This window comes from Thamnophis sirtalis, unplaced genomic scaffold, assembly GCF_051295495.1.
Source record: "Thamnophis sirtalis isolate CommonGarterSnake01/CBP01778 unplaced genomic scaffold, rThaSir2_p1.2 scaffold_1, whole genome shotgun sequence".
Classification (NCBI taxonomy): Eukaryota; Metazoa; Chordata; class Lepidosauria; order Squamata; family Natricidae; genus Thamnophis; species Thamnophis sirtalis.
This window is the reverse complement of record NW_028261381.1, coordinates 53,155,524-53,299,702: the sequence shown is the minus strand read 5'-3', so window position 1 is coordinate 53,299,702 and position 144,179 is coordinate 53,155,524. Positions and strand designations below refer to the sequence as shown.

Sequence of the window (144,179 nt, the reverse complement as noted above, 5' to 3'; positions counted from 1 at the left end):
CTTCACCCCTTCTCTCTTCTCCACCAACATTGAAGCATGTGATCTCCTTTTCTGTTCAGGGCTCAAGCCATGTGGCCCTGTCCAACAATAAACCATCTTTCCAAGCAGCCTCCATGTCTCCAGTGTCTTCTTCCTCACTTGGAGCTGAACCCAGAAGGACATTTCTTTCATCAATTTAAAGCAGGATTCCTCAGTCTTCTGCCAACCACAGGCACGCTTTTATTTTTCAAAACTACAGAATGTGGAAATACTCTGCACATTCTCTGAAGCTTTGATTAATTCCAAATGATTTTGAAAGTCCACTTATTTGCCCAATCCACAATATAGCATTAAGCCATGATAAGGCTTGTTTGGTTTGGGCTTAATGTGTTGTGGTTTGTAAACTCTAATTTATGGTATTACTGAAGGCATCATGGCTTATTCAACAAATCCTGGTTTGGTATCATAGTGATGATATCTAACTTTGCATGTCCACCCTTGGCAAATTAAGCAATGCTATTGGAGACCTGTCCTGGGGCTGGAAGATATGGGGGTCTGTATAGAGAACAACAGGCTCAACCCTATCAAGACCAAGTGCCTTTGGGTTTGGAGGCTGTTGGTTACAGGGATTTACTATATTTGGTTCTGGATGTGGTGGCAGTGCCCCTGACAGACCAAATGTACAATCTGAGGCTTCCCCTGGATTCATGGTTCCTGCTCAGAGACGGTGGCATCCGTGGCCAAGAGTTCCTTTCTGCAATTCCATGTTGTGCACAAGTTGTGCCTGTACTTGGCCTAGGAGTCTCTGCTTACAGCCACTCATGCCCTGGTCATCTCAAATAAATTACTGTAAGGCCCTTGAGGAGCATCCAGGTACTTCAACTGGTACAAAATATAACCATGCAGGTGGTTATGTGTGCTTCCCAATCAGTGGCGTATGGCACTGACTCCAATCACAATCTGTCTGGACTGATAAATTGTGTGCTTTGATGCACAAAGTTAGGTTGTTATTCAAGAGGATGATTGACAGGGTCAATCAGGTTGTGCAAACAGTCAAAGATTGTTGGGGGAAGGAGAAAAGGCCTGGTGGGGGGGGGGGGAAGGGTTTGAGTTTACTTTATTGATTAGCCCAGGCTACATCAAAGGGCAGAGTTCCAAACACAAATTATTACTAAAATCCAATAAAAACCATTTAAAATGGTATTGGAATAAAATCCAATTTAAAATGAAATTGGAATAAAATACAATAATTTAATATATAGATAAATAAAATTATATTTCAGCATCACCCCTACAATCTACCCCAATTAGTTCCACATATGCCGATCTCAACCAAACCATGCCTTGAAACAGGGAGCGGGGGCATGGTATTTGGGAGGGGAATCATGTGCTGGAGGAATATTCTAGACGCTGTCCTGACCATCTCATTGTGCATGTGGACAATGAATATTCTGGACCCGTGTCCCTCCTGGCTGGTTGCCAACAGCAGTGAGGTGACACGTGGCTGGATCCAGGCGGTCGTAACCGCCTCCCTTTGGGAGGGGCACTTCCCCGCCGCACTTAAAACGGCGGTGGTGAGACCCCTCCTGAAGAAACCATCCTTGGATCCAGCCATTTTAAATAACTACCGTCCTGTCTCCAACCTTCCCTTTGTTGGGAAGGTTGTTGAGAAGGTGGTGGCCTTCCAGCTTCAACGGGCCTTGGAGGAAGCTAGCTACCTTGACCCCTTCCAGTCCGGCTTCAGACCTGGTTACAGCACAGAAACCGCTTTGGTCGCATTGACCGATGATCTCTAAAGGGCCAGAGATGGAGGCCATGCGTCCATCCTGGTTCTCCTTGACCTCTCGGCGGCTTTCGATACCATCGACCATGGTATCCTGCGACGACTGCGGGAGGTGGGGGTGGGAGGCACTGTTTTGCAGTGGTTCTCCTCCTACCTCTTGGACAGGTCGCAGTCAGTGTTGGTCGGGGGGCAGAGATCGTCCCTGAGGCCCCTAAAATATGGGGTGCTGCAGGGTTCGGTCTTATCCCCCCTACTATTTAACATATACATGAAACCGCTGGGCGAGATCATTCGGAGGCACGGGATAAAATACCATCAATATGCGGACGATACGCAATTGTATCTGCCCGCCCCGTGCCAACTCAATGAAGCGGTGGACGTGATGAACCAGGGTCTTCAGGCCGTTAAGAACTGGATGAGCGCTAACAAACTGGTACTCAACCCGGACAAGACCGAATGGCTGTTGTGTTTCCCTCCCAACAATTTGGCTAATGTTCCATCTATCAGGCTGGGGGGTCAAATTTTATACCCCTCAGATAGGGTTCGTAACTTAGGAGTCCTCCTGGATCCGCAGCTGACTCTCGACCATCATCTGTCGGCTGTGACCAGGGGGGCATTTGCCCAGGTTCGCCTGGTCCGCCAGTTACGACCCTACCTGAATCGGGAGGCTCTCACAACAGTCACTCGAGCCCTTGTGATCTCTAGGCTGGAATACTGCAATGTGCTCTACATGGGGCTGCCCTTGAAGTGCATCCGGCGACTGCAGTTAGTTCAGAATGCGGCCGCGCGAGTGATAGTGGGCGCACCACGGTTCGCCCACATAACACCCATCCTCCGCAAGCTGCACTGGCTACCTGTTGATCTCCGGGTGCGCTTCAGGGTGCTGTCAACCATCTTTAAAGCCCTTCATGGTAGTGGATCTGAGTACTTGAGAGACCGCCTTCTGCCGATTACCTCCCTCCGACCGATAAGATCGCACAGACTGGGCCTCCTCCGAATCCCATCCGCCAGTCAATGTCGACTGGCGACTACACGGAGGAGAGCCTTTTCTGTCGCAGCTCCGACCCTGTGGAATGATCTCCCCGTCGAGATACGCACCCTCACCACCATCCAGGCCTTCCGCGCAGCCCTCAAGACCTGGCTATCCCAACAGGCCTGGGGATAAGCCTCTAATTTGCCCCACCCGAGTGTTGAATGTTGAATGCAAGTTGTGTTTTTATTACTTTATTTTGTTCACATATTGTTTATTTTGAATTGCACCCCCTCCCTAATGATTGTAAGCCGCCCTGAGTCCCCTCAGGGAAAAGGGCGGCCTATAAATCCTAATAAAATACCAAAAAAATACCAAAAAAAATGTGGAGAGAGTTTCCTGCCAAGGTTAACTGTCCAGCATTCCACCCTGATGATGTTTTTTGAAGATATCTCCCACCTGACAGTTGGGTGAATTATAATTGGACTATGGACTGGGGTGCCAAGGGGAGGGGATTGACCTATACATGATATTCTTTGCTTTCGCGCCTAATTAACCAGACTCAGCTTAGCTTTGCTACTATTCGTTTGTAATTAGTAAAAGTACACTTAATTTCAAACAAATGGAGTTGAGTGGTTTCTTTCCTGATTATTAAATGAAGCAGCACCTGACAAGATCTGAGTTCTTTTTTTTTATTCTCCTTATCTTGTACTATCCTAGCTAATAGAGGGTTTCTTTGCCTAGCCATTAATATTTTAAAATTTTGAGGGTTGAAGTCAGCCTCCCGCGCTGTCTTGGCTTTCTGCCCAGACTTTAGCAGAGGCTGGATTTAGGTGGTATAAAACACCTCTATTGGCTGAATAGAATATTTTCTTTAAAATATTTTTTTAAACAATGACTAACATCGAAGGAAGAACAATCTGTCCAAAGGCTAACAATTTTTTTTTTGCAATCATGTCTGCTGGGGAACCAAGAAATCTTTGATAATTCATTAGAATATACTCTACAGTGTAAAACTTAGAAAAGAGTGTTCAATATTACTCGTCTGGCACCTGTTCAAAGAAATGTAGAAAGTTAACACCCACCCCTCTCTTAGAAGAATGAAATATTCTAGGAAATATTAAAAAGGCAGAATATTTCCCCTAAAAGAGAAATAAAAAATCTTAAAGGAAACAGAAACAAAAGCTCCCTGCCCCCAGCAGATATTTTATGCCAGTTTTTCTACAAAACAAAAGACCTCAGCTCCAAGATGATGGGATTATCCTTCAGGGCAAAGCCATTCAGCCACAATAAGAAATTGCCCTTCATTGAATCACCCAGCAAGATTCAACCAAGCCTGGGACACAGACAACCTCTCCTATGACTGCAACCAATAGGATAAGCTCAAATTCAAAATCCAAGAGAGAGTATAAATCTCTCTGTGTGTCTGTCTTCCATGTGCTCAGCTGCCAAGGACCTCAAACCATGTGGTCCTATTCACCATTAAACCATCTTTTCAAATAGCCTCCATGTTTTCAGTGTCTTCCTCCCCACTTGGAACTGAACCAGTGGTGACTTTAATTCTTCAATCTTTTTGTTTGCTTCCAAGAGCAGGTCAAATATAGCAATAACTGTTTGTGCTGTAAGGAGGCAATTCTTGGCAACCAAATCCAAGTCTCCTTCAAAATTGCTCATGGTATTATCCTTGTTCTCCCCTCTAATGGAGCCTCATTTTCCAGAGAAATACAGTCATCCTCCTCCCACTCTAGTAAGGAGCAGGTTTACTTACTGAGGTTATGCGGGAAGGAAGAGCAAAAAAAAAAAAGATTTACTTATAGTGTGCATTATCTAAAATAAATCCTTTATGTTTGATTATCTGGGTAACATTGCTGCCATGTTGTGTTTAGGGTTTCCTCCCGACTGTATTTCCAATTTATGCCTTCTTTTAAAATTTCTTTTTAAAACCCTTTTTGCTTTTACTGTTAGCTTTTGTTTCTGCATGCTTGAGTGGTTTAAAAGATTTTAAAACATACTCCCACTTCATCAGCAAATGCTTGAAGCTGATACGTTCTAGAATTCGTAGTCTAAAATGTAATCTTATCTAAGCCTAAATCCAGTGGTGAAATTCAATTTTTTTGCGGTTCTGTAGGCGTGGCTTGGTGGGCGTGGCAGGGGAAGGATACTGCAAAATCCCCATTCCCACCCCACTCTAGGGCCAGCCAGAGGTAGTATTTGCCGGTTCTCTGAGCTACTCAAAATTTCCGCTACCGGTTCTCCAGAACCTGTCAGAACCTGCTGAATTTCACCCCTGCCTAAATCTAAAAACCTAAAATTACTACTCATAGTAAAAGAAAACTAACTTTACTAGTCTATAGATAATATTAGATAAAAATGAACAATTTTACAACCATATAAAAATAGCTATAATAGGAAGATAAGGAGCTCACTAAAAGGGCTCTCGCATGGCAGCCATCTTGCCCTTAACCTCTACCCACCCACCCAAAAAAGGGGGAGAAAGAATGGAATGGAACATTTTCAATTTTATGCTAGAGTATTTCCCAGAGCAGCATTATCTTGTCCCCCCCTCTCTGATATTCACACTGTTATTCCTTGTATGAATATTAATAATATTCATGCTGGATTCCTGTGTATCCAGAATGGCACCATTCTGGAGAAGGGGGTGGGCATAGAAAAATATTTAGGAAAAAAGTGTATTTCAGGAGGGGGTAAAGATTGAGATGATGTTAGTAGTTACTGAGTGCTAATTTAAAAAGAATACCAAGGAAAATATTTTAGCTGCAGCTTTGAGCAGTAGCACTAAGACCACAATGTTTCCAGTGAGCCCTGCTTGTTTCATGAGATTTCCGTATTCTACCTTGTAATATTTATCTAAGAAGAGAAAAAGGAAATGAAAAAAGGAAACGAGCATTTTAGGATACAAAAACTCCCCTTTTTCTTTTTTAAAAATATATTTGTACTAGAATTGTAAGGTACAATGAAAGTATAAAAGGTGGCAAGAAAAATAAGAGGCAAAATAAGAGAAAAAGTGAAAAAAAAGAAGACATAGGATTTTGATTTCTATACTTCTATCAATTGCCACCTAACTCCTTCCCCTCTTGCTTTAATCCTTGTTGCCCACCCCAAAATCCATAAATCATCAGTTCAGTCTTTTCTTCTTTTAGCAAAAAGTCCATATAAGTCTTCCAGTCTTTGAAAAAGTCTCTTGTCGGTTTTTGTGACTCATAAGGTCTTGTGAAATCATGTGAGTAGAGCATAGATTCCCCCCACCCCCCACCCCCCCCCTGATTTGCTTTATCATCTTCAACAAAAATACTTGCTGAAAAATGTTACATTATGTTCACTAGGAATTCTTAAATAGTTTTCCAAAAAGGAACATGGTGAGGAAGGCATGTCTATGTGCTCATTACACACACACACACACACACACACACACACACACACACACCCCTTTGGTTCAAATCAGTTGTGTATCTGATAATCTTTGTAAATGCCAACCTATTGTGAAGTTTCCGAATCCTGATTACACAACCTCGGAGATGCTGCGGACAATTGTTAAGTATGGGAGCCAGTCAAGCAAGGACAACTTACAAGGGTTTCCACTGTAATGATGCGTGCATATTTTGTTCTATGCCACACACACAAAAAAGGAATGACAATTACTTCTTACAAAAAGTTGATAACATATTTCCCTCTCTCTCTTTATTTTACAACTTACATTATATTTATTTCCTTCTGTACTTAATCCTCAATTTATGTACAATTGGCACCAGAACTTGCATCATAAGTCGTTGCAGTCAGAAGCTGAGTCAGATCTGATTTTTTCATAATTGTTACAGCAGCCATTAAGAGAATCAGGCAGACATAAAGCAAATCCAGCTTCCTCAATGGGCTTTTTTTTTTTGCTGGAAATTGGCAAAGTGCAAATTGTGATCAGATGACCACTGGATGCTGCAGGATGCAACATCACAGAATGATGGCCAGAGGTGTGATTGGTAAGAAGACAAAGTTATGCACAGACCCTGCTTTTCAAGCTGCAGCTATGAGTCTAGGAAAATCCCCAAATTAGCTTCTAGGTCTGAGGAGGGAGGTGCAAACCCACTTATAGCTCAAAAAAACACAAGCATTGGCTTTCAGGGGCCCCAAAACCCAGACTTGGTCTTCTCACGGTTGAGTTGGTGCATATTTTCCCCTCTTCTAACCCTCATGGCTTCCAGCACAGAAAGGCATCACTTGGTGGGCCCAGGCAGGGGTGGATTTGATTGAAATCAATTCAATTTAAATCATGATTTAAAATCACTAGTAAAAAGGCTTGATTTAAATCAACTCGATTTAAATCATAATTTTTAAAGAACAATTGTCATCTCTGCTGTGAAATTGTGTGAATGCATCGATGCAGTGCACGTTATCTCAGCCTGCAAAGTTTGGATTCATTGAATGAGTTTACCAAAAAAATGTAAATATTGCAGAACATACAGCCTCATGCTGCATAACTAAGCTCCATTTCATGCTGAATAAACTAAATTATTAATGTAAATAGAAAACTATCTGTAGATAGATTTTTCCCCAAAAGTATTCTATTAAAATAAATTTGATTTTTAAAAATCCAATTTAAATTTTTAAAAATCCAATTTAAAAATTTAAAAATCCAATTTAAAAATTTAAAAATCCAATTTAAAAATTTAAAAATCCAATTTAAAAATTTAAAAATCTGATTTTTTATTTTAAAAAAATCATCAATTTTTATCCACCCTGGGCCCAGGACAAAGAGTTATTCAATCTAGTGATACATAACTCCATGCTGACAGATGACCTGTCCTAAAGGGTTGATGTAGATGTTAAGGGACCTCAGGATGGATCTTTTGACCCCCACCAACACTGACAGGAAATGAACTAGATAATCTGTATCCTCCATTATCTTTTTAAACTCTAGCTCAACTAGCTTTTTTGAGAAGAGAAGGTTGGAGACTGGATAAAATTCTGCTACTGTAACAAAATAGTATATTCCTTTGTAAATCTCATTGGGATAGCAACACATTGCCACTTTCCAGAAGCCTCCTACAGTGGTAATTACCTGATGTCTAAGGGGCAACTAAAAACAGAGCCATGACAGAAACACACTGCTTCCCGGATCCTCTTCCCTTCATAGAAATTCAAAGACTAAGAAAAGATTTCTATTCATATTAGCATTTCTGTTGCTGAAGGGAGAAGGTATCCTAATCTTGTCAAACTGCATTAATTTGCTTCAGAAAATGTAATCATTGCTCACTCCTTTTATGATTGTAATTCAGTGACATCCATCTTTTCAAGAACTGTATATAAATGATCTATGCATTCGGTGTTTTTCTGAACAAGAAGGAGTAGGGACTGACTTTTGCTTTCTTGAATTCTTCCACGGTTGCATTTTGCTTTCTTGCATTCTTCCACTGTTGCATGCCAAAGCTTTAGATTTGTTTGGGTTTTTTTTCCCCTTCTGGATGAGGGTTAACAAGCTTGTGCTCAATCCAGATAAGACCGAGTGGCTGCTGTGCTTCCCTCCCACTAATTTGGCAAGTGATCCATCTCTCAGGCTGGGGGGTCAAATACTATGCCCCTCAGACAGGGTCCGCAACTTGGGAGTCCTCCTGGACCCACAGCTGACTTTTGAACACCATTTGTCAGCTGTGACCAGGAGGGCATTTGCCCAGGTTCGCCTGGTGCACCAGTTGCGGCCCTACCTGAACCGGGAGGCTCTCACAACAGTCACTCGTGCCCTTGTGACCTCTAGGCTGGAGTACTGCAATGTGCTCTACATGGGGCTGCCCTTGAAGAGTATTTGGCGACTTCAGCTAGTCCAGAATGCGGCCGCGCGAGCGATCGTGGGTGCACCTCGTTTCACCCACACAACACCTATCCTCCACGAGCTGCACTGGCTACCTGTCGATCTCCGGGTACGCTTCAAGGTGCTACTTATCACCTACAAAGCCCTGCATGGTATTGGATCTGGGTACTTGAGAGACCGCCTACTGGCAATTACCTCCACTCGACCAATTAGATCACATAGATTAGGCCTCCTCCGACTTCCATCAGCCGGTCAATGTCGACTGGCAACCACGCGGAGGAGAGCCTTCTCGGTGGCAGCTCCGACCCTATGGAACGAACTCCCCGTGGAGATTCGTACCCTCACCACCCTCCAGACCTTCCGCACAGCCCTTAAAACCTGGCTGTCCCGACAGGCCTGGGGTTAAAGATATTGACCCCACCCGAATTGTATGAATGTTGTGCTTTTAACGATGTATTGTTTTATGTGTTTAACATGGTTTGTCCTCCCTCCCCCTGAACTGTGAGCCGCCCTGAGTCCCCCCAGGGAAAAGGACGGCATACAAATAAAATATCTATCTATCTATCTATCTATCTATCTATCTATCTATCTATCTATCTATCTTCAATAAACGGGGAGTAGAATGTTTAGCCTGCAGAAAAGATGACTAAGAACACAAGAATAAAAGCTGTGCCTTGCTAGATCAGATCCAGTGGTGGGATTCAGCCAGTTCGCACCTATTCGGGAGAACCGGTTGTTAACTTTCTAAGCAGTTCAGAGAACTGGTTGTTGGAAGAAATTTTATTTTGTTTTTTTGCACTTTACAAGGCTAATCCTGTAAGGAAGGCAGGAAGGAAACATTCTGGTATTGTTTCTAGACTAATTTTTATTGCTTACAGAAACTGCCTTTCCGGTTAACCCTTATTACATTCTAACAGCTAAGATGAAGCGCCCATCGACGTGAGTGATGTTGAGTTGGCCATGCCCACCCAGTCACATGACCACTGAGCCCCGCCTACCCAGCTGGTCATTAGGGCAGAGAACCAGTTGTTAAATTATTTGAATCCCACCACTGATCAGATCCCTGGCCCATCTAATTCAGCAGTCTGTCTTACAGTGGCCAATGAACTGCACAAGGAAACCCATTAGGTTCCCAGCAGATAGCGTTCAGAGCAATCTCACTGCCATCAAGACTGGTAGTCATTAACCCCCTTGTTGCCCATGAATTCATCTAACCCTTTATTGAAATCCATAGAGCTGGTAGCCAGCAACTCATCTTGTAGCAAATTCCAAAATTTAATTGTGTATATATTTGTCTGTTCTGATTCTTCCAAGATTCAATTTAATTGGAAGATAGCTGAACAACTTCTTCTTGCCCATTTTATCCACATTATGAATACTTTTGTGTTCTGACCCCACTCCGTACAGTGAGTCACACTGACACAACATTACTACTAGACAATTTATTCACAGTAAATTAACACACCAACAAGACTTTGGCAGCAACCCAGACTTCCACAGATAAGAAATACACACAAGAGCTTCTCCAGCTTTAGTATAATAGTTGAGTCCTGCAAAAAGCCTCCTCCCAAAGTCTCTTCTTATTTACTCTCTTGGGAGGAGCCTAATCACAACCACCTGGCCCCAATTATCTTCTATACCATAGTTTCTGTTGGCGCTTATCTGCCCATCTTTGCCTGGCATCCGGGACCAACATCCTTAGCTTCTCCCCACTGCTCCAGGGCCTGACATCAGGGACCAACTCCCTTTGGCTTTCACCACTGCTCCATGCCTCAGGCGCCTCCTGGTGGCCAACCAGCCTCTCTGATCCCTGCTGGGAGTCTGAACCCTGTCCAGGGTCCTCCACATCTTCCACAGCCGACTCATAGGGTCCCTTGCTATCAGAGTCTGTTTGCAGCTCCAATGGCTCCTGCTGGGCCACAACACTTTTGTATATCTTAGTTATCTTCCCTCTCATTCTCTCTTTTCTTTCAGATATCATAATAGTCTTCAAATATTTGAAGGCTTATCACACAGGAGACAATTCTTTATTGTCCCAGTGGACAGGACCAAAAGCAATGGATTAAACTAAAGAAAGGAGGGTCAGGATAGAAGATAGTCGACAGATCGGTATGTATGAACATTGACAATAATGCACTGATTATAAAGAAGTCAGCTAACTTAGTGAAGAACAAGACTTGCCTGGTTAACACTTGTCACTTATTTCTTGGATAACATGGACTGTAGGAATGCTGTAGGGATATATATCTTGATTTCAGCAAAACATTTGATAATGTAGTCCCTGACATTTTGATTATTGAATAATTTATATATGGGCTGGAATGCATGACAAATAGATGCATAGTTGCCTTGAAAATCATATTCAATAGTTTTATCAATAGTTCCTCAGCAGACTTAAGGACGCATGGATTATGGTGCTATAAGGTTCATTCCTTATATTTTTTTGGACGAACAGGTGCAAGAAATGTTTATCAAATTTGCAAATGACACCAAATTGGAAAAAATAATTAATATCCCTGAAGACAAAACATCAAATTCAAATTTAACTTAGGAGTTTTTTTAAAAAAAGATCTGCAAATAATGGATTGAAGCTTAATAGAACTAGATGGAGTCCGTTCCCTAGAATCATAAAGTTGCAAGAAGTTTTTTTGACCTATGGCCAGCCTCTGAAATTTTACAGAGGAAAATGCAGAAGTTTTCTCTTAGGGAACAGAAATCAAAAGCAAATAGATAGGATGGGGGTGAGGCTGCTTTGGAATAGCTGTTCATTCCAAATGGAAAGTAAATCAGCACTGTGATGTGGTCTTCAAAAAAAGATAAAAGCAATTTTAGATGGTGTTAACAGAATATACTTTCCAATTGCTGGAAATAATTCTTTTATTTTTATTCTGTTTTGTTCAGAGCCCATTTTGAGTACTATGTCCAGCTCTGAGCACCATGCTTTTTAAGAATAATTCAGAGGAATTGGAAAGTTCAGAAAAACAGCAACAAGGATGACTGGAGGACTAGAAAGAAAATCCTTTGCACAGTAGGGAATTTTACTCTTGGGAAAAGACTGAGTGGTTCTTCAAATTCCCCTAAAGGAAGGCATATAGAAAGTGAAACTTACCTTCTCTCATTCCAAGGTGCAAGTCATGGAATTTGGGTTTAATTTGTGGAAGGCAGATTCTAATTGATCGTTAGAGAAAAAATAATAATAGTGAGAGCAGTCCTACAGTTGAACCATTATTCCAAAAGTTGGCATGATGTGCTTCTTCAACTTGATGTATTCAGCAGCTGGTCAGACAACCATGTCTTTGGAATGCTTTAATTTGGAGTCTTTCCCTGAATAAAGGTTGGACTTAGGCTTAAACTGACTTTTCAGTACTGTATTTCCATCAAGTACTAAAGGTGTCCTTGATATATTTCTGTAAAGGATTATTTGGCATGGGGTAAAACTCAGTCGTCTCCTTGCTTTTTTGAACACAATATGCAGTCATGCAGATACGTAGCAAAGGAGACATTTGTGAAGTCCAAGCCTTTACATGCATACAGGTGGTCTTCATCAGATGACCTATTGCGGAAACCTGGCATCCCAGCCTCCCCACCCCTCTGAAGCAACCCTACCATGCTGCCTCTCTGCTCAGCAGCTGAAAATCCTGCTTGGATTTCAAGCACTCTCTTGTCTCTTGGGGCTGGCTGAAAGAGCTCCCTGCTAAAGGATTTCAGCTTTGTGCCTACTCGCATGAAGCTGAAATCCTTTGGCTTGGACAGAGCTACAGTTCTTTGTACCTGCTTGTATGAAGCTGAAATCCCTTCAGCAGGAAGCTCTGTACCAAAGGATTTTAGCTCCGTGCCTGCTGATTGCAGCTCCTCTTTTTTTATCTCACTCTTACAGTGTCCAGATTACACAGCAGTACAGTACTACTGGAAGCGCTGTTTCTGAATCTTTGCGACTGAAATATCAAATAGCAGAACAAAGATAATAAGAGTTTATGGGTGAACCAAGATAAAAAGGTCAGGCTTTTCTGAGAGTGTGCAGAAAGGGGGAATTCTTCATTTTATATAGATTGCCAAATATTAAATAAGAATTTGCAAATGAAATCAGGACAAATATCAAGGGAAATTGCTAATTCACCAATATATGGCTTTTAATATTTTAATTTTTATTGAAAAAATGGCCTTTTTTCAGTCTGGTTCTCTTAAAAAATAAGCAAGATGGTGGATTGAATTAGTTCTCTGAATCGTTTGGACTTGTTTCAATTGTACTCTTTTTCTAAGGAAGTAAAAATGTTGTTGCAGTTGTTGTTGCTTCTGCTAGAATCCTCTGAGAGGCGTACTTCAGACCTTTCGGTTCCAGTTCATCCTGGAACCGCCTTACAACTATGAGTAACAGAATTTGGGCTGTGAACCGAAGTGGAAGGTGAAAAATGAGGACACAGCACGAAATTGAGCCAAGCCAATCGGCGTGAATCATTCTGGTGCTAACATACAACTAGAAATGCACTAAACCACAAAGAGAGGCCTCAAAGAAATCAGTGTTAAGGAATTAAAACAAATTACTGTCATGATCCAAAACCAAGAACACTAACAAAGGATATTGACATAACACTGGAATAACTGCATACACTTTAATTTGTAAAAATACATTTTGGAATTATACAAATGTGTCTCACAGATAACTACCTATTGATTATTGCTTCTATTGTCTTCTGTCAAAGTTCAGCATATTCTGCAACTTTAAGCATGCACCTAGGTATTTTCTTCCCCATTTTGGACTTCGCTCTTAATAACGATTCCTGGCATAGCTTCTAGTCAAATGAGATAAATATAGATGAGTAACTTCCTCATAGTCAGAATTTTTTACAGTAGCATCATCACTTACCAATTATGTAAATAGGCCTTTTCTTTGAAGTGTAATGGTAACGCAGAAGCTCTGGGGATTAGTAGGTAGGACATCCGATTGAATCTTTCTGTTCTATTCCACCAACAAATTTCAGAAAAAAGTTAATCAAACTATGCTGTTCATTAAAATGTTCTATGCTATGAAGAATGACAGGGTTACTTAATTATTTGGTATTATGCCAATGCCAAAAAACCATAAAAACTGATCTGCAATAGTAGGTCACCTGATGTTATCAAAGGGCAACATTAAATGTGTTTCTGCTGTACCTTTGCTTGTTCCAAAATCTTCATTTTTTATTTAGAGACAAGGGCCTGTAAAATGAGACCACATTATGTAATAATATATATGTAATCATACTGCTTAAAGGGCAAATATCTTTATGATACTAACTGGAAGATTTGATGGCATTTGGCATTTGCAGCCAAAGTTTGCTGTAACTGAACAACTCATTTCCAGAGAAGAAGAGAAAAGAAGACAAATTTCCATTCTGGTTTTTGAAATGCTGACTATTTCAACATTCATATTGAATCTCCAGATGTTTGGATTAAAACTCCCACAAACATTTAGCATTTATGGCAACATATGGTGGAAATTGGGGTGAAAACAACTGCCTATCTTAACATAAAAATGATCAGATAGGTTTTGGTAGCAAAAATGTTATACAATATGGAACTTTTTGAGTCAGAAATAGCACACGTCAAGAATTAGCAAATAGTGCTAGTGCATGGACTAAATCAGTCAGTCAGTCAGTCTGTCTATCTATCATCTATCTATCATCTATCTATCATCTATTTATCTATCTATTTATCTATCCATCTTCTATGTATTTATCATCTGCTATCATTAAAATTAAATATGCTTCATATATTGCTCTCTAAGAATGCATTGAGTAATGGTCTAAAAATTATAACCTGCTAACCTCTGGAAGCCATACACTTTAGGATCATGTGAAGATTTGTAACCATAGTGCAGTACAATTACACAACCTTTATTTACTCATTGTTTTATTAATTTAATTTTATTATAATTTTATCTTTACCAAATTCCTTAATACAGTCGCATGCAGAACATGATAAGATGTGCTGGAATGTAGTACAGATTCCCAGGAGGGAAGGAGTGCATTCCAGAGGAGGAAGAGACACCTCAGTTCAGATAGTATGTATGAGAGTGAGAGGACAGGGTGAAGTTGGCTCCTCTCAAATACTTCCCAGAGTATATGCTTTATGGAGTGGTAGCCAATGTTCCCTCTAATTTTTTTTCAGTGTGAGCGGAAAAGTATAGTGTTTGAGCGGCATATTTTCATGCCTGAGCACCTGAATTTTTTTCACATATGTCACCTAAGACAACAATAAAATCAGTATTATTTGAAACTCAAAGTTATGTTTATTCAAGGTACCCGCTTAATTAAAAGTGTTATATAATATCAGTATCACTTAACAACGCTCCTGCTTAGCAACCAAAATGTTGGCTCAGAAAGTCTGGCATTTGAAGCACGCAAGTCTTAAAGCTGTTGTTACAAGACCCTTGCACCCCTAACCCTTTAGGGAAAAAAACCCCCAGGGGTCTTCAAACGTGACAGCTTTAAGACTTGTGGACTTCAACTCCCAGAATTCCTCCCTGAGGGGAATTATATATTTGGACTGTTTCATAGTTACATTAGAGAACTACATTGTTAGAACTTAGCACAAAAGATACCTTTTATCTGAAAATCCAAATAGAGTAAACCTGCTATTATCCCAGAGCACTAATGTCATTTGTCCCAATCTGTTTTACGAGTCTGTATTAAAATAGATATTTTCACTAAATTTTATAGATCTATATTTCAGGAACCTATCAGAAGTTAGGGCAAGATAAGAGTAGAAGAATGAATTTTGTTGCAGGTCATGGGGATTTTTTCAGCATCTTAAAAGTGGAGCACATGTGCATTGAACTAGCAATACCCATTTAATAACAAAAGGAAATGGCTGAATTAAATTTGGTAAAGTTGCAAGCGAGCTGTAAAAAGCTTGTGGTTTTTAAAATCATAGAATCAGAAGGGATACTGGAGGTCTTCTAGTCCAGCCCCTTGTCCAAGGCAGGAGTCTTTATATCATCTGAGACAAATGGCCCTCCAGTCTTTTGAAAACCTGTAGCAAGTGAATTAAGATTCCATTGATTTTAATTGTTCTTACTGTCAGATTTCTCCTTATTTCCAGCTTGAGTCTCCTGACAAGTTTCAATTGGTTCTTGTCCTGTCCTCAGGTGCTATTGCTGCCGCCTCCTCCTCCTCCTCCTCCTCCTCCTCCTCCTCCTCCTCCTCCTCCTCCTCCAACAGCACCAACACATTTGCTGCCCAGCGCTGCGGCTGAGGTGAAGCCGCCAAAGCTCCCGCTGGTGCCCCCGCAGCGTTAGGCGGAAATCCGGCAGTGCTGTTGGAGGAGGAGGAGGAGGCGAACCAGCCTGCCACCGCCGGCCACCGCCAGCCCCGCCGCTCTTCCCGCCCCCTTCCCAGCCCCACAGTCCAGCGGTCGCAGCAGAAGCAGCCCCGGGGCTCCGCTGCCGCTCCCTGCATTTTCTGGACGGGGATCCCTTGGAGAGGGGATTCCTTCCTGTGAGACCCCATCCAGAAAATGCGGGGAGCGGCAGCGGAGACCCAGGGCTGCTTTTGCTGCGACCGCTGGACTGTGGGACTGAGAAGGGGGCGGGAAGAGCGGCGGGGCTGGCGGTGGGCGGTGGTGGCAGGCTAGTTCGCCTCCTCCTTCTCCAACAGGCAACAGCACTGCCGGATTCAGTTGTAGCCGCCAGGACTTCCACACGTTTCCTTAAGAAATCTCTGCGCGGCAGATAAAAACTTCTGCACGGGGTTTTTTGTTGCAACGTGCGCGGCCGCGCAGGCGCGCACCTTAGAGGGAACAGTGGTGGTAGCATGCTTCAGTTTGGCAAGATTTTGTTTTTAGGTGAGGAATAATAAAGAAATCCATTTGGAAGAATCACAACATGTCTCTCTTAGCTTTTGGACCCTGAAATAGAACTGGCAAACAGTAAGACCAATATTCAATAACATTTTTAATAGACTGAAAGGCCTACCCTGAACAAAGTATGTTTATTATTAATTTGTTTATATTTATTTATTTGTTTGTTTGTTTGCTTGCTTATTTATTCTGCTTTTACAGTATATGGTCAATTTAGAATAGACTCCCAGAAGTTGAAATGAAAGCATCCATAACAGTAAATATATACATTTATACTTAATTTAAATATAAATTAAAACTAATTAAAATCACAACATTGCAAGAATGGATCTTATTAGTGATAATGAAGAAATAAAACTTGAGCAAAATACAGTAACAATGAAAGAATAAGTAATTCAAAGTAAAATAAATTAAACATAATGATAATTGAACACTCTTTGTAAAGTTTTCTTTTCAGTAGTTTCCAGAACATCAGAAGAAATGGACTAAGTCTTCATTCTAAGGGAGAGTCTCAGCAATAACTAAGAAACAGTGCCTCCTGGTCTCCTGGCAAGATACCTAAAGACCATTACATGAACACCAAATAAGTGTTTTTTTCTGAGAATGGTGTCTATAACCAATGTGCCAACAATAAGACTATCTTTCTGGCAACTTGGCAGCTATAACCACAGAAGCTTCCAAAGAAGTTCTCAGTGTCAGAGTAGATTTATATAGCAGGAGGTAATTCTTGCTCTCACACTGGTGATTCTTTTAAAGAATGAGCTTGGGCTTCGAAACAGACCTAGATGGGTCTACTACATTATATTAGCATTATATTATTAAATATTGAGCTCTAGTGGCGCAGTGGTTATACTGCAGTATTGCAGGCAAACTCTGCCTATGTGTCGGAGTTTGATCCTGGCAGGGCTCAAGGTTGGCTTAGCCTACCAAGGTTGGTGAAATGAGGACTCAGATTGTTATGGTTATGCAAATAATGCTTACATTGTGAACTGCCAAGAGAGTGCTGTAAAGTGCTATGGGGCAATATATAAGCCTAAATGCCAATGCTATGACTCTGGTATAACAATCCTATTCCATTCTGAGACTCCATTAATCTGCCAGATTTTCAAAGTTATCCTGTCCCAACAAACACTGTATATTGCAGAACAATCCAAGGAAGATATGCCCAGTACATAGCTAGGCAGGCTCTGTTCAGCTAGCAATGTGTAATAATAATGAAGCAACTTTTTCCCACTTTCTTTCCTTCCTCAAACACTTATATCAATGTGTCATAAGGGGGGGAAAACTCCATCCTGGGGAATCCTTTTCAAAAGAAAGCACAGATGCAGCATTTTGTTCCGCTGAGCTGTATAAAATAGAGCTTGTAAATATCCTAAAGAGGTCAGAGCTAGGCCAAGAGCGGAAGTTTGCTACAGGCAGATAGGTAGAAAGGAGAAGGGAAAGGAGAAGGGAAGTCAATTAAAATCTCCCAGCTTCCCAATCCATCTTCTTTTTAGAAAATATTTTTTATTCCCCATCTGAACTCAGCTTTTCCAAAACTCAGCTACATCAACATACCAGGGAACCCACTGGATTTGGGACTCTTCAAGCCAGGTGACAGGACAGCATCCTTCACTGTGCCTGAGGACAGATGACAAGCTTAAGAGACACAGAGCAGGCTATGTGGTAATGATAATCCTGTTGTCTCAACCCAGAGGAACCACCAGAGCTCTCAAGAGGAAGGGCCTGTCCACCTCTACATTCCATCATGGCTCTGACTAATAGACCTGAGGAAACTAATAACAGAGACTCACAGATGCTCAGCATTAGCCAAATGTTTACTTTGGTTTTGACTGCATACCTCAAATCCTTGTTTAGCTCTGTTTAGTTGCTAAAGTAAAAGAAATCAGGCAGAAGCCGTGATTTAAAAAAAAGGGAGGCATGCCGCCTTGAATTAAGCAGGAAGATAACAAATTCATCTCGCATCTAAGCAGCTATTTCTGGTGATGAAAAGGCGTGGAGGAAGAAGCTATACACCGTGCTCCTACTTACCCCTTTAATATCTTTGGCTTCATTTTCTGCATTGCACACTAGTAAAATCATGGACATATTGGATAAGAAATTATGGGGTTGGAATCCAAAGTAACTGGAAGAGCCCAGGCTGTCGGGTTTATCAGGAAGTCAAATGGCCACATTAGACCTGATGTTTTAATGCTATTAATATGTATCTTTAGCAGCATGATTAAAATCAACCATCACTGTACCACTATGTTGTTGGCAGTTGGAAGTTCTGACTCTCCATATATCTGTTTAGATGGGCAGGGAGATATTTTTAAGGGTCCAGCCTGTGTCAATGGCACATTCAACCCTTCCTCCATTTCAAAAAATTCTAAGTGTTTGAAGAGACTTTTATTTATAGAGTTCTTAGTGGTCTCCGAGTTTAGTTGTTTTCTTGCAGATGTTTCATTACCAAACTGGGTCACACCATCAGTACTATTGCCACAGTTCAACCCTGAGCTACATATATTATCTTCTGTTGGTACTTGTATTTATATAAAAAGGTGAAGATTCCCACAAGTTAAGCTTAAGTGAAGTGAATGGATGTCATTTTCTAAGAAGCCATATAAAAGTCATTGGTTCCTTGTGTTTTGTCTCTTTCCTACTTCCCAATGTAACCAGTATCTTGAGATTTCCTATTCCGTTAGTGTTCATCAGAATTAGCTAAAAGTTACTTACTGGGACATTTTCTTTAATAAAAGTACCTGTACCAAAATAGTAGCAATAACACTTAGACTTATATACTGCTTTACAGTGCTTTACAACACTCTCTAAGCACTTTAGAGAGTCAGCATATCGCCCCCAACAATTTGGGTCCACATTTTACTGACCTCGAAAGGATGGAAGGCTAGGTCAATCTTGAGCTGGTGAGGATTAAACCTCTGACAGTCAGCAGAATTAGCCTGCAATACTGCATTCCAATCCCTGTGCCACCACAGCTCTTATATTCCCCCTGCTGATGTTAGCCTTTACAATAAATGTGCTCTTTCCAATTGGAATTCTTATCATGCTAGAAAATTGTGATTATGGCTAGGCAATAGCAGGAAGCAAACAAATAAATCCTTCTAAGGTCAATATAATGCATTGTTTTATTATACAATCATAATTGTATACTAGTTTTTAATCTTCGATTATTATACTTTTGTTTTAATCCAAATTACAGATTTGGGAAGTTGTATGCTGTTCAGAGTCAATTGATTGGAGTGACCTGTAGGTTCTATAACTAAATGAATGAATTACACAGATAAAGATAAATTGAAAAATAGTAGGACTGTGCATTTATCTATGCCCAAAATTTATCTATTAAAAATGTTTCAGAGGATCAGGGTCTTGAATGCTGCTCCTATGTACAACACATTAACATAGCTATATCTAAAAACAGATCCCACGGCAGCTGTACCTTCCTAAAAATATTATAGACTCTTCCTAAGTACTACTGTATTTCATTTATTTGAACTCAGAAACAAAGAGTCAGAACAGTTTCTGAATTTAGAAACAAACCTGAGGCCACAGTGCTAACATTCACTGCATTATCCCCAGGATGAAACAAGACTGTGGCTTGAAATCCCCCCAAAATCATTCCTAAAAAGAAGTAACAAATTTTGGGATGAGCCATTAGATGAGATGCCTGTTAAAACAGTATTAAGTTCTTTAAATTGTGTTGTTGGGGAATAAATAGCAAGTCAAGCTAAATAAATTCTTTCACTTACTTTGAATTGCCAGGCTGGGAATTTTCTCATAATATGACATCGGACAGGGCTATAAAAGCCTTAATCTCATTAAAAAAAATACTCTTATGCGAACTGGGCCTAGGGATTCCCCTCCTAGGAGAAAGTAACTTTAATTTAGGTAATGAATAGGTGGTATGTTACCAGGCCTGAGAGTCAAGAAGTTGGATTGGGCCCATGCATTGGCTATAATGATTGTTACGGATGGCTGTGTTTATAACCCAGTTGCTGTTTTATATTCATTGTGATTTCATGGTATTTTGCTTGTACTGTACATTTTAGATACCCATTCATTAATTTCAGATGGGAGACCATATAATTTGCAGTAATAAATTGAATAAAAATTGGACAGTTGATCCCATCAGCAATTTGAATTGCTCACACACATCATGATAACTTAGACTTGCTTCATCCCGCATTTATCAAATGAGCTATGTCTTCTATAGGAAATTTCATTTTCCTTGGTTGCATTCCAGTGCAAGTTGAAGCATAATAAATATCTGATTCAGCAGTCCCTGCATGTCTGCTTAAATGACTCATGCTGATATCTTGGAAATGAACAACATATTCAGCTATAGATTGTGCAATTGTGTGCTTTGGCTTGTTTAAGCAAGAAAAATCATTTAGAAAAAAATAGAAATATGGTAAAAGTATCCATTGGAAGCGATATAAAATCCATAACCAAATATAAACATGTCCACTTATGCATTTCTTCAGTGATGGGATTCAAAAAATTTTTACTACCAGTTCTGTGGGCGTTGCTTGGTGGGTGTGGCATGGCATGGCTTGGTGGGCGTGGCATGGGAAGGTTACTGCAAAATCCCCATTTCCTCCCGATCAGCTGGGACTCGGGAGGCAGAGAATAGATGGAGGCGGGGCCAATCAGAGGTTGTATTTACCAGTTCTCCGAACTACTCAAAATTTCCACTACCGGTTCTTCAAAACTGGTCAGAAACTGCTGAATACCACCTCTGCATTTCTTCTTCCCATCTGTGTGTAATCTTCTATCATTTTTTTATTCACTATGAGCTGGAGAATGATGATCATGGATTGTACATGATGCTAGAAGTAACTAAGAGGTTGTAGGCCATTGGCTATGCTGGCTGAGAATGATGGAATTATAGACAGACTTGGAAAATTCCAAATTGGGAAGGCTAGTTTTATGCCATTTGTCTGTATTTTTATTTTCAGCACTATAGACAGACATACTTGGGGGGGGGGGGATAGTCATCATTGTATCCCTGTCAGCACCTCTCCATTTAATAATTAGGAAAGAAGACCATGAGTCTCCATTTGTGGAAAATCAAATGTACTTTTACTAATTAAAAATGGTTAAAGAGCGGTTGCATAGCAAAGTCTGGTTAATTAGGCGCGAAAGCAGTTGATATATAGAATAGCCCATTCCACACCCCCTGGCATCATAGGCCTAGTCCAATCATAAGTCCTTCAAGTGTCAGGTGTGAGATAACTTCAAAATACATCACGAAGATGGAATGTCGGTGCCGTTAACCCAGGCGGGAAAACATCCACGCATGCGTAGTCTGTCCATCCAAAAACCTCCAGAATCTTCCTCCAGCACAATAAGTAACCCCACCCAAATACTATGCCCTCCCTCCCCGTTTCAATGGCAGCTGAAGCAACAGCAAAGCAGAAGCTGACAATCCCCTTCAAAATGCTATCTCATAACTCTGGCATAACTCCAAAAAACAGAAAACATTTTATATGGAATTCTTCTGTGGCATTTAATTTATGGAAATACTTCAACGTTGCCTTTTGTCTTTGAGAAGCTATTCAACTTTTTTTTTAAAAAAAGTTGACAAAATAAAGAAAGAGGGAACCAGTGAAGATTTTCTAGGAGGGGACAAACTAGACATTTCTTCAAGGCAATGGCAGAAGGCAGAAAAGAAATCTGATCAATAAGAATAGAAGTAGCTTTTTTTACAAAGGAGAGATGCTACCCATGTTCATTCAGGTTAAGTAAGGTCTGCATGCAATTTAGGCAGGTCTATGACAATTCGCCACAGCCAACTCGCTGCAGGACAACTCACTGTGGGACCAAAATTACACTAATATCAAAGAAATGGTGGAATAGATTCATTAAAGAAATGATGCAAAAGGAGAGGCAGAATGAAATGTGAATGACAAAAAATAATTTTTTATTTTTATTTTAAATCATTAAATTGAATTGTAAAATTCTCATGTGGCGAGATGGCTATGGCAAGTTGGCCACAGCAAGTTGTCCCATTTGAAATTTAGGTTTATCTACATCAAGAGTTAGAGCAAAAGGCATTTTTCCTGAAGTATTGAAAATTAACGTCTGAAAAACAGAACAAAACCTTTGAATAAAGTGTTCCCCAATATTGCAGCCCAGACAATTAAATATCTGTGTAGCTGTGAAGGTGTGTCGAAGCAAGGTGAGGTCTTACCTTTTGTTTACTTATCACAGTTTCTCTGCTTTGTATAAGCTTTGTGAAAATATAAGGCTTTGTGAAGCCTTATATTTTCTTATACATTCACGAAAGGAAAAGTCAATTGAAAACCAAAATATTCCAGCACTATAAGACATCTGAGCAATCACATGTCACTGACAACACAGTCCCATTTAAAATTGTCTCCACATTAATTGAACTAAATCATTACTGCTTTACATTTCTTCTTACCCTATAATGCAGAAAATTGAGGTACAGAAAATATATAGCAATAATAATTATCCAGATTTTAAACACTGGACGTTTAGTTATCTCTGTCTCTGTTTCCTTAGAATACAATAAAATAGAGCCATTCAGAGACAAGTACATACAGTCAATATATGATGTCATTTCATGAGGTTTCCCTTCTTCCATTCTGTTCTTAAAACTCTTATGAAAAGGTCTGGGCGCAGTAAACAAGTGAGCTGCCAAGCCTGAACACTGGACTATTTATGGGTTGCATCTGCCTGCTTCATCCAGTTCAAAGAATCTGAATTTGCTAAAAAAAAAAAAAAAAAGTCAGTTCAAAATAAAATAGTGAATACAGACACATCAACCTCAGAGGTGGTATTCAGCAGATTCTGACCAGTTCTGGAAAACCGGTAGGAGAAATTTTGAGTACCGGTAGTTCGAAGAACCGGTAAATACCACCTCTGACTGGTCCCACCCCTATCTGTTCTCTGCCTCCCAAGTCCCAGCTGATCGGGAGGGAATGGGGATTTTGCAGTAACCTTCTCCTGCCACGCCCACCAAGCCACGCCTACCAAACCACACCACATCCACAGAACCAGTAGTAAAAAAAATTGAATCCCACCACTGAACAACACTGCTTGACGCATAAGGAGGAAATTTACAGAACCAAACAAACGCAAGTCCCTAAAATGAACTCAAGGTAATTGTTACACGAAATCTTGTTTCTCTTTCCACATACATAGAAAACACACAATGAAACCCTTACAAATTTTTAGAATTCCAAGATTGTTCTATTTATTAGATAAATTGACATTCAATTTGGGGGATAAACCACATGGACATTAAAAAAAAAAAAAGAGTGTGTGTGGAAGAAAAAAAACCAGCAAAACAAACAGCTGTCACCCTAAACAGGTTATCCTATACCAAAGCTCAAAGCTTGAAAAGAGAGCTAGATCTTTAGCCTTATGGAAGTCTAACAAAGTTGGGTCGCTCAAATCACAGAATATAGGGAAAACATTTTGCAAAAATAGGTAATGATATGATAGGTTAAGTTTTGAAATTATGCAGCATAACTTTGATGTATACATATATTTAAGCAGGTATGTAATATAAGAAAGTATGTGTAAGAAAGCATGCACAGATATGCACAGGGCAATTCAATTTAAACATGAATTGTATTCTGAAGTGTTTTAAAATTCAGCCGGTCCCATTTTATCTGGCATGATTCCCATTTTGTGGGATCTATGATGCACTTGATATAAACAAACAAATAAATGGCATCACTATTTGTGTACCAGACTTGTTCAAATTTTGAAGCAAATAATACAGGCTGGATTTTCTCTAAATCAGTAATTACTCCTCAGTGCTACTGAGATTGTCCTGAAACTTTATTCATGCTAAAGTCTATCTGATTTCAATGGCTACGGGGAAAACAAAGCACTAGTCCGTAGCTCAATGTGACTAATTACTCAGTAATTACGTTTTGGATTGCACTGCTGGACTATATATAATTTCGTTTAATAGCTGCAGTCCCATGGCAGCAATCCATGCACACTTAAATGAGGATATATTCCATTCAATATACCAAAACATGTATAGGATAGCTCATTATTAAGCGTGTATACGATAGTTCATCATTTCCAAAGGTAGGAAAAGTTCGATATGTATAAACATCTGAGATTATGGGAGTTATATCTTAAAACTTTTAATTGTTCTTCATGTAGACTTAAGTTTCCAGTCCCTTGCCATCTTGTTCTCCTCTAAACTTGATCCAGTTTTTGATGTCTTCTATAGACATGCATTCTAAATGGTGTCTCTCCACAAGTCAATTACTTCATGTGATTTTGGCTTTTATGCGCCTATTAATATCTCCCAAAATAACATTTGGGTTTTAGCATTTGCATCACACTGCTTGCTCATGTTTAACTTGTGATTGACAAGGGCATACACATATTTCATAGGTACTACTATAACCAATCCAGATTTTCCCTATCCTGTACATAATCTTTCTTATTAACATATATAACTTTACATTCCTCACAGTTAAATTCCATTCTACTTTAGTCCAGCATTTAAGCAGGCTTAGAATCTTCTTTGAAGTATTTATTAAATTTATATGCTGTCCATCTCACTGTTGAAGTGACATTGCATGGCTTACAAAATGCTAAAAGGAGATATATAGAAATAGCTAAAATTAGTAAGATTTAAATAGAGACTAAAGTATTAACTGTTCCTTCCAGTTTTCATTTCATTTCATTTGCAAATCTCATAGACTTTGCAAATCTCATAGACTTTCCCTCAAATTCCTCATATAAGTCACTGATAAAACAATAAGGGGACTGTAATAGAACCCTGTATTTTTCTATTTGATAATGCTTTCTTAACCGATATAAAATGTTATCCGTTTTCTCTAGGTGTCATCATTCAATCAAATATGAATCCATGTAGTTCATATTTAACATTTTATTAGTGATGGGAAACCTCACCAAATATTTGCTGAGGCCAAGATACATTCCCTTGATCTATTGAGCTAGTAACAATAGAAGACAATATATGTAGCTCAGGATTGATTTATGATGTTTTCTAAGTTTAGTTATTTGCTTGCAGATGTTTCATTACCTGACTGGGTAACATCATCAGTGCTAGTGAGTATGGGGTTTGCTTTGCTCCCTTTTTTATACATCAGCTTGCCCTGCCCTTGTCCTTGGTAGTTCCTTGATTAAGCAACTGTCTTCTGTTTGTTTGTCTGGTGTTAAGCCAGTAACTTTTATCGGAAAGGGATACTCTGTCATGACTTGTTTGTGAGAAGCTCAAACTCTTGTTAATTGATGCATTCATATGAATTCCAAGAATAATCTTCTTGAGAACCTTGCCCATATAGATAGTAAACTGACAGATCTGTCATCTTCCATGTAACCCTCCCCCCACCTTTGCAGATACAAACATTTGCTCTCCCTGAGTCTTTTGGGTCCTCCTATTCTCAGAAATTGAATTTAGCTATCTCTTTAGTCCCTTCAGAACCCCAGGATATATTTGATTTGGCCTGGGAGATATTATTTCAGTCAAATTAGTTAATGGTTGTCAGGCCTACAGCCATATTTTCTTGTGGATCTCAGGCCTGCCACACTTTTTATTATTCTACTATGCATTTTCTATTGTGGGAAAATGGAAGGGGGGGGGGGGTTGTACAGAGTTAGATGATATGTAGCCATAACAAAATTCTTTCTAGAAAGCCAAGGTCATCCTTTGTCTCTGTACCTCAGCGCCTGACCAGAACTGGATGGGTAGAAGCTGCCAGCATGGCAGTGGAAGATTGGACCATGTGATGGACTTGTGGGTGTGGGGGCAAGATCTTGAACTTTCAACTGGGTGGGAAAACCAGGAAGCCTTCAGATTTGCATTTTCCCAGGTGTGCCAACATGGCTCTCTTAATAAATTGGAACGTTGAGCAATACTTTGCCTTGGACTCTGATTTACTTTTGGGTGCTATTTGGAACCCTGACAATGGTCTTTTAGGCTTTCTTTGCCTAGCCTGAGCTGCTTTTCCCTTCTTCATTATTGGCACAATAAGCCATCTTTGTCTGTAGAGTTAAGCTGTTACAGAGAGCTGGGTGAGGAGGTGCGGATAACTGAAAATGCTCCTCTTCAAATGATGCTCTAACTCAGCTCTTAATGAATGGGCAGATTCCACATGATCTCAGAGGCATCAGGTCCCCAGCCATACAGATGGCTTGAACTGCACCCAAATGTTTACCAGCAGTCATTTCAGTTTTTGCACACACACACAAACCATCAATAGGGCAAACTGATGCACAAACTCAAGCTGTACAAAGAATAAAGGCCCACCTAGGTATGACTTCTATCTGATTTTCCAGTATAAGCCATAAATGCAGAAGAACACTCAGATGGTGTGTCTGCTTTCTGCAGAGGAGTGCAAACCTGTCTAATGTCACAGATAAGCTTACTCTGGAATCTGGAGGCTTCTTAATCAAAGCCATTCCGTTTTGCTACGATAATAAAGATAGGAAATAAATAAAATAAAATAGACTATTTTTCCCCATTCATATTCTAATAGCATCTAGCACTGGTTCATAACTTTGATGAGATACCCTATTTAACCTAGACTGAAGATAAACAACTGGGTATCTTCAACATACTCTCCTCATCTCTTGAAGAAAGATAATACACACACCACCCATTTCATGTAGTTATTGTGTAAATGATAAGAATAACATGGCAATGGGATTCCCAACAGTTTGGCCTTACTTGACTTCAACCTTACCAAATGGAACTGCCCTCTCATAAAGGAAGAGAATCACTGAGAATAATGCCCTCAAGCATCAAACCATCAGAAGGATACCAATATTATTGATCAGAAGGATACCAATATTATTAATGGGACTGAAGGCAGCTTAGACATCCAGCAAATTTAAGCAGCTCATCTCCCCTCAAACCAGATCCTATCACAAATCATCTGCAAAAGTGACAAATGTTCCCCCATGCTCAGACCTAAATCTTTACTTTAAAAAATCCATATCATCAACACTCTCCTAATTGCTGGCCCATCACCTTCTCAACAATTTTCCTTAAAGAAACAGCTGGTCAAGGAATGAATGCTTTAATCCCTTTTTGTACTCTTCAGGCGAAAGGGTATCACCTTCTCCAAAGAGGCATTTATTACAACACATATATGAGCTTAGTTTGCATATGTCCATGTGTTGTAGGGCAGGGCGAGGAAAGAGAGAGGGGGGGAGAGGGTGAGAGGGAGGGAGGGAGGGAGAGAGAGAGAGAGAGAGAGATCAATGTTAACACAGCAAAATTCCAGATTTTCCATCAAATGTGTTTTTAATTAATACAAATAGGGGTTGTAGGTTCTTTCCACAATGTAATAATTCTTTCACTCTAAAGCAGCTGAGGGGGGAAAGTGGATAGTTAATCTACGGTAATATAAAAAGACAAAACTTCCCATTGCTCAAAAGCACTATCAGAGGAAGCTTGCTTAATCAATCAACCAACAGACTTTTAACGCTTCACAGAAGGGAAAATGGTTGCAATTTCCTTTTAAGATTTTCTAAAGGATTCTAATAGAATTATTCCCAAAGCCTGGTCAAGTTGTTTGGCCTCTAAAAAAAAATTCTAAAAGGGTTACCCAAAATAAAACAACCTGGCATAAAGTATATCCCAGTATTTTGTTTTTCTTTTGTTTTTCAGTAAACAGGAAATTCCAGAATATTCCACTGTATCTCTTTCCTGAGTCAGATTTCCCATACAGATCGCTGTAACAAAATTATGTCCTTATAAAACAAACACGGGGTTTGCCAGTATAAATTCATCTCACCTTGTGTCAGTAATAATACTATTATTGGCTGGAGAAGTGTACATAGTGATATCACCACATAAAACTGACCAATGCTACGGTCCTCCAGACAATCGTAGCTCCAGTTAGCAATGCACAAATATGTCTGAGAAACCCTTTTGGTTTTCATGGCCATGTTGCCATGAACTGGCCTTCATCTTGTCCTCAGTCCATGAATAAGAGAAGCTTCAGTTGCCCTTAGTGTTGAAATGGTGCCTCCCTCATTCTAGTTAGTTTAGTTAGTTAGTTTATTAGTTTTGTATGCCGCCCACTCCCGAAGGACTCCGGGCGGCTTACAATAAAAAGGGAAGGGGGATAAATAAGACAATACAAAATTTAAAATACAACAACATTCACAATTAAAGTGGGGCTGGATACTTGAACAGCCCCAGGCCTGCCGGAACAGCCAGGACTTGGTAGCTTTACGGAAGGCCGGGAGGGTAGTAAGGGTCCGGATCGCAATGGGGAGGTCGTTCCAGAGGGCCGGAGCTGCAACAGAGAAGGCCCTCCCCTGGGGGGTCCCCAGCCGGCATTGGCTGGCGGATGGAATCCGGAGAAGGCCAAGTCTGTGCGATCGAAATGGTCTTTGGGAGGTAATTGGCAGGAGGCGGTCTCTCAGCGGTTCTCAACCTGTGGGTGGGGACCCCTTTGGGGGTTGAACAACCCTTCCACAGGGGTCACCTAAGACTATCAGAAAACACATATTTTCAAAAAAATACAGAAAACATAAAATAATTTTATGGTTGGGGATCACCACAACATGAACAACTGTATTAAAGGGTCGCGGCATTAGGAAGGTTGAGACCCACTGTTCTAACACCAGTCAAGGATAGCCGTAATACATGCAAAATCTATTAGGTTTTATCATCTTACTGGGAAAAGAAGCAATAAAAGCAGGTTAGGGACCTTTGCTTCATGCCAGTATTGTTTCCCGCAATTCAAATCTGGGTGGAGAGCACTTTAATTCCAAGAAAGGCTCAATGAGTCAAACAGCTGTATTTATATTTACTGAATCATCTCCAAAACTCAAGGCATGTTTGCATTTCTTTTGGGGGGGGGGATGTTTCAGTATAATACAGGATTTTTTTCTTAACATATAACAAAACCTGATTATTACACCACAGCTTGAAAGAGGAAGTATTATAAAGTTTCCCTCTGCCAGTCCTAATAAAAATATCCACGCGAAAAGAGAACCAGTTATCCTAGAAGAGGTAGTTCTTAAGACCGAAAAGTCTCTCATCTCCTTCGTTTCATTGGTGGCAGCATCTTTCAGAGCTGTTTCCTTTTCATTTGTCACAATTATTTTATTAATCATTAAATTATTTCCACCACCCCCTCCACCTAGTAACCACTCTGTATTTACAAATTACCAAACGAAGACGCAGTGTTTGGGAGGGGAAGGGCTCAAGTATGTTTTTCTGCTCCTCAATTGGTCAACTTCTGGTTGGCTTCTGAAGGGTTCTCAGTGTTTCAAGGTCAGTGATAATGAGGATGGTGATGGACTGGATGTGTCAAAGCCTAAGTAATGACGAGAGAGTGGAGAACAGAGTTGGCTTTTGTTTAAGGTTCACTCATCTGACCTAAAAGCTCTCTCTGTGGTGCATGGGAGATCTCCCGAAGAATTCACAAAAGGGCAGCAGCAAAGAGGCCAAAGATACAGCTGCTGAGTCAGAGTTTTGGGTAGTTATTGAAATCCAACACAAACAAGACATGATTATAGCAATCAGCATCTGCCTGCAAGGCGCACACAATAAAAAGCAACCAGGAATTGTTGAAAGGCAGGTGAAGGTCCTAGCAAAGTGGATGGGGGAAGGAATGAGAGATTTACAGGTATTTCTACTCTTATAATCAAGGCTGTAGGCTTTTTAAATGTAAATCATTCAGAATGTAGGAAAAGGGGATATGAGGATGCATATAGTAGATGTATTTCCCACATCTTTCTCTTGTTCTGTTTTTTTTAATGAAAGAATATAATATATTTTTAAATTCAATCCAGTTCAGAAAATCCTGTTTCTTGCTTAAATTTGTTTAATGTCCACTCCCCCCGTTTTTTAAAGATATCACAGGATAGCCTCAAAAGCTTTGCTTTTATTAACTACAGTTTAAGCCAGGTTTGAAGCCAGGATTTGATATTGGCTAGTTCTTGCTATTTATAATTACAGATGACATGGTTGGAGTTGCAATGCCTTATAATTCATATAGTGCTAATGGTAACATAAAATCAAACAGTAGGTTGGAAAAAATGATTGGACAAAGATTAGAATTTAAACCAGAGTTATGCTTATTAGAAATCACAACAGAAAAATATAAAGGGTCTATACATTTAATATTACATATCATAACAGCAGCAAGAATGGTATACTCTCAACAATGGAAAAATGAAAATATACCTTTAGAAAGGGAGATAATAAAGAAAATATTTGTATGCACAGAAATGGACACATTGACGCTAAAATTAAAAAACAAGGGAGAATCAGAATATCATGATATATGGAATATATTTTACCAATGGTTGGAAACAAGAGGCAGAAGTTGGAACAAGAAATAATTAGCATTTGTGAAATTGGAATGTGATGTATTATGTAAATATAAATGAGTAGAACATATATATGTTGTATTTGTGCTGATAAATAAATAAAGGCATACAGGGGGTTGTAGAAAATCTAATATATATATATTATACGTAATTAGTGTCACAACCCCTGGTATGCCCAAATATGGGAGGAAGCTCACTGCTTCCATTCTCTGTCTATCAGCTCGTCACAAGAGACCATCCAGACAGAAACCCAACATTTTTACTGTTGCCTTTGTTACATTTGTGTTGTATTTGTGCTGATAAATAAATAAAGGGAGACTAGTATAGCTCTATTTCAAGCTATTTAGCTCTTGTCAGCTAGCCATACCCTTAGCTTGAAATAGATCTTTACTAGTCTCCCTTTATTTATTTATCAGCACAAATACAACACACACACACACACACACACACACTATCTATATCTAATCTATATCTATATCTATCTATCTATCTATCTATCTATCTATCTATCTATCTATCTATATATATGCATACATACATACATACATACACACACACACACACACACACACACACACACATGGGAAAGAACAACTGGACAACTTCCTTACACACCTCAACAGCCTACACCCCAAAATACAGTTCACCATGGAAACAGAAGTAAACAACCAACTTCCCTTCCTGGATGTCTTAGTCTACAGGAAATCTAATGGCTCCCTAGGACACACCATCTACCAGAAGAAAACACACACTAACCGCTACCTGCACGCACTCTCACACCACCACCCAGCCCAGATCAACTCCGTAGCCAAGACACTCATCTCCAGAACAAAACGCTTAGCTGATGAACAACACCTAAAAACCGAACTACACACTCTCACTAACGTACTGACATCCAATGGATTCCAAAGAAATAAGATCACCAACTAATCCAAAAAGAAACCCCCACTAAAATCCAGGACAGAGAACAAGAAAACAGAAAAGCCCTCCTCCCATACATAAAAGGCACCACAGACAGAATCAGCAAAATCCTCCACAAACACAACATCAAGACAGCATTCTGCACAAACCGAAAAATATCCACCATCCTAAGAAACCCCAAAGACAAAATTGAGTTAGAAAATCAAGGAGTATATGAAATCCCATGCACCACCTGCCCCACCACATACATCGGACAAACCAACAGAAGAATAAGTGCACGCATTGAAGAACACAAAAACGCAATCAGAAAAGAGGAACAAACTTCTTCCCTGGTCCAACACCTTAAAGCCACAGGACATAAAATTGAATTTAAAAAGACCAGAACTATTGCCAAGGCTGAACATTTTAACAAGAGAATAATCAGAGAAGCCATCGAGATACAAAAACGCCCACACAGCATGAATAGGCTGGACGATACCTCCTGCCTGCCAGCCATTTGGAAGCCCACCCTTATTGACAAATGAGTCCCTAACATGAGCAATGAAACCAGGCCCACACTCACAATAGCCACACAGGATGTCACCACCAAACATCCACAAAGAAAGCAGACAAAAACCCATACTGATGATGAGGCACGACCAAGGACCAGAAGCCAGACTGCAACTGCACCAGTAGCCACTTTAAACCCCTCCTATCCTTACATGAAACACAAACCCCCAACCAATCAGAACACACCTCCACCCAATCAGAACACAGCCAAGCTCCCACCCAATCAGCTCAAACTCCCACTGGCAGTTAAAAGGAAGAAACAGCCGAGATCTCACATTGCTCCTGGAAGCACGAAGCCTGAAGATGACGAATGAGACTGCGTCGAAACGTCGCCAAGACACTTCCAATTTTACGCGGGAGAAAACCCGAACAACCAAAGACATATATGTATGTATGTATGTATGTATGTATGTATGTCAATGTAATGTAAGAAGACAATGTTATTTGTATATTATCTGTTTTTTATGTTAGTATGTATGGCGGAGATAACGCCAGGATGGTAACACTGTTTCCAATATTTTAATAAGAAATGAATAATAAATAAATAAAATCAAACAGTTAAGATTCTTTCCCCTTTTGAAGTATGTATTGGAAACAGGCGAGCCTGGGGCATATTCTGGTTGTTTAGGATAGCACTGGAGTTGTTATTTCTGAAATCTGACTGATTGTAAAGGAAATAAGTCCAACAGCATTTCAAAAGATAAACAGCATTCTAAATGATTTTGAGATGTTTCCAAAGAGCATTTTTATTAACTCAGTTTAGCACTGCCTCATCTCAAACTGGGTTCATACAACATGCCAAATCAAAGCCAAAAAATATGGTGTATCAACACGATATGGGAACCCATTCATTGTGGTTTCTAAATTGTGGTTCAATAAATAGTTGTGATTTATAGAGTAAACCATGATTAAGGAACATGTATTTTAAGCCCATTTCAGTCACTCAAATATCCAGAAAGGGATTTTTCCTTCTCTTCATTAGAAATCTGATATACAATTTAATTAACTTCTCTCACATTTTTCTCCATTCTGGCAAGTTTTATCCTAATTGCTGATATAATAAACTAGATATAATAAAAACAGAACTTTTAAAAAGCACGTGTAGTGTCCTAATCCACATTCTTCTGCATTATCATAATGTGCAAAGGTCTTTTGGACAGATAAATACTGCCAAGCCCGCAAGCTCTCACACGTCAAATTTCAGTTAACAACTTGGCCAAGTCAAAATTGTCAGTCTAAATCTCTGACTCATCCATTTACAAAGTGATTCATTTCATTTTTGGACACAAGTGACCTTTTTTCCTTTTTCAGTCAGAAAATGAATGCTGATGTGCTTGTCAAAAGGCATTAGCACATTAGAATGAAGCATAAGTAAAAAGAGTGGGAAAAAACGGAATGAAAAATCTTGCTCGCTTAAACGAAGTGTGTTTGCTCAATTATTCCAGTTTTTGAGCTGGCAATAATACAAGGAATCATTAATGAATCAATTTCTGTGTTTGCACAACATGTTATGGCTATTTTTGCATAAAGACTATTTTAGCCTAAGAAAAATATTAACCACTTCTCAATAGTGAATAATCTCCAAGGATTGCACCCCAGAATTCCATGCCCAAATACACAAAAGGACAAGTTGGCAAACATGTGCATAGAACTGAACTGGCTTTGGAGGAAAGAAAATCTATTTAGTGCAATTTTAGTAACAAGTTTAAAAGAGCAGTATATTCTCAATCTTTAATGGGCTGGGAATTTTGACAACATGTCATGGGCATTCTCACAGAATAGCTGTCCAGAGAGCACACCCCATCACTCATTTTCCAGGATTCTTCTCTCACCAAAACAGAGGCAGTTCTGTTTTGCAACATGCTATTTCTCTGTTCATTTTAATCAAAGGGCTTGACAAGAAGAAATGAAAATGAAGTTGGTATGGAGAAAACCAATCTGGTATAGTGGCTGAGGCACCAGGAGAGAAATTGGGACACTGTGAGTTCTAATCCTGTCTAGGCACAAAGCCATCTAGATGACCTTGAGTCTGGGAGACCTTGAGCCAGCCACTCTTGCTCAGTCCAAGGAAGTAGGCAAACCACTTCCAAACCATCTTCCAAGAAAACTGCAAGGACTAGTCCAGTTGCTCCACACTGACAATAACGAAAATGGAGATTGCCAGATGCCAAGAGAAGAATTATTTGACATATTGATACCCAGGACTGCTAAAATACAGACTTTAGGTTTAACAATAACACATAAAAATGAATCTTTTCTACTATGGAGTTATTTTACTACTATTGACATCTCAGCCAATGCACTCTGATCTTGACTTTTACAAATGGATACAACTCGTACTGTTAATATAATAATTTTTTTTCAGTTATTTTGGTTCATAATGACACAATGAAGTACACACTAACTGCATAACATGCTAGATTAAAATGTGGTTGGTTATTTTGTGTTTGGAATATCATCAAATGCTTCTATTTATACAGAAATCTGAAAGGTTTCAATGGAACTTTTAATCTGATTGGTTAATTACAGCATTGCATTCTAATAAACTATAGTTACTTTAACCATGTTTTGCTAAGTAAACACATACCTCACAAGGCACTGATTACAAGCCATAATGGCTGGCTTCACAGAGCATGCTATGCCAAACCTAGATAAACCACATCATTGTTTAATGCAATGTTTGAAAGCAGTCAGCAGCACAACAAAGTTGCATTTTCAGGTCCAGACAGAATAGCAATAGAACTTAGATTTATATATGCTTCACGGTCCTTTACAGCCCTAAGTGGTTTTATGGAGTCAGCATATTGCCCCCAACAATCTGGGTCCTCATTTTACCAACCTCGGAAGGATGGAAGGCTGAGTCAACCTTGAGCCTGGAATCATAGCTTCCAAGGCCTATTTTTATTAATTTCAAACCAAAATCCAGTAAATTCAGCAACATCATAGGTTTGAAACTGGCCCTATATAGTAGAAACATCCACAAGAGAAGCATTGTAGCCCTAGAGCCGGGATGGCGAACCTATGGCACGCGTGCTACAGGTAGCATGCAGAGCCATTTCTCAGGGCATGCAAGGCGTTGCCCTGTCAGTTGGCTAGCGTGCATGTGCACGCTGGCCAGCCTTTTTTGGAGGCCATTTTTCACCTTCCCCAGGCTCCAGAGACTTTATAGGAGCCTGGGGAGGGCGAAAACAGCCTCCCCACTTGAAGGCTCTGGAGGGCCTTTGGGGGGGGGGCTCCTATAAAGGCTCTGGAGCCTGGGGAGGGCGAAAAACACAAGCAAAAAAGGGGGGGCACTGGTCATGTGCACTGGGGGGGATCACACATTGCATTATGGCTGTGGCACGCCTGCGCACAACCCCCCTGTGCTCTCCCCACTTTTGGCACGTGAGCCAAAAAAGGTTCGCCATCGCTGCCCTAGAGCCTCTAAAAAAAGCCCCATTAAGAAAGCCTGTTAATTGAAAGCCTGAATAAGACCATTACACACAGTATGTGCTATACAGTATGAGCTTTACTATTGACATAATTAGCTGCTTAGCACTTCAGCTTCTAATGAAATGATAATTTCAAAACCACTGACAAGTTTCTACCAGCTATAATTAAGACAGAAGAGATGATGTGTTAATAGCTGTGAATATGAAACACCAACTCACTCCTCAATATTAAAGAACAGCCTGGCTAGGAAATTTTAATAAATTAGGAAAACTCGTGTAATGAAAGTTTCCTATCAGCTGCAGCAACGTTTCCCTTCGGCAGGCCAATCCAGTGGAAGAGAAATACATAAAACGAGATAAAAGCACAGCTGAAGCAGCAGAAAGGGAAAACGCGCACAACTGAAACACAAGCAAAAAAATAAATCATTTTAATATGACCCTAAACCCAATTCAAAAGGCCATGATGCAAAAAGAGCATCTTGTCTCTTTGTCCAAACGTGAAGGGAGCACGAACAATGTCGCTAAGCGTGTCATTAAATTTAGCCACTAGCCAGACCTTCCCAGCACTGACTGTAGTGAATACACACTAGGCGACTCTTCCTTAGAAGACCATCCATTCTATATAATCCATTCTCTAGTACCGGTAGTTCAACCAATCCTCTTTCTTCTACCTCCAATTGGACAAGAGACGGTCACGTGCTTGAGACGCACACTCTCCCCCGCCCTTTCCTCTTATCGTCGGACGCGGCTGGCTCTTGGAAGTGTAAAAAAAAAGGGGAAAAAAGCGCTCGGGAGCACGGGCTGGAGTGGGCGTGAAGCCCAGAGGAAGGAGGGGCAGAGCGAATGCAAAACAAACAAAGACGCTGCATTTTGCTTTGAGCCGCGACATCATTGAGCACGCCACGTCGGTATTTTTTTTCCAAAAAAGCAGCAGGAGTTGCGCGCGCAAGTCGAGAACCTGAGGGAATTGTATGCTAGCTCGCTCGCTCGAGCAGCGCGCGCGCGCACGGGCGGGCTTTCCTCCATCTGGGCGGTAACGAGCGCGTGCATGGGCAGGTGCGGGCGCGCGCGGCGGTGTGCTGCTGCTGCTACTAATATCCGCCTCCCTAAAAAGCGAGGGTAGCGACGCTAAGGGCGACCGGCCTCAGGCAGGAGAGAACCTCGGTACTTTTTTTTCTTTTTGCTCGGCAGCTTTTGAAGTCAACAACTACCTAGAGCCCCCCCCTCACCGCGCCCACGGCAACGGAAAGGTAAATGCCGTGCTTCTTTCTTTCTTTCTTACAGGGAGGGAGACGGGCAAGGAAGAAGAGCCTCCTAGTTTCAAACCTCTTTTTTTTTAAGGTGAGCGAGGCTGCAGCGGCCGCGGGAGCCAGCTTTGTTCGTGCCGCCGTGGAGAGGAAGGAAAGGGGAAGCGAGTGCTTCGGGGTTGGGCAGTTGCTTTTCCATTTTGTGGCATTGCAGTTGGGAACGAACCCGGGACTGGCTGGCTGGCTGGCTGGCTGGCTGGCTGGGGGGGTTGAAAAAAATATTGCCCCCCTCCCCTCCTTCGGTAGTGGACCTAATAGAGAACCCCCGCAGGCAACGAAAGTACTTTGTCGGTGTAACTAATCCCTTAAAGAAGGGGGTGGGAAGCGGGGGGTGTATCGCTTCCCTTTCCCTCTTTCTTCATTCTTACCCCGTAATGGCGGCGGAACTTTAGGTGGTTCGGATGCCTTTTCTTTTTATGGATATTATAAACAGAGGGCTTTTGCGTTGGCTCCTTTTTGGGGGGAAGGAGAAGGTGTGTGTGTGGGAAGCCTTTTGTGTGAGGGGGTGGGGGTGTCTTTCATGGCAAGCCCGCTTGTTCAGGGAGTTGGGTGGGGGGCTCCGAAGGTTCCCTTAGGGCTACACCACTGGCCATCCCTTTGCTCAATTAAAGGGATTTTTGTGTGTGTGTAAAGCCTGCGAGACACGGGTGTTGTATTGATCCGAGGGTAAGTGGAAATGGAATAAAGTGTATTTACCCAAAATAAGAGTTTCAGTGCGAGGAGAAATGTCCCCCTTTAAATACCGTTTTTTTGGGAGGGGGACAAACGATCTGCCAAAAGCTTGTTTATGGAGAACTAGTCCAGCGTAAAAGTGGGGATTGGATGTTTAGAAGACCTCCCACGTCAAATCTAGTTTCCACTTTTGTGTATTAGAACGTTGTAGCAGATCTGCCTCAGATTTCTTTCTTTTCTTTTAACTTCCTTAAGTATGGACAATAATATCATGTTACTTTTTGCTGCCATTAACACAGGGGAGATAATATGAACCTATGCAAGAACTTGAGGTGATGAGTAAATTCATTATGAAGTGTCAATAGGTTATATATTTGTTGCTTACCCTACTCCTTTCTGGATTTCATTGAAACATTTTCCACATTAAGCTGGCTTGATCTAAAGGCCCTGTTAGAATTAAAAAAAACATGGTTATTTATGCTGGAATTGTTCAAATTATTTTTTATTCATATGTCATAGCTGCCTAGCTTCAAACACCTCTAAACTGGTAGAAAATATTTCTGATTTGTTAATTTGGTAGTGTCTAATTCCTGGAGATCAGATTTGAATAAATACAGTGCTTGAATTGGAAATCCTTGGTTGTGTTACTCTTATTTAAACAAAAAGTAGATCTCTATCAATTTCAATACAGATTCCTAGGGAACTCCGCCGTTTGTATTCTTTCCTTTTTTGTTGTCTAATAAATAACTAACTCCATCTCTTATTTTATGACTACTAAAGTATACACTAAAGAATGTTGTCAAGGGATGCTGGAATTTTTTTTGGAAGTCAAATACAACATTGTATCAGATTATACCTATACATTTCAAGCATGGATATCTGCCATTTATCCTTGGCAGTGAAGACAAATTATTCCTGCATTTTCTCTGCAGTCTCCTTATTCTTCTTTAGCAGTATTTGGTTTTCCAGAGGTTCAACTGTCTTTCTGGCCAGTTTCCTAATTCTGACATGTTTATTAAATAATTTGCTTTTGCTGGTTTTAGGGCTATTAATTAATATTTTTAGCTTTTACTTTTTCCCCTGAAACTCTTTTGTGCCATTTTATTTTGTCTAACTTCTGGTTGAGTCCTCCTCCCCATTATAGACACTGCAAAATACAGACTTTATCATTACTGCTTGTCTTTTGTATGTGCTGAGGCATGTTACTAATGTTACACAGATGCTTAATGCTTCAGTAAGTTGAGAACACAAACTGCTAGACAAACGAAAGACTAGGGACTCCGCTATTCAGAAAGAAAGAAGGGATCTACTAGATGAGGTTCTAATGTTTCATTGAAGAAAAATATAGAAATAGCCAGGAAATCTGAGGTTTTGTATATTGAGTTCAATTTTGTTTTGTCAAATTTTGTTTGTTTGGGAAAGCCAGGGTATAACAGACTTGATTGAGCATATAGGACACTAATTAATATCTTGGTATATATACATAAGGTAAAGGTTCCCCTCACACATATGTGCTAGTGGGGCGGTGCTCATCTCCTTTTCAAAGCGAAAGATCCAGTGCTGTCCGAAGACGACTCTGGCCATGCGGCTGGCATGACTAAACGCTGAAGGCCCACGGAGCACTGTTACCTCCCCACCAAAGGTGGTTCCTATTTTTCTACTTGTATTTTTACATGCTTTCGAACTGCTAGATTGGCAGAAGGTGGGACAAATAACAGGAGTTCACGCCATTACGCGGTGCTAGGGATTCGAACCACTGAACTGCTGACTTTTCTGACCAAGAGCTCAGCATCTTAGCCATTGAGCCACCACGTCCCTTATATACATATAGGAGACTAATTAATATCTTGGTATATATACATTTTTGCAATTATATATAAACATAGAATATATAATTGATTTTTTCTTCAGAAATTACTGTTTGGAACTTCCAGAGAATGATAGAATTTATAAATATACTTTTCATGTACTAGAGATTTATAGTTGAGTGATTGTTGTTTAGCTCAGCCAGATAATGATGGACATTGCAACTATAATAAGAGTCAGTTGCCAAATATCCAGATTTTGATCATGTGGCCATGGGGATGATGCTGCAACAGTCACAAGTGTGAAAAACAGTCATGTCACCTTTTTTTCAGTACCATTGTAAACTTTGAAAACTGGTCACTAAATGATCTGCCATAAATTGAAGACTAGCTGTCTGGAGGTAACATTTTCTTTCATTTATTTTGAAAGAAAATAGCAATAGCAATAGCAGTAGACTTATATACCGCTTCATAGGCCTTTCAGGCCTCTCTAAGCGGTTTACAGAGAGTCAGCATATTGCCCCCAACAATCTGGGTCCTCATTTTACCCACCTCGGAAGGATGGAAGGCTGAGTCAACCCTGAGCCGGTGAGATTTGAACCGCTGACTTGCTGATCTAGCAGTAGCCTGCAGTGCTGCTTTTAACCACTGCGCCACCCGTATTACCATTATCTTATTCTAGTTGATCATTTCAAGTGGGTTTATAAACCAATTAAAATTGATCTGGTTCAGTGATAATGCTAAACCAAAATATGGGTGGTTGTTGAATGGGATAATACATAAATACATCTGTAGAAAGAAACTATTTTTCAGATCACTGAGAATGGGTTTGTACAGCATGCACAAACACAAATCACAGGAACATGGTAATTTCCTAAAGAATCCTGCATATTATTGGAAAATTTTATCATTATAAAATTGGCTTGTTATAAAATTGTCCATATATAGCCAACATTTTAAATTAGAACTTTTAGTTGCAGTTATTTAGTTGCAATTATTGAAAATGATCCTCTTAGAAACAAGAAATAGACAGTTATCATATTCTCCTGCTCTTAACTCCCCCAGCTGGGATATATTTCAGGCTTTTCTTGAGGCTCCGCTCAAGTGTTTTGAGGTTTTTGTTTTGCTTAAAGTCATGAAAGCAGTCAAAATGAGCACTTTAGGTTCATTATGTGCAAAGTGACAAGGTAACCTCTCCCAACATGGTAACTTTCAGATGTTTTGGGACTATGATTCAATTCAGTTTGGGAATTTGGGGAGTTATTTTCCCAATGCATCTTGAGAAATCCCAGTTGAGGTAGGTAGACCTTTCCTTTCAAGGGACATCTTAAAGAAGTTAAGTTGCTGTACCTTATCTTACAGTGTTTATTGTTGGTTGGTGCCCTGTTTTATTTTACTAAGAGCCAAGGTGGCGCAGTGGTTAAATGCAGCACTGCAGGCTACTGCTAGATCAGCAGTTCAGCGGTTCAAATCTCACCGGCTCAGGGTTGACTCAGCCTTCCATCCTTCCGAGGTGGGTAAAATGAGGACCCAGATTGTTGGGGGCAATATTCTGACTCTCTGTAAACCGCTTAGAGAGGGCTGAAAGCACTATGAAGCGGTATATAAGTCTACTGCTATTGCTATAAGTCTACTGCTATTGCTATTTACTTGAATTAGCAATCCTTTTATATGATGCACACTTCACTGTTAACATGTAGAAATAGGCAAAATGCTTCAAGGTGAAAATATCTTGACACCCCCCCCCCCAAATCCCAATGCAAATTTCTAAGATGAAACTACTTTCATTGTGATTGGACCAAGTGCTTCCAACTTTAGGACATTTCCAATGAAGACAAAATAGGACTTCTGGAATTTAGTACAAAGCTTCCTTAATCTTCCAAAGTTTTTCTTTATAAATTAAAAAAAGTCTTACTGTATAGAAGTTCATTTTTATGGTAGGACTAAAGTGACTTATGGCATCTTCCTGTTTCTTCCCCATGTTTAAAACTAGTAGACTCCAGAGGAAATTTATTTTCTGTTATTTTTGGTAGAGATAATGTTTGCCACCTCAGCATTCTTGTACAAGTTTATATTATAGTCTGGTGTTGGGGGAAAAGTGCTGAAATTGTATAGGATTAGAATGAGAGTTTAGTAATTTTAAATGGGGTGGAAAGACAAGAGCATTTCGTTATCCAAGATTGCCAATCGCTAACAACCTATGATCTAAAATTCTGAAGAAGTCTCTAGATTTGTATTATGCCATTTCTAGATTGTTTGTATCCCAATCAGGAAGATGTCAAGACTGAGTAATTGCTGGATGGAAACCTGAAAAAAGAATAGAAATAGAAATAGGATTCTTTATTGACCAATTGTGGTTGAACACACAAAAATTATCTCCAATGCATAAGCTCATAGTGTACCTATAAAAAACTAGTGAATAGGTCATAATCATAGTTACAATCATTAATCAACATTAATCCAAACAACAACTGATAAATCATAAGAAACAAATAGGAGACAATAGTGGGAAAGATGGGAAATGAGACTGCTGTGGGAATTAAGTGTTCAGCAGTGATGGCATGGGCAAAAAACCCTACCTTTATATGTCTAGTTATTTTGACATGCAATGCACTGTAGCGGTGTCCTGAGGGGAGAAGTTGAAACAGTTTATGTCCAGGATGTGAGGGATCTGTAGATACTTTCTCAGACCTCATTCTGGTTCGTGCAGTATACAGATCCTCAATGGAAGGCTAGTTGCAATTGAGGTGGTTGTTTTGGTTTTTTTTTTTTTGTTTGTTTTTTGTTTTTTGCAGTCCTACCTATCCTTTGAAATCTGTACCTGTCTTATTTGGTTGCTATGACACACCATATTGAGGTAGAAATAACAGATTCAATAATTACTCTGTAGAACTGTATCCGCAGATCCTTGGGCAATCTGAGCTTTCTGAGTTGATACAGAAAGAAGATTCTTTGTGGTGCCTTTTTAATGATGATTCTAGTGTTAGGTGTCCATTTCAAGTCCTTGGAGTTTAAAGAACCTAGAAACCTGAAGGTTACATTAACTCAAAATGTTGCATGACTATTTCAGCCTCGTTTTGTGGATGTCGTTTTTTTAAGCTCTTGTAATTTAGATGGTGCTTAATTTAGATGGTGCTTGTTTTTCCTCTTCAGTGTGCCAATTCTGATTACATCATTAATGAGTTGTGAGTATGTATCTTGTTAAACTTTTAGGTTTGGACATGGAACAGACTTGGCTGTTCATCCCATACACAAAAAGGCAGTATGTGCCTTCAGGTTTGCTGAATAGCATTATGGTTGTAAACACAGGGCAAAATGTAGCCATGGCAACATTTGTGTGGGGGTTTTTAAATGTGGAAGAATGCAGGTATCTCTTAGTTATTGCTCATCATTTTTATCTCTCAACAAAGAAATTTGCATTTAAAGCAACATAAACTTTTGAGCAAGAATGAAATATGCTCTTTCTTGTTTAAAAGTCAGGCAGAATTAGGATTTGGATTATATAAAAAAGGATTTCTTTATATTGAACAAAGTATTAAAATAAGATATTTCTATAGCATGAGATACAAGAATAGAGTTCCCTTGATGTGTTTAATTTATTTCATGAATGCATTTCTGTACAAAAAATATTACTGTTATGTTGTTAATGTTCTGAGCTATTCAAGGTTAAGTGATACAGGAGAGAAGCAAAAATAGCTCTCCATATCTTATTTAGATATATTGAAGAGCACAAAATAAAAATTAAAAAATTGAAGTACCTCTTCCACAAAATTAAGTAACTAATCATTATATAAATAGCAATCACATGATTTAAATTGAATGGTTTGGGACCAGCAGCATGACCTAAATTTTATACTCTTCTTCAAATGGATGACTTTAATAAATGCATTTATATATATTTTTGACTGTGAACTCTTGCTAATGCAAATTGTATTGCTTTGGAGATAATGGTCACAATAAACTATTAGCTGCATACATAAATTAATACGTATTCTCTAATTAAGTAAGAATTAGTGTGTTGTGACCTCAGGTAGGAAAATTGTTAATTCATGCTTATGCAGGTAATCCTCGCTTATCAACCACTTAATTCAATGACCATTCAAAGTTACAGTGGTGTTAAAAAAGGAGACTTATGGGTGGTCCTCAAAGTTGCAGCTGTGGTAGCTTCCCCACAATCATGTAATTGCAATTTGAGCACTTGGAAACTGACACACATTTACACCAATTATAATGTCCCACAGTTGCATTATCACCATTTGCAACCTTGGCAATCTGCTTCCAAAAAACAAAATCAATGCAAGCTAGCATCAAGCCACAAGTTGCAGTCACTTGATGTGACACTTAACCTGGGATGATTCGCTTAACAATCACAGCCAGAACTGATGTAAGTTGTGTACAGTCACATAACTTTTCACTGTACATTTGCTTCATTTAGCAATGGAGTTTCCTGTCCCAACTGTGCTAAGTAAATGGGCAGTACCTGTAATGCTTGGTCACTGGTAAAACTAGAGCAATGGTAAGCTAAGTAGTTAGCAAAATCTCAAGATTAAACTGCTTGTACTGGTCACTGGATACCTTCTTTGGATTGATTAGTCAGCTGTTTTTGCTCATTTGCTGATTCTTATACCTCCTCAGAACTCCTGGTAGCCTGTTGTTCATATTTCCTCTTTGTTTTCAAGTAATCTGCATAAACCAGAGAGTGCAAAATTTGGCTTGAAAAACTTATTTAAAAAAACAAAAATCTAAGATCATGGCATCCGGTCACTTCCTGGCAAATAAAAGGGAAAGAAATGGAAGCAGTAACAGATTTAATTTTCTTGGGCTCCAAGATCACTGTAGACGGTGACTGCAGCCATGAAATTACAGGTAGTCCTTAACTTACAACAGCTCAGTTAGTGACCATTCAAAGTTACAGTGGCACTGGAAAAAAGTCTTATGACTGTTTTTCACACTTATGGCTCTTGCAACATCCCCATTTTACATGATCAAAATTCAGATGCTTGGCAACCGATTAATATTTATGACATTTGCAGTATCCTGTGGTCATGACTTTTGCGGCCTTCTGACAAGCGAAGTCAATGGAAAAGCCAGATTCACTTAACAACCAAGCTACTGTAGTGATTCACTTAACAATTGTGGCAAGAAAAGTCACAAAATGGGGCAACATTCCCTTAACAATTCTCTTGCTTAGCAACAGAAATGTTGGGCTTGATTGTGTTAGTAAAGTTGAGCACTACGCAATGAACATGAAATTGGGCCAACTCCAGGAGACAGTAGAGGAGACTGGTGTGCTATGTAGTCCATGGGTCATGAAGAGTTGGACATGACGTAGGGACTGAACAATGTTGAATATGAACTGAAATATCCCTGCTCTTTTCTGACTGCAGTGAAAATTGAGAAGGAAGGAGCAAGGAGAGATTTATTCTTCTGCTAATAGGAAAGGTTTTGATTTCCATAATCATGTCTTAAAATTTAATGTCTCAGCAGAATTGCTGAATATAAGATAAACTCTGAATCATTATGGTGCATATAATTGAGCCATCTAAAATATTATAATCCATTTGGCTTTCATTCTTTTATCAGATATATAGTGTGAGAAAATAGAATTCACATGTTTAGTTTTGCAGTTTCTGATTTCATGTTAGCAGTTGAATCCGTCTTAGAAATGGAGTACTAGAAGGCTTTTACAAAAACGTTCTGTCTCTGTATAGATCAGTGGATCAGACTCTGTTCTTAAAGAATGACCGCTTTCAATTGCAGTCTAGCTGGGTAAATTGTGGATTGCCAGCTGCATGGCAAGTAAAAGAAGAAAGATTGTATCTGCTTGCTTGATTAGAGTCAGTGATAAAGTAGAATTTTAGGAAAGGTCTGAGCAAATCTGCGGAGGGAATCAAATTTCAAAGCCATTAAATATTTTATATCCATACATACATCTTGTATGATATGGATTGAAAACGATATCGTGGTTATTTTATTATTTAATTAAACATAGAAGCCATGCTATTCCAGATAAGCGCATTCAATTTATACTTTAAAAAATAAAGAAAAGGATTTTAAAAGGGAAGGATTATTTTTTGGTAAAAACCATCCACAACGCAATACAACGTATTACAGGCGGTTCATAGGGCGGGGGAAACACCCCACCAGGCTTAGTCTGGCCATGTGCCATCAGTATGTTACCCTCCCTAGGGATGTGTTAGCTTTGGTACATCCCATCCTGGATATTCCTCCCCTCACTATGGAGAAAGGGTGTTGGTACTTACCTGATACGCCTCTTCTTATAGTGGGGGAGGAGTATCCAGACCCTCCCTGTCATGATAATGTAACATGTGTTATGATGGATGTTGCACTAATATGTTCAAGTTATAATTCAATAAAAAGTTTGAAACCATAACAAAGGTCTGGAGTGGATGGCACAACGGATCGGATAGAGTTCTTCACCGATAACTGGGCGGTGCCTAGTGGACCAGGGGTGTATACCAAGAGCTTATCTGACTCAGTCCAATCAACGAGAGGATAAGGTCAACCCATCCTGGATACTCCTCCCCCACTATGAGAAGAGGCGTATCAGATAAAGTACCAACGCCTTTTTCTGTTCTATTTCATCATATTTGTTTCTAATGTCAACTAAATTACAAATTCGACATTTTAACAGAAATCAAAATTGCATGTATCTTAATATTGACTTGTTTGCACACTATAGTTAAAGCCAAACTCAATGTCTTTTGAAGTGAAATTATACGTTTGCTATTTGAAAAGGGAAACAGGATTTTGCAAATACTTAACAATACAATACAATATAATACAATAGCAGAGTTGGAAAGGACCTTGGAGGTCTTCTAATCCAACCCCCTGCCTAGGCAGGAAACCTTATACCGTTTCAGACAAATGGCTATCTTAAAAACTTCCACTTATTCAAAAATCATACTAGAATTATAGGAAAGCCTAATAATTATTCATCATATTGTATTCTAAATTGATCAGTAATTTATCCAGATGAAATTGCAATTAAAGCATTAATGTTTATTTAGTCCTTCTCAACGGTTTGATATATTTGAAATATTGTCTGATTGCAACAGAGAATTCTTTCATTCTGGTGATTAAATACTTAATCTGAATAACAAAACATCTGTTTTTTTTTTTGGCTTCTAGCTCATCAGTCTACTCAGCTCATACCTGAGAACCATATTAAAAATGGCTGCTAGTAAAGCAAAAAGTCAAAGCTCTCTTGCCCTTCACAAAGTAATCATGGTGGGTAGTGGAGGCGTGGGCAAATCAGCACTTACACTTCAGTTTATGTATGATGAGGTAAGATATTTGTTGCTTTTCTATTTATAGGTATTAAAATGGTGTACAATAGGGTCTGCACTAAACTGCTTTTACTGTGCATTGTAGGACATCAATACAAGACCATAAATTTGTAAAACATTTTTCAGAAAGAGAAATAATTTTACTCTGTTTTTTCCTGCTGGTAGTTTAGATTAGATCTCATAGTTTTAAATATAAAAAGCAGTCTAGAATAGTCAGCAAAATAACATCTCTTTATAACTTTTTATCCTTGAAACTATTTTTCTTTTCAAAACCAATATACCACTTCATACATTTATATTTTTCTTCAAATTTCTCAGTTCTGTTAAGAATGTAATCATATATAAGAAAGTGGCAGAAATTCTTAAAGGAGTCATATTGCTACATTTTCCCATGTACAACAGTTATTCCTGCAGCATTATTATTTTCATCATTTTAACGGGCTGTTTTCACCAACATATACAGCATTTCAATTCTAGCCTGTAATTATTTATATAAAAAATTGTTCTGCATGGCCTTTGTCATTTTTTTCTTAAGCATTCCTTGCTCTCTTCTATTACCATATTTTGCAGAGTATAAGACACTCTGGAGTATAAGACGCACCTTCATGTTTGGGGAGGAAAATAAGAAAAAAAATCTGCCTCTGTCTACCAGCATCCATCAGTATTCACCTAGCTAGCGACCTTAGTAAACAGCCTGTTTAACTTCAGCACATTAGTTTGCTGGTTGTGAGCACGGGCGCACGATCACAGCTTCAGCTGATCATTGCAGGGAGCTCCAGTGAGTAAAGCAGTCAAAGCATGGAAGCGGTCAGACAAGGCAGCAGCTGTTCTGGATTGCCATTTTGGCTTCCGTGCCTTGTGTTTTAAGCCTTTAAACGCTCCGTTTGAGACATGTTCAAGGCTGCGGGGATCGCCAAAGCACATTAATGCCAATTGTTGCCCAAAAATGTGATGTGCAGAGGCCAAATCTGAGGCATGCGGAGGACTGAAACACAATGTGCAAAGGCTGAAAATGCGATGTGAGGAGGCAGCGATCGGCAGTGGTGTGCTCTGGTGATCCCAGCAGCCTTGAACAGGTCTCAAATGGAGCATTCAGAGGCTGAAAATGCAAGTCGTGGAGGCCAAAAATACAAACCACGGAGGGAGTCTATGACAATCCCTGCAGCCTGGAACAGGTCTAAAACGTGACATGTGGAGGCTGAAGGGTGGGCGGGGCTACATTCAGTGTATAAGATGCACTCAAATTTTCAACCTCTTGGGGGGGGAGAAGTGCGTCTTATACTCCGAAAAATACAGTACATCCTTTCAAACTTTTGTTCTTATAAACGAACTTTGTTTTTTCTCTTTTACAGCAGTCATTCTTTGCTGTGCATGTTTCTCATCCATGGCTTCTTTCATTTAATGATTTTGCTGCAAATTGTATTTCATAGTTCACGTTTTCATTACTATTTCATAATTGCGTACACCTAGAGTAATTCTGTATATTCTCTCCAAGGAGTTTTTTCATTCTCTTTCCTTTCATTCATTGTATTAGGAAATTAATTTATCTTCTATATTTTTTCTACACAAAGCTCTTATTTCTCCCCTTCTACTTTCTCTCTAATTATTTTTATTTTTCTGGGGTTTTTTATGTCGATTTTCTGAAGATCTTTGTTGACAGTACCAGAAACAATGACCTGTCTTAAACTAAGAACTTCTCATCCCCTTTATACCCTTTAATCTACTATCAAACTATCAAAGTAGTCATACTTAATTATTCATTGTTTTTTTATGTATACGTATGAATTGACTTAAACTATATGCAGGTAATCGTCCGGTTACCAGAGTTCCTTTAGCAAACATTCAAAGTTATGCAATCAGAACTCCCTAGTGTTTACGAACAAGTCCCAAAACTACGAATCTTGTAGCCCCACGGCAGTTGTTCACCCCTATGAACAATCGTGGAGAGACTGCAACATTCCTCCTGCACTTTGCTGGCCAAAATGGAGGTTTGGAGGGGCATTCTTGCGCCAATGCTCAGTTTAGGCCTGGGCAGGCCTCGCCTGGCACATTGCTGGCCAAAATGGAGGTTCAGAAGGGTAGGCCTGCCCCTCCTAATCTCCGTTTAGGCCTGCTTACTCCCACAAATCCTCAGGTTACAAATGTAATGGGCAGCCCTCATTACATTTGTAACTAGAGGACTACCTGTATTTGAAACGTGCCTTTTTCTAAGCATATATTTACCTAATGATCACCTTTGTAATTGATCATGAGTTTTAGAAAATTCATTTAAAATATTGTATAATTTTTGCTACATTTTTTCCTTACTGTTTTGTTATCAACATTCACTGGAGTGATCATTATTCACCAAACTGTAATACACAGTTATCACCAGTCTACAATTATATTCATCCACAACAATCTAGATGTCATCCATTTATGTTTGATATGAATATCAAAATCATACATTTCAGATATTTCATAATTACATCTATCCTTTGATTTATATGTTTTCATCATCTCCATTAGTTCAACTATGCTTTCATTCAAATTTATTACTCCTTTTATCCTAGTTTCACAGCATAGAATGTAATTGTTTTTTTTAAATTTATTTCCTTAATTCATCCTCTTAAATATCATTTACTCCTCTTACACTCAAGTTGTAACCTTCTACATGCCATGGTTATCAGTAGATAGGCACATAAATCTGCTATCCAATGTGGCTTTTGATAACTTAAGATTTTCACATAAGATGTTTTTCAATAACACAGGAAAGAAGTAGATTAGGTTACTAGTTGTCCATGCTACATGAAGCATTTCCTACTAATAGTAAAGACACCTGGGTCAGTTTTGGCATATTTTGACTAGTATGCCCTGAGCACAATCAAACCCAGTTTTTTCCAAACATTTTCACTCTGTGTAAGGTAGGATTTCCAATATAAAGACTACTTTGCAAGTCAGCATATTATTTCCAGTATCCCACCATGAGTGGAATATACAAAGTACAAATGCTTATTAATACCAATTTTTACCCCATTTTATGGATCATGCTAATGTGGGAGAAGCATAATATCTGACTGGGTTGCAATCTCAAGATGAATAATACTTAGGACTTCAGAGGTAGACTTAGAATTGCTTGAACAAATTCTAATGGCAATAGATTTATCATGAAAGGCTTTCATGAATTTTCCTTCCAGAATAAATATTTTCCTTTACTCACGATAAACCAAAGCAGAATTTATACATAAAATCTACAAGGTTTTTTTTTTTTTAAAAAAATAAGAGTACATTGTTTTGATCCCTAGATTATTAATTGAAGCAGATCTTTAACACATAAATGAAGGAAACATTTTTATCTCAGCGCTATATGCACTGGAGCCGCAAATAGGCATTCTTGTTAATTGCATATAAAGGCATTATCTATAACTTAATTTGCTGTTCAAAGGAGTGCTAGAAACTTATTTCTAAGTGTTGTTTTATGCTTTCTAGTTTGTTGAAGACTATGAACCAACCAAGGCTGATAGTTACAGAAAAAAAGTTGTTCTAGATGGTGAAGAAGTCCAAATAGATATTCTGGATACAGCTGGGCAAGAAGATTATGCAGCTATTCGAGACAACTATTTCCGGAGTGGAGAAGGTTTTCTCTTAGTTTTCTCCATTACTGAGCATGAATCATTTACAGCCACAGCAGAATTTAGGTAAATATGTTCTCTAGATGTTTTCATTGGAGTTTGATTTTTGATTGAATCTACAATGTGTCCAAAAGAAAGATGCTATCTTTCCTTTTATTTCCAGAACACATTAAGCTTTGAGCATCTGCTAAACTGAACAGGAAAATACTTTTCCTTTGAAGACGCAAAGGGTACTGATTAAATGTGGCTGTGGGGACTGCATTTTTGTAGAGCAGATACCGTATTAGGCACATCTTCCCCCACCTAAAAGAGGGTGAAAACTTGGGTGTGTCTTATACACTGAATGTAGCCCCACCCACCCACCAGCCCCAACCCTTTGGCCTCTGCCTCCCAGCAATTTACCTCCTTGCAGCAAATGGGGCTTGTGGAGGCTGCAATAGGTTATAGCAATCCCTGCAGCCTGAAACAGCTGATGATCGGGAGGCAAATTGCTGGGAGGCAGAGGTAGATTTTTTTTCTCCTTGCGCTAATCAGACTGTTTGCTGCAAGGAGGTAAATCAGTAACTATAAATGCCTATAGAATGTTCAAATTATTAGACTTATTTTTTAAAGACTGCTTTATTATTGTTCTAGACAACTTAACAAAATGAAGAAGCTTTTTAAAATAAATGCTGATCTGAAGAGGCCCAGTGCTATTGTATCTTCTTTTAAATAGCAGAGAATAACTATACTTCCAGAAAGCACATCAATTTTAATAGCATCTGTACAAGTATAGTCCGAAATGTAACACTACATACCACACTTTTTGCTTCTGACATGTATGCATTTTACACCCTAGTAGGAAATAATGATTAAGGCCATATTTACTGTTTTGCTTTTAATATGCTATACTAGAGAACAGATTCTCCGTGTAAAAGCTGAAGAGGATAAAATACCATTACTAGTAGTGGGAAATAAATCAGACTTGGAGGACCGTCGACAAGTGCCTGTAGAAGCTGCTCGAAGTAAAGCAGAAGAGTGGGGGGTGCAGTATGTAGAGACATCAGCAAAAACAAGAGCAAATGTAGATAAGGTAAAGTAAGTTTGTTTTCAGTAGTGTTTCATAAATGAGACTGTCAGATCACAGTTGACAATTTTAAAAAAATGTACTTGTATATAAACGTAAGACAAAAGAATTTGGCACTTTGTGAGATCTCCACATCTGATGGAAGATCTGAGAGTAATCACTATAAGGGTTATCAACCACTTTGATTTAATGAAAGAACTTGAGGAAATGGTGACATAATGAACTGTAGCTACTTTTTGTAAATAGAAGGATATCTTTGGTAATTATACATATTAGCACAACTCTTGACTTATGACAGTAATTGAGCTCAGAATTATGGTAATAAATCATTGCAGTATTTAAATCAAGACATCATGTGACCAGATTCAAAGTTACGACTACTTTATGACAATTGTTAAGCAAACATAGTCATTAAGCAGCTCCATTTTCCCCCAGTGGTCCCTTTTGTTGCTGGAAAGTGGAAATAAATGCTAGGAAAAAAGGTTACAAAAATGTAACAAATCACGGTGACCTGACTGTGGGTTGCTGCAAGTGGTCGTAAAGGAGAATTGGTTGCCAAACTCCAAATAATAGAATATGCAAATTCAACTTGTTTTTTCAGGTTTTCTTTTCCTCGCTATAGCTAGACGTAGCTCTATCCCAGAGAGTTCCTGTGCTTTCTGCACCAAACTCCAAATAGTTGGTAGGTAGTCCTCGACTTATAATCATTTGTTTTCTAACAGTTTGAAGTTACAGTGTACTGAAAGAAGTGACTTATGACCATTTTTCAACCTTACGACTGTTACAGCATCCCCACTTGGCAACTGACTCATATTTACGATGGGTACTGTGTTGGAGGTCATGTGATCACCTTTTGCGACTTTCTGACAAAGGTCTGACAACAGTCAATGGGGAAGCTGGATTCATTTAACAACTGTAACTTCAGTAATTCACTTAACAACTATAGTAGCAAAAAATGGTAAAATGGAGCAAAACTCACCTAAAAACTGTCTTGATTAGCAACATAAGTTTTGTGATCAATTGTGGATATAAGTTGAGGACTACCTGTATAAGAAATTTTTCATGGTTAAAATTAGCCATTTAAAATCACTATTGTGAATTAAACAATATGTTTAAGGATTTGTTACCTTTTTTCTTAGTATGTTGCATTCATTTAAAACATGCGCTACTTCTTTATACAAGCCAGTTTTAAATGCTGATAATACAGTCTAGTTTTTTCTCTTTTTAGGTATTTTTTGATTTGATGCGAGAAATTAGATCCAAGAAAATGTCAGACAATAAAGACAAGAATGGCAAAAAAAGCAGCAAGAATAAGAAGAGTTTTAAAGAACGATGTTGCTTATTGTGACCTTTAAGAGCTACACTTATAGGTGACAGTACTAACAAGACATTTTACTACTAACAATAGAGGACTGAATTAATAGGAAGAAACCTGAATTCAATACATTTTTCAACTCACATTGGTATAAGAATAGAAGTTCAACAGATCCATGTATACCAAGAAGGATGATTCTTGACAGCAGCTGTCACTGGTAAACAGTAATGCAAGCATTTTTTTCCTTTTATCATAAGCAATTTACCTGTTAGTCATATGGTGCACTCTGAATTTACCTCTGGATGCTGTTTCAAGGGCACTCCTCAGCAATTCTTCACCATCCTTTTTTGTTTAAATTGCAAGTTTTCACTGATGTTCCACCAAAGTTACCTGTCTTTTCTTTGTGACTTCATTTTGTGTGTTCTTAAAGGCTTAAATGCCTTTGGTATTTTTTTTCTTTTCTTAAACCACAAGTTGACAAAATTGTATAGTGCTGCTTAAAATAAGTTATGGTGGTGTCAGTTTTGCTATTTTGCCAACATATTAGATGGACAGTGTAAGGCTTTATCTTTAAAAAAAAACTTGAGCAGTGAGTTAGCATTTCCATAATGACTATAGTAAATTTCAGAACATTACTAATTATATTCTGGCAAATTATATCATCTTAAATTGGGAGCAAATTAACTAGGAATCTTGAGGCAGAGGAGTTTCTAAGCTTAACCCAATTTTTCAGTACATTTGTTCAGGATTGTGGCATTTGAAGTCCAAAACCTATGAATGACATCAAGCTAGAAATTTTTGGTTTATTCCATTGAGTAATTCTATCTTTCCTCCCAAAGGGTTAGTTTCCTCCCAGAATGTGGACATTTTTACTCATGGTGTTGTGATGGTTTGTGGTTATGTATTGAAGCCATAGTGCTTGTTACATTTGCTCTCAATGTTTAACGGAAGAAAGGGTGTTTTTTTTAATGTGAAATTTCACATTCTGTAGTTTCATGAATTGGATACAGTCCTTGTTTTAAAAGTGAGTGGTTAAAAAAAGTCCCCAAGTTCTGATCCTGCACTTACTCTATTTGAACTATATATTTTTTTTAAGAAACTTGTACAGAAAATGTTTCTAGCAGTTTGTTTGAAACATGATGCATTATAGTTAGCTTTACTTTCTTTCTCCCATGAGAGTTGTTGGTATCTGCCTAGGTGATACCAAGATACGGAATTCTACTCCTGAGTGAGCACTCCCTCCCTACTGGTTTCCATTTTATGGAGCAGTGGTGGCTAAATTAAAAAGACGGAGATGGACAATCTTTTCATATATCTATATCCAAGATAATAATGAGTTTCCAAAAAGTCTGACCCTTGCTTTCCTTGTACGAGAACTTTTTATATTATTCACTGGATAATGGGATAAAGTTTGTAAAGACAGCTAAATTTATTCAGTTAACATTTTTTTTTTCTTTTGTCACTATTTGATCATTAATGGGGTAAATAAAAATGTCATGTAGAAGTATATCATTACACTTTTAAAAATAGCTATGGCCAGTTCATTAAACCATTCTTTCTGAATTTGGGGCTCTTTTAAACTGTAATTTTCTTCATTTCCAAACAGGATGTGAGAGGAACCCTCAAAAAGCACCAACCTGGAGAAAATTCTGTTGAACAGATATACTTTATATAAATGCTCTTATGTGGTCAGTTGTAAAAATACGTTTTCAGATTACAGCGTTTTTTTCAAAATTCCAAGAATCCGCATGTATCAGGATGCTTTGGAAGATTTAAAATATCCAGCTTAGATCTGGGCATGCTTTAAGAGAGAGGGAGTTTTAAGAATTGGGATTATGATACCACATAAAACTAAGTCACATAAATCAATGAGCCAGCATTCTGTCCCTTCACCTCAGTATTTTTTTTAAAAAAAAACTTTTTTGAATTGTTATGTTTATGTTGGAGTATATACACTGTTTTCATTTAGTATGTGTAGTATGTCATTTTTAGCAAAGGTTATAGAAGGCTGCAAAAATGAGGCCTGTACCTCATTTCATATGGTCCTATATCCATGACTTGAAAAAGTGATAAAACAGCTGTTTCAGAGATAAGCAACGTTGGAAAATAGGGAAATAAACAGGTAGCAGTATGAAGAAGAAGAAAAATGCAACCATGTCTGGATATTTAAAAAGTTAAAGGCTATTGTCTGAGTATAAAGATTAGGATTTATCAATTAAGATTATTTGAAAAAACAACTGATAACGCTAAAATAGGAAACCTATAAAGAAGTTTTATTTACTTTATATTGGCATAATAAAACAGTGCTAAATGATGTATGAATGTATAAGATGAAGCAGATATTGAGTTCACATATTACTATGGGTTAGAGAAGGCAGGGTGTGACTAAATATGTTTATGGGAACTGGCGAGACTAATAAAATACCACAGATTGCTCTTCTAACAATCAAAGTATGGACGTGGTTCAGTGTCATCTATCCTGAACGCAGATGTAGATGTCATAATTTTCAGATATATAGAGCATTGAGTAACAAAGCATTCTTTGGAGATATAGTTTTGACAGTTACAACAATCTGAAACCTGTGGATTTCATCTTGAACAGGGATGGGCAGTATGTAACTTTCCAGATGTTGTTGAAGGTCAGCCCCAGTAATCATAGCATATGCTAGCTAATAGGAAGGGACACAGGTGTTGAAGAAACCTCTTTGGAGGACCAAAATTTGCTCAACTCCAAGGTAGATGTTTTATGTTGATGATACATAGAAGCTTTCAGAAATCATGAAGGAAGATAGAGCTTCACAGCAATCTCTGAAATAAGTTAACATGAGAAACTTGAGCAATGAGAAACTTGAACAAAAAGAACCTTGGTAATTAAAAAAAGAAGCTATGGGATTTATGCAATAAGAAAGCAAGCAAAAAGATATTCATGTCTCCTGTTTTTATATGTAGAACATAAATATTGTAATTAAATTACTGTAGAAAGAGCTGTAGAAATTTACTAGGGAAAATAACTTGCATAGTTTAGAGATTACTTTAGCATTTTGTTTTAATCTTTGCAAGTGGCTCAGAATCACTTGTGTGAGATGCATGGCCATATAAATTTAGGCATACACAGAGATTCAGGGTTTAGGATGGAATTTGAGAAAGGCTTTAGTTTTTGAAACATCCATATAAGCCTTGCGGTTACAGAACTGTTGTAACTCTTTGAGAGACATACTTCTTAATATACCTTGCAAACCACTTCTTTTTCATGCTTTGTACAGCCGTAATACTCTGATCCACAGGTGTCAAACTTGCCGCGTCACATCATCATCATGTGACATTTCACAATATTTTTTCCCCTTTGTGGAGCTGAGGTGGGCATGGCCTGCATGTGACACACTTGGGCCACGGGCCACGGGCCACCAGTTGACACCCCTGCTCTAATCCTTTATTCAGTGGAAATTTATTCCAATGTCAGAACTGCTTGCTGCCTAAATTCATTAAATTAAACATATTCCCTATAATGCCGTAAAAATGAAGCAATTTATTTAGAAGTTGTTTACTTTAAAAGATGTGAAATCAGTATTTAACATTGTTTAAAAATTAAACCATGAATTCGCTTGGTTCTTCAGTTGTTGAATTATAATTCCTAGCATCCCTCATCCTTGCTTATGCTGCTTTGGTTTGTTGCAAATTCAAATTCTGCATTTCCTGGCATAATTGCTTGGCTGCTTATACTGAAGTATTTAAATGATCTAATAGCAAATGGTGCACATTCTTCAGAGGATTTGAAATGTGATAGCATCAGTGACTGCGTATTCACAACAATTGGGGACAGTAAACATAGGAAGATGTCTCACAGTGACTCACGTCATTGGATCTAACTCAGTATTAGTCCTACTCTGATCAGTAGCAGTCCAAAATTCTTAATTTTGACATTTTTCAATCTTGCTTGAAATAAGTTATGAAATTTGGTATATGTAATTTGGTTTTTATTAAGTAAATGAATGCATTTTTCTCCTGCTTCTGAATGCATTTTTCTCCTGCCTATAAACCCGCTGCTGGGAATCTGGATCTTAAGGATCTTGAGAAGCATAGGACCTACTTCTAAACTTTATCCATTCTAGGAATTATAGGAGATGAAGTCTATTCATACTTGGAAAATCACAGTCATACATGTTTGAGCTGTACTTGTAAAAGCATCTGTACAAATTGGATTCTATATACGTGACAATTAATAAACCATATATGGTCCCACACACTCATTTTTGCACTTAAATGCTATGTAGTTTGAGTTGGATTTCTCTGCTTATTTTATGAATATCTTATGGACCAACACCAGTCAGGCAAAATAACAAAAAAAGTTTGTGAGCATGATACTCATTTCATAAAGTAGTTGATCAAAACATTTGGAATATTAAAATTTACTTATAATTAGGAAATAATTTTTAAAGACCCCAAATTATTTGTTCAGAATTTTTGTAGGAGAGAGAACTCAAAAGTATATTTTCTTGTAATAAAACAAACCCTGAGCCATATTAGAGGGAGAAAAACTAATGGATATCTTACAAACTCATATTAAATACAGTAATTTTTAGTGAACTCTCTGCTTCATTTTAGATCCATAAAATAGTTTTGGAGATTATATTTATCTATAGCTGGTTGTGCAAAATGGGAAATGAACAGAAAAGAAATTTGAAGAAAATAATTTTTTTTTAATCTTTAGATGTAAAATATTAAACCAAATGTTTTGAAATGTAATCCTCTGTAGTTTATATCTTTTCAAAAATCTAAATTACAACTCTGTTTTCATTCTCATGCTGATTCCTTTCATTAAAAAGGAAAACAGCTATTGTGAACAAAATGCAATTTCTATCAAAGCTCACAGAAATAATATAAAAACATTCTATTAGAATATTGGAACATTCAGTCTCTTAATTTCTATATATACTTTATACTGATGCTTATTAACCCAACCAAGTAGAATATAAGCTGCTTTTATTACAATCTTGCTCTTCCAAAATACTTTCAAGTCTCTCCCTGCAACTCTTCTGGTTCATAGATTTTATTCTTTTCCATGTTATGTGATGTAGCGCCACCAATGATGATTACATTGTGTATAAATGAAGTTACTCTGGTTTGTCTGCAAATGATGGTAAAGAAACCCTATTGATATGAAGGTTACTTCAGTATTATTTATGAAATATGTTTGAATTGTTTGAATTATCTTTTTTCAACTTTTAAATCAAACAGCATTTAAAAAATAAATCCCTGATGCTCAGTTGGAAAATGTACATGTATGATTCCGTATGAGAATGGAATTGAAATGAAAAGTGACATAACAGCATAATAAAATTCTAATTTCTCCTCTGAGAAGGCTTTATGAGATATCAAAGAGAGGATGGTTTCTTGAAAGGCCCAATTACCATAATCTCATAATATACAGAAATCAACCTATTTGGTACTCCAGGTTCTATTCTAAGAAAATGGGGTAGTCATTTGACCTCGCAGCAAAGGCTTTTCAATAACTTGCTAGTGACTGCACCATTGGTATATCAGGCAATTGGTGGTGGGGTATTGGGGGTCATGAGTAAACATGGAGAATTGTGCTGGGCTTCAGATTCAAAGGCAGAAAGATGCAGAAGTGTGCATGTGGCTCCTGTCCGCAGTTCTTTAAATTCAATACATTTGTTTTAGAAAAGTGATGCAGCTTTGGAGGACAACTGCACAATCTTAGGAAAACTGGAAAAACCACATTAAGCGGTTGGATTCAGGTACTATGATGTGCCCCCAAACACCTTTTGGTCCTTGCAGTCAAAATGCAGCTGAGTCTTAGTCTTGAGAGTTTGTCCACCTTTTTAAGGCATATAGTAATCCTCTGTTAATGGCAACTGGGACCTGGATTGCTGTCAGTAAGCAACTAGATCATAAATTGTATCACATGACTGTGTTACGTAGTGATGGAAATTCAGGCATTTCAGGTTGCCTTCAAGCAAATCACTGCAGGTTGTGAGGATGTCACAAGCCCACCATTTGGGATCTCTGCTAGCTTCCCTACTGACTTTTCAGAAGCTGGCAAATGGTCACCTTGTGATTGTGGGATGCTGTGGTGGCCAGAACTCGGGACCAATTGTAAGTACCACTCATTCATGCCATTTGAATGGTAGCTGAATGAATGGTTGTTAAAGTAAGAACCAACTGTACTGAGGCAATCAAAAACATATGAAACATATTAAAAGTAATCTCACATGAATAATAGACACTAATGGTAGAAGACTGATTTACTAAATAGCCTATATAATGCATTATTCATTCCTATCCTGAATTTTACTGTGCCAATTTTAGGGAAAGAATCGTGAATAAAAGCTTGCCTTTGTTGTGATCTATGAATCTGCTGTATACCATTATGTACCTCTGAAAAACAAATGAAAAAGTTTAAGTTTCTTAACATTGTAACTAAAATTTAATATATGTAGTTCTCTTGCCAAGAGTACAAAAGTGGCTTGCCACTGCCTTATTTCAATTTCCTTATAGCCCTGGGATTCCTGGAAGATCTAAGTGTTAATGAGGACACTTCCTGCTTATTTTCAAACCTCTGCCAAGATAGCCAGGTGCTGCCACCTGCTGAAATATGCCAGCTTGTCTACTAAGGAGGCAATAGAACTTGATAAATTCAGATAGTCATAAGGGAGTTTCACTTAAGTCTTAACTGCTTGGAGTGTCCTTAAAATCTTTCATCTGGGGCTAGGATTTAATAGCCAGCAATTGTTGTAGTGTTTTCCAACAATATCAAGTGATAATGTTCTTGGAACACAGGAAATGAATGTCATCAGGACATGTACAGTTACTTCAAGATTGAATTTATAGTTAAAGGTTCTATATATCACCAGAAGCAATCACTGAAAAGAGAATAGAAGCGCTGTAATATAACTGAGGATCTGAGCACAGTGTTTGATATTGTAAATTGCTGATACAGTTACATGTGTATGGAAGAACCTTTAGAGATATGCAATTAACTTATAAAATTGAACTGCAGCAGAGGAGAGGGCAGGGAATGGCTTGCTCAAGTCAAAGGCTACAGTATTCTTCAAAATCTTGGATATGCAGCCATGTTTTACCACAACTTGATGAATTATATAATCGGTAAATGCTAAAAACGTATAGTGGACCATTGATGTTTGAACATATCAGTTCTCAGGTAGTCAAATCCATCTCTTTGTCCCCATCAATTTAATCAAGCGGAGCACTGTTTTTATCAGGGCTAAAGTCAAGTGGTTATCCCTTATTTGCATTATAATTCAATTGGGTGTCCAGAGATTTCTGTATGGTTTTGAATTCTCATCTTACCCATAGAATTTGTCCTATTTCAAAATACTTTTCTGAGCCCAATTTTACTGGCCGCTCTTCATGTTGACAGTGAATTAATTGACAGTTGACAGTGAATTAATATAACAAAACATTGAACACATTTTATGTCTTATTAAATATAAGGAATTTGTTTTATTTTTTCAAGGCATCTCATTATATTGCGTCATATTGCCTATATTGCTTTCAGTTAGGTACAAGTGAATAGCTTGGTCCAAAGAAAAGCTTTGACAAAAGGATTTTGACAATGGCTTATCAACCCATAACCATATTTCTATTACAAAATCAAGCATATTTCTATTACAAAATCAAGCATAAAAACATACCATTATAGTATACAGTAAAAAAAAAACTACATTGGTAACTTTTAATTTCAGAAGTGGAGGGGGGGGAGATGTAGGAACAAGACTACTCTTAAGTGCAGGACAAGTTTTCCACTTCACTGGTCTGTCATAAATACTAGTCTCAACTGTTAACTTCTGAGGCAGGTCACTTAGCTAAGTACTGCCACCTGCTGAATCACAGACAAACAGGCTCACAAACACTGCTCTTCATATCTCCAAAAATTGCTACATGAAGTAGAACTTTAAATATGTATGAAATCGAATCAGTTTTAGTTTTTGTTAGGGACCACTATGCTTACAGTTGAAGAAGAAATTGACCCTCAAGTATGGCTTTTATCTGAAAAAAAAATCATCTTGTGCTGCTTCAAAAGAAAGATGGCAGAGGGTCAGAATCACACTGCCTGCCCTCCCTAAAATTACAGGATGTGACACCTGCTATTCATATGCAGTGTGGTGTGTAAATTATGTAAATCTCAGAAGGACAAACAAAAGGTTCTCCACTTGGGGGAAAGTGCCACAGGATCCAGGTTCTCCAAATCGTATGCACACATAAAATTGGGACACACGCTTTGCTTTTAAATTTAGATGCATTGAGAGAGAGGGCAAGTAAGGTAAGCAACAATAAAGAGACATCTGCTGTGGGCAATCTGGCTTTCTTGATTTGGAGATTTCTTTAAAAAAAACTTGGGGGCTGAAATCAAATTACGATATAAATTCATCAAAAATGATTATGTCCCCAAACCAAACACTGATCACATATGTTCATATGCAATTCCAAGCTAAGATGAAATGTATTATTATTATTATTATTATACAATTGTATCACAGCGGCCAGTTGTTTCGCCGGATTTGGCATTGGTTACTAGTCGGGCCCCACCCAGGGGCCTAGGACGTCGTTGCCAGTCCCAAGCCCGGATGAGAAAGGAGGAAGGTTGGGGTCAGGTTGGCATCTGGTCCTGTAAAAAAAACCCACCAACCCATACAATATGGTGAAAAAAACAAATAAGAATTCCATACCGCATCGGTCATCGCGCGGGTTAACAAGGGCCGCGGCGGATGTTGGGGTCCCTGGACATCCGTCGACAAGTGGGCTACAAGTGGACCAGCCAACAAAACGACAAAAATATAGTGCAGATGAAAACCGTGCCATAATGGCCTGTTACTACAACTCAGAACCAGAAAAAAGAGGATATTTAAAGCGAATGTATGAATTATTATTATTATTATTATTATTATTATTATTATTATTATTATTATTATTATTATTATTATTATTATTATTTAATAGATTTATAGGCCGCCCAATCCCAGTGGACTCCGGGCGGCTTACAAAACAAGAAGAATGATTAATAAAAATAAAAGAACAAATTAAAAAAACATCACACATGCACCCAATCTGATTGGGGCTGGACCTCAGAAATGAGGTCAATAGCCCCAGGCCTGCCGGAATAGCCAGGTTTTAACAGCTTTTCGGAAGGCCATGAGAGTGGGCAAGGTCCGGATCTCTGGGGGTAGTTCATTCCAGAGGGTCGGAGCAGCCACAGAGAAGGCCCTCCTCCGGGGAGCCGCCAGCCGACACTGTCTGGCTGACGGCATCTGAAGGAGGCCCACCCTGTGGGATCTCACCGGCCATTGGGAGGTATGTGGCAGTAGGCGGGCTCGCAGGTATCCTGATCCTGAGCCATGTAGGGCTTTAAAGGTAATAACCAGCACCTTGAATTGCGTCCGGAGACCAATAGGAAGCCAGTGCAGCTCGCGGAGGATAGGTGTAACGTGGGTGTATCTTGGTACACCCAATATTGCTCGCGCAGCTGCGTTCTGGACTAGTTGCAGTCTCCGAACGCTTTTCAGGGGCAGCCCCATGTAGAGCGCGTTACAGTAGTCCAGTCTGGACAAGGGCGTGAGTGACCGTTTGAAGTGCCTCCCGATCCAAATAGGGCCGCAACTGATGCACCAGGTGAACCTGGGCAAAGGCCCCCCTGGTCACAGCCGACAAATGGTGTTCCAATGTCAGCTGTGGATCCCGGAGGGCTCCTAAGTTGCGGACCCTCTCTGAGGGGTGTAAATTCTCACCCCCCAGGATTAAGGATGGACTATCTGGACTGTCCTTCGGGGGCAGCATCCACAGCCACTCGATCTTGTCAGGATTGAGTGCAAGTTTGTTCACTCCCATCCAGATCCTGACACCTTCCAGGCATCGGCATATCACGTCTGCCGCTACACTGAGCTGGCACGGGGCGGAGAGATACAATTGTGTATCGTCCGCATATTGATGGTATTTAACTCCATGCTGTCGAATGATCTCACCCAGTGGCTTCATGTAGATGTTAAATAGGAGGGGGGACAAGACCGAACCCTGTGGCACACCACATTTAAGGGGCCTAGGGGTCGACCTTTGCCCGCCGACCAACACCGACTGCGACCTGTCGGAGAGGTAAGAGGCGAACCACCGTAAAACAATGCCTCCCACTCCCTCCTCTTCCAGCCGTCGCAGAAAGATACTATGGCCGATGGTATCGAAGGCCGCTGAGAGGTCAAGGAGCACTAGGATAGAGGAGTGTCCCCTATTCCTGGCCCGCCAGAGATCATCGGTCAGTGCTACCAAAGCGGTTTCAGTGCTGTACCCAGGCCTGAAACCAGACTGAAAGGAATCTAGGTAATCTGCTTCATTCAAGGTACGTCGGAGCTGAAGCGCCACCACCTTCTCGACAACCTTCCCGAAAAAGGAAGGTTGGAGACAGGACAGTAGTTCTTAAGAATAGCTGGGTCCAGAGAAGGCTTCTCGAGGAGGCGTCTTACCACCGCTTCCTTCAAAGGCTGCGGGAAAGATCCCTCCTGTAAAGAAGCATTTGTAATCATCTGGAGCCAGCCTCATGTTACCTCCCTGCTGGTCGAAACCAGCCAGGAGGGGCATGGGTCCAGTAAACAGGTGGAGGCACTCATCGCTCCCATGGCCTTGTCCACTTCCTCAGGAGTGACAAGCTCGAACTCATTCCATGAAATCTGATCAAGACCCTCCCTCGGCATCTCCACTGGCACTGCCCAAGTGGAGTCCAGGTCTGCCCGAATCTTGAGTGATTTTGTCTGACAGAAACTGAACGAACTCCTCAGCCCTTCCCTGTAAGGGTTCCCCCGCATTCTCACCTTTCAAGAGGGAGCGGGTTACCCTAAACAGTGCGGCTGGGCGAGATTCTGCGGATGCAATAAGAGCGGGAAAATGTGCACATTTTGCCGCCCGTATCGCCACTAAATAAGTCCTAATGAAGGCTCTTAATAGTGTTCGGTCAGATTCGGAGTTACTAGCTCTCCAGCGTCGCTCTAGGCGTCTCTTTTGGCGCTTCATCTCCCGGAGTTCCTCGGTAAACCAAGGTGCCCTCCTGGATCCACTGCCACGGAGAGGCGCAAAGGCGCAATCTAATCCAAATGTAAATGTAAATCAGAATGCATTAATTTATAGAAAGTATCTTTTGCTTCCCACCACTGCTTTTCACTAGTTTTCTACTTCATCAAATACATGGTAAACTAATTAATGCAAAATTTAAGTAAAATAATTACATAGTCAAATAGGCTTTCCTTCAAACATACATAACAGTCAATATTCTAAACACACTGAGCTAATAAACATTTCAAGTAAATTTATGAACATTTTTCCAAAATGCATTTATAGTTTTTGTTCATGATCTTGGAAGCTAGATGGCAGAATAGTCACACAGATATAATTTTAAGGATCTTAGAGACACTACTACAGTGTTTTGATAATTAAATAGTTATATGTGGATTGTAATAAACCAGCTGCTACAATAAATAAAAAACTGATTAGTAATATGGGACTAAAGAGATTTCCTAATGTTTCCTAAGAATGAACTGATGGGATACATTTATGTGTACCTAGTTAATTTTGAAGCACTTTGAAATAGGAATGGTTGCCGTATCCATGATTAATCTGTACCATAAAGATTTATAAGACAAGTATCTCTTTTTGTAAGCAGCTATGTACTTATATGCATGGTTTCTTGAGAATTACTAAAAAAATGTGTCCTAAATCTCCAACAGGTAAACAAATAATAGTAACTATCCTGGATAACAATAAGGAGCCAACAGCCCTTCAGATCACGTTGACTCAAATTTCCATCACTCAGCTAAAATTGCCATGCTCAATCACATTTAGCATTGTTGTCCAATGAACATACAAAAATTTATGGGTTATGTTAGCTATTTCTCTGGAATCAATTTGTATTTGTTACGGAACAGTCCTTTATTCACTCAGTATGGTGTATATATCATGATGTTACTGCATCTTTTTTTCCTTTGCAATTCCCACTCCCATGTGGTTCTACAGTTTCTTTTCAGGGGGCAAAGTAAGCCTCCTCTTTAAAAACATTTCTTTTTAAAGTTAATATTATTTCTAAGTTGACATTTATAGTATTAAATATAGATCATTTTCTTTTCTGCTTTTATGTGGCTAAATACCTCCCAAAGGGACAATCAAGATTAAATATTTGATATTGGATTGAAATAGGAAAGAAGGAAAACACCCATTGCATCAAGAAACATCTAAAAAAGGAACAAAACAGTCCTGCAGAACATTCTCAATATTATGCTGATCAGACCTTAGTTTAGATGAAAGTTTGTGGCTGACTAGAAGTGTGTTAATGTTTGCTAGATATAAAGAATTTGTGTGTGTCTTACATTTGGGCAGTATCAGTACATACGAAATGTATGCCAATGTGCATGGTTAGTATTAAATCAATTGGCATCATGTACAATTCAAATCATGTATTGTTTATTTACTATATTTATTCAATTTTAAAGATATTTTTAATCCTTCCATGCCCTTTTTTTCTTGTTTTGTGAAAAATACTTGGCAAATGCTGTGGGTACAATCTGTATTTAATTATACTTAGAAGGGGCCCATTAAAATTAAATAGTAGGTCTTCTCTAAACATGACAAAGCCTGCATCTAGCCATAGAATTAGTACTAATGCAATACTCTGTCCTGTTCACAACAGACAACCATCCTTGCTTTGAAAGCAGTGCAAGAAGGAAAAGGACATTGTTAATGTTCACTCTTTCATAGTAAATAAGATCTTTAGTACGGTCAAAGACCAGCAATATACATTAGTTTTTACACTATATTAAAAAAATACTAACATTAAAATATAATTAAAAAGTATTGACATTAAAAGTGGATAATAACATAATGGTCCAAAGATTGTTAAAGGTATGTCCAGATAATTGGTACAAGATGGTACTATACTTCTGTAGCCAATTTTTTTCTTATGGACATTGCAGCAGCACAGAACTTTGCCACTGCATACGTGGTAACCGGGTTAGTGTCCTGGAGGAGAAAGCCTAGATAAAAATTGTCTGCCCTCCCTGGCAATCTCTCTAATAAGGGGAGAATATGTGCAGACCTACAAGCTCTGTATAGCTTGCAGTGTAATAGTACATGTGAATTATCTTCCACTTCTCCTTTACCACATATACAAACGCATTCGGCTATAGGTGTTCTCTTATACCTGCCCTGGAGGAGTGCTGAAGGAAGAATGTTAAATCTGGCTCTGAAGAAAGCTATTCTTTGTTTTGGAGACATCAGGTCAAGATATCTAATCTTGCCGATTCCCACACACCCTGTTTGATTCTGTCCCTACTGTGGAGAGGCAACCTATTTAGTTCTTGGAACTCCATGTCCCTCATTCTATTGATTACTACTTGCTTTGCTTGCTCAAAGCCTAGGGACATTAAGAATAATGGTGAGAGCCCATAAGAGCCCAGCTTGTGATCAATTGCTTGTTTTCAGGGGGAAGGGAAATTGTCAGTCAACACTAGTGGGGACAGTCCCTCTGGAAAGAAATGCAATAAATGATCATCATCTTCCAGGCTCTTACTTGAATTTGAAGCATGCCTGTCTCAATTCTTAACTCCATTGGGTGCAGCTAAGATGGATCGCAGGAATTTTGTTTGTATGGTTTCTAACAAGTCTCTCTTTGCAAGGATTCCTGTTTGTGCCCCGTAAAGAATTTGTGCCAATATTTTGGCCTCAAAAAGCTTTAAGGCAGCAGGTACTAATTGACCTCCACCTGTATAAAAGAAATGTTTGATTGCATTTGAGGACCTAATGGCTACTTGCAATGTGTGATCCAGGTGTGCCTTCCATGTCCCTAGCGAGTGGAAAACCACACCAAGGTATCTAAACGTTCTAACCTGTTCTAAACTATATCCTTCCAATTTCCATTGGCTTGGTCTTTTAGCAAAAACTAAAATTTTTGATTTATCGAAGTTAAGGACCAGCTTGTTTTGCCTGCAATAGCCGAGTGTTGCCCTAATTGCTCTCTTTAGTCTATGGAGGTTTGTGAAATGATAGCGGCGTCATCAGCATATAAGAGAATTGGCACTTTGTGTTGTGCTAGATTAGGAGGATGGAAATCATGGTTCTGTAAAAGATCAATCAGGGGATTAATATAGAAGTTGAAGAGGGAGTGGGACAGGATGCAACCCTGCCGTACCCCTTTTTGTACCCTTACTGAGCCAGTTAAACTCCCTTGGGGATTGCACTTCACTTTCAGGGTGGAATTGGCATACAATTTTTGTATGAGGAAGAGGAGGCGTTTATCGATAGTGGTGCATTTTAACTTCTCCCAGAGGGTGATCCTGGATATTGAATTGAAGGCCTGTTTAAAATCCAGGAAGGCCACAAAAAGAGAGGATTTTTTTATGTGTGTATTTTTGTACTAAATGGTGGAGTACCAAAATATGATCCACCGTCGATCTTCCTTCTCTAAAACTGGCTTGTTCATCTTTGATTATCCCCCCTGAAATTAGCCAATCTTGAAGTTTATAATTTAGGTGTTTGGCATACAGTTTACTAATAACGTTTAGAAGACTAATGGGTCTGTAGTTGCCTGGGTCATTTCTATTCCCTTTTTTATAAATTGGTATGATAATTGCCACTTCCCAATCTCTAGGCATATGGCCTGTTTTGTCTATAAATGTAAACAGTGATGCTAAAAGTGGAGCCCACCAACTGGTGTTCTTTTTAATTATTTCTGGCAGGACATTATCAGCTCCGGTTGCCTTATTAGCCTTTAGGGCTCCAATCAGCCGGGATATCTCTTCTGGTGTAACAGGGGGCCAGTAAGGAGTTTGGTCCAAACTAGCTTGGCTCTCCTTGGTTACATAGTCCGGATCTGTATAAAGCTCCCTAAAGTACTCTTCCCAGGCATGAATTGGAACCTGATTTGTTGGGGGTAGGGGAGGTTTTCCCAGTCTCCTGGTGATGTACCAAAAAAGGGATGTATTTTTTGTCCTGACTGCCGTAATTAGTCTATGCCAAGACTCCTTCAGGGCCGCACTTTTCTTTTCTTTTAGAAGGTTCTTATATTGTGCTTTCAGCTGCTTTAAGTAGTAAATGTGCTCCTCGGAGGGGGCACTTTTACTTTTCTTGTATTCCTCATTATATATCTTTTTTAGTTGAACGCAATCTCTATCAAACCATTTTTTGTTTTTTGAAACTAGCATTTTGGGGTGAGCTAGTGATCTGTTACTGAGAACCGAATTCAAATTTAAAATTAAGGATTCAAACCCCTCTAGGTAAGATCCCCCACAGTTATTTCTTAGTAGAGATGCACGTAACTCTATGGTTTCAGGGGCTAACATCCATTTGGTAACTTCCTTAGCATTTTTCTCGTTCCATTTAATTTTTACCTGGGTATTTTGAGTCTCTAACCTGGGTAGGTAGGCTATGCCTGCCCTTAGAGAATTCTGGTGCAATGTGAGAATAAGGAGTATTGTATTATGATCACTTTCCAATCACGAGTCTACCTCCATCTTCTGTAAGAACTTCAGGAGGTCATATGATATTATCCAGTAGTCAACTGTGGATTTTCTTCCTGCTCCCCAGTAAATATATTCTGTTGGGAAGTTGCCCCATGAGGACCCGTTAAGGATACAAAGATCCAAACGTTTAGTCATTTGTCTTACACATAAGCCTGCCCGATTAGCTTTAGGATCTTTAAATTGTCTGGCATGCAAAGATTCATCTGTTACATTTTCATCATAGTGAATCTTAAACTGCTTATATAATGCTTGATCATTTGGACCCATCCTAGCGTTTAAGTCCCCCCCTATAACTATTGCAGCTTTGGCTGAACAGCCAAGAATAACATCTTCTATGCTGTCCCAAATCTTGTTAATCACATTATTCTTATTAAGTGGAGGAATATAGATATTGAAAAGTAAAATCTCCACCTGTTTAAATAAGAGTAATGCAGTTACAACCCATGACTGGAAAGGTGGCAGTGGTACACATTTAAAATGCAAGGATGTATTAACTAATGTCACAATACCCCCTTTAGCTCTTCCCCCCACCTTGCTTGGGACAGCCGGAATTGAGTTAACCCAATAGCCATCTAACTGAATCTCTGTGGAGGCCCAGGTTTCCTGCAAGAAGAGGATGTCAAATTGTGATATATAGTCAAAAAACAGTTGGTCTTTGCGACCTCTCTCCGGTAGAAAAAGCGGAACTTATTGGTGGGGTGATATTGATTGTATATATGTAAAATGAATGCGGAATGATTTATGTTGTTTAAATTCTGTTAGAAGGGATTACTTTAAAACAGAAGGTTAACTGACTCTTGTTGAAAGTATTATTTGAATATGTGGAATGATCCATGCTATTCAATTCTTATTAGAAGGGAAAGTTGGGTGAAATTACTCTGAGCTAGATCATAAACTAATGTCTGCATAAATTTGATAGTGGTAAATATTAGACAAGCAAGGGATGAGGGTAAAATGCATGCGGAATGATTTACGTTCTTTAAATCCTAATAGAAGAGAAAGCCGGTTGGGATCATCTTAAGATAGAATGTAAATTGATTTTTGTGTAAAGTAATACTTGATCCACGCTGCTTAAACTTTACTAAGAAGGGAAAGTTTGGTTAGATTATTTTGAATTACTGTTTGAAAATAAGGTTAAGAAAGATTATTTATGCTGTTTAAATTCTATTAGAAGGGAAAGTTTGATTATTCTTCTGTAAAGTAATATTTGAATATGTGGCATGATCCACGTTGCTTAAATTTTACCGGAAGGGATTATTTTTGAGCTAGACTGTATATTGATGCCTACACAAATTTGTATAAATGTTTATCTGAATACAAGGTTAAGGAAGAGGAACGGGAGAGTCTACAGGAGGTTGGGGTAAATAACAAAGAAGTAAGAGACGAGAATAAAATATAGATAGAATGACCTACACTATTTAAGCATAGATAAAGATGGGGGGCTGAGCTCAACACAAAGAGTTCTTTTTCTTTTTTTTTCCTTTTGCTTTTTTCTCTTTTCTTTTTTCCTTTCTTTTCTTTCTTTTTTCTTGTTTTTCTTTCCTTTAATATATTACTTTTATTTTTAATCCATACGTACACAAGATACTTTAGACAGAAGGCAGTGCCAGGTGTGGGCCCTGGGAGGTCGGGAGGATTAGGGATGGGGATTTATGGGGGGTGGGTGGGTGGGTGTTAACATAGTCTCAATAAGAACAAGAATGTACTTATATACGGTTGTTGTTTTTTCTTTTTTCTTTTCTTTCTTTATATTTTTTTTTCCTTGGTTTATTTTACTTTTTATCAGATTAAACAACACTTGAATAAAGGCATACACCAAGGAGGGAGGTAGAGGGAAAGAAGAGGGAGGAGTAAGGAAGGAGTAAGGGGAATGTAAGGAGGGCGTGTTGGGAGTAAGGGGAGAAGGAAGGTTTGAGGGGAAAGGGAAATAGGAGGGGAGTGTTAGAGGGAGAAAGGAAAGTTGGAGGGGGTGGATGGGGTGTATGGAGGAAGTGTCAGGTGGGGTTGTGAATGATGAGTTGTGTTTTTTTTTTTTTTAATCTTTTTCTATTCTTATAGCAAATACCCTGTATATAAGTGATTGCAAAATGGAATGTGAAAATGAATAAAATATATTTAAAAAAAAACAAAAAACAGTTGGTCTTTTGATGGGACAGACCAACCTGCTATATTCCAGGTTATAAGGGAAAGTGGATCAACTTTTGGAGCTCATCAGGAAACTTGATTTATACAAAGGGAAGTTGTCTGGTTATTACCATGGATTGAGGTGTATCGCACACCGAATTGGTCTTCTTTAAAAATAGGGAGGACCCGTCTAGGTCATGTGAACACTCTTGAGAAACTTGTTCAGGGTAAGAGGTTTCAGTACCAGCTAGCAGAGCTTGCCATTCCGAAGCCTCTTCTCTGGTTGTAGGGCAAGGCGTTATTAGGTCATCTTTCATTTTTTGCAATGGTGGCTCTGACGTGAGTCGACTCTCAGTATCTTGGTTTGGAGCTGGCAGTGCTGAAGGTATCATGGGATTTTCACACAGGGATGAAAACATCTCCATCTCTACTGGGGTCTCTAATAGGGTCTTGGCTTCTATTTTCTATGATCTTGTATTCATGTAATCTCTTGTCCTCTAGGGGGAAGTGAGAGGCTCAATTATAGGGGAAACTAGGTCTATAAGTGGCTCTGCTGTGTCCATTGTGACCAATAAAGATTTCTTTAAATTTTCTAACTTGTATATATATATTGTCTTGTTCTTTCCTTGGGAGAGCACCAAAAGTGTTAATGAGGCCAGCTTCTGTGCTGTTAAGTATCTCTTCTCCGGGCAAGACTGGTTGACTCCCACTATCATTCTCTTTCTTTTCCAAGGTTGAAAATGAGGTGGTGCCATTCACCTTGGAGGCTCGCACGTTAGCTATTAACGGAATTACCCTTTCCTCACCAAAGACTCTGATGGGAAAGATTTGGAAGGAGGCTAAATATGCCTTCATCTTGAATAACATATGTGGTATGGTGGGCTGTTTGAAAGACAGAAGGATCTGCTTCCAATTTGGGGCCTCAGGTAACCACTCCACAGCATGGAGATTGAGATTGAGATTGAGATTTATTGCATTTATATGCTGCCCTATTCCCGGAGGGACTCAGGGCGGCTCACAAATCAAAAGGAGGGAATACAAACAAGGGGAAAGACGACAAAACAAGCAGCTACAAAAGAGTTTAAAAGCAATCAACAGCCATACAGTTCGAGCGGGGATGGGAACTCGTCAGCCCCAGACCTGTCAGAACAGCCAGGTTTTAAGGGCTTTGGGAAGGCCTGAAGGGTGGTGAGATCAATGCCCCTGTGACAGTGAAGAAGCTGGCTTAGGGAATTTAATATTGCACTTCTGGAATTCCAACGTCCATAATTAAGTCCGTTCAAATGGATTCTAAACGCTATCCTTTGAGTTTGTAGTGAGCAATGTGATTGTTGTAATTGAGGGAGGGATTCTTTTCTGATTTCTTCTTTATTGATACCTTTTCCTCTTGTTGCCTTGTCTGGTGGGGGGACTGTTTTTCTGAGAGGACTACCTCCTTTTATCTGTCTCTTTAACTGTTTCTCTGGCTCTTTGCTCTATTTCCTTTTCCTTATCCTGCGAATGGGAGTTAATCAAATCTTCTGCCAGAACTTTAGTGGGAGTACTTGGGGCCCGATATTGTATTTGAAGAAAAACAGCTAAATCTTTTTTCAATGACTCTACATCATGTTGGATGGCAATTAATTCACTCTTTCATATGATATACTGGAGTGACTCTTACATAGATATAAATTCAACCATAATGATATAATGATGAATGAACTTCCGTGTATGGGTAGACAGCCTGGCATCCTTTAGAAGCTTTTCATTAAAATACTTGTGATCTTATCTTTGGCCATGTTGAGCTGGGGCTGAAACCTCTGCAGGATCTCCTCACCTTTCTGTCAGTTCAGAAGCAGAACGTAAAGGTAAGGTACAGAATGCATGTGAAAAGTCAATAGTTTGGGATTAGCAGCCTGGAGCACAGATTTTTTTCCCACCAGTGCCCCCTAGTGGAAAATTGAAATAGACCTCTAATTTTGTATTTGTGGATTATTACTTTTTAACCAGAATTCTAAGATTATGAACAGGAGTCTAGAGAAAATGGCATATATTATCAAGCCTGGTTTGGCGATGATGGCAATATTACCAACTTAGAAATCTGCCTTTCCAAACCCTTTCCAAACTCTTCCCTGGATTTGGTCATACTTAAAAACTATCTAACAGTCATTAAATCTTCCTTTTCTGGGAAGATTGTTAAAAGAGTGATGAGAACCATTCCCAGAGTGCCCTAGAAGAAATTATACCTGTCTGGTGCTACTAAACTCAAATGTCTTCAGTATTATTGATCATGTTATCTTTTTAGGTGGTCAGCGGAGGAAGTTAAAGATTAGGAGTATTGTTTTCAGTGGCTCCTCTCCTTCAGTGGGCCACTTCAGTCTAGGGGAAGAGTGGCCAGCCTGATCATTTGTAGAATAGCTTAAGGTTTGTCCTCTCCTCAATACATCACTGGATGAAATCACTGTTTCAAAGTGCAATATCAATATGTTGATAATTAATTTTTATCACCACCCAGGTTGAATGAATGGTGCTTTCAAAGTCTTATGCTGTATCTTGGCAGTTGTTAGGTATCCGAGTGGCATGAAAAATGCTGAAATTTGACTTAAGCAGATCTATTTGTTCATTGAGGCTCTCTGTCTGCCCCAGTGTTGTCTCTTGAATTACTGTGTTCCTGAGGAGATAGATTTAGGATTTGGAAGTCCTCCTGGACGCCGGACTATTGCTGAATGGCAGGCAAAGGCCATGGTAACTCATGCCCTCCTCGCTACTTGGCTGGACAACTGCAGTGCATTCTACTTGTGGTTACCTTTAAAGTTAACTTAGAAATAAAAATACAAAATGGATATTTTACATAAAATATGTATAAACCTTTATTTATTTATTTTTCAACAAGTACAAGGAAACAAGTATGGAAGCACATTTAAAAATGGCACAAATAAATGGATATAAATAAGCAAAACATAGCCATAAGCACATAAAAAGAGTACATATAAATGGGGACAGTAGGACAGGGACAGTAGGCATGCTGGCGCGCTTATGCATGTCCCCTTAGGGACCTCTTAAGAAATGTGTAAGGTCACCGGTAGACAGCTTAAGGTAAAAGGTATGGGGGTTAGAGGAACTAACAACAGGATCAGGTAGGGTGTTCCACACATTTACTACTCTATTGCTGAAATTGCTTTTCCTGCAATCAAGATTTGAACGGATTACATTTATTTTGTATCTATTGATAACCCTTGTGTTATTGCAGTTGAAGTAAAAGTAGTCATTAACAGGTAGGACATTATGGCAGATTATCTTGTGCACTAAGCTTAGGTCGGAACGTAGTCAGCGTACTTCAAGGTTATCCAGGCCTAAAATTTCAAGCCTGGTAGTATACGGAATTTTATTACGAGCAGAGGAGTTGAGTACTATTCTTGTAAAATACCTCTGGTCCCTCTCTAATGTTTTAATGTCTGAAATTCAGTGTGGGTTTCAGGCAGGTGACCAGTATTCAAGTATAGGTCTGGCAAAGGTTTTGTATGCCTTAGTTAGCAGCATAGCGTTACCAGAGAGAAAACTACATAAAATAAGGTTGACAATTCTGAATGCCTTTTTGGCAATGTTACAGTGAGCTCTGGGGCTTAGATCTTTCAAAATGAGTATTCCTAGGTCTTTGACAGAGTGTAGATTAGGGTGACCAGACGTACCGATTTCAGCGTGACAAGCACGCTTTATAACAATTTTTCCCGTGTCCCTCCGCCTTTTAAAAAAGTCCTGATTTTCTGGCTTCATGTTGAAAGCCCAGTGGATTTGCTTAAGAAATCCTAACCGGGGCAAGACAAAAGACATCCTGTCTAATCCCTCTCTCTCTCTGTCTCAGTACTTTCATTGAAGATATTAAAACGTTAAAGCAACAAAACAGACCTCCCCCCCCCCCCGCGCCGGTCGCGTTCACCTCATTTTATAAGAAAAAAATGATCTAGTACCATAGAGCTGCAGGAAATGGCTAGAGAGGTCGCCAGTGTTACTTCCTGGATTTTCCGGATGGGAGGGGCACAGAGGTTGGAGGACTTCTTTGAAAAATATTGACTTGGAGTTTCTGCCTGCTGGTAAGTGTGCTGGGTTTTTTTCTTTTATTTTTTAATGCATTTTAAAATAATGTAGGTTTTTAAAAATGTGCAGCTGCTGTTTTTTTTATTCAAAACAATATGTGATGTGCCATGGAAAAATCATTAAAAAAAACCTGAAAGAACAAAAGGGTTTTTTTAGGATATTTTCCTGATCAAAACTATAATTGTTTCTGCATGACACCCTTAATCACAAATAGCCAACTACACTTCATTCTAAATAGTTTTATTTCCTTTATTGTATGTGATTACTCAAGTCCAAAAACTGAGTTAATTGGATAAACTCAGCTCCACAATTTATTAAATATACAGTTACAGGAATTTCATGTATAGTATGCTGTCTCTTAGGGCTTATTGAACATAGGAGAATAATATGAGAGGGATTTGATGTAAAATAAGCTCTTTTAATGAATTCAAAATAACGCAGCAGACAAGACATGGGAGTGAACATAATACACACTTTAACAATATTTTTTTTCTTTTAGCCATCAAATACTGCAGCAAGTGTGTCAGTAATAATAGCAAGACAGGCATAGGATTTTCCAGCCAGGTTAATTTTACTTTTTTATGGTTTTGATGTTGTATTTAATTTTATCTGTATTAGAAACTTATGAAGGCTGTGCAACATTTTGAGGTGATATAGAGTATGTAAAGGTATGAATACAGTAGAACCTCTGGTCACAACCATAATTTGTTCCATAACATTGGTCGCAAACTGATTTGGTCATGAATCAAACCTAATTTTGGAAATTTGGCGCTTACAAAAAAAATGGTGCAGAAGGGGAAATCAGCAGTGGGGGGGGGAGGGGGAGAATGTGAATATTTTGGTCAGAAGCGTTCGTGACCAGAGGTTCTACTGTATAACATCTTCACTTAAGACTTAAGATTCACTTAAGATATAACATCTTCACTTAAGATTCACTTAAGAACTGTGGCAAGAAAGGTGGTATAAGTGACCAAAGTTACAATGGCATTGAAAAAAGTGACTGATGACCATTTTTCACACTTAGCGACCATTTTCACACTTAGCGACCGTTGCAGCATCCTCATGGTCACGCGATCAAAATTTTGATGTTTGGCAACAGATTCGTATTTATGATAGTTTCAGTGTCCTGGGGTCATATAATCACCTTTTGACAAAGTCAAATGGGGAAACCCGATTCACTTATGTTACTAATTTATCAGCTGCATTTATTCACTTAAGAACTGTGGCAAGAAAGGTGATATAGTGACCAAAGTTACAATGGCATTGAGAAAAGTGACTGATGACCATTTTTCACACTTAGCGACCGTTGCAGCATCCTCATGGTCATGTGATCAAAATTCGGATGTTTGGCAACAGTTACAATTTATATTTGTAAATTGTAGTTATGTTGAAATAAAAAAAACATTACAATACTATTTTTGCGTTGTATGAAAAATTTTGTTGCTCCGTATAAAATTTTTAATCAAACCCCCCCTCCCCCCCTGGTCAAAGGTGTCCCTCTTTACAAATCTGAAAATCTGGTCACCTTAGTGTAGATCATCTTTTAGATCATTTCCCCCCAGCTTGTATTTGATGTTACCTTGCTTAATAACTAGCATTAGACTCCACAAACTATGTAATGGACCCCATACTGCATGGCACTAGATTTTAGGGAGCAATTTAAAGTTTGCTCCTAACTTATGCAGTAAAGCATAAAGAAAAAAAATGCTGATAGTCCCTCATTTCAGCAAAGGCGGGGGCGAGGGCGGGGGCTAAGGCCAAGAATAGGAATTCCCTGCTTTGTCCCCTATGCTATAAAATGGCTTGAAAAAAAGGCGAAAGATTTATACGATCTGAAGAGAAACCAGAGTATACTCTGGCTTGAAAGGACAGATTTGCCCTAATGTGTGCAACTTCTGGAGAAGTTTAAGACTTAACTCTTCTGGAGTTGTTTTAACTGTTTAAAAGGGGTGATGCTATCATGTGAATGTATTGTTATTGTATGTTGCTCCAGCTTTTTGGAATGGATGCTGATTTTATTGTACTGCTGTGACTTTTTGAATTGCAATGGAATAGACATTTTATAAATAAATATATATATATATATTCTCATGAAGGGAATGTTTTTGCTTCTCTTGTTAACAAGTGAGGAAGTATAAATCCATGGTGATCTGTGCTTAACCTAGAGATCTGACAGTAAATCCAAACTGCCTCCTATACATCCAAATGTGAAGGCAGAGGTAAAAACAAAATGGAGTCCACATATGGCCCATCAGCCATTCAGTGGCTTCCAGATTTTTTCAGTTGGGGGTGTGGTTTAAAGCAGTTTAAAGGCAACATTGATGTCTTAACATTTGCAAATACATAAGACACCTACTTCACTTCTAAAACTGTTGAAAGCTTTCCCCAAAATACATTCTAGAAGGGACCCCTGATGCCATGAAAAATCTGGACACACTTCCAATACTATTGAAGTTGAGTGCCTCTGCTTTAGGGGACTTGCATAATAAATCTTAGGGACAGCTGCATCTGAAATAGTGGGTCACTGGAAAAATAATTTTTTAAAAAGTAATGTTTAATTTAAAAATGAATTATTTTTGAAATGCGACAATTAAAATGTAGACGGCATTTGCAGAGTCTGTAATCAATCCAGTCCAAGACTGACTACTTTAGCATTTTCAATTTATTGAGTAATTAAGAGTGATGTAGGTGTCAAGAGTCAGTCATGTATATTTCGCTCAGAATCATCTTTGGCTTTAATTTCTGGTTTGGTAATGCTTTTAGTCCTTGGATTTCTTTGGTCCAAAACACTGCTTATCATGTCCTTAAATTCTTTAGCCCAAGAGCAGATAACTTTCTGCCTTCCAGAAGAATTATAACTTCCAATCTATCTCACCATTGGTAAAGCTTGCTGGAATCACTTCATTGCTTAGAACAAGTACAACTGTAAGAGCAAAGGGAAAGAGAGCAGAGGTAGTATATAGCCTACAAGAAATTACCAGCTAAATAAGTGAATAGAGTAGAATAGAGTAGAGTAGAGTAGAGTAGAGTAGAGTAGAATAGAATTATTTATTAGCCAAGTGTAATTGGACATACATAAGTATATGTTCCATTATTTATCTCAAGGGTGGACAATCTATGAGTCTAGAATTCTGATGCTGGCCTAATTTCAAAAATCTTCTAAAAGCCAGCATCTCAAAAAAAAAAAAAAAAAAAAAAAAAAAACCCACTCTGCTTCCTCTTTGGCAGGAATTCAGATTTTTAGTCTCAATACATCTGGAAGGCATCAGATTGAGGGTGCTTGGGTCAGTGTGGTTTGCTTTTAATCCTTCCAAATATTTTGCTTAGACACAGTGTTAATCATGACTTGTTTAATATGAAATTGTTGAGCTCATACATCATTAAGTCATAAAACATAATCTACAAAGCACAGCCACCAGGCTTACATCTTATTTTACTCTAGGCTAAGGTGACCAGATGTCCCGATTTCAGCGGGACAGTCATGATTTATAACAATTTGTCCCATGTCCTGGGGCATTTTTAAAAAGTCCCGATTTTCTGGCTTCATGTTGAAAGCCCAGTGGATTTGCTTACAAATCCTAACCGGGGCAAGACAAAGGACACCCTATCTAATCCCTCTCTCTGTCTCAGTACTTTCATTGAAGATATTAAAACATTAAAGCAAGAAAACAGACCCCCCCCGCCCCTTTTACCTCATTTTATAAGAAAAAAATCACCAAGTACCATAGAGCTGCAGGAAATACTTGGCTAGAGAAGCCGCGAGTGTTACTTCCTGGATTTTCCGGAGGGGAGGGGCACGGAGGTTGGAGGTCGGCTCGTGTGGAAAAAATGGTGGCAAAGTTTCTTTGAAAAATATTTCCCTGACTAATTTCACAATTTTAATTTGCTCAGTTCTTTGTATTAACATCTACATCATTCTGGATTGACTTGGAGTGCTCACTTGTGCCTGCTCGTAAGTGAGCTGGGTTTTTTTCTTTTATTTTTTTAATGTATTTTAAAATAATATTTTATTTATTGTGCATAGGATTTTTTAAAATTTATTCTGTGCGGATTCTTTTTTTAAATTGTCTTAGACTATTTAAAAAAAGATTCTATCCAAAATAAATTGAAGTGAAACCATTTTTAAAAATTCTATGCACAATACTTTGAAATATATTGTGCATAGAAAGAATAGTTTGAAATGTTTTACTTTAATTTATTCTGTGTGGATTCTTTTTTTAAATTGTCTTAGGCTATTTAAAAAAAGATTCTATCCAAAATACAAAATACCAGCTACAGTTATTCACTTAAGAACTGTGGCAAGAAAGGTGGTATAATGGGTTTAGTGACCAAAGTTACAATGGCATTGAAAACAGTGACTGATTACCATTTTTCACACTTAGCGACCGTTGCAGCATCCTCATGGTCACGCGATCAAAATTTTGATGTTTGGCAACAGATTCGTATTTATGATGGTTTCAGTGTCCTGGGGTCATATAATCACCTTCTGACAAAGTCAAATGGGGAAACCAGATTCACTTATGTTACTAACTTATCAGCTGCAGTTATTCACTTAGGAACTGTGGCAAGAAAGGTGGTATAATGGGCTTAGTGACCAAAGTTACAATGGCATTGAAAAAAGTGACTGATGACCATTTTTCACACTTAGTGACCATTTTCACACTTAGCGACCGTTGCAGCATCCTCATGGTCACGCGATCAAAAAATTTTTTTAATGAATATTTTTTTATTTCCATTTCCATTTTCATAACACACACTCACATGTATACTATACATAGCCCAAACCATATAGTATTAAATAATAATTACATCAGTTCCTCTTGTCAACAATGCCCAGAAAAGTAAAAACCCATTATAGCTCTTCTGCTCTCCATACACCTCTTTCTTCTACCACCCTCCAACTTTCTATCTTCCCTCCATCATCCTTTTCTACTCTACTTCCCCTCCCTTTCTACTGCTCCTCTCTCTACAATCCACTCCTCCTTATCCTTCTCGTCTTCCCCCCTTACCCTCTCTCCTATCCTTCTCTTCCCATCTTTCTTCTCCCTTCTATTTCCCACTCCTCCTCTCCTTGGTGTATTTCCCCTACGTGTCAATATGCTTAACATGTCCTAGTTTTAAAGAAAAAATAGTAATAATAATAGCAATGAAAATATAAGAAAAAAAACAGTATACATGTGGGGTCCAATTACATTAAAATCTAACACATCTCGTCAAACCTGATATATATCCCTCCCCCCACCCTCCCACCCTGCCCCCAAAACCTACCCCCCGCCCCGACTTCCCAGAACCCGTACACGGTATAGATTTTTAACAAACACAGTCTAAAATATATTGGAAAAAAGAATAAGAAATTGATAACATCTTTACATTGAACTTAGTTCCTCCTTGCTAAACTAACTTTAAATAATTTAAATCATTCCTGATCTTAAGCATAAGCTATCTGGAATTTCTTAGTCCCGTATTTATTTTGTATAAAATGAATCCATTTTTTCCAGTCTCGTTTATATCTCTCATTTGAGTGGTTCTTAAGATATGCAGATATTTTAGCCATCTCGGCTAAATTTGTGACTTTCAATGTCCATTCTTGAATTGTAGGCAAGTCTTCCTTCTTCCAATATTGTGCCACCAATAGTCTTGCTGCAGTTATTAAGTGCAAAATCAAGTTAATCTCTACCGCTGTACAGTCGGTAATTATACCTAACAAAAATAACTGATGAGTAAATTTTATCCTTTTTTAAAGAACATTTTGCATAATCCACCATATTTTTATCCAAAATGCCTTAACCTTTTGGCAAGTCCACCATATGAGAAAATATGTAGCATTGAGAGAACCACATCTCCAGCATTTGGGTTGTAAATTCGGATACATAGAAGCCAACTTTTTAGGATCTAAATGCCATCTATAGAACATCTTGTAAAAATTTTCTCTCAGGTTTTGGGCTTGTGTAAATTTTACATTTCTTACCCAAATTGTTTCCCATGTATCCAACATTATTGGTTCTTCAATATTTTGAGCCCACTTTATCATACAATCTTTAACTAGTTCTGTTTCAGAATCCATCTGTACTAATACATTGTATATCCTCTTTATATGCATTAAACTTTGATCTCTTATTTGTTTAAATAGATTATCCTCGACTTGCATGAAACCATTTTTTGATTTGTTTTCCACCTGGCCTGTAGCTGTCCATACTGGAACCATGTTTGAATTACCTTTTCCTCTTTTAATACATCTAATGGTTTTAGTTGTAATACACCCCTTTCTAGGGTAAGAAGCTGTCTGTAGGTAATTATATCCTGTTTTTGTGCTATGTTCATATTTTCTATTGCGTGTCTAGGAATTGCCCACATGGGTATCTTGTCATTTAATTTGTATTGATATTTTTTCCAAACCCGCAGTAAAGCATTCCTTAAAATATGACTTTTGAAGTTTTTGTCCACTTTTTTGTTGTATAACAGGTAGGCATGCCAGCCATATACCAAATCATGTCCCTCGATATTAAGTATCCTATCATTAGTTAAGTCAATCCAATCACTAATTACAGATAATACTACTGCATCATAATATAATTTTAGGTTGGATAATTTCAAACCTCTCACGCACATCTTGCATTATTCTTAGCTTTACTCTCGGCTTCTTTCCTGCCCATACAAATTTATTAATACCCTTCTGCCATTCTAGCAGGTTCACATCTTTTTTAAGTATAGGTAGCATTTGGAAAAGAAATAAAAATTTAGGCAAGATATTCATTTTCACTGCTGCTATTCTTCCCAACAAAGATAACTGCAACTTGTCCCATTTTTTCATCTCTGTCTGTATACTATGCCAAAGTGGTTCATAATTATACTTATATAATTTCCCATTTGAAGTTGAGATATTAACTCCCAAGTATTTGACCTTCTTAACTGTTTCACATCCTATCATTCCTCCTAGTTCTTCCTTTTGTTTAGTATTCATATTTATAGCTAATATTTTTGTTTTCCCTAGATTTATTTTAAAGCCAGACACTTGACCATATTGGTTAATCGTATTCATTAAGATCATACTGGATTCCTGCGGTTGATCTAATATTATAACCAAGTCATCCGTGAAAGCACGCACTCTATATTCTTGCTGCCTAATCTTAATTCCCTTTAGACCCTCCAAGCCCCGTATTTTGTTCAGCAGTATTTCCAAAGTTATAATAAACAGTAGTGGAGACAAGGGACAACGCGATCAAAAATTTGATGTTTAGCAACAGATTCGTATTTATGATGGTTTCAGTGTCCTGGGGCCATATAATCACCTTTTGACAAAGTCAAATGGGGAAACCAGATTCACTTATGTTACTAACTTATCAGCTGCAGTTATTCACTTAAGAACTGTGGCAAGAAAGGTGATATAATGGGCTTAGTGACCAAAGTTACAATGGCATTGAAAAAAGTGACTGATGACCATTTTTCACACTTAGCGACCATTTTCACACTTAGCGACCGTTGCAGCATCCTCATGGTCACGCGATCAAAATTTTGATGTTTGGCAACAGATTCGTATTTATGAAGGTTTCAGTGTGCTGGGGTCATATAATCACCTTCTGACAAAGTCAAATGCGGAAACCAGATTCACTTATGTTACTAACTTATCAGCTGCAGTTATTCACTTAGGAACTGTGGCAAGAAAGGTGGTATAATGGGCTTAATGACCAAAGTTACAATGGCATTGAAAAAAGTGACTGATGACCATTTTTCACACTTAGCGACCATTTTCACACTTAGCGACCATTGCAGCATCCTCATGGTCACGCGATCAAAATTTTGATGTTTGGCAACAGTTACAATTTATATTTGTAAATTGTAGTTATGTTGAATTAAAAAAAATCACAATACTATTTTTGCGTTATATGAAAATTTTTGTTGCTCCGTATAAAATTTTTAATCAAGCCCCCCCCCCCCCCGGCTCAAAGGTGTCCCTCTTTACCAATCTGAAAATCTGGTCACCTTACTCTAGGCTTACATCTCATTCTAATCAAATTCTAAGAAGTTGCTCCCAATTGTTACATTACAGGATACAAAAGTTGTGATTTTGCCCATGTCTGAGGAAACTCCAAAATGGTCAATCTGATTAGCAATATTTGAGGAGATGACTGTCACAAGCTACATGGATGATCCAAGCAATATCTATTGGAAAGCATTATTCTGTACCTAATTTAAGGCAGTCCAAAATGATTATTAAGGCTCTGAATATGTGCCATGAGATAAATTAATTATGATGATATGCTATTTTTTTAGAAACTTTAACCACATGACAGATAACAGTGAATTGGATAACTGCATACCAGAACTGATCAACTACATTATATTCTCCTGATATACATGACTTAATTTTCCTATCAATATGGATGAGACAGAACTGAGAATGCAACTGTTTGTTACACATGCTATAAATGATATCTTATTTGCTGGTAAATCTGTTTGTGGAACATTTAAATTTGGTTTCTTTGGTTGTCATTTAGCCAAGATAAACAAGAGTCTCCTAGTATTTCAGCTTAATTAATTGTTGATATTTTGCTGGCAATCTCTGGAGGCTGTAACAGCATTGCTAACTAAAGAGTTACATTTATTTAGGTTTTACTCTAAGTATTTTAGCAAGTTTATTTTAGCAAAGCGTATCTGATCTTGCTTTGAGCAGCTGCCTTCCAAAAGTCAGTTCCACGATTTTCACAAGGGAAAATAAAAATAAACTTTTGCAGGATGGAAGAAGGATATGTCCATAGTCATATCAAGTTGTAACAGGATTATATATTTGGATGGATGGACGGACAGCTGGACAGACAGAAGTTATATGCACTGAGTTAGTTCAGAAGAATTACTAGCACCAATGCAAACTTAAGTAGAATTTTCTTTGTCTCTTTTTGTTGCATTTGGAGAGTCTTGACCAGGATCAATATTGACAAGGATGCTACTATTTGTCAGGACAAATAAGTATGATCTTATTCCTCTAAATCCTCTGAGATTTCTGGGAGAAAATGGAATTGAGTTTTAAACCATACAAGACAATAGATAACTGCTGTTACTTGCTTGTTTATTTATTTTAAGCAACTGTTTAAAATGAGTATTTTATAACCCTCCGAATGACGTTCATACATATTATAGATATAATAAAATTAATATAAATACAACATATGATCAAAACATGCCAAGCTAAAATGAAGAAAAAGCAACGTAACTTAACTGCCTTATATAAAGCAATAAAAGAACTATGTACAATATTAACAGACATGATAATGTATAGGATAGTATAGAAACTACAATTTGCATCACTTGGGGAATTGTAGGTTCTCCTTCTTTGAAGATGAATGCCATAGTCAAGATGGTGGATATCAGCAGCTGCCAAATGAGTGGAAGGAAATTACCATAGAGTAGTGTCATTATTATACAAATACCATAATGATACAAGTACATAATAATGAGATTTGCATTATCCTGTGATTGTGATTGTGTCATCAAGATGTTCTCAAGATACCACTGATGGTTCCATCTCCTGAGGAAGGAGCAATGAAAGTATTACTAACAAAGAATCCTAGAATCAGAACTTGAAAGAAAATGGGATAACCAATTTAAATTTCTCTGGTTTCCTCAGCCAATGTTTGGTCATGCATGTAATATTTAATTAGCACATCCAGTATTGATTAGAAAAGGTGCATGATAAATGGGAGAAGCAGAAGATCTACCGGCTTCTATTTTAAAACTCCTCTTTGAGTCGAAAAAGGGCAGCTAAAAGGGTGTTGCCTGTATGATACCTTAAGTGCTGAGGAATACATGACAAGCTGAATAATATGCCATCTGCAATTAAAGTTTGAATTTATTCTGCACGCCAATTAATCTCTCATCAGTGGAATATTGGATGAATAAATCATGTTTGAAACACTGAGGAAAAGATGTTTCAAGATATTTCATTAATAAACATTCTTCCATGACTTAGTAAGGATGGAATGTCAGTAATGGGTGGTGTTTGAGAAACTTGCTCTAGCTAATCTGGATATAGGAAACGCAAAAAGGGAATTGAGCTAAGATTATGAGTTTCAAACTAAGAATGATAAATGAAAGCCATGTACCAAAATCAAACCAGTGACATTCTCACTGTAGTTGCCTTAATTTTGAGGAGAGTAACACAATGGCTATAGCTTCTGGCAAAACAAAAGTTTTGCTGCTTCACAATAAAATAGATAAACTATAACATGGTTCAGATGTTATATTTAATCAGATAAACAAGCACTGTAACCTGAAAGTTTACTTTCTTTTCCAACATAGTTCAACTTAGTTTCAGAAGGAAAAATCAAAATATTTCATGATGGTTTTCACCAAGTGCCTTTTCAAGAAGGAAAGAAGCAATCTTTGAAAATGAAAAACAATGAGATTTTATGTATAAGAGGAGATATATTTTCATTTAGATCTCATCTGGGTATCAAGGAAGGATTTCTGCTTCCTTTTGTTATTACCATTGAATGTAGGCTAACATGAGAAAAGTGAATGGCCCAAAATATTTTCAAGATATTTATTAATATTTCCAGAAACCAGCTAAAGTTTTTTTTACACAATACTGATACATCTAATGGAGCAATTTTTATTATGGAACAGTAACAGATCCTGAAAGCATACACATTGCACTAAAGCATAAATTGATTTGTTCAATTTTAATGTAGCATTTTGTATGGTACCAACTATGGTAGTTTATAACCATGTGTTATGGTACTAGCTACTGAGGTTTATGGTTCAGTGTAGTAGTAAGTAGTAATAGAAATTTATTGGATAAGCAACAGTTAAACAAAATATGCTCAGTGTTTACTTCCCATGTCTACTTTGACCCTAATGCAGAAGCCTCTTCACCACACCTTATCATCAGTGCTTCAGTGACAATGTTTGTTGTTGTTTGTTTGTTTATTATATTTATATGCTGCCCTTTTCTCCCGAAGGGGACTCAGGGCGGCTCACAACTCAAAACAGGGAAGGGGGATACAGACAAAAATTTAAAAAAACGACACATAACAATGCATAATTTAAAACACACAACAGTCATACCATTCGAGACGGGGGCAACAGCTCTTTAGCCCCAGGCCTGTCGGAACAGCCAGGTTTTGAGGGCTTTGCGGAAGGCCTGGAGGGTGGTGAGGGTTCGAATCTCCACGGGGAGTTCGTTCCAGAGGGTCGGAGCAGCCATAGAGAAGGCTCTCCTCCGGGTAGTCGCCAGTCGACACTGGCCGGCGGATGGAATTCGGAGGAGGCCTAATCTGTGGGATCTAATCGGTCTAGTGGAGGTAATTGGCAGCAGGCGGTCTCTCAAGTACCCAGGTCCAATACCATGAAGGGCTTTATAAGTGGCGACTAGCGCCTTGAAGCATATCCGGAGACCAATAGGCAGCCAGTGCAGCTCGCGGAGGATAGGTGTTACGTGGGTGAACCGAGGTGCACCCACGATCGCTCGCGCGGCTGCATTCTGGACAGCTGGAGTCTCCGAATGCTCTTCAAGGGCTGCCCCATGTAGAGCACGTTGCAGTAGTCCAGCCTAGAGGTCACAAGGGCGCAAGTGACTGTTGTGAGGGCCTCCCGGTTCAGGTAGGGACGCAACTGGTGCACCAGGCGAACCTGGGCAAATGCCCCCCTGGTCACAGCTGACAAGTGGTGTTTAAAAGTCAGCTGTGGGTCCAGGAGGACTCCCAAATTGCGAGCCCTGTCTGAGGGGTGTACTGTTTGACCCCCCAGCCTGAGAGATGGAACACTTGGCCAATTAGTAGGAGGGAAACACACCAGCCACTCGGTCTTATCCGGATTGAGTACAAGCTTGTTAACCCCCATCCAGTCCCTAACAGCCTCGAGGCACTGGCACATCACGTCAACCACTTCACTGAGTTGGCACGGGGCGGACAGATACAGCTACGTATCGTCCGCATACTGATGGTATTTTATCCCGTGCCGTCGAATGATCTCACCCAGCGGCTTCATGTAGATATTAAACAGGAGGGGGGGCAGAACCGAACCCTGCGGCATCCCATAATTCAGGGGCCTAGGGGTCGATCTTTGCCCTCCGACCAACACCGACTGTGGCCTGTCCGAGAGGTAAGAGGAGAACCACCATAGGACAGTGCCTCCCACCCCCACCTCCCGCAGTCGTCGCAGAAGGATACCATGGTCGATGGTATCGAAAGCCGCTGAGAGGTCAAGGAGCACTAGGACGGAGGCATAACCTCCGTCCCTGGCTCTCCAGAGATCATCGATGTCCAGCTTGCTCCTTTGTTGGTCCATAGAAAATTGGTGGCAAGGAAGAACTGGTGGTTCAGGTTGATAAATGCAAACAAATAGTGTTTGCTGGAACTTTGTAATTTTGTTCCAACCTGCCTACTTTGCAATGTAAAAGATTTCAGCAGCAGCAATAACAATGGAAAGGGAAAGAAAAGGAAAGACTTCACCCAACCTGGACAGGAAGTCAAAGGTTGACAACTGAGATATATAAGGATGGAATGGAGGTGTACTTGAAGAAGATTGGGGAAACTTAGTGGCCAGGACATTTTAGTAGACTTTATGGTCCTTGTTTCAAGTTTGCAGTTTTTTATTAGCTGATGATATAAAATACAAAAATAAATAGTAGGAAAAATAAGGGCGGGAAAGGGGAAGGGAGAAGTGTAGAAAAGAAGGGGAAAAAGAAAAAAATAGGTGTTGCCTTCAGACTTCCTCTGGTGCAGTAGAATAAGACAATAACATCACACCTCAACTTTTTACTTTTCCATGATAGTATAAACTAGCCATTTCCATAACAACAAATCTATCTAATCAAAGTTTTATTTTTTTTTATCTCAAGCACAAAGTCCAGAAGCGGTTTCCAAGTAGTAACAAAAGTACCTATGTTTATTTCTTTGATGAAAGCAGTCAATTTAGCCATCTCTGCTACCTCCATCAACTTTTGCAGTCATTTATAGCAACAGCAATAGCAGTTAGACTTATATAGCAATAGCAGTAGACTTATATACCGCTTCATAGGGCTTTCAGCCCGCTCTAAGTGGTTTACAGAGTCAGCATATTGCCCCCAACAACAATCCGGGTCCTCATTTTACCCACCTCGGAAGGATGGAAGGCTGAGTCAACCCTGAGCCGGCGAGATTTGAACAGCCGAACTGCAGAACTGCAGTCAGCTGAAGTAGCCTGCAGTCCTGCATTTAACCACTGCGCCACCTTGGCTCTTATCCATCGTGGAAATCAAAATGTCCTTCATTTTTGTGCATAAAGTAGTCTTGCTGCCGTCAACATACATAACATCAAAATTCCCCAAAATTTTCCAAGTCTTTTTCCATTAAAACCAAAAGAAACCAAAAGTTTCTGGTTCTATCTTTATATTCATTTTAATAATTTTCTGTATTAGAATATTTCTTTGTTTTATCACATGTCCACCACAGATGGTAAAAGGCAAAGGTGGGTTTCTTCCGGATCGGACAAACCGGTAGTGGCTGCGGTAGGAGGATCCGCCCACTCACCTGGACCAGAAATGTCGCGCGAGTGAGCGTGCAGTAAATAGTAAATTACATTGAAACCCACCACTGGTAAAAGGGTGGGTACATTTACATTTCCAACATTCATTTGAAATACCTTTATACATTCTGGATAACTTGTCTGGTGTTAAATACCAACGATACATCATCTTATAGAATTTTTCTTTCAAATTGTAATGATCCTTGTGGGACATTATTGAATCAACTAGAACAGAACTAAACATTTTATGATCCCAGGCCATATCTAGTCCTTTGGATGTCCCTGTGTAGCCTGCAATGAGATCAAACAAAAATTAGAAATTAAACATAAATAAGCATGTTCTTGCACACAATACAACTGCTTTACTTTTATTTTGAAGGTGACTGCTATTTTTTTCCCAATTTATGTGTATGTTTTCCTACACACCTTCACAACCCTGGTGGTTTGGCCCTTCACAACAGTCCCTGTTTCCCATCTGGCTCCTTGGGAAAATTAATTGCCTACCCCTGAACTGGAAGGATGTGTGTGTGTGTGTGTGTGTGTGTGTGTGTGTGTACAAAAACAGCTGCTGACCACCTGAGAACACATTGAGCCAGCAATCTAAAATAAAATGGATGAACAGAGTAATCACCAATGGCTGGAAGAGAGGGGTATTGCGCTACAGCATTGCCAATGGGAACCGTAATACTGCAATGATAGCAGTGTTGCAATATCTAAGAGGCTGCCACAAGGAAGAGGGAGTCAAGCTATTCTCCAAAGCACCTGAGGGTAGAACAAGAAGTAATGGGTGGAAAGTAATCAAGGAGAGATGCAATCTAGAACTAAGAAGAAATTTCCTGAGAGAACAATTAATCAGTGGAACAACTTGCCTCCAGAAGTTGTTAATGCTCCAACACTGGAAGTTTTTAAGAAGAGATTGGATAACCATTTGTCTGAAGTGGTGTAGGGTTTCCTGCCTAAGCAGGGGGTTGGACTAGAAGACCTCCAAGGCCCCTTCCAACTCTGTTTTTCTACTCTATTCTATCATTAGACTGGAATGAAAGCTGAAAAATGAGCCACTTGGAAGGGCATCAGATAGAAAACACTACGTCTGTGTGTTTCTAATGGGTTGAGAGTGGGTGGACAAGAACATATCTTCCTATTCTTAACAAATGGTAGAGTAAATCTGATCATACGCCGCTCAGGTTTAAGGCTTGCATAACACAGGTAGTCCCCAACTTACAACAGTCCATTTAGTGACTGTTCAAAGTTATAACAGCACTGAAAAAAGTGACTTATGACTGTTTTTTACACTTGCGACTGCTGCAGCATCCCCATGATCATGTCAAAATTCACACACTTGGCAACTGACTCATATTTACCACAGTTGCAGTGTCATGGGATCATGCTATCACCTTTTGCGGCCTTCTGACACGCGAAGTCAATGGGGAAGCCAGATTTATTTAGCAACCATGTTACTAACTTAACATCTGCAGTAATTCACTTAACAACTGTGGCAAGAAAGGTCATGCAATGGGGCAAAATTCACTTCACAAATGTCTCATTTAGCAACAGAAATGTTGGGATCAATTGTGGTTCTAAGTCAAGGACTACCTGTATAGGCGCTCATTAACTATTTCATCTCACAAGGTTCACGCAACATCTTAGGCTAAAATATGGTTGCCTAATTCATGATCCAGTGTGTTGTGACAATACAGCTGGTTATCTACTGTAGACAGCTGCCTGTCTGCCTCTTTAGCCACATTTTTATTCCAAAAGTTGCAAAAGTTATGACACTGCCCCAAACTTTAGATCAGTGTTTCTCAACCTTGGCCCACCTGAAGATGCGTGGACTTCAACTCCTAGAATTCCCCAGCCAGCTCTGCTGGCTGGAGGATTATGGGAGTTGAAGTCCACGCATCTTCAGGTGACCAAGGTTGAGAAACACTGCTTTAGATGCTGTGGTTATAATAGGAAGGTAGAGATCTCTTGATGCTCTTTGTGTTTTTCTTACACTGGGTATGGGTATGCCAGGGCTAGGATCAAGAAGTGTACCTTAGAATATCTTCCTGGCATGAAGTGTTCTTGGGCCACTCCTGACCATTAGCTCTCTAGGACATAAAGGGCTATAAAATTCTCTTGCTTGAACTGATAATTTGTTGAAGAAACAAAGCACCTCTCGGTTTAGATGTGTCTGGTAGTATAATAATAATTCTTTGCTTGTAGATCCCACGGGTGGAATAGTTATTTCAATTTTCATGCCCCAATTACTTTTCCTCTCACGTTGACATTCATCAACCACAACCACACCTAGCAAGCATCTGGAAGGAAACCTGGCTTGTTTTGTTACAGAAACATTTGATGCACCATAGGTGCCAAATCTTGAAACTATGGCCTTTCCTACTTATTTCTGCTGTTAGCAGATTTTAATCAGTTTAATTTTCTGGAGGGTCTTTTTCCAACTTGTGCCTTCCAAGACATGGACTAAACATTTTTCCACACTTTAGGTTTCCAGATTACATGTCTTCATATATGAGGAATGTCATCTGTCAAAAATGGTGTAGGGCAGTGATGGCTAACCTTTTTGTTGTTGGGTGCCAAAAATGTGAGTGCACGTGCTGGCACCCATGCGCATGCGCACACATATCCCTCCACACGCACTGCACTTCTTGCCTCCAAGCTGAGCTTGGTATTTCCTCTGGTAGGCCCATTGGCCTGTTCCCCCCCCAGCTTTGGAGGCTTTCCTGAAGCCTGGGGAGGGCAAAAATGGCCTCCCACAGCCCTCTGGAAGGCCAAAATCAGCTGGCCAGTGCGGGCATGCATGCTGGAGCTGACAGCTTGTGTGCCAGCAGTTATGGCTCCGCATGCCACCTATTTTCGCCATCATGGGTGTAGGGTCTCCTATTTGGGTGGGGGGAGGGTTGGACTAGATGACCTACAAGGGCTCTTTCAACTCTGTTATTCTGTTCTGTGTTGAATTTAGGAAGTATCTAGATTGGCTTTTGTCTTTTTCATTGAGAGATGAGAAGAACCAGATTTCTGATTCAGAGATGGAATGCCATTTGCAGTTGAACCTAACGCTGCCTCTAATCTACAACAAGGCCTCTATTAAGCTGCTAAGTTAACAACTGCGGTGATTCACAGCTGTGTCGGGGGGAATTATTAAATGGGGCAAAAGTAATTTAGCAAAGGTCTTGTTTAGCAGCAGAAATTTTGGGCTCGGTTGTGGTTTGAAGTCAAGGACTACTTGTAGTTTTGACTTTAGGTGCTTTAATTGCCACTGGTGCCCTATAATAACACCAGTCTTTACCCTTGTTTTAAGGCTATGTTTTTAACCTGTACAATATTTATATCTGGGCTTTAAAAACAAGAAACGTAGAAGTCTGGATTTATAAACATATGCATGGAATCAAAATTGCATGAAATATTAGTACCGCTTTATAAATGCTTAGTAAGGCCACACTGGAATACTGCATCCAGTTTTGGTCATCCCATTTGCAAAAAAGATGTTGAGACTTTGGAAAAAGTGCAGAGAAAAGCAACTAAGATGATTAAAGACCTGGAGATTAAAACATTTGAAGAAGGTTGTAGGATTTGGGTTTGGCTAGTCTAAAGAAGGACTAGGGGAACATGATAGCAGTATTCCAGTATTTGAGGGGCTGCCACAAAGAAGAGGGAGTCAAATTATTCTCCAAAGCATCAAAGGGCAGGACAAGAAACAATGGATGGAAACTAACCAAGGAGAGAAGCAGCCTGGAATTAAGGAGAAACTTCCTAACAGTGAGGACAATTAACCAGTGGAATAGCTTGCCTTTAGACGTTATGAGTGCTTCATCACTGGGGTCACTTATCTGAAATGATATAGGGTCTCCTGCTTGAGCAAGGGGCTGGATTAGAAGACCTCCAAGGTCCTTTCCAGCTCTATTCTAACTGATTGATTGATTGATCGATTAAACACGCTGGGCCTCAGGCATTTTGTTGAACAAAACTGCCTAAGATTGCATTCTTCCTTCACTCAAGTAGTGCCATTACAGTGATTTTTGCAACTGGGGAAGAAAATCCCTCATCCATTTCTCTCTCCCCTTCTTTAGCATTACCAATGTGACAATAATCCATTCAAATAACTAATCTTTGTTTTGTTTCATTTGTTTCATGATGGGTGAAAACTTGAGGCAATTGCTTTCTCCTCCTTCCTGGCTGACTATTATCTAATATCCAAAAGTTAAGCTGGTTAGTATTTGGTTGGGAAACCATCGGAGAATCACAGAAAATTGGAAATCATCCTAGAATAAATCAATAGCAAATTAGCTCCTCACTGTTGCAAGAGATAACCAAAGGGTGAGGTGAAAGGACATTAAATGTAATAGGTATTTATGATTCCAGAAAAGAGCTAGACAATTTTTTCTTGTCCAGGGGCTATCCATTTCTTTTTCCAGACACCAAGGTCTATAGGGGGTATTTTCAGAGGGGATAGACCAACATTCTTACTGTTTTCCTGAAAAACATGTCTTGTGAGGCTTACGGATAGTTACTTTTTACAACATAGTTTTAATCTTAAATGATTTAAACAAAAATAGACAAAACCCGCACCAGTTCAAACAAGCATTTCTCAGTCATTATGTTTTATTGCATATCGCCTTTAAAATGCGTGGATGTTTTTATTTTGTTTGGGTTCCTAAGCTCAGAGTGATAGTGATTGTTATTATCTTCCTGCTTTGGGGAATGTATAATGTATAATGCATCTCTAATCTACTTCTTTATGGGTTTCATCCATTACGCTAAGCCACACATTATTTGGCTTGAGTTTAGGATGTCTTGAAACTAGTCATTGTGGTCGGAGACCACGGTTTATAGTTCACAATGAAATGTGAACCCTCCAGATCATGGTTTAAATCAAAGACAGCTTATTGTGACAAGAAAATTGTCACCCATCCAAGGGAATAAAATGAAAAAAGATTTTAAAGAGAGAGGAGGCAAATTTCATCTTATAAAATAATATTCTTTTTAGGGGAAGATGATGTCTTCTAGCAGTTGTAGTCCAGTGAAAGAATAAAAGAATATTTCCTGTTGAAATATTAACCACCTTTGCTAAAGGAGAGAAAACCTTTCCGGTCACTGACTGTTCACTGCCCCCAGTTGGATTCTTCTGATTATCATTCTTCACAGCAATACACTTGTACTTTCTTTTTTAGCCTTCTTCCCAAATTAAATACAAATACATCTACCCATCTGTCACAAATCTGATCCTTCCCTATTTCCATTTAATATCTTTTTTGTCTCCCTAGAATGCATTTAATGAATCAGGCAAGCATGACCCTGAATAAACTAAACATTAAGCAGCTTGAGACTGTATGTGTGAAAAAAAAAAAGAGAGAGAGAGAGAGAGAGAGAGAGAGAGAGAGAGAGAGAGAGAGAGAGAGAGAGAGAGAGAGAGCGAGCACATCCATCCTTTCTCAGATTAGTATAGCACAATGAGCAACCTAGGAAAGTGAAAGGGTGTTGGGGAGAGAGGAAACACCAAGAGTGTGAAGCATTCGTCCTGCTAATAGTTCAGTTTTTGTGCATATGCAAGAGGTAGCATTGTCCCTAAGGGAAAGGGGTTGTGAATAAGAAAGGACCAGAAAGCAGCTTTTTAAAGGGCATTTTCACAGTTTAATATATCAAAGTGGGTCAATCTGGGCTGGAAATATCTCAGGTTGCTACGCTATAAAATTAGAAAATACTGATGTAAAAGCAATTCCTTGGTAATCTAGCCTTTAAATCTAGGATTTAGAATCAATTTTTTTTGCAAGCTGGAAATTATCTTTACTCTTGAAAGGCTAATTTGCATTTCTCTAACTTGTTTCCATATTGGATTTTAAAATTAAATTAAAGCTCTGTATCAGAGATTATTTCTCTCCTCTCCCCCTTGTTTGCCATTTTGCCTAATTACAGAGGTCAGGTTAACACAGAAGCTTGCATTCTTTTTTTACCCTCTTACCTCTAAAATTGTTCGATCATTTGGAATTGTGTGAGAGAGACTTCCATATTGATAAAGGACACCATTAAACATCTATAATCAGTAAAACTAAACTGCAGATAAATTAATCAGTTAAATGCTATTTTCCAATCATGAATATCCTAACTGCATCACATGTTGATATGCATTAAATGTTATTATTTTGATAACCTTTTTGTAAGACATTTATCTCTGAAGTTCAATTATATGCAATTCTAATTATCATTTTAGTCTAAGTCTATTCTAGATGTATAAAGGTAAAAGTAAAGGTTCCCCTTGCACATATGTGCTAGTTGTTTTCGACTCTAGGGGGTGGTGCTCATCTCTGTTTCTAAGCTGAGGAGCCTGTGCTGTCCAAAGACATCTCCGTGGTCATGTGGCCGGCATGACTAAACGCCAAAGGCGCACAGAGCACTGTTACTTTCCCACCAAAGTGGTCCCTAATGTTCTACTTGCATTTACGTGCTTTTGAACTGCTAGGTGGGGAGAAGCTGGGACAAGTAATGGGAGCTCACTCTGTTATGCAACGCTAGGGATTCGAGCCGCTGAACGGCCGACCTTCTTTATCGACAAGCTCAGCGACTTAGCCACTGAGCCACTGCCTCCCTTCTCTAGATGTATAGGATAATGTTAATAAACTCTGTTAATCAAATCTATAAAACTAAAATAAACAGATTCTATCAAAACTTTAGTATAAACAAAATTATAAATTAGTATAATATATATTTAATACATATTAATTGGGTTATATAACTTTGTCTTATTGATCAACTGTTACACTCAAATGTGCTGTTTTACAAAAGGCGTAGAAAAGTCATGTTCGTTTTTTAAAGTTGTTCTTAAGAGGAAAAATAAGGCAATATCTGTCCTCATATGTATGGTTAGTCACTTTAAAACACTAACAAATTTGGGGAAAAAGTAGTGCTCATTTTGATTCTGATTCATTTATTTTATTTGGAGCACTTAAACTAGAAAATATATAAAGTCAAAAATATATGATGGCCTCGACTTGACTGTCAATGGCATAGGGCAGTGATGGCTAACCTCTTTGTCCTTGTGTACCAAAAGTGTGTGTGTGTGTGCAGCAGCATGTGCATGCGTGCCCACATCCATAAGGCACATCCACCCCCTGTGCATGCATGCGCAACCCCTACACCCTCCCACCCTGTGTATGCACTTGCGACCACTCCTGTGCCCCGCAGTCTACTGGGACCAAAAATGGGGCACGCTCCCCTATGCTTTCTCCTGCCTTTGCGCCTGCCCTCCCTGCACCCCCGATATGCATGTGCAACTTTCACATGTGCAGCAGAGACCAGAAAATCAGCTGGCCGGCAGGAGGCACGTGCACATGCGCAGTGGAGTTGAGCTAGGGCGATGGCTCACGTGCTCACGTGCTCACAGAAAAGGTTCCATGTGCCACATGTGGCACTGTGCTATAGGTTCGCCCTCATGGGCATAGGATCTCCTGCTTTTGCAGGTTAGATTAGAAGACTTCCATGGTCCCTTCCAGCCCCATTACTCCATGTTCTATTTCTGTATAGAGGAAGATTATAAACAGCATGCCCTTAGGCTATAAGATTTTATCAATATGTAAATAATATATATTTATTTATTTCATCAGTTCATAAAGGTACCCATTTCAACAAGTGGTTCTCACAGGAATATTATGTGTGTGATATCAACTGTAGATTGTCTAATTTATATAATTGCTTATGTAAATTAGCCTATTTTTTCGTTCCCCACCTTTAATTTATTTATGCCCTAGAAGTTTTTTATTTCTTCTCAACTTTTCCCTGGTCAATTCATTGGAACATAAGCGTTCTAGCAACACAGATTCAAGAATTAACTGAAATCCCTGGGAATACTTCTTCAGCCCATAGGCCAGGAATAAACTAATTGTCACTTCAGTGTAGACATTCCTGTAACATTACTATAAAGTACATTTTTCACTAATTATCATGTGTAATATTGGAAGTGAAGGCTACTAAACCTGGACAACAAAAATCCAGACAACTATGAGATGACAGCGTAGAGATATGGGAAATCTTACTTTTAAGTCATCTAGTGGTCATCCTATCTTTTTTAGTCCACATATGATTCCCTCACAGTATGGTTATAAGTAATTTTCAGGCCCTTCTCCCCAATTAGTAAAGAAGAATAGAGTTACAACTAAGAAGCAGAGCAAAGCTGAATAGTTTCATGAAACAGGAAGAATTCCTGTTTCACTCTGTTTGAAAATTGTTACCTTAAATTTATCTCAGGAACCTTGAGACTTATGTAATAAAGCTTTTCAGAAAACCCTATTTCAGTATATCAAAGGCACTTGTCCTCAATAAATGAAAAAAACACCTCATTGATAAATAATAAATTTGCCATTTTATCCCTCCCACTTTCTTTGAAAGACAGTTTAATAAATACGATTATGTATATGAGCCCCAGGTATTTAAAGGATATAAAGGTATATAAAGGATATATTTAGAGGAATAAAAGTAAATACAGAGCTGCATATAAAAGTGAGAAATTATTTGAATTTCCTAATGGACAACTCTTTTCAGCGATGTGTTTTATAAACTGTGGGTTGGGAAAGTTCTAAGCAGGGTGTTTAAGACCACAATTTTTTACATCTTAGAAAGATGGCATATATTTGCTATTGAATATAATTAAAGGTGCTTCAGTCTAACTGGTTTGGAATCCAATTAACCAAAGGAATACTTTCTTCTATAAAGCATTCATCTCCTTATGTTTTAAGATTATCAGAGGACACCCCTTCCACAAGGGGAAAAAAAAAGAAATTTCATCTACAAAAGAATGTTGTTCTCTGTGGTGATATCCCACCTTAGAAATACTCTAGGGTGGGCTAACACCATATCAGTCAGGCATGAAAGACCAGGACCACATATTAAGTTCCAATTAAATTGATTTATTGCTCATGCCTATGCACAGGAATCTAGACAACTAACAGCATTATTTTGGCAATAAATAAGGATTAAGGAATTCAAAGGGATTGGATTTAGTCTGCTTGTGGCAACAGACTCTAGGCTGATTCCTCTTTTGACTCTGCCCCAAGCTCTATCACTCCTTCTCCTGCAATGTCCTTTTGATGGCTTAGATAAAGTATTTTAATACAAATTAAGTGACTATTTCAATTTGATTCTGTTTTAAAGCTCCAGATTACACTCAAATTTTAAGCTATTTTGTTTTATATAATTTTACCTTTCTGGGTATATTGCTAGGACTTCTTGAGTAATTTCTAAAACAAGTAATAAAACCTTGAGAAGATACACAAATGATTCTGTGAAGTTTTCAGCACTAAAATTCAGAGCTTGAATCTTCTTATATCAGACTGGTTTTTTTATACATATTATTCAGAATTAAATCCATGGAATTCAAATTATTCCGTAAATGCACCTGTGAAGGTTTAAAGTTATGCTTTCAATATTTTTAATACTCTAGATAGATTTAAATAATGAACCAGATTAAAAAATAATAATAAATAGTTCCTAGCAATAATTAAATTATTGACATTGGAGTGGCTATAACTTTATGGGTTCATTTCATAACATGTCCATTTAAAAAAAAATCAATGTGTAGAAAGTTTCTGACATTGATTTATTTGGATATTCATGTTGGTATAAACTGCCAACTTTTGTACTTGCTATGAGCTGCAAATGAGATTATAAATGTGGAGCTACAGAGGCTGCTAATACTTGTAAATGGGGTGTCAGGAAAAAAATATGAAAAAAGATCACAAGTCCTCAACTAGACTGGAAAATGAAATCATATTGAATGATATTAGAACCTGCAGCATAAGTGTTAATGTTTTAGATATACTAATAAATAATAGAGTTACAAGAGACTCACCTTCCCCCGTATGTTCCTGACAAATCAGGTGCATTTGATGCTGCAATTATAGAAAAGAAGTTGCCAGATTTAAATAAAGAAATCTTATTTTACTTTCTGCATGAGATATCGGCACATTTGAGTTTTCGGTGATGAGCTCAATTGCTCTTATGTAGTATGAATTAATTAACACCTGATACTAAACATATGTATTTAGAACTAATAAATGCATGTGGGAATGTATGTGACACAAGCCAAATAATATTTTGTCAGAATTAAGTTGCAACAAATATAGGCTGCTCCAGCCAATTATAGGCAGTGTACAATAGAAAGGTAAAATAGATTCAAAATTTGGGTTAAGAGTTTGTTATCCGGAATCACAGCCTTGGAGATATGCCAATTCTAATTCTTATGTAAAAATATTTAAAATACAAGCATTAATCATGTTCAAAGTGGAAATGTTTCATGGTACTCAGAAATTTCTTCTCTTATGCTATCACAATGCCCCAGGATTTGCTAAGTCAAATATGCTTCTTCTCATTTTGAAAGACAGATTCTCAATGGATTGCTGTGGATATCCATATATGTGTATGTGTGCATATAGCTATATACTGCTAAAAATATAGATGTCATTTATTTTATTTGGAGAATTTACATGGCTGCCCATTCACTTTCAGTGACTCTAGTCTAGGCAGTTCACAACGTCATGATCTTTAACTGGGTGAAATGGTGCATCATAGGGGAGCAATTTTTGAATCAAGGCCTATCAAATGGACTAACTTATCAAATATGTCTAGACTCATGACTCCTGAAGAAATGAAATTTGGGGAAGTTGTGGCTGTTTTAGTGCTACTGGCTGCTGCTGCAGTCGTGTGTTTTCCCTGACAGTTTCCCAGCCGGTCTCACAATCCCTCCCTGGGATGGAATAGGCACCTGTGGAATTAGTGGATAGGACTTTTGACAATACAGAGCTTTCCCAGGGGTTCAATTCTCACTGGCTCAAGGTTGACTCAGCCTTCCATCCTTCTGAGGACCTAGATTGTTGGGGGCAGTATGCTGTCTGTTAACCGTTTAGAGGCTGCAAAGCACCGTGAAGCGGTAGATAAGTCTAAGTGCTATTGCTATTTAGTTTGGCAAGACTGGCTATCAGGTGCAACCAAATAAAGTAGAGATCTCAATTGTATTGTCTGTATTGTCTTTGGGTTTGGGCCTGACACCCACCCACTAGCACTCAGCAGCAGCAGAAGGGAAGATTTCCAATGCTCCTTGCTAGGGCCCCACAATGAAACTCAATGGGGAAATCCAGCTTCTGCTTCCTCTTTTTTACCCATCCTTGGTAATTTTGTTTCTTTATCTAGATAAGGAAATACCTCTGAAACAATGACCCAATTGGAAATGGATAGGGTAGTATAGGAGGCACTCATACAATGCAATAAATTTCAGGAAAAGTTGAAATTAAGCCAGACTATATCAAATCCAGGACACTATGGTTCTCCCATTCTTATTTATGCAAAAGTAATTCCCAGTTGTATTTGGTGGGGTTATTTTCTACTACAAGTACACAGATTGCAATCTTAATAGAGGTAGGAAAAATCATTATATTTTGCATTTGCTTTTATTTTCTTCTTGGCCTCTGCTTTTATAAAATAATGTGAAATTGTGGTTTAATAATGTGTGAACAATTGTTTAACATAAAACTAAATTTTGGTTTAATGATGTGTGAACAAGTTCGTGGGGTGATATGACAGCCACTTGTCTAAAAGCTGCAGAAAGTAGACCACCTTAAGCAATTGCTGATATTTGTCATAATAATAGAAATCTCAGTTGGAGATGGGCAATTCATTCAGCTTTACACTTGGTAGTCTCTGCACTTGACCTAATTACTTTATGCAAGTAGCATTTCTTAACAAAGTGCCCACAAAGCTCTTTAGCAAACAGAGAGGAAGACAAACTATTCGATTTGTCTGTGCTGCCAACTGGAAACTGGCAGTGGTTCTGCAAAAAACAGCTCAAGACACATAAAAAAGTGGGGAAGCATCCAGTTTAAATTTCAAATTGGGTTTTTAATCTTGAAAACATTCCAACGTTCACTTTTCAACACACCTGCAGGATCCCCCTACAGCAAAATTATTCCGATTTTAAGGCAGGGGAGGTGAAAGAGGCAGGCTAAGCTAACACTTTCAAACCGTTGATCATTAATTATTAGCACCTCATTTTTCGGAACTCACAGAAAATTCGGAAAAGTCTGCACTAAGGCATTACTAAGGCCAAGGAAGTATAAAAACGAGGGAAGCAATATATTTTGTCTGCCATAACACTTCCTCCGAAGACCGCGCTGGTAGAGAAGGAAAGGGGGCGAACCTTTTCAGTGGGCAACTGGCCCTTTTCCAGCAATAAGCGACAGGCGGCGCCATTTGCCTAAAGTTCCCTGGATCGTCTCCGGCCTGCCAGAGAGAGGACCAGGGAGGCGCCTGACGGCGACGGCTCTTCTTTCGCCTACTTCCTAACAGACTCGCCCCCTTCGCATGGCCTTAACCCCAAGGGGCGTGGGGGGGGGGAGAGAGGAAAGACTGGTTCTGCGCCGCCTGGAGCGGGTGGCCAAGCGGCTCTTCTGCCAAGGCAATAAGGCCTTCAATTAACCTGCCGCCGGCATCGCAGAGCCTCGGTTCTGTCGGCGGTGCTTTTTCCCGCGCCCCCTTTGAATCCCGCTGTGTTACGCGGTAACCATTGAAAGGAAGCGCCGAAGGCGCAGGGGAGGGAAAGGGAGTTGAAGAGGGGCGTGCGTGGGCCCCACAGATTGTTAATCCGAATCAACGGAATCCCCACGCGAGACGCCCAAAGCACCCTCAAACACTTCGACTCATAGACTCCGATCGCCCCACAGGGGGAAACGCTTCGATTGTCCCAAAGAACACAATCTCCCATCGAGTGAAACGGAGCTAGCAAATCTGGCACTCGGCGCCCTACTTGTTGGAAGTGAGCCACTTCGCACTGCCAAGTTCCGGCTGAGATCCGGGACCTAGAGGAAAAATCCTTGAGGTCCGACTTCCGAGTCAGAGATATTCGCTGACAGAAATCTCAAGAAGCCTAGGCTCGAGATCAGCAAAGCCACCCGGCTCAGTGGAGAAAACGTGCGTTTGATTAGAACGTATGAAACTCAGCTGTGTGCGCGTTTGGAATTTGCCCCCCCCACCCCCAACCTTGGGTGCCCCGGAGGCCGCTGGTCTCCGGTCTCAAGGGCCCCAGAGCCGAGGCCTAACCCGGGGGTGGGGGGAGGTTGGAGCCGCGATTCTCAACGAAGGGCATTTTAGGGCCTCGTGTTTTCGGGTGGTGGGATGGGGAGAGTTTTAGAGTGTAAGGATGCGGCGCTGCCCCGACCTTCCCTCGCACTCTGTTCCCATTGTTGCAAAGGCTCGCTTGGTGTTCCGCCTCCGGCGAGCGTTTGGCTCTTAGCGGCGTGGTTGCGTGTGCGTTTTTCTCTGTGTGCTGTCTTCGTGCGCTGGGTGGCTTTTATTTGGTTTCTTTCCTCTCTGTTGCCCGGGATAAGGGCAAGATTCCCACTGGCAGTGCCAGGTGCAAGCTCTATTCTTTCTCGCGCCCCCCCCCACCTCCCCTTCTTCGCCGCCTTCGGAGCCTGCGGCTGCCTATTAAAAAAAACCGCGCCGCGAGCCAGGGCGGCTGAATCAAGGCCATCGCCCCCCCCCAGTCCCCACGCCCCCCCCCCACGTCAGGTTGGGGGGGAACACAAACAGGCTAACCCCTCCTTCCCCTTCCACCCTCGGCGAGAGCGGATGAAAAAGGACGGGCGCTGGATGGCGGGGAGTTGGTCGAAGCCAGGCCTCAAGGAAAGCCAGGGATTTCCCCGATGAGAAGCCCGCCAAAGGCGGCCGCGACCAAGCCGAGCATGCCCCCGGAATATCAACAAGCGGGGAGGCGCGCAGGGCACCAACCAGCCCCTTGCCTTTTGTCTTTCTCTCCCTCTGCCCATCTCTTTAGCGGTAACTGCCCGGCCGCCTTTCCTCTCTGTACGACCCCCGTGCTTGATGGTCCCCTGTCAAGCTGCTGGGCTTCGATTCTCCTTGCCGCTTTACATACCCCCTGTTCTAAATATTTGTGGGCATGAGTGACACGTGAACGCCTCTGTTTCAACGCCCTTTGACCCCTTAAGACTCAAAAGTACAGGGCCTCGGTAGCTCAGACCAGTGGTGGATTAAGGCTAGCTGGTGCCTTAAGCATTGACAAATCTTGGTGCCCCCCTCCTTTATACATACTGTATAAACCTTCATTGGTTTTTTCTTTCTTTCTCAACTTTGTGGTCCCCCTTTGGGCCTAGTGCCCTAAGCACGTGCTTAGTCTGGTTAATGGTTAATACACCACTGGCTCAGACCCTTCTTTAGAGAAGCTGATCATGAGAAGCACCACCTGTATACAGATGCCTACCAACACTTTGGCACCTTTCCTTAGCACCTTTCACCACACACCAGCCTGTCTCATGAACTGCATGCTTGTACTTCTGCAGGTCTATGTGCTATTTTCAAGAGCAAGGCCTTCAGGTAAAACTCATCCAAATCTTCAGATTGCTTAATTTGGTCCTGCTTTCTCTACTTCTTTTATAAGGGCGAGTTCCCAAAACTGTTGCCTGCCATTCATATTTGGGGTTAAATCTGCTCTAGATTTGAGTCTTGACTCCAACCTAAGGGAAATAGCAATTTTTTACAGTAGGAGAAATGAGTTGGGCTCCTTAGGAGGCCTGACTAGCCTCAGGTAACCTGCAAGAAAGCTGTGAGCTAAGTAATCCTTAGGGTAGGGCCAGCCAATATTGGCTGATCTTAAGAAAAATTAAGCAAGCTGGACCTTGTTTATTCTTCAGATGGGAGATGACAAACCATTGTAGTCTGGGTTGAAAAGTTTAAACAATGTATGTTATGGAGGGTGAAAGCAAATCTTCTATACCAAGGTAAACTACATGTGTACATTCCTAAGCTAAACTGGATGCCTGCCTTACTCAACGCAAGCCCATTTGCTGTATCTTGTCATGTTCAAATTTCTTTTAGTATGCAGTTTCTCGCAAGCAAGGAATGTTATGCTTGTGAAACATACTGTGGATATAGTTGCATGTCACTTCTCCAAGTGATGCAGGAGTCACACTTTGTCTGGGCAGTTTATTTATTTATTTCCTACAACAATCCAGCATTTTTCTACTGCTGTCATCACCACATGATAGGCAAGACCTGGAGGAGAAAGCTGTGCACTTTGTCTAATCCAAAGGTGCTTTTCAAAATACAAGTGGAATTGGGTGTATTTTTTTCCCTTAAAAAGGTTTTGCTTCTCATCCAAGAAGCTTCTTCAGTTGGTTTAGGAGTGAAAAGTTTTCAAGAAAGAGACCCCCCCCCCCAAGAAAGTACAATTGCCTTTTGAAAAGCACTTTTGGGATAACCATGACCTGGATGGTTGAGAATCTCTATAGGCACTTTGTCTTAAAGCCCTCTCTTGCACAAACTCTCATCTGCAACTGTCTTCCCAAACAGGCTGGCAGATTGGCAGTTTATTGCATTGCAACTAACGTTATTGCTCGTAGACCGGCGAGGGATACCCTTTTAATCGCCAACTTTTGCTACACTTGCGTGTGCGAGAACGCGCGTGTCAGGGAGGAAATTAGGGATAGAATTCGTTCAAGAAACGAGTATTATTTCCGCATCAGGAACTTGCAGCAATCCGTACAAACGTTTTCGAAAGAAAAGTGGCTCAACGTTGCGATTTGGCAGGTGAAGGAAGGAAGGGGAGGGGGAAGGAAGAAGCGGGGGGGGGGGAGAGAAGCGCTTTTCCAACCGAGACCTTTTGCTTGGAGAGCGGGGGCGGAACGTCAGGTTCAGGAGCGGAAGCGAGTGAGCGAGCTAGAGAGAGGGAGAGGGAGAGAGAGAGAGAGAAATTAAAATACGAGGCACAAGCAAAGATCAACTGGCAGAGGGAGGCAGCGCTGGCAGACTGCGCTTACTCATAAGAAGTCTTGGTGCCAAATACTAACCGGGACAGGATTGCTCGAGGCGAAGGAGAGCCTCGAGTGAGCGAGCAGCTTCAAGCAGGACCCACCGGCTAGATTTCTTCAAGTTACTTCGGGAGCTTTTTTCCTCCCGCGGCTTTCTTTGATGTCGCTTGTTTCCAACCGCGTTTAACTTGGAAAGCTGAATTATTCGCGGGACTCCCAGGAAAGGGACCCATCGGCTGGACTGTAGCCCCTAATTTGATCCAGAAGAGAAATCCGTTCGGGAGAAAGGAGCAGCTGCTAAAGAAAGAAAGAAATTGTTTGTTTGCAACTGACCGGATCTTTTCAGGATCTTTCCTCTCTCCCTACTTGCCTGCACTTCTCTGCTTTCAGGTTCACCGGCTTTGTCAGAGAGGAGCGACCCAAGGCGCAGAGCGGAGAGCGCGCCCACCGCGCAAAAAAAAAAGAAAAAAGAAAAAAAAAGAGGACAGCTGCAGAGCGTATCAAGGGACCGGCTTGGTGGATTGGATTTGGCGAGCTTCCCCCTCAGCCGACCGCCTCCCCGTGTGGCGAAAGATAGGAAGGCATCGTTGATTGGAGTGTCTCGCAGCCCGTCGTTATAAATTGGATTGATTCTCAAATCTGCCTCGTGGATCCTCCACGCCACCCCGTCTTCCCCCTCCCCTTTGGCCCCCCGATGACTCTTGGCTAAAAAAGAGCGCTCTCTCTCCACCTCCTGCCAGCTTTTGGCTGGACGCTGCCTGCCTGAAGGCAAACCACTGACATCATGACAGAGGAGTTGGCTGCTTTGAAGCTACCCGCTGGCAAGTGACCGAGTGAGGCCGCGGGCGGACTCCGACTGCCCTGGGGGAAAGAAGCTTTCCCGATCAATCCTTCTCCTTCACCTCGCAACCTCTCCGCTGGAGCTCCTTCGTCTGGCCCGGTGTGCCCTCGCCGATTCGGACGCCGTTCTCGCCCAGATCGTGCCTTCGCTCCGCTTGGTACTCTTCTGTTGGGGCTTGCCTGTCGCTCTACCGACCGCCCTGAGCTCCGCGCGTCCGATCCGGCCGGCTCCCTGGCTCACCTCGCAACCTCCCGGCGGAACTGCACGGTGATCGGCATGGACGGGGCGGATCGGAAGGGGCCCCTGACCGCCTCGCTTCTGCTTCTGCTGGCGGAAGCGTGCTGGCTGATGCTTAGCGCCGGAGCTTCGCCGACGCCTCCCGGGGCAGCACCCCTGGACACTTGCACCTCCTGCGGCTTCCGCCGACCACCCGAAGAGCCCGGCGAAGTGGACGGCGATTTCCTGGAGGCCATCAAGAGGCATATTCTGAACCGCCTGCAGATGCGCGACCGGCCCAACATCACCCACGCCGTGCCCAAGGCGGCTCTGGTCACCGCGCTGCGCAAGCTGCACGCCGGCAAGTTGCGCGAGGACGGGCGCGTCGAGATCCCCAACCTGGACGGGCAGGCGAATGGGGGGCCCGCGGCCCACCAGCAGGTCTCCGAGATCATCAGCTTCGCCGAGACAGGTGGGTGGACCGCCCGTGCATCCCCCCCATGCACCTTCCCGCTTCGCCCTCTTGGCCCCGAGCATCCGTCGCCTCCGCCACGGAACGTCGGTCCGAGCATCTCGTCTCCCCCCCCCCCCCCAAGCAATCCTGCAATCCCACCGCTTCCCTCTGGGGGCCGCCGGTCTTTCCTCCGCCTGCTTCCTGCTGCTGCTTCTCCCTTGCGGGGACCCCGTCTTCCCATCCTGTGCATTTCCTCCACACCGGTGCCGTCCTGGCTCGGCCCATCCATGCAACCCCATCCTTCTGCTTTGCGCTCCCTCACTTCCCCGTTTCCGACTGCTGCCACACCCGTCTTTATTTCTTCAGCATGTGGGCTAAGTTCTTGTCGCACCTTTGTAACTCCTGCTCCGCTCTGATCTACCCTCTGCACCCAGGTGTTCCGCACCCCGCCATTCCCTCTCCACCCGTGGTTTCTGTCCCCTTGCTTAAGTTTGATCCTCTGTTTATTTGCAGTACTTGCTCCATTTAAATGGATATATAGGTAGGGGGCTAATAGGTGTGTACCTTAACCTTCTGTTATCTTGCCTACTGCAAAAATCCCGTCTATTTACCACCCGTCCTCCAGGCTCTGCTGATCAGGTCACTTTGTCATATTTCCCCCCCACAGGCTATAGGTTTATAAGGGCTACTGTCAGAAACCTGTGCTGTCCTCATGGCATAGAATAAATCTTTTACCATGCGGAACCCAATCACAATTTCTTCTGCTATGCATTGGTTCTTTTCTATATACCACTGAATGTTCCATATCCTGGTTTTTTGTTTTTAATCTTGTGTCATAAAGAATATCTGTCCTGAATCCATTCTCATCCTTCAAACGTCCCCCTGCCCCACCCGCCTTCCTGGCCATAGATTTTTCTCCTTTTGTGCCTGCTGTCAACTAGTAAAATGGAACTTGCTCTATTTTATTGACTTAATTTGCTCAGTAACCTTTCTAACTTTTTAGCTAACTTTCAACCTGCCTAGCACTTGAGTTTCTCCTGCTCCCTCTTCTTCTTCAGCCTCAGACAGGGTCTTCTGGGTATCCATCCACTCACTGACCTCTTATTTTCCTCACATACATACATACATACATACATACATACATACATACATACATACCGCATACACCTTTGGTGATTCCATCCACATCATTTTTGTATGCATCCTTTATTCTGCAAGACTTTCTACTTCCTATTCCATACGCATCCACTTGTGTATTCGTTAAATCAGAGTATAAAGTTATGAATGAGTAAAAATTATCTGTTATTACCCTGTATTCTCACCTATTAATATTGCATTTGTGATAGCATTTAATCCATTTTCCTCTTCTCATTTCCCCAGTCACAACAATATCGCCTCATCTTGTGTTTCTTTCTCTGGTGTAATGTCCACCCTTTTTGCCTACTTCTGTACTTCTCTATGATTCTGTTGATCCTTCTATTTTAATAGCACCATGTCTATCCCACATCTCCAGTTTAGCTGCTCCAATTTGCTGAAGTTACCTTCTTGCATATCCGTGAGATTTTCTTACTGTTCTTCATAAACCATATCTGTCTGTCTAACCCACCTTTCTCTGATAGTTTATGTGAACATTTCTGTATTCTACAGCTGCCAACTAGGAAAACCACCAGTGTAAATACCATTATCAAGTACGCTATTCCTTAGAAGTTAAGGAACTTGTCAATGAAAAGATGATAAACAAGCTTTCCTTTCCAGATATATATACATGAATATTAAGCGAGTTCTAAGTAAGCAATGACTAACAGAGTCCTGTGTATGAGCTGAGTGTGATTATGACATGTGCTTCTAAATTAATTGCAACAGTGTTGTATTCATACCAAAAGTTCAAGAGTTCCTCAGAAGAGCAGGCATTGTAAAAAGGGTTCTTTTAAGATAAAAAGGTTGAAAATCATTATAATACATACAGGGCAGGAAGAGATAGAGGGATAAGTGAATACATTCATTACCTGGGTGAGTAAAATAAGAGAAGGATTAAACTATTAAAATTTAGTCTTTTTTCTCTAGTGGAATTATAATTTTTAACCTGTTTATCATGGCATGTTATTGTTACCTTTAAAGGTTTGGTGCTGTTTGCCTGTGTTGGAACTACAGCTTTATGATAAATACACATTCAACACACTGTAGGATATTTTCTTCATCATGTTCCTGCAAAGTATAGACTAAGAAAATATATCCATCCCATACATTATCCTGTGTCATTGCAAGAACTAGGTCTAAAATATAAAGATTTGCAATTTGGCTTGACAATGCCAGGCACTAGGGCTTTTCTTTTCAACATACTGAACAATGTAGAATTGGATTGGAATGAATTGAAGCAGAATGAAGAATATTGAATAAACTTTGGAGCTGTGTGATCCTGTGCATATTTACTCAAAGGTAGACCTGCTGAGTTTCACATAGATGTGCCTAGGATTTCTAGGTCAGAGGTGTTTGGGTAATAGATTTGGTGCCAGCTTGTTCCATTTAGTGTCCATATTATAAATATGAACCAGAAGGCAGCAACCAGTTGCTCATGGCATCTGCTTTCCTGCTTTAATCTCAAAGAAAAGAAAACAGCAATGGCGTTATGTTGGATACAGAATTAATTCCACTGACATCAATGGGACTTGATTAGTCTTGACTAAGTTAACTCGGATTGATTTCAAGAACTACTCTAAGTATGACTAAGTGCAGATCTGTCACCCATTGGCTGCAGTGAAAACTTGCTTAATACCCAGAAAAAATGGTGTGGGACTTATAAACGATTAATGTCTAAAGTTCATCCTTTAGTTAAACGAAAGAGCTGCAAGGAGTACAAGAGGACTTGTTCTCTTTAAGTGTCCAGATGCCAAGTAAATAAATAAGACAGGCATCCTGTGCCTTTAAGAATGGTGCAAAAGAGAATTTAAGGTGGCAGGAGAAGATATATCTTTGGGCACAATGATGACAAATGCAACTGTCCTGTCATTTCAGCTATTACTAATGCAAACCCTTTGAGCTACTGGTAGGTAAGGCTCATATTACTGAATAATAACTCGCCTCACCCCAGCCCTCTAAAAGCTAAAATGTCAAGGAGATAGTTGTGCTAGAAGGTTTTCTCTTGACACTTTTATGTCTTAATATTATTATACAAAGGAACATGCTTCTATTTGCAATCTGGAACAATCAAAATCAGACACTTTTACAATCCCAGTAAGAATTTGCTTTGGTCAAGTGGACAAATTCAGCAAGTCCTCGCATTTCCCAAGAATTATAGAGCTACTGGGTGAGTTTACAGTGCATCTAAATTGTAACCAAATCCTTTCCCCAAAGGAAAAAAAACCTGTTCCCTGATTGTTAACAATTTGTGCTTTCTGGGAAGATTATACAGGAGGGGTGCCTGTGCCAGGCCAACACTTTAAAAAAAACCAATTAGCACTTATCCAGGTGCTCTGAGTTTCTTTCATGACTTTCCATCTATCTGAACTTAATTGCTTATACACTGATTTCTAAGGATCTGGCTTCCCCACCCCCTCTCCTTATATACCCTTATTAGTTTCTCTCTGGGAATTTACTTTATAATGGCTTTCTAGTACTGATTCAGCCACTGAACTACTTTGCAATCTATAGCTGATGGTGTATATTTTCCTCTCCCTCTTTTCAGTTTAGCCATTTATGTATATTGTTTGTGGCACTTACTAATATTATGCATTTATTTTGATCTACGATTCGTTTTCTTTTTCTTTTCCTTCATAAAACCTAACGCAAACATCAAGCATTAAAAAACATTAATGTTTTTCTCCCCCTTCCATTATTTTCCAGATGACCTGTCATCCTCTAGAATGCGCCTCTATTTCTTCATTTCTAATGAAGGCAATCAGAATCTGTTTGTGGTGCAAGCCAGTTTGTGGCTTTACTTGAAGCTGCTTCCCTACGTCTTGGAGAAAGGCAGCCGGCGAAAAGTAAGAGTCAAAGTGTATTTCCAAGACTCGGACACCAGCAACAAGTGGAATGTGGTTGAAAAGAAAGTTGATCTCAAAAGAAGTGGTTGGCACACATTTCCTATGACAGAAGCAATCCAAGCTCTGTTTGAGAAAGGAGAGAGAAGATTGAGTTTGGACATTCAGTGTGAAGGCTGTGAAGAGTATTCAGTGCTGCCAATTTATGTGGATTCTGGGGATGAATCCCACCGGCCTTTTTTAGTGGTGCAAGCCCGATTGGCTGACAACAAGCACAGGATTCGGAAAAGAGGTCTGGAATGCGATGGCCGGACCAATTTATGCTGCAGGCAAGAGTTTTACATTGACTTTAAGATCATCGGATGGACTGACTGGATCATAGCACCAGCGGGTTACTATGGGAATTACTGTGAAGGGAGCTGCCCAGCCTATTTGGCTGGAGTCCCGGGCTCAGCTTCCTCTTTTCACACAGCAGTCGTGAATCAGTACCGCATGCGAGGGCTGAACCCAGGCACCGTGAACTCCTGCTGCATTCCAACCAAACTTAGCACAATATCCATGCTGTACTTTGATGATGAATACAACATCGTGAAGAGGGACGTTCCCAATATGATTGTGGAAGAATGTGGCTGTGCCTGATCTGGAGAAGGGTGTTAGAAAGGAGCGGGGGTGGGGGCAGGGAAGGTGAGGGGAGAGTGAGAAGATTCCCCTACTGAATGGATTTAGATGCACTACTGCTCTTTTTCTTCCTTCTGGGCATGGATGTTTAAACCCTACTGCAGAGGCAACAGTGACAAAGGCAGCAATAGCACTGAAAATACATATAAATATATATCAATTGCACTCTGTTGTCAGGACAGTGGCAGTCAATGCATCCTGGACACTAAAAGTATGCTACCACATATAAACTAATGCTTTCAAGTTACTTAATCCTACCTATATACCCAAAGACACAAGTGTGTGTGTGTGTGTGTGTGTGTGTGTGTGTATACACGTACATACACGTACATACACGTACATACACACATATTTACACATACTCTTATATACACATACACACAACGACATGAACGCACACACTGTGTGATCCAGTTTGGAGGAAGGCATTATGTAAAGGAGTTCAATGTCTGCTGGTGATATATGCATACAGACCAGTAGATTTTTTTCTCTGTCTCAGCCAGCCCTATGAAATGAAATTGTTTTTTTTTAAAAAAACAAATCCTACATGCTCAACAGACAAGCATTTCAGTGACCAAACAAGCAACCAACTACCATCATTTCTAAGGTCTAAATCGAAGCAGCAGGTTACCTGCTCTGTGCAAGATAAGTCCTTCTTCCTGTTGGGAAGTGTAAGATATGCATATAGCACTTCCTGGAGAGAACACACTAATGAAACCTGTCTCTCTCTTAACTATATGTATGTATGTATGCATGCTTGTGTGTGCAAGAGAGAGAGAGAGAGGGAGAAACAGTACCATGGGATTAATATCGGAAATGGTAGCTGTATTCTTCTGAATGATAGATCAGCATGATTTTATGCTTTATTGGACATGCCATCCACGTGGACAATTATCCCTGTTATGTTGTCAAAAAAAAAAAAAAAAGGACTTGGCCCTTCCTGTTCTAGTTTTGCTCATGGTCCGTACTACATTCACAAAAAGATTTGCAACATCAAAACCTGGAGTTAAAGTTCCATGCTTGGAGTAACAGTAAGATGACAATGGGAACAGCTGGAGAGGACAGAAGGAAAGAGAAGCCAGTGTTAGCACAAGTAAACTTATGAGCCATAAGAGAAATCTCAATCGCATAGTGGATATATTTGGGGAAAGGAGTAGCGCACAGTGTTTGAAACGGTGAGAATGTTTAGTACATCCTGTAGAGGGGAAAGAGAGGGAGAGAGAGAGAGAGAGAGAATGCACAAGTAGAGGGTATTTACCTTTAGTTTGGTTTCCAAATACTTCCATATCAAGGGTGGCTGCAGAGCTCAGAAATCCATGCTCCACTACAGCACTCGCAACCTGCTTGAATGCACGTTCCTATAGCACTTGCAGATTTCAATGCCTTGACTGGTTGGTACTTGATGGTGCACTTCCTTTTGCTCACTGTTCTCTAGATTTAAAAACAAGTGCCGCATGAGCTATGCAATTTAAAAGTGTCAACCCAAACGAGATGAAACTGGACTGAAATGAGACGGTACTTTTTATATTTTTTTTATACTTGAAATTAAATCTTTTGCTTCTTTTTTTAAAAGCGAGTGATTGGTTTTCATGTTTGCACTGATGTAGTTGCATGACTTAGACAGGAGAAACTATCCTTTGGGGTGGGGGTGGGGGGGAAGGTTATTTTTATACCAGCAAAAAATACTGGATACAATGAAAATATATTATACTGAAAAGTTTGGAACCAAAGAGGCCAACAACTTTATAATTTTTATCAGATGGCAAGGCCGCAGTATCTACAGTCACACAGCAATACTGAACACTAAGGCCTGTCAGTTTCTTTTCAGGGTACAAAATAGATTCCATTGTCATTGGATCAGTACCTTCTCTATGCCCTCCTATGTTGGAGACATTCCAAGACATGCATCGTTTAAAGAAGAAGGAGGAGGAGGAGGAGGAGGAGGAAAAAAAAACACCCCAAATTGTTGTTTATTTAATAAAGTCCCTTGTAGGTTCTGTTCCATAGTAATTTAAATACCAAACAACATTCACTTACATTTGCTGTCCGAGTATTTTGCATTTGTGTACAGTTTAAGTAAATAAAACAAAAGAGAAAAAAGAAGTTTGAGAACTACAGCAGCTTCTTGCAGTTATGCTGAACTGTTGGAAAAAGCTTTGTTAAAAAGTATCTTTAGCTTGGGGGATCAAGGCCTGATTGCTGAACATGCTTATGCACTGTTGAATGGAAGCATGAATGCGGAACCGTTGGTCGGACAAGGGCCAGGGAACTTAGCGCAGGTGCAAACTCCATTAAATTCCACAGGGCTAATGTTTTGAGCAAACAATTCAGGGGAACATGGCCTAGGGCCCTGCAAATCCCAAGATTAACTGAAAACAAGCATGCTTTTGCTCTTCCTCAGCCATCGGTTCACAATATTCTTACCAGAAATACCCCTTGTGGAAAACAAGGCTTTAAAAAGAATATTACAAACTGAAGACAATTGGGATAAAATACCTTACGTGGGTCGTGGTGGCCATTTTCAATTGAGAGAATGCTTCCCATCGTGACTTTATGCTACAGAACCCATATGCATCTTCTGGAGGGTCTTAGCAAGGAAAGGGGGTATGTTTGTCTGGAATTTAGGGGCAGCATTTTTCAAGTTGTCACCCTCCTTCAGCCCTTTCTTCATTCCTGACTTAATGCACCATTATGCTCGCACCATGTTAGTAGAAAAATGTGGGATGTCTGGGTGATCGTCCCCATTCTGTCTTTCAGGATACCTTGGTAATCAAATATCTTGCTTCATGGGTTGAAGGCCAATCTTTCCACAATAATATTGGTCAGTGTCTAAATTATGATGACCAGGGAATGAGACATGACTTTCCCAGAAACTCAATTCCACTTTGGTCACAACAGGTCTTCTTGTCACCCTGCCTCCCAGAAAAGGAGTGGTAGAACACAAATGCTTTTTCCCCTCTACACCATATTGTTGCCCTAGGATCCTGTTGATAAAAGCAGGAAAAAATTACCTATTTTTAAGAATAGAAAAGATGGACATAACTGCTTGAAATCTTGGCTTGAGAACCATGGAAACCATGATTCTAGCACTCATGAAAACTATTAGTGAAGAAAGAGCTTTGGAAAACTAGGAGCTGTGATCCTGGAAGGTAGTAGGTTGGGAATGCATGGACCACATGCCCTGTACGTGATGGAGAGCCTGTTACCACACAGTTACTAAGTTCAGCCTATGTAGAATATTGTATGAGGCTTCAAATGTTTCCCATATAATTTCACAGTTCAAAGCAAAATTGCTAATAGTGGACTTCCAAGAAAATTTATTTGCTGTTAGTGATATTCCTACTTAGGAATTTCTGACAACTTTCCTAGGTCAAGCCAGAACTCCTTTAAGATAGAAGGCAGGCCCTGTTTAACCCTGAGCTAAAATGTAAAAATCAAAAGCTACTTGTACAACTCAAATAATAATCCTCTTGATTCAGATTGAGACTCCAGCATTGGAAAAACATGTTAATGAAAAATATACCGATTTCACCTGAATCCTAGAAAGATTTCCCTTACAAGAAAGATACACATAGTCCTCATTTAGTAACTGCCTAGTGACCATTAACAATTACTTGCCGATGAAAAAGTAACTTTGCAACAAATCCTCACATTTTTGTCTTTTCAGGTCTGTAAAGCAAAGAAAGCTAAAATAACATCATAAGCACAGGGTTTCACTTAGTAACTGTTTAATTTAACAACTGAATTGCTGATCCTAATTGTTCTCACTGAAAGAGAACCACCCGAATCAGAATCTTCAAAGTACTGTAAATGTTTTTATTTAGAAAATGGCATTAGTGGCAGAAAAAAAATATTTTCATCAATTGAAGCAGCCATTCAAATCATTTTTGAATTAGGCCTCTCTCACTATTTTTAAACATTTAAAAATATGGTCTCTGCTCTCTGAACTACTAACACCTCATTCCCACTGTAGTATTTTTTCTCTCCAGAATTTGAGCTAATTAATCTTTAGATAGTTTGCCAAACCCAGTGTACATATCTTCTGATGCCCTGGCCCAAACAGCCTGATAGCTAAGCCTTGTGTCTTCCCTCCATTATTTAAAGAGGAAAACAGATTTGTGTTTTTAAAATCCCTATTGTCAAAGCAAGGATTACTTTGCAAAGCCCCCATACTCTACAAAATAATGCATGGTTGAAGTGTCTTCAGCTTCTGGCTTAGGCTGCATTCATTTAATCTCTGCAGTGATTTAAATGCTGGGAAGCTTTTTGACAGTGGGAAAGTTCAGTATTTCCCACAATTGTGAACTCCAGATATGCTGAACTTCCAACTTCTAGAAACCCCAACCTACATGGACAACACATTGTAAGGCACTTGTTTAAGTAGTAAACTGTAATTGTTTCATATTAAAACATTCATATATGCTTCCATGCTTTTTTCAACCATCATCATTATCATCATGTGACAATATTTATTTATGTTACCAACATTTTAGGAAAGAAACGGCCTATAACAGGCAAAATAGGAACAGAGCAAATTTTAGAATAGAAAGAAATTGCCAGAGAATAATTCTTGGAAAATAAAACCATCTTGGATAGTTAGTATGAATGTGTAAATGTGTCCTGCCAGATATTGGGAAGTTGCTATGGATGCCATTTTGTCCCAGATATCAGTTTAGAAAACAAATAAACATTGTAGCCCAAAGAAGATCCACTCATTTACACATTCATACTAGAATGGAAAGAAGGTCAAAAAAATTTCAATCAAAATTCATTTTTCTTTCTCTTCTGCAACTAATTCTTTATGTACAGAGGGGAGATCTAGATCTGTCTCTCATTTTAAAAACTATTTAAAAATAGACATCAGGTCACAGATGTTAACAACCTTAAATGCTCTCATAATAATGCATTATTAATCCAATGACGATGATTTAAGTTATTGTTATTTGTTTTGTTTGGGCAGTGATGGTCATCAGCTCATGAGACATCAACATTTAAGTTGAAAAATGATCTGCCTTTTCCGTATCAATATAAACAAGACTGTTACTTTACCAAAAAAATATTACCCAACAAGAAAGCACAATTTTCATACAACCATTGTAAAAATCACTGAGGTTGCTTGCATACAGTACTATGGAAATTTGTAATTGAAGGCTGCAAAAATCCAAAGGTTGGCTAGACGGTAGGAAAGACTCTTGTCTGTCATCTACTGTAGTGGTCATCCAGCCTTGCTTTCAGCAAGCTACATTCAATAACCTGAGAGAAAAGAAGTCCCCTTCTTGCATACAAAGGTTATCTTGCATACAGAGGAAAAACAAGAATATAAACTAGAGAATCAAATTAAATGATGAGACCCTAGAAAGAGTGCTGAGAAGAGCAACAAAGATGATAAGAGGTCTGAAGACTAAACTGTACAATGAATGGTTAAGGGAATTAGGTATGTTTATCCTAACAAGGGAAGGATTGGGGACTGTCACAGTTATGAAGAAATCGACTTATTCTCCAAAGCACCTGAGGTCAAGACAAAAATAATGGGTGGGAGAGAGATCCAGCCTTGGAACTAAGGAGAAATTTCCTGATAGTGGGAGCAATTAATCAATGGAACAATTTATTTCCCAGAGTTATTAGCGCTGAAGGTTTTCAAGAAAAGTTTGGACATCCCTTTGCCCGGAATGGTATAAGGACTCCTGACTTGGGCAGGGATCAGACTAGATCTCCGAGGTCCCTTCTGGCCCAATGATTCTATGATTCACTTGATGACTGCTTTGAAAAGGGACTACTTTTGAAAGTTGACAATGCAGGTAATACAATATATGGCAGTGAGGCAGTGAGTGGATGAAAGTTATTGTAATGTAATGCAACCAGATGTAATAATATCTGGTCACTGCAATAATTATTCCACTGGTTTAGTTTATAAGGCCCACATAGTTTTGATCCAGGATACCTAAATACCATCATTTCCCAAGGTGATCTGCCTCTGGTCCAAATATGCAGAGTGGGAATAGAATAAACAAATTCCTTAAAGAAAAGTGAGGAGGACAGAAACCTCCGAAAATCTCTTCTCCATGCTAGCCCCAATATTTTGGGAGACTGTTTCGGGGATTATGCCTGGAGTTTTGGGGATTGATTTTCAATAGAACCACAAAGGCTGTTTTGATCAGAGGCGAGTTTGATTTTAGTGATGTTGGTATAGTTTATAAGATTTTTGTAATTATTGGATAGTCATTTTTACCCTATTTTCCCCAAAATAAGACCTCCCTGGATAATAAGCCCAATCAGGCTTTTGAGCACATGTGCTAAAATAAGCCCACCCCCAAAATTAAGCCCTCCTCGGAAATATTGCAACACAGCAATAGCCGTGAGGTGACCATGCTCGCCGCCTCCTGCATCTCAAAAATAATAAGACCTCCCTGAAAATAAGGCCAAGCGCTTATTTCAGGGTTCAAAAGAAAATAAGATGCTGTCTTATTTTTGGGGAAACACGGTATTTGAGTTGCTATTTGGATTGCTGAGATCTTGAGCCTTTGGGGGGGGGGGTTGTTGGTAGCTGATTTATTCATATTTTAACCATATATTGGTAAACTATCCAAGAGTTTAGGAATTGGATTGTATTCAGCCAGTTCTGATAGGTTCTGGATAACCGGTAGCAGAAATTTTGAGTAGTTTGGAGAACCGGCAAATAGGCTGTCCCCACCTCCACTGCCTCCCAGCCGATCTTCTTTTGTTGCCCTGAACAGGAGAAAGGAGCTGGAAAGCAGGTTAGTGGGGTAGGGAGGGAATGGGGATTTGCAATATCCTTTCCCTGCCATGCCTACAAAGCCATGCCACTCCCACAAAGCCACACCCACAGAACAGGTAGTAATGTTTTTAATGCATGTACATAAATATCCACACTCAGGGTTTCAGAGACTCAAGATGGAGAGGAATTGGGACAACAGTGAAGCTTCCCAATAATTGTCCTATAAAAATCGTTCTAAGAACTCAGGATAAACTCATCCAGGAGGCCACCAAGCACCCCCAAACAACATCCAGTGATCTTCTCTTGCCTTGGCTAAAATCAGTGTTTGTGGCTATATCAGCAAAAATGGATTCATGGGGAAAGTAGAAAGCCACAAACAATATATAACAATTTGGAAGAGCCACATCAGGCTCCAGACCAGTTCTCCACAGAGATAGGCAGAGTCCAATTTCTGCTAAAAAACCTCACGTGTTACTAAAGTTGAAACAATTCATGAAGGAATGAGCTAAAATTCCTACACATCGAAGGGAAAGAGCAATCACTAATTACAAGACACATTTGGTTGTCAGCTACTGCTGCCATCATCAGTTACTGGTTCTAAAAGGGCAATTTCATTTTCACATTGGCACCTTGAATGTTGGATGATTGCTTTGCAAACAAGTGAAGCAAGCACCAAGCGTTGGTGTTATTTTTTCACTTAGACTCTGATAACATTGAGTAGCAAAGACATGAGGAAATCCAAAGAGGAACAAATATTTCCCATAGAACTCTGCGGTGTTATGAAATTTGTCAAGGAGGGATGCTGTATACTTTTTCACACAGCAATCATGTTGGTCAAAGGATTGTATTGTGAAAGGGGATGTTTTTTCCCCTGATACCAGTGGTGGGTTTCTGCCGGTTCACACCGGTTCAGGCGAACCGGTTCATGAAATTCAGCGAGCCAGTGAGAGGAGGTTCGACCGGTGGACCTGGAAGTAACTTCCAGAACACCTGCCCTGGCCCTGTCGCTCGATCGCCCTTGCCGTCCCATCACAGCTCGCTCACTCCCCTGCCCATCCGCATTAAACTAGGCTAGCCCAGCCTGCTGCTCACTGATTGGCTGGAGTCCAGCCAATCAGTGAGCGAACTGGAGGCAATCCGTTTAAAAGCGTGGCGCCAATGGCCAATATTCCTCTTTTGAAAAGAGTCTTTCTCATTTGGAGACTTCTCTTTTGAAAAGAGTCTTTCATTCCTGAGTAGCTGTTGCATCGTGCTTGCTGACCTGGTCCTCCATTTCAACTCCCTTCGCCTTCCAGAAGCTTGATGCTTCCCTCAGGTAAGCAACTAAATGCGAGGGGGGGGGGTGGCAGGACTCGGGAGGCTAGCTTATGCCAGCTCAGGAAAGCCACAAGCGTGGCCGAAAGCAGGTGGGTGGCGGCGGAGGCGGCAGCGATGGCCTAGCTTTCGCGAGGGAAGGCCTTCAGGCCTTCCCTCGCGAAAGCCATGGGCTGGCGTATGCCACGTGGCTGAAAGTGGGTGGGCGGCAGTGGCGGCTTAGCTTTCGCCAAAGTCATGGGCTGGCATATGCCATGTGGCCAAAAGCCCCCCGCCCCCCCTCTCCAGCCTCGCCCAGCTGGCTAAGCCTGCCAGGCAGTGTGCTTAGCGACAACCCTTGTCTCTCCAGTCCAGTCTTACCTGTCCTGCTGCCTTGTTGCCTGCCTGCTCCCTGTTGCATCCATCCATTGATCGCATTGGAGAGCTGCTGATTTTGCTTGCTGGTAAGTGACCCATTTTTTTCTTTTATTTTTTTAATGTATTTTAAAATAATATTTTATTTATTGTGCATAGAATTTTTTAAAATAGTTTTACTTAAAAGTATTGAGTATAGAATATTTTAAAATGGTTTACTTCAATTTATTGTGTGTGGATTCTTTTTTTAAATTGTCTTAGACTATTAAAAAAAGATTCTATCCAAAATAAATTAAAATAAACCATTTTTAAAAATTCTATACTCAATACTTTAAAATGTATTGTGCATAGAATTGTTTTAAATCATTTTATTGTAATTTATTGTGTATGGAATATTTTTAATGGTTTCATTTTAAATTATTGTGTGTGGAATAGTTTGAAATGGTTACAGTATAAATTATTGCTGGTGGAATAATGGTTACAGTATACTATGGCTGGTACAATACCTTAAAATGGTTACAGTATAAATTGCTGGTAATAAATGTTTAATAATGATAATAATTGTATGCATATATATTGGACTGATAATATGAGATTTTAGATAAATTGTGAGGACTGTGGTGAGGAGGCATAGACTTTTTTAACCAATCGACACACTGTATGTAACTGGAGGATGGTTTTTATGTTTGTCTATGTTTGTTTAAAAATAAAAAAAAAACATTTTTTTAAAAAAGAATAAAAAGGCAGACTCCCAATTGGAGTTAAGGCTTTGAAACCTAACAACATGAATTCTCAAAAAATGTTTGTAATCAAGGGCAATTTTTTCAAAGGGAGACTGATATGACCCAGATAACAGCTGTTTTGCTTTTCACTGAAGCTTCCAGTGTAGAGTACATTACAGCAGTTCAGATGTGATATAACTCAAGTGAACATGTTAACATTGCTAGGTCACAGTGGCTGAGAAACGGTTAGAGCAGTACATTAAAGGTAGCCCTTGGCTTATGACCACAGTCCGGGCCAGGATTTCTGTTTCAAAGTAAGGTAGTTGTTAAGGGAGTCACACCCGATTTTACAACATTTTTGCCACAGTTGTTAAGCCAATCAGTTGTTAAATGAATCACATGGTTGCTAAGCGAATCCAGTTTTCCCATTGACTGCTTATCAGAAGCCATCACAAATGGGAAGGGAAGGTCACAAATGACAACCACATTACCCTGGGACTCTGCAACCATCGTAATTACATGCCAGTCACCAAGTGCCTGAATCTTGGTTTTGATCACATGACCCTGGGGATGCTGCCACAGTCGTATGTGTGAGGATTGGTCATAAGTCACTTTTCTCAATGGCATTGTAATGTGGAACAGTCAGTAAACTCCTTCTACATACAATTATGTAAACCTGTTCCCTGCAATGCCATTAAATTCAAAGGACAAGTCAAAATCTGGGAGAACTCCCAAGTATAAAATCAAGCTTTCATTACTGAAGTGCATAAAAATCAAGCAAAGAGTGTGTATCTTTTTTTTCTTCTCGAGCCCTTGTTATTAAATTATTTCAGATTAAGACTGCAATGCTCAAGCCTGAGGGTTTTTTTTTTAAAAAAAACCTGGCCTAGACCCAACATAATTAATTCTTGATCGAAAGAGTGCAATCTATTTCCTTTTAAATTTTATGAACCCTTTCTCCTCTTCCCACTGTTAGCCAAGCCTCTCCCTTCCTCAGGGTTTGTGTTTCAACCTTGGAATAAGAGTGACTGTTGCAACAGAGCCCACTGAGAAAGTTACTTCTGCCTGATGAAATCAATGGGAAATCAGTGGGAAAACATTAACATCAGTCGTGGTGTGACTTTCGAAAAAGAACTGTAATAAGAATGTAACGAAATGTTGTGACCGAGGCGAAGTGAAGCAGGCCGTTTCTTCCCCATGCTTGTGACCGTGGAACAGATATATTAATTCACATAAGCTTGATTCCTTAGCCAGCATGCATACTAAACTTAAGCTTTGTTTCCTCAGGACCTATGTTTCAAGCGGAGGTCTTTGCTTTGGGGTAGCCAAATCAAGGTAATGCATCCTGAAATATTCAGAAAATCATCTTCCTTTTCAGTTAGCCTTCCTTTGGTAGGCTAGGTTAGGATTTGCAATTTTAAGAGCATATGGAGAGAACCTTCACAAAATGGACACCATGAAAGGCATGCTCATTCATGGAAAGATGGCTACTGACCCAGACTGGCTCCAGACATTTTGTTGGCAAAGTCATATCCGGGCATCCCCTAGGATTCGACTCATTTTCTGATTTTGTAGGAATTCTAATCAAAATCAAAATCAATTTCTGATTTTGTAGGAATTCTAAGACTCATTTTCTGATTTTTAGGAATTCTAAGAAGGTGACTTCTTGTTTCTTGTTTCTTTTATTTTTCAAGATTTTAAACTTTACACTTACAATTTTCAGTCCTAGACATTTTTTTTCTTTTCCCAGACATTTTCACCATATTTACTTTGAATCACAGTAAATAAATGTAATTACAGCAGCACCCATTGTTGTCATATAACAACAATTCTGCAAAATTATATTTATACATTACATTCTGCACTGGTATATAGTATGTGTCACTACTCTTTTTCCGGGTAACTTTGATAAACTGATGGTTATGTGACTCACTCACTCAGTACCTTCCTATCAGTCCTTTGTCGTGCTTCAGTGGTATTATCAGCTTCGTGGGGGCCCTTAGCTGTAATAATAATTTATTTTTTGTTATATCTGGTACTCAACCCGGACAAGACCGAGTGGCTGTTGTGCTTCCCTCCCAATAATTTGGCTAATGTACCAACACTTAGGCTGGGGAGTCAAATTTTACACCCCTCAGATAGGGTCCGCAACTTAGGAGTCCTCCTGGACCCACAGCTGACTTTTGACCACCAGCTGTCAGCTGTGACCAGGGGGGCATTTGCCCAGGTTCGCCTGGTCCGCCAGTTGCGGCCCTACCTAGACCGGGAGGCTCTCACAACAGTCACTCGAGCCCTTGTGATCTCTAGGCTGGAATACTGCAATGGGCTCTACATGGGGTTGCCCTTGAAGTGCATCCGGCGACTACAGTTAGTCCAGAATGCAGCCGCGCGAGTGATAGTGGGCGCACCGCGGTTCGCCCACGTTACACCTGTCCTCCGCGAGCTGCACTGGCTACCTGTTGGTCTCCGGGTGCGCTTCAGGGTACTGATGACCACCTTTAAAGCACTCCATGGTAGTGGATCTGGGTACTTGAGAGACCGCCTCCTGCCGATTACCTCCCTTCGACCAATTCGATCGCACAGACTGGGCCTCCTCCGAATCCCATCTGCCAGTCAATGCCGACTGGCGACCACACGGAGGAGAGCCTTTTCTGTTGCAGCTCCGACCCTGTGGAACGATCTCCCCGCTGAGATCCGTACCCTCACCACCGTCCAGACCTTCCGCGCAGCCCTCAAGATCTGGCTCTCCCAGCAGGCCTGGGGATAGGTTCCTAATTCACCCGCCCGAGTGTCTGATTGTTGAACGAAAGTTGTGTTTTACTATTTTTTTCTTTGTTCACATTTTGTTTTGTTTTTGATGTTGCACTTCCCTCCCTTGTGATTGTAAGCCGCCCTGAGTCCCCTCAGGGAAAAGGGCGGCCTATAAATTTTAATAAATTCAAATTCAATTCAAATTCAAATTAAATTCAAATATCAGTTTTTTAGAAGGAAAATAGATAGTTCTTCCAATGTGGTTTCTAGCAACCCTGTGAAATGCTTATAGGGCTCAAAGACATTGCTAGCAGCATCCAACAGTCAAAGGCTCCAAGCACTACTAATTAAAAGGCATGATGTAGCATTCCCTTTTTTCACATTGAAAAAGAAAAGTAAACAGAAAGGCTACTTGAAGAGAGAAAACAGAAGGGTCACAGTTCTAGAATCAGCCTAAAAAGTAGAGCAACAAATTGGACCTTGTGAGATTTGGAAACTTAGTCATAGAAGGTATCCGTAACTTGGAGAAGGGATACCTAAGGAGAGAACTGATAATTGTCTTCCGGTAGCTGAAAGGGTCTTACCTAGAAGACAGACCAGAATGCTCTCAGATGACTATAGATCAAAACTAATCCTGGTGGATGAAAATGGTAGGTTAGAAGAAAGTTCCTAACAGCAAGAGCTATATTACTCTGAAATCTGGTGGGCTCTTCTTTGGTTGAGCTATTAAATCAGCATCTGAAAGAACCGTTTGTCAGGGATCTCTAGAATTGCTTCCACCAATGGTATGTACATACCATTCATGGAGCAGGAGCTGAACTCCAATAGACAATCTGCGAGATCTTTTCTGGTTCTAAAATTCTTCAGCTCTATAGTTACATTTAGATTGCAAAACGGATGTCAGAGTTCTTATTTGAGTTCTGCTTGCTGCACTGGATGAAAACATATGTAGACACTTTAGAAAAGCCATTTTATTTCCACGCATTGGATTTTAATCATCCTAGGATTCTATTCTTTCACTATAGACTAATTATATCTTGATGGTTAAGACCCCTGGGTATACGGGTATGCAATTCGTAAAGGTTTTCCTTTCATACCAGTTTAATGTCAATATAAATCTATTGTTTTCCATGGCGTCATACCTGACTTGTACCAGGTCAGATAAGAGAGAAAAAAATAATCAGGTTCTTTAATGTTCTTCCAACATTGGTTTTTGGAATAACTAAGTAAATGATTCTCTGTTTATGTAATTAGTCTAATTATATCAAATTACATAATTGGTACAATTATTTGAGATCACATAACCTCCATGTATAATACACTATAGCAGAAAACCTAATACTTGCCAAACAAGCATGTATCCTGTGATCTGCCTGCTTTTAAAATTATCCTACAATCCCCTCCACCTGCAGAAAATCTCAGCTGAATTTTAGGCAACTTTTATTAAATAGACGTTGTTGGTTGAATTCCGGGATTTCAGACGTTGTCCTGGTTGCTTTCTCTTACAAAAACTCTGAGAATGTCAATCTTTGTGTTGTTCAACCTATTATCTATGAGCTTATTGATTATTTCTAAGGAAATGAGTCACAGTAGATCGTGGAGCCGAGGAAGTAGAAAAGTAGAGCAAGTTTGGGAGGCTAAATTTACAATGTCTGAAAAGCACAGATGCATAGTACAAAATACACTGGTTTTATATTAAGTGGATTGCGTTGGCTTTCAGACAAGTATTCTGGGAATTATAGTTTAGCAAGAGTGTTGACCATGCTTCTGGGGCTTTACAGAAATGCTTCTTTAAAAACTCGGTCCTTTCCAGACAAATTCTGTGGGTCCTGTCGAGATCTGTAGGGACTTCTAAAAGTCAACTCTGGTTGGGGTGGGTGGGTGGGTGGGTTATGAAAAGGTAGCCTTAAAAGATCTGGAAATAGCAATAGCAATAGCAATAGCAGTAGACTTATATACCGCTTCATAGGGCTTTCAGCCCTCTCTAAGCGGTTTACAGAGAGTCAGCATATTGCCCCCAACAATCTGGGTCCTCATTTTACCCACCTCGGAAGGATGGAAGGCTGAGTCAACCCTGAGCCGGTGAGATTTGAACCGCTGAACTGCTGATCTAGCAGTAGCCTGCAGTGCTGCATTTAACCACTGCGCCACCTTGGCCCAGAAAGTTCTGGGTTGGGAATAGTTGCCCTTAAGAATATGATGCTGGGGTCTCATATTTGTGCCGGTAGGAACAAACAAAAGTCCAGTTCAACTTTCAAAGCCAATGTAAACAATCTGTGATTCCTGGGTTGCATAATGTTCTCAGCATCTTTGATATATTGTTTGTCACAGGTGTTCAGAAAACTTCTTCTCCACTTGGCTTCCAATCTTGAGGTGCTTCTACTGCTACTTCCAACTTCTTGAGGCAGCAAACTAAGGAATTATATAGCCTCTCAAGTGCAAAAGTCAGAGATCCCAACGATAGTCTGTCTGTCTTTCTTTCTTTCTTTCTTTCTTTCTTTTTTTCTTTCTTTCTTTCTTTCTTTCTTTCTTTCTTTCTTTCTTTCTTTCTTTCTTTCTTTCTTTCCTCCCCCCCCCGTGTGTGTGTGTGTGTGTGTGCAAGCATACACATGCCTTCAAGTCTGTACTAATTCTTAGCAACCATCTGGACAAGTCCCTGCAGTTTTCTTGGCAACAATTTCAGAAGTGCCATTGGTTTGCCATTGCCTCCTTCCCAGGGTAGGGAGAAAATGACTGGCCCAAGGTCTCCCAGCTGGCTTTATGCCTAAGGCAGGACTAGAGTTACCAGTCTCCCTGTTTGTAGCCTGGTGTCTTTAACCATCGAAATGGCTCTCCAAAGATATTGGAAATAACAACATTTGCTATTTCTATAAAGCTCCATACAGAAATACTCTAATGTTTTGACTTTTGCACTGAGATTATTTTAGAATTGCTGGGGCTATGGATGCTGAGCTATGGCCAGAAAAATCAGGCTGCAAGGTGGATAGTTAGGAAGCATAAATAACAGTTAACCTTCTGTTTGCATCAGTTGTATAGATTTAGAATAACAGAGTTGGAAGGGACTTTGAAGGTCTTCTAGTCAAACCCCCTGCTTAGGCAGGAAACCCCACACCACTTCAGACAAATGGATATCCAACTTATCCTTTAAAAAAGTCGAGTGTTGGAGCATTCACAACTTCTGATAAAACTATCCTTCTGAAAATGCAGTCATATGTGCAAGTGTCTTCCTCCAACAGTGTAAAGGTTTCTCATCTCTATTGTGAAAAGGGGCCAACTGGTGGCATCTCAAAGCTGTTCAAGCTGAACTTTATTTAATTACCCAACTTGCTTCCAGTTCTCATTAGTCTGGAGACAAGATTCCTCATGGACAAAGAATGAGTATGAAAGCAGTTATTGTGGGTAGTGGATAAGCTCCTGAAAATAGCAGATTTTCAGCATTGTCTGTGGTATGCTCAATAGCCACCTTCCTATTGCAAACAATAGGACGAAAGAACAGCCAGAATGAACTGTTTCCATTGACTTGTGTTAGCATCTCAAAGCTTTTAGGAGAAATGGCTTACAGGATTTACTATAATTGCAATACAAACAAGCACCCTCCTAGTATTGAGGAAAAAAGAGTATACTTTTACAAGGTGATGTAAGGGCTCATAAGACACATCCAGGATAGTTGTGGGAATGCAGTATGTGTAGTACATTTCAATCTCAACAAAGTGTTTAGCAGAGACTATCATGATTAATGAAATGGTAAAATGTGAGCTGGGTTCAAAATTGATGGAATGAATGCAGTCAGAGAATATCATAAATAGCTCCGTATCAGGTTGTAGAATATTATTGAGGGGATCGTCACAGTTTTGCAGTGTTCAGCATTACAATCTGTGTTTCTCAAACTTGACAACTTTAAGCTGTGTGAACTTCAACTGTCAGAATGCCGGCTGAGGAATTCTGGGAATTGAGGTCCATATATCTTTAAAGTTGCCAAGGTTGAGAAACAGCAATTTAAATTAATGAACTGGAATGAAGGAAAGAGGGGAGGGTTATTAAATGTGCAGATGACTCAAAGCTAAGAGGAGTAACTAACTCTTTAGAAGAGAAAGAGAGGATTCAGGAAGATGTAGTCAGCCTTAAGCAAATAGTTTGGAAGAGAAAAATGAAAAACAGAATATAGGATAGGGGAGACTAGCTTAGCAACAGTAATATAAAAAGGATCTGGTATTTAGTACACGAGACAGCAATATGGCGCACTTGTTAAAAGGGCAAATGTTTTGTGATTTCAAGATTTCAAGTACAGAACCTTGGAAATAATTCTGCTGCGTTGTCCCCTTTTAAAGTACTGTGTCCAATTTTGAGTAAGGTAAAGGTAAAGGTTCCCTTCGCACATGCATGCTAGTCATTCCCGACTCTAGGGGCCGGTGCTCATCTCCATTTCAAAGCCAAAGAGCCAGCGATGTCCGAAGACATCTCCGTAGTCATGTGGCCAGCATGACTAAATGCCGAAGGTGCATGGAAAGCTGTTACCTTCCCACCAAAGGTGGTTCCTATTTTTCTACTTTTATTTTTATGTGCTTTCAAATTGCTATGTTGGCAGAAACTGGGACAACTCCCTTACCTGCCACTAGGGATTCAAACTGCCGAACTGCCGACCTTTCTGATCAACAAGCTCAGCATCTTAGCCACTGAGCCACCGCATCCCACAACTTATATTTTGAGTACCCCAACCTATAAAAATATATTTACAAAGTGGGCAGGTTCATAGGAGGACTGTGGTAATGTATCTGGAAGCCAAATCCTACTCAAGATTTGGGTATATTTAGCTTACAGAGACAATTGAAGAGAAATATAGCAGCTTTCTAATATCTAATGCAGTGCTTCTTGACCTCAACAAATTTAAGATGGGTGGGCTTCAATTCCTAGAATTCCCCATACAGCGTGCTGGCTACTGAGATTGAGAAACACTGATTTAATGGATTGTCATATAGAGGAAAGAGGAATTTCTTCCAACCCTAGGATTCACATGGTGAAAACAATAGTGTAATTCCAGGCTGTCCAACAGAAACGGAATAAAATGTAAGTAAAGTCCAACACTGAATAAAGTCCAACATGAAATGTAATTAAAAAAAATAAAAGAGCAGGATGATGGCTCTTGAGTTAGTTCCTTAAAATGAGATGACAGCAAAGGCCAGCAAAGACACTGTGTGATTCATTTCATCTCTCTTCTGTTAGTAACTGATGATCCAACTGGTACCTTCCCTGAGTTTCCAGGCAGTGGTATTTGCTGTAGTTTATGCTATTATGGAATGGGAATGAGCAATTAGCAAAACCAGCTATTTCTATGAGCTTTCATCACAAATCTTTGGGTATCTTAACTTTGTTTAAACTGATTTATGTTTGATATTAGATATCAGAAACTATTTAAAATTTCAAGGCCCTTTAAAATAACGTCTCCTCTGAGTCAAAGGGGAATATAGTTTAGAAATCTCATTAGATTTAACAATCTTTCAAATGGAAGCATGAGGTAGGTTCTCCTCACTTACTTAGTTGAACAAGCGACAGTATCATTGCTATTTATTTAAGAGTTGAAGAACCTATAGCACTCATGCCAGAGGTGGCACGCAACACCCTCTCTGATGGCACGTGAGCTGCCACCACAGTTCAGTTCTGCTGCGCATGTGTGTGCATGTGTGCCTCCCAATGGCTAGCTGGTCTTTGGATTTCTGTCCTATATACGCATGTGTGGGATGCCTGCGCATGGGGAGATGCCTGCGCATGGGGAGCCGTGTGCACGTACAGGAGCCAATTACGAATTGCACAGGGGCGGTGCACACATTGTATTTTGGGAGTTCGGGAGCGCACTTTGGGCACTTGGTACAGAAAAGGTTAGCCATCACTGAACTAGAACATGCATGATATTAAAAACGTATACCTGGAATCCATTTTGCCTGATTTAATAACAGATTCCCTGCAAGTGTAATTGGTCTGTTAATAAAAAATTGGTCTTCAGCTTTTTTTTTCTTAACCAACTTAAAAGGCTTCAGGAAGAGTGCTATATTTAGGTATTATAATATTGCTAGGTAGACATTTTCATAACCTCTAATTATAAGCACCCCCTCCCCCCATAAATTGTGTAGTAAGCTGGATAAAGACATAATTAGCGGGTGTTTCAACATGTATTATACCTCATGATACTTCTCTATCAGCTCTTTTTCACCTTTCAAACTGAATTTATTTCATTTTGGCAAATGAGTTTTAATCAAATGTGCTGAAGGATTTAGCAAAAGATCACTTCATTTTCAGTGAGGAATCAGGTGTGGCTGTAGTACTACATGTCTTACTAACAAATAAATGTTCATTTTGACATTGGCCACTAAATTGTGGCTTCAACTGCACAATCCTCAAAAATACATCTTCCTCCTTTGTCTTTTGATGCAATTTTGAGGAAATTGGAAGCTGTTTCAGTCAACTGTTGTTTATTGTCATGTATTTAAGCGCAGTTAATCTTAACTAAGTTGAAAGGTAGGGTAGGTAATGATTTTCAGTTCAGTTTCAGTCAAAAATAAATGGGGAGAAATTGTGGCTTTCAGTGAATGTGGCATCATACAGGCTAGGTCACATATGCCTTGGTTTGGGAGGTAAAAGCTTGCAGTGTACAAGGCAAGATTTGTAAGTGCCTCAATGACCTCATTTCTATTCAAATGTTGGGAAAGCTTTGATCATTTCTAAATCAATTCTATGCAAGTTCCAACATCTCCAGCTTTTCTTGGATATCTGCCCAGAGAACTGTCTTCATTGGGTAAAGTGAAAAGAAAACAAATTTCTATTGGGAATTTTGAATGTGACTGATGAATACAGATAATAATTTATCAGATGGCAACTCAGTCATCTGAATTGTCCTGCCAAGTGGTGGAAAAAAATCTTTCCACAGTTCTTCATCAGTTAGAGAATCAAGTAATGGAGAGCTATTTTTTTTCCTTAGTATGTGGTAGACAATAACGATTAGGACATTTATTTATTATTATTAGATTAGATTTTTATCCTGCCTTTATTACTTTACAAGTAGCTCAGCTATCTCTTATTATTCTATACATACGTAATACTTCTCCCTCTTCCACTTTTACCCCACAATGACACAGTGATGGGGGTTGATCTCCGAGAGAATGACTGTTCCAAAGTCACCCAGCCAGCTTTCATACCTAAGGTGAGACTAGAACTCACAGCCTTCTGGTTTCTAGGCTAACATGAGAATGATACAAAGAGAATGATACAAAGATGTGTGCTTCATTAGGAACTGATTGAATTTTTAAAAAATAAAGCCTCATTTGACATGATATTTCAGTCCAGTGTTCCATTTATAGTTTTCACTAGCTTTTTCCATTTATGTGAAATTTATGACAAATAGCTAGGCAAGCAAAGGGTACCCACCTTATTAAAATAATAGATCCAATGTGTGGAGGGCATGGGAGCAGAAGAGGTAGATTTGCAATGGCAGACTTACTGTTAAACTGCTTTCTCTTCTGGGACAAGAATTTCTTGGACATACTGTATGTCCACTGATTGATTGTATGGATTTGGGAGTGGCCTTGGGAACTTTCCAATTTCTTAAAATGCTTTCAGTACTGAAATCCCCTTCCTTATATTTCACAAACTGGTAAAGGGTCCTACTGTAAGTTGAGTGGTACTTTGGTTATTGCTTCCCCCCCTCCTTAGTATTGCTATTGCTATTGCTTAGTGTCAACTGGCTTCATTGAAATTAGCTCCCTGACTGTATTCCCTCTAAGGGGTGAGACAAAGAAAAGCCCAAAATCAGCACATATAAATTAAGTATTGTCGGGCAAGCCATTCAGAAATCAGCTGCAGATTTTCTTCCTTTCAGTGAAGCTTGCACAGGCTAATCTTGCTGATTGTTGCCTGTCGTTTTTAGAAGGAGAGAACATATTTTGAAGATACTATCCCAAAGGAATACCTTTTTTGGCTGCAGGTATTAATTGCTACTTGAAGGACAATTGGGTTAATTGAGGGCAGGACATTAGTCCAGAGATTTAAGCTTATCTCTGAACTCCCTGAACTTTATAGGTTTATATCTGATTCTGAACCACAGGGTGCTTTTTTTTTTGGTGGATTAGCTGGACCTACCTGGAAACAATCCCATCCCTGGTACCAACTGGAGAACACAAAGCTTTTCTTTTCTTTTCCCATACACTTGTAATTCCTCTTATCTCCTTGCTTCTGCTAAATCAAATAGCTCTGAAACAGGAATAATCACTGGGTACAAGTCAAGATGGGTGGAGCAAACCCTTGTCCAAGGGGATTTGAAAGGCTCACAAGCAAGTCATAAACTGACTTTGAAAAACACATCCCTCTGCGGTGGGATGGTTTATGTCATATTTTTCTAGGCTTCCATTATTTTATCTGGGGTATTAGTTTTAAAACAGGAATGTACACAGGCCAGCACTAATGAGACAATGAACTTACATGACCTAATGTCTTATCCAGCTTAAGACCTGACTTTCTGTATCAGTATTCAACACTTAGAGCACATTGAATCCATACCGGCACAAGAGTACAATTTGTTCTCTCTTCCAGATGGGGTCCTTGCATTATTATCTTTTCTCACCAGCACATTATTTTACCCTGTTCATAATGGGGTTCTTTTCTTAGTCATCTGCAAGCATTCCAAAATGGTGTTCCTGCTCCCTGTTTACCTACTATATCTGGACTGCAGAACTCCAAACAACCAGTAGAAAGTAACAAAAGAATGCAGAAAACTCTACTCTTTGCTGCCAACTAATGGCCATATAGAGTTTTGCACCTAGGATATGTTATACCTGATCATAGAGAACTATTAAAAGTCAATTTTAACAGTATTGTGAGATTTGGTAAAACAGGAGACAGGTTTCTTCTTCTTCTTCTTCTTCTTCTTCTTCTTCTTCTTCTTCTTCTTCTTCTTCTTCTTCTTCTTCTTCTTCTTCCTCCTCCTCCTCCTCCTCCTCCTCCTCCTCCTCCTCCTCCTCCTCCTCCTCCTCCTCCTCCCTATTTGCAATGATGCAGTCCAGGACAGCTTAATTATTTGATTTCACTAAACATTGAAACATTCAATAGAACCAAGTTTAATTCAATCTATAGTTTTTCAGACCCCAAAGCACATTGGTTCTGGAAAAAGAAACTTCAGCTGCAAAAAATTATCAAGTGACTTAAGCACAGCAGAGTCAAACGTAATGGTTTCCAAAATATCTGGGGTGTTCGTTAATTCAGTTCATATTGCAATATTGACTTACTGTGATTCACATAGTGGCCTAGATATATGAATTGTGGCTTAATGTGCAGATGCAATTATTTTTTCTTTGCTTGTGCATCATAATATATTTGTTCGTGGAGTTTTACAGCAGAAAGTGATTGGATTTGTACATTATATTAAGTCATGGTTGTTTTACTATAGTTTAGTAAACTGTAGAAACCACAGTTGGTTTGGTTGGTTGCTATGTCTTTCATTATTATGTATGAATAATAACTCGAGGATGGAATGAGATGCCTATCTACTTTTCAGGTGAAACTCAAACTTTGCTTCTCAGTGGATGGAAATGTAATGTTAGGCTATTGTAATAAACTGAAAACTGATTTGAGCCCGACCAGAACTGCCTCTTAATTGGGGAAAGCAGATGTGAAATTGAAGTTCAAATCCACCAAGGGTTCTGCTGATCTTAGATTTTAGATGAAGAAAAATTGTCAATGTCATCTTAGTTGAAACCTGTCCACTGAATTGCCTCTCCCAACTCCACCACAAACAGCGATATCCTGGGGCAAATATCTCTGCCACCACCTCCATCATCAATATCTAGCCTTTCATTTGGCTACTCCAAATCTTTGTGGTGGCAGAGATTTGGAAAGATTTATTTGTGCCCATCTAACCAGAAAAAAAAATAGGAAAGGCCAAAAGAAATTTAGGCATGCAACCTTACTTTCCCAACTTACTGGTCTGTATTCTGGAACACAAAATCTATATAGACACTGCCCTCCAGTTTTATCTCCACCCTTTCAGCCTAATTACTGAAAAATAGTGATTGACTCAAAGTCACCTAGTAAGCTTCAAGGCTAAATGGAAATTTGAAACAGAGTCTGCCCAGTCATTATCAACTTTTTAGAAATGTCACCTAGGGTTCCTTTTAATGGTAATAATTGATACCTGGGTAAAGATTAGTCAAGATAATAATTGATAGTTGCTAACAAATGCATGACTGTAAAGTTCTAGAACCATAAAATCTGACTGAGTCTAGTCTAATCTAAAATGAGGTGATCCTCTTTTTCATTCCTATTAAGAGCATTTTTGGAGAGTAATGTTTGACAACAATCTTGATATTGAAATAATATTGGATTTTTTCACCCTCCTCCCTTTAAAAAAACCCCAAAACCTCAAGTTTAACCAGTATAGGAAATGGTCCCTTGAAAGAATATTAACAAAATGCTCTAAAGACAACTATGTAAGTAGCCAAATAAAGTTGGTTGTTGTCTCTGAGCATAATATTTTGAATTGCTTTCTTTTAAACCAAGCTTTCAGAACAGCCTAAAATCAGCTTTAAATGTTGCATGTCCACAAATCATGCTATCTTTGAAAAGTATTGATGAATATATATGGTTCTCTGAAAAGTTTGTAGACTGATGGCTTATTTGTACCCTAGGATTATCATTAAGTGTTGTACCTTATGATTCTTTGGTGTTTAGTCATGCCGGCCACATGACCATGGAGACGTCTTTGGACAGCACTGGCTCTTCAGCTTTGAAACGGAGATGAGCACCACCCACTAGAGTTGGGAATGATTAGCACACATGTGCAAGGGGAACTTTTACCTTTACCTTAAGTGGATGGTAAAACATCCCTTACAGATGAACTTTCATTAACATTTCTTTTGTCCTAAGGGTAGAGATATTTTAGACTGAAAGGACTTTTTTTTATGATATCATTTGCGCTACATGTCCTGAAGGTTCACTTCACTGACAAATACAGGTTTTCTAAGTGCTGGGTTCTATAGAGAATAAGTGATCCCAATTCAGAGGGGCACTGAAGATTATGAGCAAGTACTTTTGCCTCTTCTCCCACATGATGCTCATTGTTTGGGAGCTTAGAATAACCCAACAGTGTTATTATCATTATCATGCCGTGAACTTGGAGAGCAAGACTAAGTACATCTTCAGAAGAGGTCAAACTTAGGGTGTAAACTGAACTGCAGTTTTATCCAACTTATTTCTGACTAAGCTGCATTCTGAAAGAAACCTCAAAACAATATTGCACTTTAGTAGGTCATTAAAGATATTGTAAAGATGGGAAATAAATGGAGGAGCTGTGCTTCAGAAATAATTCAGAAAATACATCTGAATATACATAACCTAATCAGCCTTTCATCTGCATATTCATCAAATATCAAGTTTCACCCCATTATGTAGAAATGTTTCTTTTAAATTAGGTCTGCCAGGAGGTGTAATGAAGAATATTATCCCTAAAATTACCTGGATTTATTCCTGAATTGGAAAGAAACAAGCACATCTAAGGGATTGTCGCACATAATCTAAGTAGTAGACTTCATGAATAAAATATATACAGTATTGGAAAATCATTCAGTCATCATTACAAATAGTTTTCACTGTTTTGATAAAGGGGCCTAACCTTCTTACATTTATGATTTTTTTAAAAAAATGAAAAGAAAATGAAGGCATTTGTTGCTTCCAAAACTAAGAAGTTTTACATTCACTTTTAATAATAAGTTGTTGGAATAACAGCTAATGCACTTAAATGGAGAAATACATAGCTAATACATTGCGACACAAATGTGGCTGCCCCTTGTTGATAGCTATTCATGCCCAGATAGAATACCGCTTGCATTGTTATCTTTGTGTTGTCTTTGCTGCTGCTTTGGTTTGGACTCTCATTCGCTCCTTCCTTTCCAGACAATACAGGAGAGACGTCTTTAGGTGTAAATAAGTAATAATCATAACTGTTAGTAGACTAACCAGTCATTTGTCTATGTAAGCACTGCAGAGTTGGCAGCTGTTCCTTGGGAAGGAATCTGGCTAATAGTGATAGGCTCTATAGTGGGGGGAAAGAATGTGCCTTATCTATCCTTTGACCTTGCTGCTATAGTCCATCCCCACTGGCCCCCTCCTCCCATTTAAGGATTCAAGATAGTATGAATATCATAGTTGAGTGAAGATGCTCAAGTGGTTGCAAACTGATTATTTTTACCAAATGTGGGGTTGAGTGTTGCCCCCATAGCAGATTTTTTCCCCCAAATATGAAATTACCTTTTTTTTGTTCAAGAAGGAAAATGCTTCAACAGATATTTTAATGCATGGTGAGAAAAGTTATAAAGTTCTAAGCTGTACCTGCAAACATTTGGCAAATTAAATGCCAACAAGCATGTTTAGGTCTCTTGTAAAGGCTGAAAGAGATTCACAGCATATGGTCTGCTGAAGTCTCTGTCTTTAGAACTTTTCTCACCATGCATTGAGATATCTGTTGATGCATTTTCCTTCTTGTAGGCCTTCCATCTGAAGACCTAAAGCTAATACTTTGAAATATCAATGACTGTTACATTGGTCTAGTTTGATTGGTTTCTGCATAAAATGCTTTTGCATGGACATAACAGAACCAGTCAATTTCCTTTTTCTTTTCATGTTACTTCTGATATTGAATTGTTGGATACCTGACTTTAGTGAGTACAAGTTCCTATGGGAAAAAAATAGTGGCACAAAACTATGTGTTCAAGTAGAAACAAATATATGATTTCCTTATGTCATCTTTTGCTGCCAAAACACTACATTTTAATGACAAATTAGCATTGTTCCATATCTGTCCAATATACAAACCAATTATATAATGCTGTAGATTAATTTTTTTCTAAGTACATAGTTGCCTTATATTGCAATCTTTGGTGGTAATGATAATTTCTTAGATTGTATCTGATCAAATCCCATTTTAATTATGACTTGTGGCAGTTTGAAACATTTCACACACAATATATAATCTGATATGAAAAAGATCCAAGGTAGGTGAAGATAAAACACATGCTTTGTTTGCAGAATATCCCAAGCAACTTTTGATATCTTCTGAAATTATGAGCAAAATTTTTATCTTAAACTATAGATTACATACTATATCTGGACTGCAGAATTTCAAATAACCAATAGAAACTAACAAAGGAATACAGAAAATTCTAGCTCTTTGCTGCCAACTAGTGGCCATATAGAATTTTGCACCTTGGATATGTTACACCTAATCAGAGAGAACTACTGAAAGTCAATTTTAACAGTATTGTGAGATTTGGTAAAACAAAAGACAGGTCCTATATTTTTCTTTCCTCCTCCTCCTCCTCCTCCTCCTCCTCCTCCTCCTCCTCCTCCTCCTCCTCCTCCTCCTCCTCCTCCTCCTCCTCCTCCTCCTCCTCCTCCTCCTCCTCCTCCGGCTGCACTGAAATATTTTTGCACTGTTATGGTACTTATGTTTGAACAGGTACTTATGCTTGAAGGTTTTTAGGATCTTGTGATGTAAGATATCTGGTCAAGGTAAGAGAAAGTTAGGTGAAAGATTAAAAGTACAGCATGGTGAACTCTAAAGCTGGTAAAGGATGACATAGTACTAGTGAAACACAGAATATTTATTCAACAGAGGTAAAAAATATCCTTTTATTTTGACTTTCATCTCCTTGTACAATAGCACATATTTACTGAGGACTTCCTTAAGTATATTTTGGCAGGCCCTGTTGTTTCCTTAACAGGGAATTCTATTGACATGAGTAAACAACAATCATTCTGGCCTTTGATTGATATCATGGGATTCTGAATTGGCAATAAAGTCACAGGTCAAACAACTGAAAGCATGGCTATAGTTAGTAGCTAAAATTTGGCTAATTTAGGATTTTTTTAAAAAAAATGGCATGGCATGTCCTACTGATCCTATAGCACTGTGATGGTTAATCCTTTTGCCATCACATGCCAAAAGCAGGGGAAGCGCAGGGGCATGTGTGCCCACACCCATAATTCTATGTGCCCTCCCCCGTGCATGCGTGCGCACCCACACGCATCTGTGCACCCCTCCCCCCACTTTTGGTGTGCGATGGCATGGGGAGCCACCTGAAGCCTCCAGAGGGCAGAAAAATGACACAACATGTAAACCAGAAGTCCATTTCCGAACTTCCGGTTTGTGTGTTGGGCCATTTTTCACCCTCCGGAGGGAGAAAATGGCCAAAAATCAAGGCCGAAATCAGTTGGCCAGTACGCACATGCACGCTGGAGCTGACAGGTCAACGCCTTGCGTGTCCTCAGAAATGGTTCCGTGTTTCACCTGTGGCACATGTTTGCCATCATGGCTATAGCAAATAGTTTTTGATCAGCAGGAACTATTATGCATGCAAGACTCTTTGTGAATAATAGCTTATTATGACATCATTTTGTTGTCAATGAGGCAAATCTAGGTCTTTGTAAAATGACTTCTTTATCCTTTCTACTAAAAGAAAACATCACTTGGATCCCATCAGAATAGGTGAAAAGACAGATTACCTAAACCTGCCACCACAAACAAGATCTAAGGATGATAGGTCTCCCTGAATGCGATTTCTCTGCTTACATTATGAAAGTTTTATATCATTTTGAAAGTGAATTATGGCATAAAACAAAGTGTTCTAGCCACACATGTTAAACTTACTCAAGTTATCTAATCATGAATTAGATAACTTTAATAAGTTTACTTATAAAAACTATGGATTGCATTGATTGCTATAGAATAGCCAAGACACAAGACTTGGGTCACATGAAAAGGCAAGTCTTTGTAGATCAATGTAGGTTTGATTCATAAAAAAAGTGCATACTGCCAGATGAATGCCTTGCCGTACTTTTTTTAAATGTAAGGTGAAGGTTCCCCTCAGACATATGTGTTAGTCATTCCTGACTCTAGGGGGTGGTGCTCATCTCCGTTTCAAAGCTGCAGAGCCAGTGCTGTCCAAAAATGTCTCTATGGTCACATGGCCGGCATGACTAAATGCTGAAGGCGCACGGAACACTGTTACCTTCCCACCAAAGGTGGTTCCTATTTTTCTACTTGCACTTTTACCTGCTTTCGAACTGCTAGGTTGGCAGAAGCTGGGATGAATAATGGGAGCTCACTCCGCTACACGGCGCTAGGGATTCGAACTGCTGAACTGCCAACCTTCTGCTCGACAAGTTCAACATCTTAGCCGCTGAGCCATGGCGTCCCCTCCTTTTTTTAATGTACAGGACGATATATTTTACAATAATCTATAGAAAATCCTATGCAGGCATCTTCCCTCCATTCTATGAGAAAGTTGGACTCCATGTGTGACCGAAGTGAGATGATCTTCTTTACTTGATATCCCTACCTTTCAGTCCTGTTTCCCATCCTTGCCTCCTTCCAAGCCCTGGAATGGGATGGTCAAAAGCTGCTCCCGAAAGATCTTTGCCTGCATTGAGCTGCTTTGTCTTATGCCAGGTCATTGGTCAGACAGTAAATGGCACCAGGGGATTTCAGAATTACTTTGATTATGCCCTGAGTGTCTGTTCAGAAAAGAAGACTAAAGCCGGGCATTGTAAAACGGGGAGAAAGGGGTGTCATAGAAGTATTACTGCTTTGCCTCAGCCTTCCAGTCTCCACACAAGATTGATAGAGAGATCCGTGCCAGCCACCCTGGAGGAATGGACTGTTACTCAATTAGTAAACTCAGACGAGAGATGTAATTTTCTTGTCATTAGCCCACACTTTAAATTGTAATTGGTGCCAGCCTGAGCTGTTTTTAATATGTAATGCACTTTGCATGTATCTTCCATAATGAGAAGAGTGATTAAGAAAGTTAGAACAAATATTTCTCATGAAGTATGTAGGCTTTTTTTTTTCCAAATTAACTTTCTGAAACAGTTTCAAAAGCATTCTGAACCTTCTGGCCCTGTGCATAAGAATGAAACAGCGTTAGTTTAGCAATACTCTCTCTCTCTCTTTCTCTGCCTTTCCTCTGTCGGCATCACCAATGAATGAAGTATTTTGATTTCTATTGTTCAATTATGGCGCTTCAAAAATGAAAGGTAGTTAAAATTAGGAACTGGATGGCATACTGTGCACAGAGAACTATAGAATTAGATTATTATGGTGTGAAGAATTAGTTAATTACGCATTGGCACATCCAATGGCTCAGGAAAAAAAATCACATTTGTTTTGTCCTTTCCTTATTCATTAGTGCTGCTGCAGAGCTCTGATGAGCTAAAGCAGCAAACCTGGGCCATAATAAATTAAGGACCCATTGCAAACTTCATGGATTTTAAATTTGTTGAGGACTGGGGGATTTTCTGGCATGACACCCAACCTTCACTGATGGTTGTAAAGACTGATGGGCAGTTTCTGCTAGGGCCTGGACAATTAAGAAACTCCACATGAAGTTGGGAAGCCAAAAAAACCCCCCAATTTCAGTTCTACCTTGGTGTACTGTACCTCTCTTCAGGAGTGGGTTGCTGCCGTTTTTACTACCGGTTCGCAATCCCCGTGTGCGCTAGTCACACACTGCGTGCATGTGTGCTGTTCAATGTAAATCTTCGCACATGGGCAGAACAATGTACAGTGAACTGCACATGCGCAGTCACTAAAAACCAAAATGGGGACGGCCCAGCGACAGCAAGGGAACCGCTTTGGGGGTGTGGCAGGCCTGGGTCACTGCTGGTTCTGCGACCCAGACCTGAATCCCACTACCGGTTCGGTCAAACCGGGCTGAACCGGGAGCAACCCACCTCTGCATCTCCTGCTTGTTTTGGGACCACACCAATGGTCTCCACATTGTGAGGTTTGTGGGAGCCACCACATTTGGGACCTTCTGTTGCAAATCTCATGTCACTTCTGTCCCCAAGACTTTGGCTCCCAAACACACAAAATTCCCCTACGGTTTGCCCCAAAAGTATATAGAAATATGTATACATATTCCATGGGAAGGGGGCTACTCTCAGATCAGCCATATGAATGCCCCACAGACTTGGTATCAAGTTCCAAGATACTGGTGGGCTACATTACCTCTGTCAGAGCCAGAGGTTGCAATCCCCTTTGGATCTCATCAACAAGCATCTGTGGAAGGAATTTATACTCATCTTTACTTGCACCTATTTGTCAAAAAGAAATTAGGCAAATTGATATTCTGCAATGAGTATCGCCAGCTAAACATGATTATAGTCAGAAATTGCTACTCCCTGTTGTTAATCCCAGAATGTTTGAACTGCTTACAGAATGCCTGAGTGCACACCAAGCTCAGCTGCGAGAAGAGTATAATCTGGACAAATCTGTGAAGGCAATAAATGGAAGACTCTGTTCTACACCTGTATAGCCATTTTGAGTGGTTGTGCCATTTGGCCTTTTCGAAGATCTAGTGGTGTTCTTGAATTCCATGAACAATACCTTGTCATCACTCCCAGGTAAATCAGACAGGAAACACAGCAAGATGAACTAATTCTATTTTATTGTAAGTTTACACTAGCAGAATCTTGCCAATCTGAAAGCACAAAACTCCCACCTTTACTTTTAACATGATCCATTATGATGGGCGGGGGTGGGATTGAAAAATGTTAGCCACTGGTTCTCTGCCCGGTTGCTGGGTGGGCATGGCCATGGTGGGCATGGCCTATTTGACCTCCTACACCATGGCAGGGGCATTTTTGCCCTCCCCAGGCTTTCCTTGAGCCTCCAGGAAGGCAAAAACAGCCTCCCCCAGGCTCCGGAGGCCCTCCGAAGGTTGGAAACAGGCCCATTTTTGGACTTCTAGTACTTCCGGTAGACATGTTTCTGGACTTCCAGGAGACCGCCGCTCTGAAGGCACTGGGACGGGCTGGTGTCGGCGTTCAGCTTCGGCGTTCGGCTTCGGCGTCTCTGCATGCACGTGAACAGCTGCGGCTCGCTGGGCAGCCCCCCCCCATTGCACGATCAGCAAGAAACAAGCCGAGTTTGGGCTATGCCTGCCTCTGGCGTGAAGAGAGCGTGGAGAGTGCTTGGAGCATAGTTTGTTGATTGTTGGGGGCTGCTGTGCTCAGGGGAGATTGATTGGCTCAGCGGGAGATAGACTGGTGACGGGCTGCGGAACTGCCGCTCCTGCTCCTGCCATTTTGCGAGAAAAGAACTTGGTAGCTGCACGGGCTGCTCGGACTGCTTGGACTGCCGCCCCTGATTGGTTTGCGCCCCGAACGGCCCCAAGGCGTGGGCGGGCGGCGCTGGGTTCCGTGCAGGGGAAGCACCCCCCCTTCTTAGGAAGGTTAGACCATTTCGTGGACCATTTTGCTGATTTTGTGGTGGCCACTTTGAATCTGCTGTGACGAGCGACTGGCTTGAGACTATTCTGACTACCGGAACCTGGAGGAGCGTATTGGAGCCTGGAAGAGCTGGCTGAGACCGCCATTGGCTTCTGTGGGGACAGCTACCGGAGACTGGTCTTGGGGGGCCCCGACCCTTTGGACTGTCTGATGCCTCCAACCGCTGTTTGTGCTGCTGCAGGGTCAGGCTAGGGACAGGGCTAGGGTTAGAGTTAGGATTAGTTAGGTTAGGGTCAGTTTAGGATTAGGGTTAGGGGTAGGAGTAGGGCTAGGTAGATCTGATTAGGGTTAGGGCTAGGGTTAGGGTTAGGGTTAGGGCTGAGCTTAGGGCTAGGGTAGCGCCGGTTAGGTTCAGATTTAGGGTTAGAGTTAGGGTGAGGGTGGGGGGTGGGGTTGCTAGCCTGACAGCCTACCGGTTGGCTGCCACCACTGAGATTGCTGCAACCCAGCCGGGAGTGGGGTTCTCCCCCCCTTTTTTTACCGTGGGGTGTCCCTGGCTTCCTTTGTTCCTCCTGTTTCTGAGGGAAGGAGTGGTTGCCTGACCTGTCATCGCTCATGGCTGGCCCTACGATCCTTGCCTTTGCTTCTATATCGGCCACCTACGGCCTACTTGTTTCCCAGCTATTTTTCCCCTTCACTTTGTCCTCTGGATCATCTTCGGGGAGCGAATCGAGACTTACGACCTTGTCGCCGGCCCTTCTGGGCCCCCGTTTATACCTCTACCGACTATTCTTCAAGCCTATTCTGGCAGAGAGAGAGGGCACTGGATGGAAAGGACGTGGTTGGGAAGTGTGGCTCCCTCTCCAGTTGCTATTAACATTCTGTCTCCCAACTTTTGGACCTTGGGCCCAGTGGGGGAGGACCGGGACATTAATTTCCTCTCTTACATTGGACCAATTTTGAGCAATTTGCGTTCTTCTGCGCAGCTTATATTTTAAAATGTATGGGGAGTGTTTGGTATGACTGTGGTTGATTGAATGTACCCACTTTTACTGATTATATTGTTGTTTCTTGTTTTTAACTCGTTTGTGGGCATTGACTGATTGTATGTGTGTGTATGTATGAATGGGCCGGGACAACAGCCGGGTACCTCCTACACTGAGTGCTTTGCAGAAGTGTTAGGGGGGCCTGGGCCCATTCCTGGCCTTAGGATGTCTGTGTCGAAGGGCCTGCTGGGGAACTTGGTGGCCGGGGTGTGTGTGTGTGGAGGGACCATGGATGCAGGAGTGGGCCGGAACATTAAGGTCATAACAGGGAGGGGCAGATATGGCGGGGACTTTAGGGCAAGCCATTACCAGGGAAGGAGGGTTCGCTACGTTACAGAGATCCCTCCTTCCGGCCCTATTAGTCCCACTCCAAGGCCAGATGACGTGAGTAGTCAGGACCCTGGTTTCAGGCTGTTGTTGCTAAATGCCAGGTCTATGGTTCACAAGGCTCCCCTCGTCCGGGACCTAATTTTAGACGAGAGGGCAGATCTGGCATGTATTACTGAAACCTGGCTGGGCCCGGAGGGAGGACTCCCCCTCACTGAAATGTGCCCAGAGGGTTTTCAGGTGCTTCATCAGCCGCGACCCCAGGCAAGGGGTGGAGGAGTGGCCATTGTTATCCGGGAGTCTTTAGTTCCTCATAGGATCCCTGCTCCGGAGCTTGTCGGGTGTGAGTCCTTGCTGGTGAAGTTGGACCATGCGGGTCAAGTGGGCTTGTTGTTAACGTACCTGCCTCCCAACAGCACGACAACAGCTCTCCCCTCGCTTCTCGAGTCAGTAGCCGAGCTAACAGTTGAGTTCCCCAGGCTTATGGTGCTGGGGGACTTCAATTTGCCTTCGCTCGGCGAGCACTCCGATGGAGTGCAGGAGTTCATGGCTTCCATGACAGCCATGGGCTTTACCCAAGTAATTCGGGGCCCAACTCACTCAGCGGGTCACACGCTCGACCTCGTATTCCTCTCGGAGCAGTGGAGTTGTGATCTTGGTTTGAGGGGTAGTGAGATCTTGCCCCTGTCATGGTCGGACCACTTCCTACTGAGGCTCGACTTTCAGAGACCAATCCCCCACTGTAGGGAGGAGGAGCCGATTAGGTGGTTCCACCCCAGGCGCCTTATGGCCCTCAGGGCTTTCAGACGGCGCTTGGCGTTGTACCTGATACTCTCGTCCACAGTCCGGTGGAGACCTTGGTCGCTGCTTGGAACTCAGCAGCGTTGGAGGCTCTCAACTGGATTGCACCTTTATGGCCGATCCGAGGCAGTGGATCCAGGAGGGCTCCTTGGTTTACTGAGGATCTCTGGGAGATGAAATGCCAAAAGAGACGCCTAGAGCGCCGCTGGAGGTCCAGTAAATCCGAGTCAGACCGAGCACTGTTAAAAGCCTGCATCAGAGCTTATCTTTTGGCAATTCGGACTTCTAAAAACACATATATTGCCACTCTGATTGCATCCGCTGAGTCGCACCCAGCCGCCTTGTTCAGGATAACCCACTCCCTCCTGAAGAGGAGGGATATGGGTAATCCCCTACGAGGTAGAGCTGAGGAATTTGTCCAATTTCTCGCAGATAAAGTTGCTCGGCTTCGGACAGACCTGGACTCCAATTGCGCAGAGCCAGCCGAGGTACCGGGGGTGGGTCTTGAACGACATCTCTGGATTGATTTTCAACTTGTCACTCCTGAGGAAGTGGACAAGGCCATGGGAGCTGTGAGTGCCTCCACATGTGCGCTGGACCCGTGCCCCTCCTGGCTGGTCGCGAACAGCAAGGAGGTGACACGGGGCTGGATCCAGGCGATAGTTACCCCTTCGGGAGGGGTTCTTTCCCCCCCATTAAAGGAGGCGGTGGTGAGACCCCTCCTGAAGAAGCCATCTTTGGATCCAGCCATTTTAAATAACTATCGTCCAGTCTCCAACCTCCCCGGTGGTCAGGTAGTCCCAGCCCACCTCTCGCCACAGATGGCACAACAAAATTCGCAAGATGGTTCAGCGCCGCCCGGCTACTTGAATGGTGTTCCAACAGTACAATAGTACATACAATACTCCACAAAGTGTTCAGTGTTCTCTCGATAATCTCAATATTCTCTCAGTATTCTCAGCGTTCTCAGTATTCAGTATTCTCAGCGTTCACAGTATTCTCAGCGTTCTCAGGATTCTCAGGATTCTCAGGATTCTCAGCGTTCTTAGCAAACTCCCAGAGCTCTCAGTGATCTCTCCTCAATCAGTCAATCAACTCCCGGGAAACCTGGTTACTCTCTCAGAGGCCCCACAGCTGATCAGTGGCTCAGCAGCTTTGATGTCAGCCCCGGCATCTCCCGGCATCTCCCGGCGAGCAAGCAAACCGCCCAGCCCCTGGAGGCCACCCCACTCTAGGCAGCCAGGGCGCCCTCAGCCCCCGGGGCGTGATGGACTCCAGCAGCCGGTAAAGCAGCTCCAGCAGGAATCTCCTGGATGCCTGGCCACAGCGTTGGCGTCGGCAGCTTCCCCCGGGCAGCGTTGGGAGCGTCGGCAGCCTCCGCCTCAGCCCCAGCGATGTCTTCCGCGTCTTCCATGCCTAGCAGCTCTGGGGAGGCAAGTCTCACCAATACGCTGCTGGCACGGGCACTCTGGGGGGTTCTTATGTCAGAGAAGCATCTGAAAACCTTTAGGCCATGCAAATGGGATTAAGCTGATAATGACCCCTCCCCTTTGTCCGAATGCAGATTCTGACCAATACACAAGTGTGAAGATGCTTAATTCTTCTGCCTTGGGAGTCAATAAAGCACACGTTTCCCATGGCTATCTCTAGTTAGGCATCAATGTTATATCCCACTTGGCTACCATAAACATCCCTCCAGAGATGTTGGAACCTTCAGTCTCCCGGTGACAGGAAACCAGTTGTAAAGTTGTAAAACTCAGTTGTTTCAGATGTAGCTAATGATTTAACTCTGAAGCTCCCCTCCCCCCAATTGAATGGCACTATCACTTTTAGGGATCTGACATGCTGCTGTTCTTTAGAAAAAGGAGAGATTGACCTGTGAAAAAATAGGAAAATAAATTGCATCATAGTATTTTAACGTTTGTCAGGGTATTGGGAGTGAATTTTTTTCAATAGGGCAGGGGCCCTAATATGGTGT

General features: G+C 40.2%; 2 protein-coding genes and 1 long non-coding RNA gene across 8 annotated transcripts; 2 read left to right on the top strand and 1 right to left on the bottom strand.

The window, feature by feature from the left end:
• Nucleotides 1-36,487: 36,487 nt before the first annotated feature.
• Nucleotides 36,488-82,884, top strand: RALB (RAS like proto-oncogene B). 5 transcript variants are annotated; one of them, XM_087712119.1, is made up of 6 exons: nt 36,488-36,853; nt 46,540-46,695; nt 50,166-50,374; nt 51,203-51,380; nt 52,603-52,744; nt 54,296-58,047. In XM_087712119.1, exons 2-5 carry the CDS (start codon nt 46,582-46,584, stop codon nt 52,720-52,722), a joined length of 621 nt encoding a protein of 206 aa, XP_087568245.1. In that variant the 5' UTR covers nt 36,488-36,853; nt 46,540-46,581; the 3' UTR covers nt 52,723-52,744; nt 54,296-58,047. The 5 variants fall into 5 exon arrangements, 2 of the variants coding, with proteins under 2 accessions (XP_087568245.1, XP_013915014.1); XR_015696292.1 differs by lacking the exon at nt 54,296-58,047 and adding an exon at nt 82,686-82,884 and having other exon boundaries at nt 36,493-36,853; nt 52,603-52,906; XR_015696291.1 differs by lacking the exon at nt 54,296-58,047 and adding an exon at nt 74,182-75,829 and having other exon boundaries at nt 36,493-36,853; nt 52,603-52,906.
• Nucleotides 82,885-83,484: 600 nt separating this feature from the next.
• LOC148049409 (uncharacterized) lies at nt 83,485-103,893 on the bottom strand. 2 transcript variants are annotated; one of them, XR_015696278.1, is made up of 4 exons: nt 103,757-103,893; nt 97,753-97,792; nt 88,032-88,205; nt 83,485-83,937 (listed from the first exon to the last, which is right to left on the bottom strand). It is a non-coding gene; the product is annotated as an uncharacterized LOC148049409 (long non-coding RNA). The 2 variants fall into 2 exon arrangements; XR_015696282.1 differs by lacking the exons at nt 83,485-83,937; nt 88,032-88,205; nt 97,753-97,792 and adding an exon at nt 102,910-103,625 and having other exon boundaries at nt 103,757-103,890.
• Nucleotides 103,894-104,828: 935 nt separating this feature from the next.
• INHBB (inhibin subunit beta B) lies at nt 104,829-110,210 on the top strand. Its single transcript, XM_014059526.2, has 2 exons — nt 104,829-105,246; nt 109,069-110,210. Exons 1-2 carry the CDS (start codon nt 104,835-104,837, stop codon nt 109,842-109,844), a joined length of 1,188 nt encoding a protein of 395 aa, XP_013915001.2. The 5' UTR covers nt 104,829-104,834; the 3' UTR covers nt 109,845-110,210.
• Nucleotides 110,211-144,179: the final 33,969 nt, after the last annotated feature.

Coding starts and splice junctions, on each gene's coding strand:
- RALB (XM_087712119.1), top strand. CDS start 46,582: ATGGCTGCTAGTAAAGCAAAAAGTCAAAGCTCTCTTGCCCTTCACAAA. Junction 46,696..50,165: donor TTCAGTTTATGTATGATGAG/GTAAGATATTTG, acceptor TATGCTTTCTAG/TTTGTTGAAGACTATGAACC. Junction 50,375..51,202: donor ACAGCCACAGCAGAATTTAG/GTAAATATGTTC, acceptor ATGCTATACTAG/AGAACAGATTCTCCGTGTAA.
- INHBB (XM_014059526.2), top strand. CDS start 104,835: ATGGACGGGGCGGATCGGAAGGGGCCCCTGACCGCCTCGCTTCTGCTT. Junction 105,247..109,068: donor CATCAGCTTCGCCGAGACAG/GTGGGTGGACCG, acceptor ATTATTTTCCAG/ATGACCTGTCATCCTCTAGA.